This window comes from Cryptomeria japonica, chromosome 1, assembly GCF_030272615.1.
Source record: "Cryptomeria japonica chromosome 1, Sugi_1.0, whole genome shotgun sequence".
Classification (NCBI taxonomy): Eukaryota; Viridiplantae; Streptophyta; class Pinopsida; order Cupressales; family Cupressaceae; genus Cryptomeria; species Cryptomeria japonica.
In genome coordinates, this window is record NC_081405.1 from 551128825 (window position 1) to 551273003 (window position 144179).

Sequence of the window (144179 nt, forward strand, 5' to 3'; positions counted from 1 at the left end):
CCTTAACACTAAGGACAACTTATTTTGGACTATGAAATCGAAAGTAACATCTCAATTAATAGGAGTCATAATCCTAATTGGACTCTTTATTGTAACTGGAAAATAGAAAAGATAAGAAAAGTGCAAAACAAATAAATGCCATAATGAATCACATATCCATCATCCTACAAACTTCTCCATATCCCTCAAGTGGATTTATTTTTTAGCAACAAAGTCAACAAAACTCCTTAATACTTGCATCTCAATCGACACCTCCTTGATTAGTTCCTCTCAATCCATAGGGGATGCTTTTCTTTGGCCACAGGCTAGTAATCAATCTTTCAGCAATAGGTTAGTATCTTAAAAAAATCATTCATCCACATTATCACCATTCATAAATCATAAAATTATATATAATTTATGAGCGTCCATATAACACATCCATTCATTATATGCCATATATCACTTGTTAAGTTTGAACAATGTTCGCTCGGATAAAGTCTTACAAATGTATAAATGCCTTCTAAAAGATGGAATAAAGTAGGTCAAATATTATCAATTCTAGATCCCAACTATACTTTTTCCTTGTCCCCAAAAAAGCTAAGGCCTACTAGGATTATACTATATTGCAACAAGCCTATAGTCTACTGATTCACTAACACTGCACCTTGCTTAAGATAGAAGCCCTTCTATTCTGCTATCTTCTCCCATAATTCCTTCTCTACAATCATGTCCACCAATCTTCTACTTTATCAATGAGAAATTAGATATAGGAGAAGTGGTGGATGAAATATTAGTGGGAGTCAAGTAATGTTGGTGTCCTTTGAGGCTCTTATATATATCTTCGCTATTGATTTCTTTGCAATGTAGTGGTAAACTAAATGGGGATCCCTCCTTTTCAATTTAGGGGTGAGCTCACTCCATCTATTTTGAAAAAATCCTAATGTATCCTTTCCTAATGCTGCTATCAGTGCCTTAAATCTTTTGCAATCCTCTTCTAGACATTGAAGATTTTTTCAGTCACCTCTTGTTTACTAATGCATTCTACCCATTCGTCAACAATCTTTTGTAGCTTTGCCACTTCTACTGTAATTTGCAAAGGGGTTGTTTTTTCTCTCTCTTGATATTTGTGAAATAGTTATCCCTTTTGTTGTTAATTCCTCATATAAGATGCAAGAGCCTTAAGCTAGACATACCCCACATATATCAAAGGGTTCCATGTGGCATCATAAGAAACAATTAGGTTATGAATCGTGCTTGCAAAATTGATCTTACATGTTCAGGGTGGCTTTGGAGTAGGCAATTGAGAATAACCTTGGTGTAATGATGGAGATATGAAGGTCGCCAATGAGTTGATTGATATGAAAACAAAGAATTTTTTCCTTCAAATATAAGGCATACACTCGGGCTAGTGGTCTACATCTCATTAGCTGATTTGTCAAGTCAGTCAATTTTCCAATGTGTCGACTGTTAATTTCTTTACCTCTAAGTCTGTTTCTTCTAGTTCTTTTTCATACTTAGCCTTAATATCTTCTTTCTCCTTCTCCCAATTCTTCTTGGACTCCTCAAATAAATTCCAAGGGTTAATGTTGTTACCACTAGGGATGACATAGGGGGTTTGGATCTTTAGCCTTTGTCATAGCTATATAGGGATCTTAATCTAATTCATGCTCTAAGATAGATTGCATATATATCTTTTATGTTTCCTCCTCTAGGATTTCTTGCTTTCTTTTCTTGAACAAATACTCTCTCTTTGATTTAGTTTCACCATCAAAATTATTTTCTTTCTCCTAAGACTTTTTTCCTCCTATAACCCGCTTTTCCTAAAGAAAATGTGAATGCCTTTTTGGACGCCTCTTCTTTTTAAGATTTTTCCTTTTAGGCTTGTTCCTTTAGGGTTTCTATTCAGGCTTCTATTTCTTAAGATTTTTCTTAGTTGAAGAGGAAGCAAGGTATTTTTTTTTGTTGGTTTTAGGTGGAGATGGAGGAACATGGTTTTCTAGTTGAGATGTTGCAGGTGAGTTTCCAAATGCTAAAGGTAGTTCCTGTGACAACTCTTCACTCATGTGCTCCTTGGAGATAAGGGTAGGTGACGAATGAGGAGATAATTTTTTTTATACATTCTCCCTAGGGGGTTTAATTTTCTCTTTATCTTTTGACTAATTAACATCATCCTTAGCCTTAACATCTATAGCTGGAAGAGGCCATAGGGTTTGTTAACAATACCATCATAAGAACAAAATTCTTCCCGTATAATATTTATTAATTAGATAGATAGAGTTAGTTTTACAAGAAAAGTAACTAGGTATTGGTATGAAATAGATAAATGGGTCCTCTTTCTCCTAAAATGCACAACCATTCTACTAAGTATATGGTGTAGATAATTTGGGACACTTACCAATCTATAATGGCATAGATGATTCAATAACTTGAAATGAGTTGTGTATAAAAGAGAGTGTCTTCTGTCACAAGTGAAGTACTTGATCACATGTATTGCTACTTCCCTTCATAATGGAGGTAAGGAGAGGCATTGTATTCCTTGAGATGAAGACTCAAAACCTTCCCTTGGTCTTACAAAATTTGCTGGGTTAAGACTATGTCTAAAGATGTAGGATAGTCTTCCCCTGTCATGGGAAGACTAGATGCCTTTGAGATTACAACTTGAGATTCTTGCACTCTCAATCCCTATGTTGATTGCTTTATTATTCTAGAATGTAGTTGCAAATTGCTTAGCCATCTCTTCATTAAATTGTGTTAGCTTTACGCAGTAATGAATCCAACCCGCATATAAGAAAATAACAAACAATCTTCATTTGTTATCAATAGCATATGGTCCATCAACTCTCTCCTAATAATTTTGCCACTCATCCTTTATATTTTGTTTGAAAATTCCTCTTGACAATTGAACCATCTCAATTTTACTATGAACTTCACTCTAAAATTCTGGAATTCACACTAAATATCCCAAATTATAGACTTCAAAACTCCTAGACTATTGGTAAATGTTGCAATTTGATTGTTATTCTCTACTTTCTTAGGGTAATCAAATGAATGCAATGCTTAATGCCTACCTTTCTAAATAAGATCATGCAAAATACTAATTAAAATTAATGTTAATTTCATGAGCCAAGTCAAAAATACTGTTGATAATTATTAAAAAAATTAGCGACACAAAAGGCATCTAAACATTCTGGAAATTCTAGTCCCCTCCCCCCAACTAAAAGATTAATTTGTCCTCAAATTGATGACAAGATGGTAGGAAGTACAAAGGATAAAAAATTGCAAGTAGGTAAATCAATATATAAGAAAATAATCAATAACATTTATGTGAAGTTCATAGTGAAAATAATATCAGATGTTAAAGAAATGATTGAATACGAATAGTACCTATTTAAAGATAGTGGAATTGATATGTGGCACATAGGTAGCACACTCATAGTGAAATATATGAATACATCTTGTCAGATGATTTATTGATATGACTAGATTACGTGCATTGAAGTTCTCCATCAAGTGTGTAGTAACACCACGTGGCCAGGAAACAGAAATGATAGTGGAAGCAACTACATGCATGATATCAAAAAAGTGTCTTGTACTCCACAACAAAAAGTGAATATGGGAGCATGTGAAAGGCACATAATATACTGAGAGGGGGGAGGTGAATCAGTAAATCCAATTTTCACTCTATGTTAAACATTAGTTGCCATTAATGACTTCTCCAATCAATAACCATGAATCAACAAATCTACTTATCTTAAGTTCTTCAATGAAGTAGAAACTAAAACATGTAAAACAACACATATCTACACAATGAACACTAGATATGGAAATCTAGGATGGGAAAAACAACAATGAGAATATCTACTTGGATCTACTACCCAAATCCAAACTCATGAAAATAATAAATCAGTTAGAAAGATTAAGAAGGTACCAATCTACTAGGGAAACCAATTTGAAATGCCTAAGCCCCAATCTCAACAATATGGATGATATAGTTTTAGGACCTTCAACATATAATGTGCCTTTGATTGAATCAAATTTCACACACTCTGTCTTACAACTTATGACTTTATGATAATGATGCAAATGAATAAGGAAATCACACACTGTCTCATTCTCTAGCTTGTAGGATATGAACTTATATCCTCAAAAGTACATCAACATCTTCACTTGGAACATTCATGAAATGAATCTAGGACACTCATATATATGTGTCACAATTACAATTACAATTCCAAATTATCCTAATGCACAATTGAACATCTATAAGTCAACCATACAACTTTCCTTCCACAAATGTGTCATAGGCTAGGTCTTAATTAGCCCATACACACATCAATACAAATGAATGTACCACACACTTCACAAGGAAGCTTTATAAATTAATAAAGTTTATCCACACATAATCTTTGATAGACACATATGCTACACTTCATCTACAAGTCAGCCATATCAAATGTGCAATAGGTCTATCCCAATAAGCTCACACATGGTTCCACACAAGGAAAAACATCATGTGGATCCTACTAAGGATCTTACTGATCTCAAGGAACACCCACCCTTAATATTTGGAAAGACGCACAAAATAACTATCGCATCATTCTACAACACAAACAGGGTCTATCGACAACACAATGGACAAAATAGTGAAACAAGCATTGTGTTTTGGTACACTTGGATTCAAAAGATTCTAGATATTTTGTAGAACATGTGCATGAATGCTCTCCTTTCAAACCACAAGTCACAACTCCTAAGCATTATCCAATATTATACTTCCCTTTACATGTTACTTGAGAAGACTTACTGGCAAGTTAATTGCAACCAACTTTCTAGAACAGACTTCTAGAAAACTTCTACCACCTTGAATATATGCACCATGAAAATACAAATATTTATCAAGCAACTTTATAGTCATATAAATAAATGGAACTACCACAACTCAAAATTCACTAACATGACATGATAAGTAATCTTAATTCTCTATTCTTTTAGATGCACCAAGAGTAAGTAGCATGATTGAAACTCTACTGAAAACATATGTCCAACAACGTCCCTCAGAGACAACTTCATTTGACATCCTTTTGACATTAATGACATTATGTTCAATAGTCTCCCCCTTTGTCATTGATGGAAAACAACAAAATTATGCTGACACATCATTATTTATAAGAGAAATTCAATATGTCAGCACCAACAACTCCCCCTCTATGAAATAACTTGAGCTCAATTCTTATTAGTATTTTGAGTACATTTCTCCCTCTTTGACATCAATAAAAAACATCAATAATCTTTTGAGACCATTTCTTTATTTCTCGGCATTCCAAAAGACTCCCCCTAAGTCCATAGACCAATAACCTTTTTGAAATGCACTTTTGAATCATTACACAAGACCACCAAACCTTATTGTAGTAGGGAGTCAACACTACCCCTCACCCTATACTTCCTCTTCAATCAAAAGGAGGGAGAAAAAACTCCCAACATCTAGAGATACTCAAAATTGTCCTTGGAATGAGGTTTTGTGAAGATATCTACAATTTGTTACTTAGTCTCAACATACTCCAACTTCACCTCCTTGTCGGCAACTTTCTCTCTCAAAAAATGATATTGTAATGTGTTTTGTCATTGAGAGCATAATCTAGTTTCTTGATATATTGATAACACTTGTATTATTAGAAAGGACTGAAATAGGTTCATAACTCAACCTTCATCTCCTTCAACTTCTACTTCATCCATAAAAATTGAGTGAAACAAGAAACTACTACAATATATTATGCTCATGTGGTAAACAAGGATACTAAATCCTCCTTCTTATTGAACCATGAAACTAGGATATCACCAAAAAAGAATGCGTCTCCGCTTATACTTTTTTAATCATCAATACGTCTGACCCGATATGCATTGGTGTATGCAATTAAATTAAAATGATTTCTCTTAGGATACCATAATCCAAAATCCATTTTAGCTTTCAAGTATTATAAAATCCTCATCATTGGTTTGACATGAATCTCCTTGGGTGCTTCTTGAAACCTAGCAACCATTCCAACTACCTACATGATATCCAAGTAGATACAGTTACATACAAAAAATTCCCAATCATTGGTCCATATGATGTCTAATTTTTCAGAGCTAAATCATCCTTTCTTAACTTACATCTGGTAACCATAGGCATACTTATTGGTTTGCATTCTTCCATCTTAAGCTTGCTTAATTTATCTCCTTTATATACCTGGTCTAAGAAAGTCATATACCTTTTTGTGATTCAGAAGTTTTTAAACCAAGAAATAAATATAACTCACCAAACATTGACATCTAAAACTCTTGTTTGCATTGCATTCCAAGATTCTCTACATGTGACATCATGGAATCCTACAAAGATAATGTCCTCAACACAAAACCACAACAATCAATAGATGACCATTATTTAATTTTATATATAGGTTGTTGTTTGCACAACCTCTCCTAAAACCTTGCAACCACAGATACATATCTAGCCTAGAATACCAAGCCCTTGGAGCTTGTTTGAGTTCATATAAAACCTTCTTCAATCTACACACAAAATCTAGTTTATTTAAGCACTAAAATCCAGTTAATATGCTTTCCTTGATGATATGTTTGTGTAGCAAGTAGATGGAGGTTTTTTTTTTATATATGTAAGGCATGTCTCTTAGAATTCCTTTTGAGCTACTTCTCAAAAGATCATCAAAATTGATATATTTTTTCCCGCAACTATTCTTTTATCCTAATGATAATTCACAGAGTGTGACCTGAAATGTCGATGTGAAAATTCTTACATAGTCGAATCTAGAAACAATTTGTAATCAACAACATGGACCATGAAAATCTAATAAATCTAATTTATGTCCCATCCTTTTGTGCCAAAGCCAACTTTCTTCTCTCTATATGATGAAAGAATTTTGTCCATTTATTTCACTCATATGATAACATCACTGTTAGTTATGCTTCCTTCCACAACAAGTTCTCTAATATCCTTTTTTATGATTTCAAACCCTTTGTCACTTAATGAAATATTATATACATTACTACACATCTAACTTACACTTAGAATATTATGTTTCAATCCTTCCACATGTATAACATTGTTGGTCCTTGTCTTGACACCATCAAGACTCAATGTACCCTTTATGAAAATTTGGGTAATTGAATTATTACCAAGAGTAACATCTCCACCATCATACTTTTTGAGATTCATGAACTTTCTTTTATCTCTAGTCATGTGACTTGATAATCCTCTACTAATGATCCACAATTTATTCTCATTCTAGGAATTAAGTGTAGTTGGCACCCCTAGAGACTTCTCGGTATTTTTCTCTTTTGATTTCTTCTTCCAAACCTCCCAGAGTCACTATTTTGATTCACATGGTTGTTTTCTTTGTTTTTTCAGCATAGAACAAATCATAAAATTGGCTCTACAATTCCTTACAATGTGACCATAGTTCTTGCATATATGGCAAATTATATTAAAATCAAATAATGGAGCAAGCACATTCCCACTAATAAATTTATTTGTTCTAACTGGACCTCTTCTACAATCCACTGCCTTATGACCAAAATTATTACAATTAAAATAATAATATGAAAACGAAAAATTGAACTTGGCATTGAATCATTGTCCTCTTGATTCTTGCCTTTTGGATCCTCTGTTTTGTCCGAACTTGAATGAAGCCATCATTCATCTATTTGCTTTCTCTAATAGTCATAGCTTGCTCAAACTTTGAGCTTCTAGATCCTTTATCTTTTAGATTCATTGATTCTGTCTTTAGAGATTATTCTACACTCTTTCCATTCTTCTCTTCAATTAAAAGAATGTGGATTTTAATATGTGGTGATCTTTGACTCCTAATAATGTGATCCAACATCCCTGCACTCTTTCAAACTTCATCTTTAGTTGATTGTTTACTTTGTCAAGATCTTTTCTTAATGCAATAATCTCAACCTCTAGTTTCTCGTAGTCCTTATCTTTATTTTACAATCACTCAATCAACACTTTTTAAATCCTCATTGCTTCTTCTATTTCAACTTTCATTTCAATGATTGTCCTCTCTACTCTTTCCAATTTATGAGTCAACTTCTTAGATTTATTTACTTCCTCAATTATCCTCTTCTTCAGTCTTTTAACCTTGTTGTGAAGGAGCTCCTTTGCTAAACTACCTTCATTATTCTCATCATTTGATCCCATTCTAGTATTGTTATATGGAGTCCCTAAGGCCAGAAAAAGAGATTTCTCACCACTATCCTTGGTAGCATTTTGATTTTTCCTTCATCAGATGATCCACTATCTTCATTCACAAGGAAAATTTTCTATTTTTCGCTAAATTTTTTCTTCATGTTGAAATACTTTTTCCCATTCTTTTGACCTTCATTGTTAAAATCCTTATAGGGACACTTAGCCATAAAATGTTATATCTCTCCACCATTAAAATATTTGAAAGGAAATTTACCTTTGTGCTTACTGGAACCCCTTTGTAGTCTTATGACAAAGTTTGCAACTTTTGGATCTAATTCATCATTAGAGTCTGAACCATCTTCCTTCTTAGACACTTTGAAAGTAGATTCATTTGTTATATATTTCTTATTATCTAGTCTCATCTCAAAATTAGTTAGAGATCCTTGTAATATATCAAAATTCAGTTGGTTCATATCTTTATCTTCCTCAATAACAACTACCTTGGGAAATAATCTTGACACCAAGGGTTTGAAAATCTTCTTCACAGTATCTGGTTCTTTTAGCTCTTCATTGAGATCTCTTATAAAAAAAATTATCTCATCAATGTAAAGCATAAATGTAATAATGTTATCATCTTCCTTCATTATTAGACCTTCAAACTAATCTCTACAGGCCTAAAATTTTTCTCCCTTGACCTTATCATCTCCTTCATAGATTGTATGCAATTTGGGTCATACATCCTAAGTTATCTTTTAGTGCATTACTTTCACATACTTGAGTTAGTCAAACCACAAATAATAACATTCCTAGCCCTAAAATTATTCTCACAAGCTTTCTTCTCAGGTTGATCCCTTGGGGGATTCTTAGGGAAGCCATACCCATCTATAATAAACTCCCAAACCTCAAAACCTAGAGCCATCAAATAGGACTCCATCCTTCCACTCCAAAGAGCATAATTGGATCCATCAAACAAAGGTGCACAATTTGTAGCCAAACCTTCCTAGGCAACTGTGCATGCACAATCTTGAATCTACCTGAAGTTGTTAATCTTTTATCCAATGAACCTACTTGTAATACCAATTAAATGGCGCACAATATACTAGGAGGGAGGAGGTGAATTAGTATACCAATTTTCACTATATTAAATATCAATTACCATTAATAACTTCTCTGGAATCAGTGACCATGAATAAAAAATCTACTTATCTCAAGTTCTTCAATGATGCAACAACTAAAACCATGCAAAACAAGACACATCCACACAATGAACACCAAATATACATGAAAACCCAAGATGGGAAAAATCATGGTGAGAATAGCTACTTGGATTCACTACCCAAATCCAGCCTCACAAAAATATCGAATCACTTACAAAGATCAAGTAGGCATCAACTTACTAGAGATAACAATTCCCTTATATACTGTGAGCACCAACCCACTAGAGACACTAATCTCAAATGCCTAGGTTTGATCAACAAATCTGTAGCTAGGATCTCAAACTTAACAATATGAATGATATAGTGTTATGACCTTCAACATACAACCTACCTTTGATCAAATTAGTTTTCATACACTCTCCTTTGCAGCTTATGATATTCTAATAATGATGCACATTAATCAGGAAATCACACTCTGTCTCATTCTCTAGCTTGCATGATTTAGACTTGTTTCCTCAAAAGTACATCAATGAATTTTTCCTGGAACACTCATGAAATGAATTTATGATACTCATATGTGTGTGTGTGTGTGTGTGTGTCACAATTAAAATTACAACTACAAGTTAGCCTAAAACATAATTAAACATTTATAAGTCAACCATACAACTTTCCTTCACCAAACATGTAGTAGGCCAGGTCCTAATAAGCCCATGCACACATCAATACAAAGGAAAACGCCACACACTTCATAAGGAATCTTAAAAGGGTCCTAAAGGTTATATAAGTGTAATCACTAGTAAAGACACATACTATAATTCATCCACAAGTCGGTCATATCAAATGTGTAATAGTTTTGGCCTTATAAGATAACACATGGTTCAACACAAGAAAACACATCATGCAAATCCTACAAATGATCGAACTAATCTCAAGCAATATCCACCCTTGATTTTTGATAGCATGCACACAAAATAATTGTTGCAATATTTAAGAACACAAATAGGGTTTGTCAACAACATGGTGGCTCAATTGGTGAAACAAACATTGTGTTTTGCTAAATTAGAATTCTAAAGATATCATATAGCCTCAGGACATGTGTAGGCATACTCTCCTTTGAAATATAAAGTCACAACTTTGAAGCATTAGCCAATGTGGATATCTTCAAGTTACTAGAGTACACATATTGATAGGGTAACTACATCCAAATTTTTGGAACAAACATCTAAAAAACTTCTATCACATTGAATAGTTGCACCATGAAAATACAAACATGTCTCAATCAATTTTATAGTCACATCAATCAATGAAATTGCATAACTCAAAATGCTTTAACATGACATGACAAGTAATCTAAACTACCTATTCTTTCAAATACAACAAGAGTAAGCAACACGGCTAAAACTCTTCTAAGACATATGTCCAACAAACTCCCTTAAAAACAAGGTCCTTTGACAATAATGACAAATTCTATTCAACAACATGTTGGGCCGTGTCTTCTTATGTTGCATGTTATTGACTAAGTTAATGACTGAACCGAAGGAAACAATTACTACATGTGCACAAAATAGATGCTACGGCTCCTAAGTGTTCGTGTTGTTGCACGCTCCTTAGTACCATTTGAAAAAGTAATTTTCATGATATGCGTCCAATCTGTGCATGTGAGAGAAAGGGATTTTTTATTATTATAATGGAATAGCTACAAAGAACCAGTTGGATCATCTATAGTAGGTGTATGGAATGAGGGTGATTCTTGTGGTGATGGGATAGTTACATCATATGGTGATATGGGTGGAGAGATGTGTAGACATCTAAAATTGTTTGACACTTGCACATGTTAATTTTATTAATTTTTCTTCTCTAAAATTGTTCGACACTTGCACATGCTAATTTTATTAATTTTTCTTCTTTATTAATTAAATAATTTTAATTATTTAATTAATATAATTTTATTCTTCTATGTTCAAATTTAAAATTTGAATTTCCCTCTATTCTCGTGATTGAATAATTTTTTATTTATTTAACTAGTTAATTTTACTCTTATTTTGCTAATTTTACTCTAATATTAATTAAATAATCTAGTTATTTGTTTCATTGGTCTTCGGTGTAACTTTTCTCATCTCTGCTTGACAGGTCTAGTCATGTCGATGCACTTGCCTAGTTGTTCATCGACGGGACTCACGTCGACTAGCTGATTGAATGCTGAAAGGGGATGGACTTTGCTTATCGGTTTGAGATCTTAGACTCACGTCGATATTGGCTTTGTAATATGTTATTTTAGTCTGTTTAAATTAGATAGGTATATTTTATCTCGAGCTATAACCATAGGTTTTCTTTTCTGGTTCTTTCCTCCCGGTATGCCCTTTGAACCATATTTTGTAATCTTATTATTATTAATATATATTACTGGCTTGCCACTTTTGAAAAAAATAAAAATAAATTAATTCTCTTTCATTTGCTATGTAGAGCGTCACATTCACTGGGAAGAATGCTGCATTCACCGTGCAAAATACCACATATGTAGAGTCAAATATCATATTTGTATATTCGTATAGCACATACACAAAATTTAGTACCACATGCACAACAATTGATGACCCATTCGTCTAGTAAATTCCGAAGGTTAAATCCTGAGAGTTCTCCTCTTTAATTCTATTTTCTATTTTTTTTTGGCTTTATGTTTTGTATTTTTGTATTTTTAGATTAATGTTTTCGCTTTACTAATAATAATTTTTAATAATTGTGACAAATGAGGGATGAAGGCTTAAAATTCAAATATCAAATAATCATTAAAAAGATTTACAAGATTAGGTTGTAAATTGAGGCTTTCTAAAATGACTTAGTCTGTAATGCCCCGCTAGGAAACCCCGAAGGGATTAAGCCATAACACAAGAATAGAGAGCAATAATTTTTTTTTAAAAAGTTACACCACATTAAGATACAACAAGATATCAAAGATTCAGATTACATAGCGGAAGACATCAACTAACACCTAAAGAGTTTCCCGACGAGATTACTTAAATTTTACAATTCACTTAACTCACCCAATTAATCCAATAAGCTAATTATCGTAACAACGAAATAATTCATAATCAGGATAATTTCTTTCAAAAGATGGAAATATAATTCACAAGCAAGGATTCAACCATTAAGATCTATTCATAATCTTCATTCAAGCTTTTCATAAAAATACAAGCCATACATCTAATATTCTAACACACTAGAATTTCATCATAAACATATGAGATTCTTTTCAAGCATACTAAATTTCCTTAACAACAACTGAATATATATTCCATTACTCCAAGGTACATTCTTTCACATTCCAATTTAATACATTCTAAAAGATGATTACATACACGCATCTACGATAAATCTCATCTAAACCACTTGAATGGTTTCCCTCAAAGTCTTCAAGCATTTTAATGCTTTATCTTCATTTTTCTCATTTAAATAAATTAATATTTATTTGAATATTTATCCAAATGCAAATTACACCATTTAATTGAAATAAATGATTTTATTTTAATTGAAAATACCAAAATTTCTCCCACTTGCATTTTCCTACAAAATCCACTTGCATGCCTAAACCCCTTCTAGAATTTTCTAATCACTTCTAAATAACCAAACCCCTTCTCTAAACTTTGTCACATTCCTAAGCAAAAGGGAAGTCACTTCTCAAACCCTCAAAGTCTTTGATAACCATTAAAGGCTTTCAACCTTCAACCACTAAATGGCTCAAAGTCTTTGATAACCATTGAAGGCTTTCAACCTTCAACCACTTAATCCCCAAAGTCTCCAATAACCATTAATGGTTACCTCAAACCCTCCCACATGGTTAAAACATTTGTTTTGACTCAACCTCTACCCAACCCAAAGGTCTCATCAGGCCATTAATGCTTTGACCATGATTATCTCTTAAACATTTGCACAAAGGTTTATCCTTGGATTAACTCTTAATCCAGTGGGTAATTTTAATTTGGACTTGACCCTTAGCCTCTAGATAACCATGAGGTCTTCTCAGGCCTTTAATGCCTCCAACCTCTTCTCTCAACCCAATCCTATGTTGACACTTGTCACCATTTTATTGGTGCCAATTGTGCACATGGATCCCCAACTTTCAAACTTGGCCCTTGATTAAACCATTCAATCTTAACCCTTCATTTCCCCATTTCTTCTATAAATAGAACCCTTCTCCTCAAGCAAAAGAAAAACATTAGAGTATTGTTGTTATACTGACATTAGCATAGAGCTTTCTCATAGCATCACTATCTACACTTGCATAGGATTTGCTTATCATATTCAACCATCTTGAATCTCCATATGGCATCCATGGCTAGTGCTAAAAGCTGAGAGCTACACTCATTTGGGACTTGGAGAGGAGAGGAACAAGGGAGGAGCAACTATGAGCATCTTGATTAGCATTTGGAGGAGTATAGTTTATCTATTCTATGTTTGTATGCTTTCTATTTCATGCTTAATATCTCTCTTGATATGCCTGTTTAGGATAATCTTTTGTTGCTAACACTAACGTTTGTTTCTTGTGCTCTTGTGTGTGTTGCCATCAAACAGATTTTCTAATCCTTTTTGCAGAGCATCATTTGGTGAACCCGACGTGAATCCAAACACCAAAAAGATCAACTTTTTTTTTTTTAACCAATAACATGTTTGAATGTTGAAAATGTCACACAGGTTGCGCTTTTGACACTGTTTTGGTGTGTTTGACATTATTTTGGCGCTATTCACCCTGTTTCAGTGCTTTTGCCTTCTCTGTCTTTCCCTTTCTTTTAGTGCGTTTGTGTTAAATAGCACCTCTGTTCAAACGCAGACTAGCGCTATTGTAACAAAACGTTGTACAAATCACCTTGTTAAAAAAAAAAAAAAACCAAAAAACAAATTAGGCTTGTAGAAGCCCACCAAATAGGCGGATTTTACTAACTATTTTTCTCTTTTGTGCAGATTTAAATTAGATTAAAAAGTAGATTTATATTTTTTACTAACTTGTTTTTGAAGTTGGTTTTAAAAATGAATTCACTTTTTATTTTGGTTTAAAATTAACTTCACATTTCAAATTTGGGCTTTTAAAAAAAAGAATCACACATTTGTTTGGGGCTCTTAAAAAGAATTTCATTGTTCCAAGGTAAAAAGAACCACAAACTTATACAAAAACAACTTTATTTTTTTGCAAGTTAGGAAACAAACTTCGTTTAGGTGCTTAAAATCAACAAGGCAAATTTTATTTCTTGCATCAAGATAAAACTCACAATCCACACTTCCTTTTTTGGTGCAAATAAAATTCACAATCAACTTGTCTCATTTTTAAAGCAATTTTACTTCCTGCAAACGTGTTTTTCATTAAGTTGACCAGGATTTTCAAATTCTAGTTTACTCAAACAATTGCCTTTGAAAATTAAAAAGAACACCATGATTGTTGGAGCAACATCTCCAAATAGTTCGATCACATTGCAATGATAGATTAAAAAGATCAAGTGTTTTTCGTGCTTGGCACACTTGTGCAAAGAGTTGGTCGAGTGGTCCTACTTCTAACACACACTATCCTCTCCCTTGGCTTTCGTGGTCCTAGGTGCAAGAGAAAAGTGTTAGTAACACTCAAAATTTTATCTTTTTAAGAGAGGCCTGCCAAGGGATCGATACTCTTGGGAACGACCTCGAGCGGTAAATCCTTCGAGCTGCTATAGAAATCAGGTGAGAGCGAAAGCTGTAGCCTTGGGTATAGCTGTTCCTACAGTGTAACTGGCTGAAAGGACAAATGGGCCCCACCACCAGTTACAAGGCTCTTAAGTGAGTCACTGCAAAATGAACTTATGTCCAAAAACATCGAACATGACTAAACACCTTTTAGTAGTAGCCCACCCGTTCTATTGATTGAGGATATTTGCGATATAATTTAGTGCAAGAGCATAGATGGTTTTGCTCCCAAGATACTCACCATACATATTTCCTTGAGTAGAAACATAGCTTTTTGAAAAGTCACTTGTGGCTTGATAAAAGTGGTGACTTCCCCATCATAGGGATCATCTATTTGTTATGCTCGTGCAAGACTTAGTATATCACATCCTTACCTGCCAAGGCGGGATTCATAAGGTATGTAGTACCAAAGCCGAAGAAATATCAAGATGTGGGCTAAATTTATCACAACTGGCCATTTGACCTTAGGGATAAAAAGTGTTTGAAGTGTGTTCATTTTAGTCAAGACCAAGTGCAAATTGAGCCGACTTCAGGCTTTGGAAATACACCTTAAAATACATCTAAAGGAAGGGTTATATAAAAGTCCAAGGATTGGGTTGATCTAGACCCATACTCATTTGTGCCTTTGGGGCAACATTCTTGTGTTTGTGTGCTTGCTTTGTTTTCTTGTCAAAGAAAAATCAGAAAATCACTTCCCAAAAACAAAGTATTCATCCAACCAAACATCTGTCAAAACAACCAAAAACATCAAAAATAAGGTACAAACAACAAAGAGTCAAATTTTATGACCATTCTTCACATCTTGCAAAAGAAGAAGCGTCATCAGAATATCAACTTGAAAAGAAGACCATTGAGCTCAAAGGCTTTGATCAAAAGGAGGAATTTCTTCTATATAAATAGACAAATCTTTGTCTCACATAGAGTCTTTCTGCATCACATGCGTCTCTACCTTCAAGGAAAAACAAACGAATTTGATTCTGAATCATTGAACCGCAGAGCTTTTATGCAATATAGAGCTCTAAGTTATCACAAAAACCAAGGAGGAAAGATCAATCCCAACTTCTTCCCAAACGTCTGTATCACATACAACACAGCTCGAGAAATACCACCAACACCTGAAAGGGAAGAGATAGAGTTTGTCCCATTTGTAACACAAAGTTTTTATTGAAGTTGAAAACATTTTCATCCGTCATCTCACTCATACATCATCACTTCATCATCAATCCATCCCAACTCTCAAAACATTAAGAGGTTCTTGTCCCAAGTTCTGTTTTCGATATTGCTTGAAATCAAACACATCACATCACTTTTTAGATTGTTTCTACATCTAGGATAAGCTCATCCTAAGAGACACATCTCCGCAGGTTAAAACTAGTTCATGAGTGAATCCTCTCATTACTAGGTAGTTAAATCTGTAACACATCTTAGATTTCTCTACACCTTATCACATCAAAACTTATCAAACAAACAAGCAATTCAAAGAAGGAATTTCAGTTACATCCACCTTAAAGGTGTTAGAGATCCACGTGCAACACAATTCACCAACCATCAATCTCTCATTTCAACAAAAACTCATCATCATTTTCACACAACTTCAACAAAAAGCTTATAAACAAAATGGCCCAAACCCGATCACAGTCCAGGCAACGAGAAATAGAAAGGGAAGAAGAGGAAGAGGAAAATATCAATGAATTTCAAGAAGCACTTGGAGGAAATGCAGATGACGAAAACCCAAGTACTCCCACTCCTACAACAATAGAAAGGGCTTAGCATAACCCTCTCTTTAAATGGACTTTTTGATGAAATACTTAGGAGCAATGCGGATGCTCACTTCTTAAGACTCGCTCAAGAAGGAGCAAAACTCCCCTCTGACTTTGATCTTGCCCAATTAAGACAAGCATCAGAAAGACAAAGTCGCCATGAAGAGGAAAGAGGTAGAGATCCCATTAGATATAACATTCCTCGAGGTAACCCACCACCTCCTCCTCCAAATGAAATGGAGATGTTGCAGCAACAAGTCGAGAATCTCGCCCAACAGCTTCATAGTGGTGTCAAGACTAACCAATTCTCACTCAATGACATCTGTCCCTATCCTTTTGATAGGAATCTTTACATGCCACCATTTCCACGAGGATTTGAAACACCCAAATTTGAAAAATATAGAGGAAAGGGGGATCCCCGCGATCATGTTCGAGAATTTCATTCCGCTTGTCTCGAAGTAGCATATGAAGACACATACCTAGTGCGCCTTTTTCCCCAAAGCTTGGGAGGAACAACCACATCATGGTTTTCCCGACTACCAGGTGGCATTAGAACATTTGAGGAACTCATCCAAAAGTTTCTAGCTCATTACTCTCATAACATTGAATGCGACATTACCATGGCTGATCTGTGCAACACTAAACAAAAACTAGGTGAGCAATTCTCAGTATTCCTGCAACGATGGCATCAAATGTCTAGCAGACATTCTCTTCAATTACCTGAACGAGAACTAGTGGAAATATTCATTTCCAACTTAAACGAAGAAATTGAATTTCACCTGGATGTCAAAGACATAGACTCTTTTAATGATATGATCACCAAGGGTTTGAAGTGTGAAAGGGCACTTATCAAGAAGGGACTCATCAAAATCTTTAATGAACCAAAAGATGGTCCTCGCCCACGCTTCAACAACGATAAACCAAACTTCTAGAATAAAAACAAGAATATCGTCAATGATGGGGTTGTGGATGCCAGGACTATCCAAAACGCACAACCTGTGGTTTGGTTTGCAAGACAAAATCCTCCACCTCAAAACAACACAAATGTTCCTTCTAATCAAGGTCGCATCACATCTCATGATGAACCTAGACCTCATCAGCAAAAACAGAAATGTACATACACTCCCTTAGGGGAACCCATTGAAACAGTGTTGCGACAACTCATTTCTCAAAATTTGGTCACTCTACCTAAGCTATCAAACTATGAGCCTCAGGTCAAACCGGCATGGTGGAGAGATACTGAACACTGTGAATTCCATCAAGGAAGAGGACACAAGACAAGTAATTGTCACCGATTGAAAGATCTCATTCAGGATCTTATTGATCGAGGAGAAATTGAAATTGAAGGACATAACCCAAAAACAACCAATAATGATCATCTGATGTTCAAAAGTCCACTTCCATCACAAGATCAAAGGGATCCTTCCACTTCCAAACGAGGCACTGATACCACTGATTATACGCAGGCTGCGTATAATTACACTGTAAATCATCTGTATGATGCCAATGAACAAGTTGCAACCATAACCTTCAAAAATCACAACTCAAATTGCAATGTTGTTACACGTCGTGGCAAAGTTACCATCAAGGCAGCTCCACAAGGCACCACCTCCATCCCAAAGCAGTACAATCTTGTGGAACAATTAGACAAAACCCCTGCACTTATATCCATTTTAGAGCTTTTGCGTCTATCGCCATCTCATAAAACTATCTTGGATCAAGCACTCCAAGAAGCGTCAGTCCCCGCAAATCTAAATACGAACCAATTTCAAGCCATGGTTGGAAGTCTAAAGTCATCACCTTGTCTCACTTTTTCTGAAAGTGACAACTCTTCCTTCCAACAACCACATAATGCCTCACTCCACATCGAAGGATTTATTAACCAGCATAGGATCAAGCGAGTCTTGATCGATAATGGAGCAGGCCTGAATATTTGCACACTGCAGTTGGTCACAGCATTGGGATATGCGGTCGAATCAGTGGATCCTCATCAGAAGATCACAATCAAAGCCTATGACGATGCGGAGCGTTCATCCAAAGGAGTTGTGGTACTACCAATCTGAGTGGGCCCCGTGGTAAAGCACATCATTTGTCAGGTTCTGGACCTTCCTCTACCATACAATCTATTGTTAGGAAGACCTTGGATACATGCCATGCAAGCCGTTCCATCTACCTACCATCAATGTATCAAGTTCCCACATAACGGTGTAGAGATCAAAATTCTGGGTGACGCAAATCCCTTTGCATATTGCCATAATATCAACCATCAACCAGAGATTACCGTTCCTAATAATAGAGAAGCCATTTCCTCCACATCATATATAAGTCCCGCCTCTCTTTCCCGTTCAAACACCATTATACCCAAGCAAGAAAAGCTTAAGATGAAGATAGCAGAGGAAGGTCCTGGGGAATACAACTTGAGTCAACTCTTTTGTGTGGGACAAATGCCCACTTCTCCTAGAACTCATGGTAAACCACAGCAGGTACTCGAGCAACCACTAATCACGCCCACATGTGCTTTGACGCCTTTCATCCTTGGAAAGAGTCAAGAGGAAGAAACACAAGATGAGGACCTAGCGGAATGGATCTATAAAGATCCCATCACCACTGATATACCGCGAGTTAAACTTCCTACGGATCAGTATGGCAAAGGCCTCCTCATTATGCAAAGGATGGGATATGATGGTTAGAGTGCTTTAGGATATTGCAAACAAGGACGACATGAACCTCTGCTACCAGAATTAAAGTCCAAAGGTAATACAGGCCTAAGCTTTGAAAAATAGATATTTCCTAAACTCAAATTCAAAGGAAAACCCACCAAACCATTATGTCAACCTACTGCAAAAAGGACACCTTTCATTATCAAAGCAGCTTCAAGCACCATCCCAACTGCCCCATCGAGGCTCAAAACCCCAACACAACCATCTACAATACCAATCATCCCACCAATCAAACCAGTAATCCCATTCGCAACAGCCATTACATCAGCAGCACCATTAGCAACAGCAACTGTATCAGAACCCGTAGCAGCATCTATAGCACCAACAATTTCAGCAGACACAACTGAGTCAATATTACCAATACTCCCCGTATTGGATTCCTTTATCCCCATCAATCTTCTTGCAGCATTGATCATTACAAAGGTACATCAACCAATCACACCTGCAGTATTTAACTCAAAGGACATCCCAGTATGGTATAGTAATCGAATGCTGGAAAGTGATTCAGAGACTGACTCACATGAGTGGGAATTTGATTTTGTATAGCTTAACACTTCAGATGAGGAAGACACATCACCACCTCCACCACGCAAAGATATCTCTATTTACGGAGAAGCACAGATAAAGACCACTTGGGTTCCTGAGCTGGAAACGTCTTCCACAGACCCTACGTTTCATCCTACGCCTGATTTTGACAGGGAGAGTACCATTAACGACCTTCACCATAATGTCTTAACCCTCACTGATACGTCCAACACACTTAACCTAATCGATGAAGTAATGCCCATTATCCACCCTGAACTCATCGAATGGAACCAACCAAATCCCCCATGTCTTGACTTCTTCCAAAATGATGAGGCTATCATTGAATTTTTGGAATTAAGGAATAACCTACCAAGCGGGGATCACAAAGTTGGATTCGCCATTGAACTTAATAGCACAACATACTTTGGGGCAGATGCCAAACCTTTCAGCTGCAAAAATATAACAATAAAACATGGATCTTCCAGTGAAAACCACACTGTGGCACTGTTTGATCCGACAAAAGTAAAAAGAAAGAGCGTATCCAACGGTGAAAACCTCTCTGAGGCACCTGAGGATGAAGGGTTTGACATTCTCCCTGCTAATACACAACAGGAACGATCAACAATTCTCATCGAGGAAACCAAAGAGTACAATGTGGGGACTCCTGAAAATCCTCATATCATACATCTGGCATCTCTTCTCACTCCAGAGGAATAGCCTAAATTTATAGAGTTCTTCCAGAAGCGTCAGATCAACTTCGCATGGTCATATGCAGACATGCCTAGGCTTGATCCTGATTTAGTCATGCATCACCTCACCGTTGCAGAAGGAGCCAAACCTGTCAAGCAGAAGCTTCGTAAGATGCATCCCCAGATTGCAGTGCTAGTCAAAACAGAACTCAAGAAACTCCTAGATGTTGGTTTCATTAGACCAATTGATTATGCAGAATGGATCTCCAATATTGTGCCAGTTGGCAAACCAAAAGGGGGCATCCACATTTGTACTGACTTCAGAGATCTAAATAAGGCATGTCCTAAGGATGACTTCCCCTTACCAAATATCGACATCATAGTGGATCTAACAGCAGGACATGCCATGCTTTCACTCATGGATGGCTTTTCCGGATACAATCAAATAAAGATCGCACTAGAAGATCAACATAAGATAGCCTTCACCTGTCCATGGGGCACATATTGTTGGAATGTAATGCCTTTTGGTCTCAAGAATGCAGGAGCAACCTATCAAAGGGCAATGACCACTATCTTCCATGACATGATGCATACTATGATGGAAGATTATGTTGATGACTTACTAGCAAAATCACTCACCAGAGAAGGGCATCTCCACATCTTAGATAAAATCTTTGATAGACTGGAACAATACCATGTTCGACTCAACCCAAAGAAATGTGTCTTTGGAGTAACCTCCGGGAAGCTTCTAGGATACATTGTCTCAAGCAAAGGTATTGAGGTCGACCCAGCAAAGGTAAAAGCAATCATGGACATGCCACCTCCAAAGAATATCAGTCAACTAAGGACACTACAAGGACGACTTTAATCCATTCAAAGATTCATTGCACAACTGGCTGATAAGTGTCACCCATTTACACATCTGTTACATAAGAACATCCACTTTTAGTGGGATGCCCGATGCTAGCAAGCATTTCAGACACTTAAAAACTATCTCATGAATCCACCATTGCTGATCCCACAAGATCCAAGTAGACCATTGTTACTCTATATCTCAGCAACCAGTACAACATTGGGTGTACTACTGGCACAACATAATGCAGAAGGAAAAGAGTGTGCTGTTTACTACATCTCTTGCACACTGGTGGGCTATGAACTCAATTACATGCCTATTGAGCGAGCTTGCCTAGCAGTAATCTTAGCAGCCACTAAACTGAGGCACTATCTGTTGACACACAAGGTACAACTCATTGCAAAGATTGATCCACTCAAGTATTTACTTAACAAAGCAGCATTGACAGGCCGCTTGGCCAAATGGGTGATGATTCTAAGTGAATTTGACATTGAGTACGTAGACCGTAAAGCTATCAAAGGTCAAGTTATTGCAGATCAGTTGGCCGATGCACCACTCACAGGTGATCATCCTCTTATTTCCAATTTTCCAGATGAGGAGATATTCATGATCACAGCAGCACAACCATGGAAACTATATTTTGATGGTTCATACACTAGGCACGGCTCGGGGGCAGGCATTCTGTTTATCACACCTCAAGGTGATAGCATCCTAAAGTCTTACCGGCTCACATTTCCATGCACCAACAACATAGCAGAATATGAGGCCTTGATCACAGGACTCAGGCTAGCCGTACAATGGAAATTACAAGAACTGCAAGTATATGGCGACTCACAACTGGTCATTTGACAAGCAACCGATGAATATCAGACTAAGGATGATAAACTCATGCCATATAAGCAAATGGTGGACAATCTAAAGACATCATTTACTACTATCACTTTTGAGCAGATACCAAGAGATCAGAATCGAGCTGTTGACGCTATGGCTACCATCGCATCTCTTCTAGATCTTCCACAAAATTCAACATGCTATGAGTTCTTGGTAGAACAGCTTTGGATCCCCGCTTATGATATCCCTGAATCCGAGATGATATGTCGCCTTGTCGGTTTTGAATCCCCATGGTACGGTGAGTTCTACACCTATCTCCACGATCACACCCTTCCTCCCAACCAATCAAATAACCAACGTAAAACCTTCATTCGCCAAACTGCTCGATATACCATTATTGCTGAAACCCTATACCGACGCGGTCTTGATGGTACTCTCCTTCGATGTCTAGAACAAGATGAGATAACAAAGGCTTTGGAAGAGGTACGTGAAGGAATTTGCGGGACTCACTCAAGTGGTCCATCACTAGCCAAGAAACTCATGCGAGCTGGATATTATTGGCATCTATGGAAAAAGATTCCTACTACTTTGTCAGAAAATGCAAGAAATGTCAAGTTCATGGCGACCTGATACATGCACCAGCTCAGGAACTGCAACCAATCATGACACCATGGCCTTTCTGTCAATGGGGCCTTGACCTTGTGGGTAAGATTCATCCATCTTCATCCAATGGCCACAAATTCATTATTACCGCCACCGAATATTTCACAAAGTGGATCGAAGCTGTTCCACTTACCCACGTCACCGGCAAGAAGATCGCCTCATTCATCCTCAACTACATCATCTGCCGGTATGGTGTGCCCATGTCCATCATCACAGATAACGGTCTTCCTTTCAAAAATCAGGATGTCCGTGAACTTTGTGAGAAATTTCATATCCAACACCGCTTTTCCACCCCCTATTACCCACAAGGCAATGGTCAGGCCGAAGCATCCAATAAAAACATATTAAGAATCCTCAAAAAGATAGTCAATGATGCCGGCCGTGATTGGCATGTTCAACTAAATCCAGCGCTATGGGCATATTGAACTAGCATTCGAACCCCTACAGGTGCAACTCCTTATTCATTGGTCTATGGTGCAGAAGCTATCTTGCCTATTGAGGTGGAGATACCATCACTACGGGTTTCCTTGCGTAATCTAATAGATGATGAAGCCTACAGAGTATCCCGTCTTCATGACTTAGAGTTACTTGATAAGAAACGACAAGCTGCATACAATCATCTCAAAGCCTATCAGCAGCGCATGAACAGAAGCTACAATCACCGAGTTAGACCTCGTACATTTGAGGTAGGTGATCTTGTTCTACGAGAGAATCCTTGCAACCAACCAAACCGAGAACATCAGGGCAAGTTTGAATCAAACTGGCTGGGCCCATATGTTGTCACTGCTATGTTCAGGTCCGGGGCATATCAGTTGGCTACATCAGAAGGAGAACCGCTTGCAGATCTAATCAACAGCATGCACCTCAAACGGTTTTATACCTAAGCTGTACAGAGCATCAGGCTCCCCTACATACTAGAAAATACCAAAAACATTCAGAAAAATGTCCTGAAGAAAATACAAAAACATTAAAAAAAAAGTAAAGAAAAATCATGCATCCAAACGGTGAACAACCACTCCGGTGGCACCTTGGGTAAGTACGGTGGTGAAAACCTGGCAAACAGCCGCCACTCGTAAAGGCTATGGCTCCATTGTCTTTCAGACTTGTTGCGATTGCATCTACTTCATACATACATCCATCCATCCAAAACCATGGCTTTTTATTCCTCTACAATTATGATAGTACTCCATACATCTTGCATCCCGCTTTTTCATAGTCATGTCTAAAACTGGGGGCAATGCCTTTAACCTATTGATGGAAGTGGATTCTACATTGTCTTATGATTCATTAAGTTCTTCATTCAAACAATCATCAAAAATCCAAAAACATTCAAAAATATCTCGCAAAAATACCAAAAACATTCAAAACAATTCAAAATCCAAAAACATTGACAAAACCATTGAAAAATCACACAAAAACATGGCAACACCTTGTACATACCCATCCATGCAGATACCAAAATAAACATTGACAAACTACTCACACAATGACCATTTACCAATCAACCACACAATCAACATCAACAATCAAACTGTCTTCAACAAGGATGCATCCTTCCTTACCAAAACAAAGACAAAAGTGACGTTTTCTTTGACAAGAAAATTATGTTAAGCTATCAAATACTTGGTTGATTTGTGAGTACAATCGTTCGTTTATCTGTATCAGGATCTTGCAGCATTGTTTTGTATCGTTTGCGCATTATTTCCGATGAAGTTCTGGGGCATGTACTAATGGTGTCTACGTGGGAAGTTCACTAGATCATAGGCAAAAACACAGTCATAGATCACTACGGCTTGTTGACTACAGCGTATACCTCGACCATATGAGCATGAACCATTACCAAGGATCCATATTCTTTATTCTTTATGTATATACTGTTTGTTTGCATGTACAATGCTTTTTCTTTGGTTCCTCCTACCTCATCCAAACTGGATAAAGGTTTTATCTCTTATTATGGTATGCACTTGTCTCAGGATATGATCAGTCTAAGATCAAGGAGGACGTTCCAAGTCATGCATGAAAGGAGATAATCCTTGCTTGTTCTGCAAGCAATACTTAGGTCAACTTGATCCATTATATCAAGTTGCTTGTATTAACTTGCTATATCAAAATCCATGTAAGAAATACTCTGGTCATCTTGAATCTTTATGTCAAGTTGCTTGTATTTTCTTACAACATTTTAAAGCTCAATGATGAAAAATAAAGCACTATGGATCGTCATCTCATCTCATCTGTATATATTGCATTTCGTTGCATTCCATCCATCCATACATTCATAAATAGCTGCATATCATTCATACATAGTCATAATAATGCATACTCTATTTTCCTCTTCTTCCATAGGAATGAGTCATAGGTTCTCCATTTCTTCTATCTAACATCGAACCCCTCCCTCACCCTCCCCATCTCGATAATCAGCATCACATACCCTACATCGTTTCTCAATCAACCCAATCAAGCCACGTGCATCACCATCCATCTCTAAATAGGAGGGATTGTGTTTCCTATGCTAAGTCATCCAATAAGCCAAGCAAGTTACTCTCTCTGCACAGATACATCGACTCACGCACACCTAGACTATCAACAGATACTCTGATCAAGTATCTTCGGGTCTCAATAGGTAATCGATTATGGTAATCCTAGACTACATCAGGCATTTATCACAATGACCTAGTCTCAACAGGGTTGCCATGATTCCCCACAACCATCCATCACACGCACACATTATCAATTGATCAAACCAATCAAACACAATCACATCGGACAATTACATCAATTGTCTATGTCTCAACGAGTATTTTGCTTCATATACCTTGACTTCATCGGGCAATTACATCAATTGTCTAAGTCACATCAGGTCACTTTGATTCACTTACTCAGACTTTATCATGTCCAAGCGACCAACTGACATCAATTGTCACGCTTTGACTTGACTAGGGCAATTAAACCGATTGCACCAGATTGTCCAACCAATTTTGATCAATTGTATAGCATCAATCCAAACCCCACACTACATCTGCTATGTATCTCTTGCATGACCTCAGGGTACTCGCCGGCTTGTTATTTCTTCATATTCACTCCATTTTCTCCCATTCTTTCATCATTAGTTCTAAATTCTTCTATTCTACCTCCCCTCCACTTTTCATTCTTTTTCGAGAGATCGCCTGATTTTTCAAAAAAAAAAAAAAAAATTCGGCCCATCTCTCGAGGGGGCATACACCCATTAAATTTACATTTTAGGGGGCATTTCTTCACACCTATTTTTCTTTCTTTGAAACGATGCGATAAACTGCACCGTCTCAAAGAGGGGCAAATGTAGTCACATAAATCTGTCCACTTAATTAAATGAATACTTAGTATTTATTTGATTATTTAACCATCAAATAATAATTAATTAAATTAATATTTAATTAATTCATCTTAACCCTCTTCTCCTATTAATTAAATAAATTATTCAATTTATTTGATTTAATTCACTTAACCAAATTCAGACCATTAATTAAATAAATAAATCATATTTATTTAATTAAATCTTCTCTCACATTTAAATAAATTAATATTTATTTAAATTCCCCCAAAATCCCACCTCTCACATTTAAATAAATCAGCATTTATTTAAATCACCTTTATCCTCCACCCACTTGCATTTTCCTACAAATGCAAGTTGCACAATTATTTTAAATAAATAATTTATTTAAATCACCTTTATCCTCCACCCACTTGTATTTTCCTACAAAAGCAAGTTGCACAACTATTTTAAATAAATTATTTATTTAAAATCCTATTTATCCTCACCCACTTGAAACCTTTAATGGTTTCCCTTAAAGTATTCAAACTTGATGGCTTTAAAGTCTTCAAACTTGATGGCTTCCTTCTATAGTCTTCTTAAGACTTTAATGGTTTTCCTTAAAGTCTTCAAGCCTTTAATGGTTTCCCTCAAAGTCTTCAAGCATTTTAATGCTTTATCTTCATTTTTCTCATTTAAATAAATTAATATTTATTTGAATATTTATCCAAATGCAAATTACACCATTTAATTGAAATAAATGATTTTATTTTAATTGAAAATACCAAAATTTCTCCCACTTGCATTTTCCTACAAAATCCACTTGCATGCCTAAACCCCGTCTAGAATTTTCTAATCACTTCTAAATAACCTAACCCCTTCTCTAAACTTTGTCACATTCCTAAGCAAAAGGGAAGTCACTTCTCAAACCCTCAAAGTCTTTGATAACCATTAAAGGCTTTCAACCTTCAACCACTAAATGGCTCAAAGTCTTTGATAACCATTGAAGGCTTTCAACCTTCAACCACTTAATCCCCAAAGTCTCCAATAACCATTAATGGTTACCTCAAACCCTCCCACATGGTTAAAACATTTGTTTTGACTCAACCTCTACCCAACCCAAAGGTCTCATCAGGCCATTAATGCTTTGACCATGATTATCTCTTAAACATTTGCACAAAGGTTTATCCTTGGATTAACTCTTAATCCAGTGGGTAATCTTAATTTGGACTTGACCCTTAGCCTCTAGATAACCATGAGGTCTTCTCAGGCCTTTAATGCCTCCAACCTCTTCTCTCAACCCAATCCTATGTTGACACTTGTCACCATTTTATTGGTGCCAATTGTGCACATGGATCCCCAACTTTCAAACTTGGCCCTTGATTAAACCATTCAATCTTAATCCTTCATTTCCCCATTTCTTCTATAAATAGAACCCTTCTCCTCAAGCAAAAGAAAAGCATTAGAGTATTGTTGTTATACTGGCATTAGCATAGAGCTTTCTCATAGCATCACTATCTACACTTGCATAGGATTTGCTTATCATATTCAACCATCTTGAATCTCCATATGACATCCATGGCTAGTGCTAAAAGCTGAGAGCTACACTCATTTGGGACTTGGAGAGGAGAGGAACAAGGGAGGAGCAACTATGAGCATCTTGATTAGCATTTGGAGGAGTATAGTTTATCTATTCTATGTTTGTATGCTTTCTATTTCATGCTTAATATCTCTCTTGATATGCCTGTTTAGGATAATCTTTTGTTGCTAACACTAACGTTTGTTTCTTGTGCTCTTGTGTGTGTTGCCATCAAACAGATTTTCTAATCCTTTTTGCAGAGCATCACTTATCATAGCTCTTATCTCATTTTTTAATTAAAATTAAAAATAATATTATAAGAGTTTAGAATATATTTCAATTACTATCTTATTTTTTCATGTGTAATCTTTCTTTTTTTCTTTTCTTTTTTAATTAGGTTGATTTCTGAATTAAAATCTCATTTCTTTTTCTTGGTTTTTCTCTTCATTCTATGATGGATGGATCGTGGAGTGTGATTTGAAATGTTGACAAACTATGGAAATTTCATGTCTTTAATATTGTCAATGCACATTTTCTAATAGGTTTTGGGAGTAAGATCACCAACACACAAATGATGCATTAAGCTCACATGAGTTGTCTTCCAACAAATCACACATACATTAACCAATCCAAAATCATAAAAGAAATAATCTCCATGACCATTAATTTTACTCACTTACTCACAATTTTATAAGGAAAGTAACGCATGTAATCATTGTGTATATCACAAGGATTGCATATACATATTGCCTTACGATTTGATATCCCAACGAAATCATCTATTCTTATGTAAGTTAGGAAGACTAGAACACTCTCAAATGAACAAAAGTCAGAAGATTAATCAAATATATATTTAGACCTTTCCATTCAATTGCATTTTATACAAATGTTTTATTAAAAATATAACATTTGTGATGCAATGCAAACACATTATCAAATAGATTGCATACATTAAATAATCCAAGCATCAATCAACATATAATATGTATTTTGGGCATAGAATTTGTTGAGTTTCTTTAATAATAGAAATATAAAGCACAAGAATGGTAAAAAAAATTAAAGTTGTATAAGGGTGAAGGGGAGTAAAATTAGGAATTTTCGAATTCTTTTTTTTAATGTCATTGTATATGGTCAACTACAGTCTAGTATTTCGCATGAAGAAGCTAGATTATAGGTAGACTAATAGATAAATAGTACATTGCCTAGGCTATACCTCTATATTTAATTTCTTATCTAATTTAACTAATGAATTTTGAGTATGGAATCCATAAAATAGTCTAAATACAACCTTGCAATGGATAGATAAACTTCCAAACACAAGTATTTATTCTATGTTTAAAACAAAGGAAATAATAGGGAAGGTCACTTATCTTATTCCTCACTACCCTTAATTCCTTTGAGTGATTATAGAGTACCCACTTCCTTGCTCTCCATTTCCTCTATTCCTTCTCTGTTTGAACCCTTTTAGACTTAACTAAATCACCCTTAATAGCCTAGCCCTCTTCTCCTAGTTCACTATCCATGCCCTTAATAATGAATTATGATTATTAATTACTCTCCCTTCAAACATTATTAATTTATGATTTTAGCACTTAACGAAATTGTTTATGTTTAATAACACATCACTAAGATACTTATTTTAATTTGAACATCAATTAAGGCTAATGGTGAGTGCAAGACTTAGGCTTATGGATTTAAACTATATTTAGCTCTATAAATTAGCTATACTAAATATTAATTAGATTGTATCATTTGGATAATTATGAATTAATTATAATTTCTATTATGTATGTCCAATATAACCTCTAAGGTATGGGTGTGTACATGATAATAGAACTTCCTAGATCTAACAACTAGAGATGATCACTATGAATAAACACCAATACATATATGATAAACATGTGTCATTTGAAACTTGAAACCAAACATAATACTCACTTAAAAATGATGCATAATTAATTGAGTACTAGGACCTTCCTTACCAATAAAAGCATAAAGTCTACATCACCTTGCACCTTTGCACATGCAAGACAAGTTAATGTTCCTTGAACATAACCAGATGAAAAATAGTGTATGGTTAGCCATATATATAAACTGTCATTTGTTGTACAATGCATAATTAGAAATCAAAAGCATGATAATCATAATATTTAAATATTAAGGCCAATGGTTTCAGTCAACACAAGCAACAATCATTAAACTAGAATTTGATACCAAAACCAAATTAGAATAATAACATTTAATTTTTTAGGAAAATGGTTCTAGTTAATATGGGAAAAAAATTCATTGGGCTTCTACCCTATTTTGAATTATATTAGGAGTTTGAATCTTTAATAATAATTATGTTTTTGGATGTAACACACATTGTATCAAATTTGGTGTCTACATCATTCCATGAATATTCTTTGATCATAAGACTAAATATGTTTGTTTATATTTACATTCTCACATTTAATTTATTATGAGAAATATAAATAAATATCATATATATTGTAACTTATTAATAAATAAAACATTAAAAAATATATTTATTTAATGGAGTGGATGAGTAGGAAAATTTGTTGTAAGCAAGTGAGATGAAACCCTTCTTGGCCTAACTTCAAAAATGATTAGAGTAGATGAAGAGAAAGACAAAGAAAAATGGAGTGGGTCTTCAGACAAGGAGGAAAATAATATTGATTGACCTCTAATTCAATGCTATGTAATGAGGTTATAGCTACTAGCTTGGTGCCCCCATTGATAGACATTGATACCATTGGGAATAAATGTGCCTCGTCTTTATTTCTTATCTCTTATGTTGGTTGTTTCTATATTGTTTATCGTGCAACAAGCTTTGAATCAAGGGTCTCTCTTCCTTTCCTTTATAGTGGCATGCATGGTAGATGATGATTTTGATGCTATAGTTTTCACTAGGCACATGAATAATCCTTTTAGTGTAGTGGGTTTTGAAAGGTGTGAGGCCCCTTCTTTTGTTGTTGTTTTCTATCCTATCAATGATAAGATAGATGTGTCAAGTAGGTTGGAGAAGGTCCATTCTAAGATTAGGGATGGTTCCCCTCCTCTTCATGAGGTGGGTTTGTGTATAGATCACGTTCTCTTGAGTATTATTAGTGCATCACATTTAGAGATAGGGGAGGATACGATAAGTTTTTCTTTTGTGGTATCTCTTACTCTTGATTTCTCTCTACTGAACCACCTTGGGCTAGGGAAAAAAAAAAGATGTAGAATGTGAGACTTAACATTCCTTCTAGCTCAAGGTTTCCAAGAAGCACTTTGATGTCTCATAATTCCTTTTCAAATGATAAAAAGGAAAGAAAGGTAAGGAAGAAAATTTTCTCCAGCAACTCATTGTACATAATTGCTACTAGTATTTAGGCCTCTATAAAACTCTATGGTTTAAGTCACCTAACTAGTACTTTTCTAGTTAGTTTACTTATGCTTTTTATCTCTTTCCCTTTTTTATGTTGTTTTATCTTATTAGTGTTGTGTCTATAATTGGGCTTTGTAACCTTGGTGATTTTAGTCCAAGGTGTCATCTCTCTATTGATTTGTGGAACTTCAACACTATATCTATGCTTAATATGTAAAAGAGTTTTGAACCCTCCAAAAATATACCTTTCCCCTTTACAAAAGAAAACATCCACTATTATCAATTAATATATCGTTATTTATATACATCCAATTGCTATCTATTTTTCCCTTAAAAAATAATCTAAAAACCAAAATCACATAATTAATAAATGTGTGTAAATAAAATTAATGTCAAACAAAATTTGACACTACATAAATAAAAATGCCCAAAGGCTAGTGAAAATAAAACCTTGATTAGTATGGAAAATTTAACGTTTCACCCTTGTAGTATAATACAATTAAATATGATAGGTAATTTATGAAATATAAAAATCAATCCACTCCCTGATACATCATATTTATATTCTTATTCTTGTATGTGCATTCAAAGCAATCCAGCGTTTATGTTTATTGTTCTGCATCTAATATGATTTGAAATACATCACAAAAAAGCAAGTGGAAGAAGTTTCTAGCATACTTTGGGCCAGGCTTTCTTGTGTGTAAGTAGCTTTATTTCCTCAGTTGTTTATAATTGATTATGTTCATAACTTGTTTAATGACTTATCGTGTCTCTCAGTGGAAACAGACTTAGAGGCAGGTGCAAATTACAAGTATGAGGTATGTAATCATTTTAATGTTCAACACACAATTGTAAAGGGGAAAAATCATAGATTTTCCTATTCATTCTGAGATTTTATTTTATAACTCAAAACAGAAATAAGAAGATCTCTAATGATAAATTAAGTTGTGTGCTATTTTGTAGCTTCTTTGGGTCATTCTCCTTGCCTCCATGTTTGCCTTGATTATTCAGACTCGGGCAGCTAATTTGGGAGTCGCCACATGTAAGTTGTTTCAGAACACTTGGGTAAAAACCCACTACTTACAACCAATAATTAAGTCAGAAGTTAATTTCCTTGCCAATGTTACAGGCAAGCACCTTGCAGAACATTGCAGAATAGAGTACCCTAGAAAGATAAATTACATACTATGGCTGCTGGCAGAAGTGGCTGTAATTGCATCAGACATCCCTGAAGGTGTGGCAATACACATTCATAGCCCACATCTATTTGATAGACTCAATAGGAATAAAATTAAAACCACCTGCATCCATAAGATTGGAAGTATCAGATTTTGATTTAAACAGCTTACTATTGTTGGTATTTTGGATATGTTGATATGGTTTTGTCATTGATGTCAACACCTATTAACACTTATCAACTCTGGCACTTCGGAAATTGACAATGTTCACCGGCAAGCAAGTGACTTATGCACTGTCACCAGTATCTGGTACACTGGCGGGATATATTGTTCACCGGCACTTGGAATGACATGGAAAACACTTGGTTATGTCGAAGACATTATTTGGACACTTTGTCTTGAAGATTTATTCATTAGTATATTCGAGTTTGCATATTTGTTGTTACTGGTAAATAAGTCCAGGATAAGCACTGGTAGACTTATCTATTCCAGATCAGCACGACACGCTATGGAGATGATTTATTATTGTTGTAAATGCATTAAGCCAACATGTTGAATCGGTTATTGCATCGGTTATTGATTTACTTGTAAATTGTTTTATTGTAATAGCTTTTAGAGACAACCTACTAAAATTGGTCTTAGGTTATGGTATATATGTAAGATCTTATTTGTAAGATCGATATGCGATTGAAGAAAGGAAGTGTAAGAAGGTATATGCGAAGATAAGCAGAGCTATACACACAGACATCATTTGAAGGTTGAAGGAAGGTTTTTGTGAAGGCATATAAGAACTAAACCGGTAATGAATCCAGCATATGAAGATGCTATTTTGAGCAGTACATCATTATTGGATTTAACCATCCAATTGTAGTCAGTGTGACTCCTATTTGTGTTTGAGTAGTGAGCTCTAGGCGCTTGGCCTTTATGCATGTGCATACCCCATTTGTATACACATACTATCTGCAGTAGTGTCATCTGATTGTGGGTAAGGTTTCCCACTGTGGTTTTTCCCCTTACAGGGTTTCCACGTACAAATATTGGTGTTATGCGTTGTGGATGTTATTACCTTTCTGTTCCATGCATTAATCTTTACTGGTACTGCAATTAACTAATAAACTATCTACTGGTATTAAGCATTAAGGTTGGTTAAGTTGTTTTTGGTTTAAATATATTAGACAATTGATTCAACCACCCCCTCCCTCCCCCCCCCTCTCAGTTGTCTTCGGGACCTAACAATTGGTATCAGAGCTGAGTCCTCTTTTTGTGGAAGTTTAACAGCTTGAGGAGATCCAATGTCTTCTAACTACTTCAGGAAGGACAGTCCTAAACTTGATGGAACCAACTATGGCATATGGAAGATCAGGATGGAGACACATCTGAATTGCATTGGAAAGGACATCTGGGAAGTTACAAAGAATGGCTATACTGCTCCTACTCCCGGTTAGCCAAATCTACCTACTTTAGGAAAAGATGAAGAAAATGATTGCAAAGCAAGAGAAACACTTTTGAGCGCATTATTAGATCAGCAAATCATGGGATTATCAGATAGATCTACTGCTAAAGCTATTTAGGACCATTTGGAAACATTGAATGAAGGAGATTCCACACTCAAAATTGCAAAACTTGAAAGCTTCCGAGTCAGGTATGAAAATCTAAAAATGGAAGAAGATGAAAGGATTTCTGCTTTTATGGAAAGAGTAAATGAAATTGTTTTGGGTATTAAATGTTGTGGAGGAACCTTAAGTGAAGATGAAATTGTTTCAAAAATTTTAAGAGGATTGCCACCGACATACAAAATGAAAGTTACTGCTATAAATGAGTTAAGAACTATGCCTAATACATCAGTAACTAGGGACACATCGATTGGAAAACTTTCAACTTTTGAAATTGAGGAATTTGGTCCTGTTGCTACTATAAAGACAGATTTAGCTTTTAAGACATCAACATCATCTACACCATCATTTGACAAGTCTGATTGAAAAGCCTTTTATGCAAGGGAACTTGAAGAAAGCAGGAGAGAAAATGAAGAACTTAAAGCACTATTGCAAGAAAAATGCCTAAAGGTCCAGTTGGAAGTAAGTATGAAGGTAAAACACCCTTTAAATGTTTTAACTATAATAAGGTTGGTCATATAGCTTCAAGATGCCCTAATAGACATGCTAGATTAAGAGAAGAAGCTAGAAGAACATACAAGCCTAACCCTGAATCTCAGAGATACAAATTTAAGAAGAATAAAGATAAATCTTGTAATCTTGCTGATAAAGGAGTCACTGATGATTCTAATGAGGATCCGACAGACAATGGATGGGTTTTTGTTGCTATAATAGAAGATCAACTGGCACCTACTATTCAACCGGTAGAACAGGCCCTGGCAGCTAAAGTTGAAGTTAAGGATGAATGGATCATTGATTCCAGATGTTCACATCATATGACTGGTGATAAAGGTAAATTCTTGAACTTTTAGGAATATAATGGAGGTCTAGTAAGATTTGGAGATGATAAAGTTTGTTTGATAAAAGGAAAAGGTACTATATCTCTTGATGGTAAGCATAATACCGACAATGTTTACTATGTTGAAGGTTTAAAGCATAATCTTTTGAGTGTTAGTCAATTAGTTGAAAAAGGATTTCAGTTACAATTCAAAAATGGAAAATGCAAAATTATGAAAAGAACTGGTTTGGAAATTGCAATCGGTAATCAAACTAGAGGTAACATCTTTCATTTGAATAACAATGAAAAGACATGCTTGATTGCACATATTGATGAAAGTTGGCTATGACATAAGAGACTCTGTTATGTAAATTTTGATTGCATTGTGAAAATCAGTACTACCAAGGCAGTTAGAGATTTACTTAAGATTGTTAAACCTCACAATCCAGTATGTAAGGAATGTCAATTTGGAAAACAAGTTAGAGCATCTTTTAAAAGTATTCCAGAAAAATCCTATAATGCTCTTGACTTAATTCATACTGATTTATGTGGTCCAGCTAGAACTAAAAGCTTACAAGGTGATATATATTGTATGCTAATCATTGATGACTATTCTAGAATGTGTTGGGTTACTTTTCTCAGAGAAAAATCAGAAGCACTTGGGAAATTCAAACTATTCAAAGAAATGATAGAAAATGAAACCGGTAAGAAAATTAAATGTCTGAGATCATATCAAGGAGGTGAATTTACATCTAAGGAATTTAATACATTCGGTGAAGTAAATGGAATCAGAAGACAGTTATCAGCACCCCGGACACCATAGGAGAATGGAGTTGTAGAAAGGAAAAATAGAACTATCTTGGATGCAGCTAGAAGTATGTTATCTGAAGCAAATTTACCACATGTATATTGGAGAGAGGCAGCAAGTACAATGGTCTATACATTCAACAAAGTTCACATCAAAGGTGAAACCGGTAAGACCCCTCATGAACTATGGTTTGGTATTACTCATACTCTTAAATATTTCAGAATATTTGGAAGTAAATTCTATATTAGAAGAGATGAGTATATTGACAAATTTGATCCTAGAAGTGATGAAGGAATATTTCTTGGTTATTCATCTAAGAGCAAGGCATATAGATGTTTTAACAAAAGATTGCAGAAAATTGTTGAGAGTACAAATGTGAAAATTGATGACAGTTTAGAGGAACTTCAAGGTATATAGACTCTAAACTGGCAACAAAGATACTGACAAATGAACCTACATTGAACCCACCAGTATAGAATGAAGATCCAGTTACACCGGTATCATCTGAAAATTCCACTGTAACTGAGGAATTGCAGCAAACGAAGACACCCCGGTATGTAAGATTGAACCACTCTGAAAATCAGATAATTGGGAACAAGTATTAAGGAGTTGTGACAAGAGGAAGACTGACAAATGAAGAGGTATGTCTTATTTCTCAAATTGAACCATCATCAATTAATGAGGCATGTGAAGATAAACACCGGATTAAAGCCATGGAAGAAGAATTAGAACAAATTGAAAATAATAACACATGGACATTAGTTCCCCGACCTAAAGACAAAAATGTAATTGGAACAAAAAGGGTATTCAGAAACAAACTTAATGAAGATGGTAAGGTAATCAGAAATAAAACAAGGCTAGTGTGTAAGGGATATTCTCAGAAAGAATGAATTGATTACAATGAAACCTTTGCACCGATAGCTAGAATTGAGGCAGTCAGATTATTCTTGGCTTTTGCAACACACAAGAACTATAAAGTATATCAAATGGATATTAAATGTGCATTTCTGAATGGAGATCTTGAAGAAGAAGTTTACATTGAGCAACCTGATGGATTTTCTTTGACAAATAATAAAGATATGGTTTGCAAGTTAAGGAAAGCATTGTATGGGTTGAAGCAAGCTCCAAGAGCTTGGTATGCTAGATTGGATAAATATCTCTTGAAGATTGGTTTTTCTAAGGTAATGCTGATAGTAACTTATACTATTAAGTGACTAATGATGACATCTTGGTTATAGAAGTTTTTGTTGATGATATAATCTTTGGAGGAGAAAATGGTTTATGTAAAGACTTTTCTATTGAAATGCAACAAGAATTTGAAATGTCTATGATTGGAGAGATAAAATTCTTTTTAGGATTGCAGATTTCACAAACTGATAAAGGTATATTCTTGAGTCAATCTAAGTACTTAAAGGAGTTACTAAAGAAATTTGGGATGGAAAACTCTAAATCGGTAAGCACACCTATGACTACAAATGACAAATTATCACTAAGGGATGAATCTACACCTATTAATCCAACTAGGTACAAATCTATGATAGGAGGTTTACTGAATTTGACACAAACAAGACCTGATATTATGAATGCAGTATGTATTGTTTCAAGATTTTAGAGTAATCCTAGAGAAAATCATGAATTAGCTGTAAAAAGGATTTTCCGGTACCTACAAGGCACTACAAATCTTGGCCTATGGTATCCTAGAGATGAAAACTTGAATTATGTGCATACACAAATGCAAATTGGGCACGAGATGTGGATGACAAAAAAAACACCATCGACGGAGCATTTTTTCTTGGAAACAGATTAATTTCTTGGTTGAGTAAGAAACAAAGTTGCACATATTTATCAACAGCAAAATCAGAATATGTTGTAGCAGCAACTAACTGTACACAAGTATTATGGCTTAAGCAAAGGTTGAAGGACATAAAGATAAAATGCAAGGAACCTATAACTATCTATTGTGATAACACTGCAACAATTGATATATCTAAGAATACGGTACTACATTCTAAAACTAAACATGTTTCTATCAAACTAAATTTTCTAAAGGAGAATGTTGAAGCAAAAGAAGTAAAACTGGTTTATGTGAATACTAAAGAGCAGATTGCAGATATTTTCACTAAGCCTTTGCCTAAGGAGACTTTTGAATATCTCAGAGATCATCTTGGGGTCATATCCCCATTGGTAGAGACTTAGACAGTTGATGTTTGTCATCAACCGACATAATTAATAGAGAAATCTTTTACTCCGGCTTTGATGAGGAGAGCTACTTCTCAGGGGGAGTAGTTGGTATACTAAATTGGTTGGTATTTTGTATTTGAACTTGGTTTTGTATTAGCTTTGACATTTGATGTCAAAGGGGGAGAGATTGATATGGAAAAACACAAGGACAACTCATGTTACTCCTAGGGGGAGTGATTGTTACTTTGGGAGAGATTGATTACTCTCTATATCTAAATTTTGATTTCTGGTTATAATCTCTTTTGGGAGATTGTTGGTTTTTGGTATTTAGCATTTCTATTTTGGCACTTTGATGGTTTTTCCATCTTGTGTTGCCATCAATGCCAAAGGGGGAGATTGTTGGTATTTTGGATATGTTGATATGGTTTTGTCATTGATGTCAACACCTATTAACACTTATCAACTTTGACACTTTGGAGAATTGACAATGTTCACTGACAAGCAAGTGACTTATGCACAGTCATCGGTATTTGGTACACCGATAGGATTTATTGTTCACCGACACTTGGAATGACATGGAAAACACTTGGTTATGTCGAAGACATTGTTTGGACACTCTATCTTGAAGATTTATTCATTGGTATATTGGAGTTTGCATATTTGTTGTTATCGGTAAATAGGTCCAGGATAAGCACCGACAGACTTATCTATTCCAGATCAACACGACACGCTATGGAGATGATTTATTATTGTTGTAAATGCATTAAGCTGACATGTTGAATCGGTTATTGATTTACTTGTAAATTGTTTTATTGTAATATCTTTTAGAGCTGACCTACTAAAATTGGTCTTAGATTATGGTATATATGTAAGATCTTATTTGTAATATCGATATGTGATTGAAGAAAGGAAGTGTAAGAAGGTATATGCAAAGATAAGCAAAGCTATACACACAGACATCATTTGAAGGTTGAAGGAAGGTTTTTGTGAAGGCATATCATAACTAAGCTGGTACTGAATCCAACATATGAAGATGCTATTTTGAGCAGTACATCATTATTGGATTTAACCATCCAATTGTAGTCAGTGTGACTCCTATTTGTGTTTGAGCAGTGAGCTCTAGGTGCTTGGCCTTTTTGCATGTGCAGACCCCATTTGTATACACATACTATCTGCAGTAGTATCACCTGATTGTGGGTAATGTTTCCCACCGTGGTTTTTCCCCTTACAGGGTTTCCACGTACAAATATTGGTGTTATGTGTTGTGGATATTATTATCTTTATGTTCCATGCATTAATCTTTACCGACACTGGAATTAACTAATAAACTATCTACCAGCACAAAGTTTGGTTCACCGGTATTAAGCATTAAGATTGGTTAAGTTGTTTTTGGTTTAAATTTATTAGACAACTGATTCACCCCCCCCTCTTAGTTGTCTCTGGGACCTAACAACTATAAGCTTTGACTTGTTTAGGTGGTTCATCTGAAATCACATTAATTGGTGGTCTTATTGGAGAAGCTAGTATGATATTAGATGAACCATTTAAATAGATCAAAACTTAAAATATATTGTTTAAACTAATCCAAACATAACATCATCAGATCCCTCAGCGCTGACATTTGAAATTTCTACAATTTTTTGGTTATTTTGTAGATTCCCCCTCTGATTCTTCTAATGTGAACAAAAAATCATTTTCTATTTATTCTTTATCTTAATTGGAATTACATGCCAAATCACTTATTTTGATCATTTGTGCACCTTAATAGCTTCTTTTTACTTTCATAATTCACCACTTCAATAACTAAATCCTGTGTTTGCTTGCACCATATTAGTTAGTAGTAACTAATGAATCTATTTTCTTGCACCATATCAGTTATTGGAACTACTTTTGCATTGAATATTCTGTTTCACATACCTATATGGGTTGGGGTCCTCCTAACAGGAATCAATACTCTCCTCCTCCTTGGACTGTAGAAATATGGGGTACTCATTTTTAATTTCTAACATATATGATATAAGGAAAGAACATAATTTTATCTTTTTCTTCCTTGTTGCCAGGTTGAACTTATATATCCCTCTTTAATGATATTTTGAATACGTATTTAATATCAAGAAACCTTGCTCTCGATTCCTTTAAAAATCTTTGTTTACAAAATCTTGCTGTTACAGATCAGAAAATTGGAGTTCGTAATAACTTTTCTAGTACTTACTGTAGACACCTAAAATTGTCCAGTCTAATTAAATAAATATTTTATTTATTTAATTATCTAAGCCTAATTCTTCTATTAATTAAATAAATCTTTATTTATTTAATTAATTCATTTATCCTCTTCTAGCCTTATTTATCATTTAAATAAATACATTTATTTATTTAAATTATCCTTTTCCTAAATTAAATAAATATTCTTATTTATTTAATTATCCTACTTCTTCTATTAATTAAATAAATCTTTATTTATTTAATTAATTCATTAACCTTTTCTACCTATGACACATGTCATTCATCTCTTAATTCATACACTACCTACCCCTCTCATTATTTTATTATTTCTTTTACCTACCCTCTAATCATAACCGACCTCCTTTTACACCGCTCAATCTTATCCCTCCATTTCATATAATGTCTTCTATATAAGGAGATGTTTCCTTCATTATCAAACCCTAATGACCTAATGACCTAATGACCTAATGAATCAATTTATGCAATTGACTACACTACGATCCTACTTGCAACCACATTCCGTTCTTTGTTGAGCTCTTGTGCATATAAAATCTGAGAGCAAATATATCAAGCAAGATCAATGGAGATAGGAAGAATGGAGATCAAAACCCTATTGGACATGTGATGGTATAATCTTTGTGATTTCGTTTGATTTGCATTGTCTTAGGTAATCTTCATATGTTATGGTGGATCTTTGTTGATTGTTAGGCTAGGGTTTGGTGGTTGAATTCATTTAGCCTTTCAATATTGTTATTATTGTTATCCATTTTCACCATATACACTTACAATGGCCAACTGCTTCTTTGCGGAAATGGGACATGTAAAGCCTATGTCCACAGAGGTCTTGAAAGGGTTGTTTGTTCCTCAGATGAAAGGAAATGGAGCAACTGGTCTTGCAATCTCTCTATTTGGTGCCCTGGTTATGCCGTAAGTTATAGTCAATTTTCCTATTCTAAAGAACCTTGAAAAAGATTTGTAAGAGCTCCTGGAGTATATCTAAATTCTATAAGATAGATTTTATCTTTTTATTTTGATGAAAATCAATGTGTGTGGCATATCTGATCAATGTGGCCGTGGTTTCTGTGACTGGAGATGTTTGTACGATCTCTGATTTATCTGGTGAAGATGCAGAGAATTGTAGGGAAATGGACCTCGATAATGCCTCTTTTCTCCTGAGGGTAAACCTAATCCAATCACCTACATCAAAGTGTTTTACATACAATTTTGTAAAATATGGGAGAAAAAAATCATTTCCTTTACTTGGGCTTTGGCTTGAAAGATTCTAAACAAAATAGTAAGCAAAACCCAACATAACCTCGATTAAATCCTTTGCCAATATTTCCTTCCACATTTCAGAATGCAGTAGGAAATTGGAGTTCTACAATATTTGCAGTGGTGTTGCTGGCATCGGGGCAAAGCTCAACAATCACTAGAACATACACAACTCAGTATGTGATGCGGGTAAAAACAATTTATAAGCAATTATTTCAATCATTCATAATATTAATCAATGTTGTTTTTGAATTAGATTGTGTGAGAATTTTTTGGATCAAAGATTCGGATCACATTTTATCATCTTTCTGTTGGCATGATGATGATTTTTGTATTGGATGACTTTATGTGTTGTCATTAATGGCACACATATGTTTTGATTGTCTTAGTTAGGTCAAACTGATATCATTTGAATAGAGAAGTCTATCTGGTATGAAGGTTTCTAAACCGGTATATGTAGTTAAGACAATCAGTTTTGGACAATTCCACTGTCACCAGTTTTGAGATACAACAGAGAGAGGCAAGGAGGGACTTGGAGACAATCAGTATGTGAGTAGGAAGTGATCAAAACTCAACGGGTGTCGGTGTTCCAATCGGTTTCACAGATTGTGTGATGAGTTATCATTGGTCGTGATGTGTTACCACCAACCGATATTTTTGGCTGTGATTTGTGATGTGTTATGAAAGATTGTCCATATTCACTGAACCTAGGAAATTGTGTTGAGGTTCTTGAGCCGACATAAAATATAATGTCTATAAAAAGACACTGTGATGAATTATTTTGACATGCAAGATACAAGTGATGTTATGAGTTAGAGTTGATGCAATTTATTGAAGGAGTTGCAGAGTATGTCGGAGATGCAGTATTGAGTGAACTGAAAAGGATCTAACCAAGCAGAATGTTCTATTCCTAGATCATACCACCCCGTTGTTTTCTAATCACTACAACAGTTAAATCCCCTAATCGGGTAAGCTCTAACAAGCTTCATTGTACAAATCCTCTAACAAGGTGATTCATTAACTTGGATCTAAATCCTCCACTGAGGTTACCTTTAACCAGGTATAGATCCTAATAGGGCTTTGAGATCTTTAACAGGACTTGCTCCTAACAGAGAACTTCGTAGACCTTAACCGATCAGTTACCTATTTATGTAGATAGTTAACTTGTGAGTTCTATCTCAGCGTGGTTTTTCTCAGTTGGGTTTTCCACGTATAACTACTTGTGTTATGGTGAATATTTTACTTGTTGTGAATGCTTTTATAACACTTTGGATTGCATGCAAAGTCCTAAGTAAAATGGTTGTCTGGGATTAAAGTGTCATTGTTTTTGCTATCACTGATTCACCCCCCCTCTCAGTGCTTTATAAGTCTATCACTTTCATCAGGATGAGTGGAAGATTATAGAGGATACATATATTTATGTTTCCTAAAGCTCTCAATCATCTTCATGATTGTTTCTTCTAGCTTACACAACATACTCTATGCTTTGAGTTATTTAGATGGCTCATTTCAAATCACACTAACTTCTTCAGTAGAGCGCATCTATTAGTGTGAGTTCACTTGCTTAGGTGGCTCATCTGAAATCACACTAATAGGTGGGCTCTATTGGAGAAGCAAGTACGATTTGAAATGAGCCATTCAAGCAAATCAAATCTTAAAGTTTGTCGTTCAAGCTTGCCAATAGATTCTTTTATGCATATAAATCTCTATCATCCTGAATATGAATCGTGAAGTGTGATTCAAAATATTGATAAAAGAACTCTTACACAATCTAATCTAAAAACAATATTGATAATTTATAATACCGATGATAGATCTTAAAGGTTGATTTAAAAGATTAACATAATTTATTCCCGAAACATACTTCTTTGTCTTCTAGATTCCTAATGTTTAAACATCTGTGTTCACCAGTTTTGAAATTTCGCTTTTTTCATTGATTGAGTTTTCAGATTTTGCATTTAGGGTTTTAGATCTGGTTTATTTTTGGACTAACATTTTCAGATCTAGCTAACAAAATTGGTGCAGCTTGTCTTGGAAGCAAAATCGTTTGGTTGAAGGCCCCTATTTTCACAAAGTCTTTTGGGTTCTAAAATTTACCTAACTTGTGTGCTTGCAGGAATGGGTGATTATTTGAAACAATCCAAACTACTAATAAATCTTTGTTGCAGGTCCTTGGCAAGGGTTTTTTGGATTTTTATTGTGTGTCTTGTTTTCATAGACTAGCAAACACTTCCATTGGTGCACTAAAATTGAATCATTGTCTTTTGTGTCTTGAGCAATAGGCTCTTTTTGTTTAATCTTTAGAGGGCCTGTCTTCCCATGTGGTCATTAGGACTACTAGTGAGAAGAGAACGACCCAAGTGGTAGCGAGGAAAACCCACCTCTTCCGAACCACTATAAACAACTATATTCATGGTGAAAACTATGGATAACGTGTGCTGATTAGTTCATACCGACACTATGTCTCCCCATAAACTCGTTTGATCAAATTTTATTTGATCATTTGTAGGGCGTAACCCCTACTGGCTGGGAGCCTTCTGTATTTACAGAGCTGAAAGTGCCGCATGTATGGCCACACGAGCGGATGCCCTTACTAGCACCTTTTTGTTTTAGAAGCCCAAATCCTTCTAGTTGTTGGGGCAGGAGGTCGGACCTCTGGTAGCGGCCCACACACATACGGTTCTTAGTAGAGATACAAAGTTCACCACGAGGAGTTTTCGTGGGGACTGATGCTTGGCTGACCCGAGAAGTGAGTGCCGAGGGTGGAGCCAGTGAGGTCAAGCATCTAAGTATCCACTTTGAATAGCGTAGCCTCGGGGGTAAAACCCCATGTGGGATCAACAACTATTGTCTTGGCCATCCATAAGAATTGTGCTTGACTTATTTTAAACATTCAAAACATTCAAGACCAAACAGCAAAACATTGTGTCTTTTGTGTCTTCAAGTGTATGCAAAACATTTTTACATCAAACAACACACTTTTCTTGGAGTCATTTTGAGTCTAAACACTTGCAAACATTGTGTCCTCTTGTCACGAAAATCAGTCAAACAGTCAGATTTGGTCACAACAAAACAACTTCATAGATTGGAAAAACTGCACAAAATTTGCAGAAACGCGTCTGTGTAGAGCATAATAGCATCTGTGTTGTCTAGCAGCGTCTGTGAAGGACAGAATCACGTCTATGTTCCAACAGTCAACATTGCATTTGGCAAAAAAAAATCTCATAAGCGTGTCTGTGTTAAACAGAGCTGCGCCTGTGTCAGGAAACCGCGTCTATGAAGTATACAGGCGCGTCTGTGTCCAGAATTGAAAAACTGTTACAGTCAAGCAAACATAAACAAGAAAATCTCAGAAGCGCGTCTGTGTTAAACAGAGCAGCGGCTGTGTCGGGAAACCGTGTCTGTGAAGTATACAGGCGCGTCTGTGTCTAGAATTGAAAAACTGTTACAGTCCAGCAAACAAACAATCAGTTTCGGAATTCTTGAGCTTCCTAGGTCATTTCTCCAAGGTTTCATTTAGCATTCAACCTGTCTTTGGGTCTCACAAAGTCCATCATTACTTTACATCTCACATTACATTCACATTTGTCTAAACTTGAGTCAAGAGGTCACTTGCTTGTCCTCATCATACTTTGTCAACACACTACATACAACAACACTTTGCTAAGTGGTCCCTCATCAAGGTTTCTTACCTTTGGGTCTCATTTGGTTTTACTTAGAGTCAAGGTCAACTTACCTCATCAAGAGAAACTATCCTCTCTTTGGAAGTCACACCTACTCTACTACATACATACTTGGTCTTACACTTTGGACATTGCAAGTACACTTCAGATTCATTTACATTCCATCCAACTCTTGGTCTTCCATGCTCTTTCCATTTTTCATCTAGTCTCACACATCTTGGTCAATACCTAGTTCATGGTTGAAACCCGTCTTCAAAAATCTAGGAGAGAAACTAAAGAGGCTCAAGAGTCCGCAAACATGAGTTCTTATGAGTATGACAATAATATCTTTTTCAATTCTGATCATACTACATTACCTGACATGGATGTCTATAGAAACATTCCAAATGTTGAGAACATGGACACTATAAACAACAATGCTACACAAAATGACAATGTGGACAACTTTTCAGTACATTCAACAGATGTGGAAGAATCCATTATGAATCCCCATTTCGATCGATTGGTTGAGGAAATAATGAGGAGGGATAGACAATACTTCTTACAAATGATGGCACAAAGTGGAGCCAAGATACCTCATGATTTTGACATGTCTCAAATAATGGAACATAGACCTTTGCAACAACCTCACTCCAATATGGATCAAAGGAGACCTAATAGTGGAGGAAATAGAGGACCACATATGGTACCTGAATCACCATCAGCTTTGCTTCAAAAACCAGAGGTCCTACATACACATGGTCAAATATATGATACTCACCTTCGTAGACCATTATGGAAGTCTTATGTAGATAGATATGCTCAATCACATACCAATGCTAAGGATCAACCACCAAAGCAATTGGATGTTCAAAGGCATGCTCAAAATTTGGACACAAGGAAACCTCATGTCAAATTTGGGGGCAACACAATGGAACATGACATGCCTGTAGAATATGGTATACATGCACAAAATAGATATGGTGTTCCTCAACATGAATCTATACCAAGTGGTCCATATACGCAGCATCATTACAGACCTCCTCCATATGAACATGTGTATGATCAATATCATCCATACATGCAACATGCACCTCCTCCAATGGGTACCTCAAACATAGGATATGGTCCAAGAGGTCGATCTCCACCTAAGAGCAGTTTGGAGCAACAAATCAGGGACTTACAAAGGAAAATGGAGGACATAAATACACCAAAGCCAACATACACAATGAGAGACATATGTCCCTATCCATTTGACAAGAGCATTCCAATGCCTCCTTTTCCTACACACTTTGTGACGCCTAAATTTGATAAGTATAGAGGAAAAGGGGATCCTAAGGCACACATAAGACAGTTTTTCACAACTTGCATTGAGGTAGCAGCAGAAGAGACATATTTGATGAGATTATTCCCAGAAAGCTTAGGTGATCAAGCTATGGAATGGTTCTCCCAACTTCCATTTGGAATTAAGTCATGGGGTGACTTAGCAGAGGCATTTATTCAACATTTCTCCTACAATATAGAGAGAGACATATCAGTCACTACTTTGTGCAATACTAAGCAAAAAGAGGGAGAATCTTTTGCATCATTTTTACAAAGATGGAGAAATCTAGCCAGTAGATGCTCTTGTGAAATTCCACAAAAACAAATGGTAGAAATGTTCACCCAAAATATTAACAAAGAGATTGGTTATGACTTAAGGAAAGCTTGTTTGTCCACCTTCAAGGATGTCATTGAAAAAGGCTTAGCGACAGAAAAGGTCCTAATTGAACAAGGAGTCATTAAAATATTCAAGGAAAACAAAGATGACTTTAAAGGAAAAGACAAGCCAAGATTTTGGAATAAAAACAAGAACACAGTCAATGATGGTGTTGTAGATGCCAACACAGTGTGACCCAAATTCATTTTTTCTAGATCAAGTTCTACAAACAATCAAGTGAATACTCAAACAACTTCCAGATCACGAAGGAAGTACACTCCATTGGGAGAACCACTTGAGTCAGTTTTCAAGAAGTTAGTAGCAAACAAGGTGATCACAATTCCAGATTTCCCACCATATGAACCAAAGGTCAAACCAAATTGGTGGAATGATGATGAGTATTGTGAATTTCATAAGAGAAAAGGTCATAAGACAGGAAATTGTCATCGATTGAAGAACATCATACAAGATCTCATTGATAGACGTGATATCGAGATTGAGGGACATTCATCCAATCAAGAACATGAGATGTTTAAGGAACCATTCCCAAAACATGACAAGGGAAAAGCTAAAGCCACAGATGACCAGACCAACTATACTAGAGCATCCTATAACTATGATTCAACTATCAATCACATCTCGATGGACAATTATGTCTCTACTATTATCATCAAGGACAAAGCACCTAAGAATTCTACTCAGAGACCCAAGATTGTCCTAAAAGGTGTTGGATCTTCTTCTGAACCTACCTCTGAATGTCATGTTACAACCCGTCGAGGTAAAATCACTTTGCAAGGTGCTCTAGCTAAAAACACTGCTTCCTTTTCAACCAAACTTGAGTACGACCTTGTAGAACAATTAGGGAAGACACCCGCGCTCATCTCCATTCTTGAGCTCCTATGCATATCTCCCGCACATAAAGCCATTCTTGACAAAATCTTGAGAGATACTGCTATTCCTACTGATCTGAACTTAGACCAGTTTCAAGCCATGGTGGGATACCTTTCCATTCCACACTCCCTTACTTTCACAGAAGCCGATGACGCATCTATAAGTCAGCCACATAATGCGCCATTACACATTGAAGCCTTCATACACAAACATCGAATAAAATGAGTCCTGATAGATGGAGGAGCAGGTCTGAACATTTGCACATTAAGCACTATCACACAATTGGGATATTCTGATAAAGCTATGAATTCTACAAACAAGATCACCATTAAGGCATGTGATGACGAAGAGCGTTCATCCAAGGGCACAGTCACCTTACCTCTCAGAGTTGGGCAAGTTACAAAGGATGTGGTTTGTCAAGTCCTAGATTTAAATCTCACTTATAACATATTGTTAGGACGTCCTTGGATTCATGAAATGAGGGCAATCCCATCCACATATCACCAATGCATTAAGTTTCCTCATAATGGAGTGGAAGTAACAGTTAACGGTGATCCTAATCCATTCATATATTGCAATAACCTGAAATCAAAGACTAAGACCATCATTCCTAGTAATCGGGAAGTTGTTCCTTCGTCGGCATATATTGATCCTGAGTCATTAAAGCCTTCGACATCAAAACAAGGTGAGCTTTAAGGCAAATTTCAGGACAAGGGCATGGGGGAATATACTTTCAATCAGACCATGTACTTATGACAAGTCATGAGTTCCCCAAAAGAATATGGAAGACCACATCCTAACAAGCAAATCTCCATCATGATGCTCAAATGGGACCCTACTACCTTTCAAAGATGGGGTGAACTAGAAGAGGAAGATTTATACCAAATGCTTTTCAGAGACAATGAAGAGGAAACACAAGATCACGTCAATCTACCATGTGAGAAATATGGCAAAGGCTTCAAAATGCTACAAAAATTTGGGTATGATGGAAAAAGCCCTCTGGGGTTATGAAAGGAAGGCATCATTGAACCTTTACAACCTGAATTGACTTTCAAGAAGGAACGCTCGAAAGGACTTGGTTTCTTAACTTCCAAGTTCCACACCCAAAAGACAGAAGAAGCCTTACAAATCAAAGCTGCCAAAATACAACAAGAGGATCGCTACTCCACAGATTCCAACGAATGGGAATGGGGTTCTGACAAGTCTTCCAGTGACTACGAGCTCACTGAGACATTCAGAGAGCCAGATGAACCCACAGAAGAAGAGGAATTTTATAACAAATTCAGAGTTGGTCAAGAAACAACCCATGAGGAGTCTACACGGTCTTTGTCTCAAGGTTCTAGGTTGAAATCACATAGGATGAGAACACCTGTTCCGGAATGCGCTACTAGTGATGATAATTTGGATTCGCTTGTGATTGAGACTAATGAGGAGAGTGCCATCGATGACCTCGATAATTACCTTGACATACTCGAATATAATCACATCTTCACTCTTAGCCCCCCTAACTTCGAAGACATTAACGACCTTCCCCTTGTTCATCACCAACTCATTGACTGGGATCATGAAGGACCTGCACAGTTGGATACATTTCAAAATGATGAAGCTTTTATTGACTATCTAGGCATACGAGATGATCTTCCCCCTGGAGACCATAAAGCAGGATACACTATAGAACTCAATAGCGTGGCATATTTTGGTGAGGGTGTCGGACCTTTCAGTCGCAAAAATGTGAAAATAAGAACAAATCAAGGGTCTTATGGCGAAAACCACATTGTGGCTCTATCTGACCCCAAAAAAGTAAAAAGAAAGGATGTATCTGAGGGTGAAAACCTCTCTGAGGCACCCGAAGATGGAAGGCTTGACATTCTCCCAGCATCTTATGAGGAAAAATCATCCATGTTGGTAGAAGAGACTATCAAAACAAACATCGGTACAAAAGAGGTTCCACACAACATATTCCTAGCTCAATCACTGACGGAGTCTGAAAGGTCAAAATTTATAAGTTTCTTCAAAAAGCGACAAATCAACTTTGCCTGGTCATACGCTGATATGCCTGGATTGGATTCGGATTTGGTAATGCATCATCTGACAGTCAAACCGGGGGCAAAACTAGTAAAACAGAAATTAAGAAAAATGCATCCACAAGTGGCATTACTAGTCAAAGCAGAACTTGAGAAATTACTCGATGTCGGATTCATACGCCCAATTGATTATCCTGAATGGATCTCCAACTTGGTACCTATCAGTAAACCAGATCGCAGCATCAGAATTTGCATAGATTTCAGAGACATCAACAAAACTTGTCCAAAGGATGACTTCCCCTTACCAAACATTGACTTGATTGTTGATCTCACAGCAGGTCATGAAATGCTATCATTGATGGATGGATTCTCTGGTTATAATCAAATAAGGATCGCGCCTGAGGATCAACACAAAACATCATTTACTTGTCCATGGGGAACTTTCTGTTGGAATGTCATGCCTTTTGGGCTAAAGAATGCAAGTGCTACATATCAAAGAGCCATGACTACTATCTTTAATGATCTCATGCATGTAACTATGGAAGATTATGTTGATGACCTCTTGGTCAAATCAATAGATAGAAATACACATTTGGACATACTTTCAGTTGCCTTTGATCGGTTGGAAAAATACAAAGTAAGATTAAACCCTAAGAAATGTGTCTTTGGAGTAACCTCTAGGAAGCTCCTAGGATTCATTATATCCAAAAGGGGAATTGAAGCGGATCCAGCAAAAGTCAAAGCTATCCTGGAAATGCAACCACCAAGAAATATCAGTCAACTTTGATCCTTACAAGGCAGACTCCAGTCTATCTGAAGATTTATAGCACAGCTAGCAGATAAGTGTAATCCGTTTCAGCACCTGCTACATAAAAACATCAAATTCAAATGGGATGACAACTGTCAACAGGCTTTCTAGATGCTCAAAGATTATCTTCTAAATCCGCCAGTTCTGATGCCACCAGTTCCAGATCAACCTCTGTTATTATACATTTCAGCTACTCCAACAGCATTGGGGGCACTCTTAGCGCAACAAATTGCTGAGGGCAAGGAAAAAGCAGTATATTATATTAGTCGCACATTGGTGGGATATGAGCTAAAATACACACCAATTGAGCGTGCATGCCTCACTGTGGTCTTTGCTTCACAGAAATTATGACATTACATGCTTACTCATAAGACAAAGTTAGTTGCAAGGATAGATCCATTGAAATACCTTCTCAATAAGGCAACACTTACTGGGCGACTGGCCAAATGGGTAATGATACTGAGTGAATTCGACATCGAGTATGTGGATAGAAAAGCAATAAAAGGACAAGCCATTGCAGATCAATTAGCAGATGCTCCCATGATAGATGATGTTTTGCTAAGTTCGGAATTTCCAGATGAATCCATTTTGACAATGTCACATGCAAAGCCATGGCAACTATACTTTGACGACTCATATACACAGCATGGGGCAGGAGCTGGCATCCTCTTTATAACTCCTCAAGGGGATTCTATACCAAAATCATACTGCTTATCATTTCCTTGCACTAACAATATAGTGGAATATGAGGCATTAACAACAGGATTACGAATTGCAGTTCAATGGAAGATCGAGGAACTTCATGTTTTTGGGGACTCCCAACTCGTTATCCGTCAAGCAACTGGTGATTATCAAACAAAAGATGAAAAGTTAATGCCTTATAAACAAATGGTGGATGGTCTGAAACAACATTTCACAAAGATAGACTTTGAGCAGATACCAAGAGAGCAGAATCGCGCCGCAGATGCCATGGCTATAATTGCTTCATTGATCGATCTACCTCCAAGCGAGACCCGCTATGAGTTCTTGGTGGATAACCTTTTGGTCCCTTCATATGAAATCATGCCTACTGAGATGATATGCATTGTCGGTCCCGAATCCCAGTTATATGGTTCCATTTTCACATACCTACGAGACAATACTTTACCTCCTGATCTATCAAATAACCAACGTCGCATTTTTATTCGCCAATCCTCTCGATATGTCATTTTAGCTGATATCCTATACCGGCGAGGTCTAGATGGCACTCTTCTTAGATGTTTAGAAAGTGACGAAGCTCAGATTGCGTTACGGGAAGTGCATGAAGGGATATGTGGTCCACATGCTAGTGGTCCTACCTTGGCCAAGAAACTCATCGGGACTGGATATTACTGGCCCAATATGGAGGAAGACTCATATCAGTTTGTCAAGAAATGTAAGCAATGTCAAATTCATGGAGACCTCATACATGCGCCAGCACAAGAACTTCAACCACTTGCGTCTCCTTGGCCCTTTTGTCAGTGGGGACTCGATCTCATAGGCAAGATTCACCCTCCTTCTTCCAATGGTCATAAATTCATTATCACTGCTACAGAGTATTTTACAAAATGGATTGAAGTTGTGCCTCTCACACAAGTTACTGGAAAACAGATTGCTACATTCATCCTTAACTATATCATTTGTCGATACGGTATTCCTATTTCCATTATCACTGATAACGGGTGTCCCTTCAAAAATCAGGATGTTCGCGAACTCTGTGACCGCTTCCATATCTCCCATAATTTCTCCACACCATATTACCCCCAAGGTAATGGCCAAGCTGAGGCATATAACAAAATAAACCTTAAAATCCTAAAGAAGACAGTCGACGATGCTGGTCATAATTGGCATATTCAACTTAATCCTGCACTTTGGGCCTACCGCACAGGTGTCCGTACACCTACAGGAGCTACACCCTATTCACTAGTCTATGGTTCTGAAGCCATCTTGCCTATTGAGGTCGAGCTACCCTCTTTACGGGTCTCTTTGCAAAACATCAACAATGATGAAGACTATAGGGTCTCTCACTTACAAGAGCTGGAACTACTGGATGAACGAAGACAAATTGCTTTTAGTCATCTCAAGGCTTACCAACAACGAATGAGTCACAGCTAGAATCACAAGGTTAAGCCTCACACATTTGAGGTAGGTGATTTAGTTCTCAGAGAAAATCCTAAAAATTAACAAGACAGAGAGAAGAAGGGCAAGTTCGAACCAAATTGGCTTGGTCCTTATGTTATTACAGCAACATATGGATCTGGTGCATATCAGCTCTCAACTACAGAAGGTGAACGTTTGGAGGATCCTATCAATAGCATGCACCTTCACAGGTTCTACACATAGCTCTTCAGAGTATCCTAATTCAAAAATACAAAAAAATTATAAAACAAAAAAATCGTTACTTGGTGAAAACCTGGCAAACAGGTGCCTTGTGACACATAAAACATTGAAAAATAAAAAAAAGTAAAGAGAAATAATTTCGTCCAATGGTGAAAACCACTTTGGTGGCACCCTGGGCAAGTACCATGGTGAAAACTGGGTCACCAGTGCCATGCGTAGAGACATTGCTCCTCCCTCCTTTAGGATTCTCTTTCATCATTTCACTTTGCACACACTCACAACCTATTCGTTCATAACAAACTTACCCATTCCCATCATGGCTTGTTATTGATCTACCCAGGATTGGTTAGCCATTCATAATAAAACCTCCCTTTTCATCCCTTTCCATCCATAATAAATCAGATCCTATCTGTGGCTAAGGCAAATCCTACGTCTAGTAATGGGTGTGGAATTGAGAACATCACATGTTTCGAGGAGTACAGTTTCTTCCAGCTTTCTTCAGTCTATCCGCGCACAATCCACAATAAAGAAGCATTTGCATCACAGATCCACAATAAAGTTTCATTTTCTCCGCAATAAAGTATCAGTTTCATGGATTCAATCCGTTTTAGATGAGACATAGCAGCAACGATGGGCTTCAACAAATCAAATCTTTCAACAGACTTAGACAACATTATGGTTCAGTGCTATCTATCCTTTCTGTGAAAGTAAACATTGTGACCACAATCAAATAAGACTTATACAAGTGACAAGAGACACTAAACTTGAGGACTACAGTGGATGTTGGTGTCGAGTCTTGGTTTTCTTTGATTTCATCTTTTTGGTGACATGCCTTTTAGCTTTTTTGGGATGTCTTTGACTAGAGATTCTATCTCTAGGATGTCTTTGACTAGAAAGGCGAGGATGGGGTATCATCACCTATTTGTATTTGCTGTCTGTGGATTGTCTCTTAGTAATGCTATGACTTGTCCAAGGATATGAGGACACTGTGAGTCTAATATGAATTGGGGCATTCCTTGTTTGTGACTGTCTTATCTCCATGCAAACAGGTACAATGAATTTCTGGGTCGAACATATGCCTCGATTTTCATAACCTATCTTGCCATAATAAAGCTCAATGATGATAACGCACAAGAAGCTCTTTCACTTTCATATCTTCTGTTTTTCATCCCCCTTTCTTGATTGACTTCCATCATCCTTCTCGAGTCCGCATAAGCCTGCTATCACATGACTGAGTATAATGACACACCAAAAACATTTGCATTTCATGTAATTTCACCTACATTACCACATATAAGCATTTCATACATACATATAGATATCACAACTACATCACATCCTGCACACAACACCTGTTAGCACAATTTACATTTGCATTATCATATTCATCTGCATTACTTACATTCACATTTGCACCATGCATACACATATAAAACATAAACGAACAAAAAAAAATAAAAATATTGCATTGCATCATATACATATTTGCATCCATATCATAAGCATCACATAAGAACATCTCATCACATAGGTACACATGCATATAGCTGCCGCAAAGATGAATCATCTCATATATATATAATCAAAAAGTGTCATGATACAATGATGTCAAAATCATATGGCTACAAGCACCCGCAGGTGTCTACAATACAAAAATGGTACAAAACTGATACATAGGGAGCCCTCTAAGGCTATGATGAACTCCCTCCCTCGGAGCCGCCTGGCCTCGGTGGAATTTGAGCCCCTGAAGGACCCGCCCCAGGATCATCCCTCCTGTCTCCTCTATCTGGTGGTGGTGGAGGACCCATGACCCCACCACTCGATGCCTGTCTCCTCCGGCTCCCTCCCGTAGCTGTCGCTATACGCGATGGTCTATGGAAGCTCCTCGCCTGCTGATCTGCTGGCTTTGCACCATAGTAGAGGTCTCTCCAGTACGCGATCTCCTCCCCTGCCCGTAGGACATAAGCATATCCAACCCCTGTGTCCTCTGCTGCCTGCCTCCCAGCCCTCAGTGCTGTCTCAGCCTCTATGTAACGCTGGATAGCCTGATCCCGCTCTCGCTTAGTATCCCTGAGCCTAGTCCTAAGTCGATCCCTCTCTAGATCCTAGATCTCATCTGCCTGGCCCTGGCAAATCTCCCTCAGATCCAGTAGCTCAGCCTCCACTAGGTCAACCCCCTCTGCCTCTGCCCCTGCCTGTGGCTCCTCCTCTGCGGGTGCCTGCCCCTCTACCTACCCCTATGCTTGTACTGGTACCTGTCTCTGTCCCTGTCCCTGTATGTGCACCTGCCTAGGACCCTGTGCTGCTGGCACCTGTAGCGGCAATCCACCGCGACCCCTCACCACCCGAGCCTGCCTCTCCTCTCCACCCTCCCTCCGAGGTGCAACTCGCTTCTCTCCAACTACTCCTCTCCTCCTCCATCATCCTTGATGCCCCTCACCTCCACCATCATCCTCGTCACCACCACCATCTCCCTCCAGTGCCTCTCCTGGATCTGTCAATCGGGGGAATGGATGCTCTGCCCAATATGCTGTATACTTAGCATCCATCTCGGCATCCTCGATCTCTGGCCACATGTCCCAAGGTAGAGGTATCATCTCCACCAGCTGAGTCACTACCTGATCATATGACAGTAACGGGCCATACTGTGCCTGATCTCTGACTGTGCGGGCATACATGCCTGATCCCCGGGGCATCCTCTGAATCCGGCCAAACTGTCAGCCAATCCTGTCTACCAACTGCCTCTCTAGCACATAGGGCGTCCGCCCAATCAGGTACCTACTCCGAAAGGTGTATGGTAGCTCAACTGCGTCATCCTCCCACTGCTCGTAGCCCAGATATGGTCTCCATATGACCTCATCAATGTCATCAATCACTCGCCGCCAGTACTCTAGCCTGCCAATCCGTGGCTGTGATGTGATCATATCGTACAAATGCACAAAGCTGCATCCGTGACCTTTGCCCCTGAAGTGTATCCGTCGGGTAACCGGCAGATGCTCGTAGGCCCAAACCTGCAGCAGTGTCACTCTGCAGCCCAATCCCACTGATCCATGATAAACAAACTGATGAAGCTCGTAATACAAGTGTGCCAGCACACATGGTCCCCAAGCATATCTGGTATGCTGTGTCATCAGCGTCTCTAGTACTCCCCCCAGCCCACAGCCAACCCCCGTGTCACCCTATCCGGACATAGGAACCCACTGATAGCTCCTCCGATCACTGCCGACAATGCTAACCCTGTGGTTCTCATGGTGTCCCATGCCACGTGTCCTGCCCTCATCTCCAATCCAGGGTCCTGAAATACCCATCTCAATGCCTCCCTGTCTCCATCTTGATCGTATGGGATGAGCTCCCCATCGATCGACACCCGCAGAATCCTGTATACATCCTCCAGGGTGACTGTCATCTCACCCATAGGCAAATGGAATGTGCACATCTCAGAGTGCCATCTCTTAGCTAGCACAGTCAGTAAACCCATGTTTTCCCAAAACTCAAGCACATATAGCACATGTCTCAGACCCATCTCATCGATAGCAGCTCTATCCTCGGTTGTCAACTCAGGTCGCAACCTCTGAGGCGACGGGAATCTCTCCCGTGACTCTAGCATTGACAAATACTCTTGCATTCAAACAACTCAATCATGTCAGTTATAGTGGCATTCACTATTTATCACAAAATGCTACTCACTATCTAAATGCATATGGTTATCCATCCTAGTGACACTCACTGTTCATCACAAAGTGTTGCTTCTACCCTAGTGACACTCACTGGTCATCATAAAGTGTTGCTATTTATCCTAGTGGTACTCACTGTTCATCACAAAGTACTACGTGTGTGACACTTCCTGTTCATCACAAAGTGTTACTCACATTTGCACTCCCTGTTCATCACAAAGTGTTGCTCATATTTCAGTACTCCCCGTTCATCACAAAGTACTCTATCTTGGTACTCACTATTCATCACAAAGTACCTTGATCTATCCTAGTCTTCCTAGAGGACCTGCTTGAGTGTATCCTCTCAACAGCTTATCCAATCGACAACGTATGTTCATCACAGAACTGTCGATTTGACGTAGAAGATGCAAATTCATACTTTTCAAACGCAAACGCGCTTGCATGACATAAATGTGCTCAAAGACTGCATAGACGCGCCTGAACAACACAGACGTGCCTGCCTGACACAAACGTGCCTATGCTCTACATAAACGCGCCTAGTTGACATAGATGTGCCTTCTTGGCACAAACGCGCCTGAACAGCATAGGCGCAGCCGCATTTGACACAGACGCTGGTCCAGACATAGACCCGCCTGGCACAAACACAGACGCGCCTATCGAACACACACGCGCCTGGCACCAACACAGATGCACCTAAACATTTTTTTGACATTTTTTGGACCCTAGTCTAAGAGCATTTATTACCCTATTCGACATGCATTAATGACAAAGTTAAATGCATCAAAGTACGAGGAGGTTTGGTGGTACTTACCGGCTCTCCTGCCTCTGCTGGCCTTTGGAATTGGCGAACGCGGTCGAATCTGTGAGTGAAAGCCATCGCTGCTAACTGCTCCTGCTCTATTTTCGCTCTGCAATATACTCTTGTGGATGTGTAGATGACAATGAGGATTTATTTTCCCCCGTGGTCTATCTTATAGCCTACCCTAGCCCTCGCCTTCATTTTTCGAGTCAGTCTTCATTATCCCATGACTTTGTCACTTTATCCGGTCAATCCATTCTATCTTGTCTTTCTTATCGAGAGATTGTCTACAATCTTTTCAGACATTTTCATCCAATCTCTCGACGGGGCATATCATTCCCATCCTGGGGCAACTCTGTATCAGTTCATCTTATCTTCTTTGAAACAACGCGACAAGCCGCATTGTCTCAAAGAGGGGCAAAATGTAGACACCTAAAATTGTCCAGTCTAATTAAATAAATATTTTATTTATTTAATTATCTAAGCCTAATTCTTCTATTAATTAAATAAATCTTTATTTATTTAATTAATTCATTTATCCTTTTCTAGCCTTATTTCTCATTTAAATAAATACATTTATTTATTTAAATTATCCTTTTCCTAAATTAAATAAATATTCTTATTTATTTAATTATCCTACTTCTTCTATTAATTAAATAAATCTTTATTTATTTAATTAATTCATTAACCTTTTCTACCTATGACACATGTCATTCATCTCTTAATTCATACACTACCTACCCTTCTCATTATTTTATTATTTCTTTTAGCTACCCTCTAATCATAGCCGACCTCCTTTTACACCTCTCAATCTTATCCCTCCATTTCATATAGTGTCTTCTATATAAGGAGATGCTTCCTTCATTATCAAACCCTAATGACCTAATGACCTAATGACCTAATGAATCAATTTATGCAATTGACTACACTACGATCCTACTTGCAATCACATTCCGTTCTTTGTTGAGCTCTTGTGCATATAAAATCTGAGAGCAAATATATCAAGCAAGATCAATGGAGATAGGAAGAATGGAGATCAAAACCCTATTGGACATGTGATGGTATAATCTTTGTGATTTCGTTTGATTTGCATTGTCTTAGGTAATCTTCATATGTTATGGTGGATCTTTGTTGATTGTTAGGCTAGGGTTTGGTGGTTGAATTCATTTAGCCTTTCAATATTGTTATTATTGTTATCCATTTTCACCATATACACTTACAATGGCCAACTGCTTCTTTGCGGAAATGGGACATGTAAAGCCTATGTCCACAGAGGTCTTGAAAGGGTTGTTTGTTCCTCAGATGAAAGGAAATGGAGCAACTGGTCTTGCAATCTCTCTATTTGGTGCCCTGGTTATGCCGTAAGTTATAGTCAATTTTCCTGTTCTAAAGAACCTTGAAAAAGATTTGTAAGAGCTCCTGGAGTATATCTAAATTCTATAAGATAGATTTTATCTTTTTATTTTGATGAAAATCAATGTGTGTGGCATTTCTGATCAATGTGGCTGTGGTTTCTGTGACTGGAGATGTTTGTACGATCTCCGATTTATCTGGTGAAGATGCAGAGAATTGTAGGGAAATGGACCTCGATAACGCCTCTTTTCTCTTGAGAGTAAACCTAATCCAATCACCTACATCAAAGTGTTTTACATACAATTTTGTAAAATATGGGAGAAAAAAATCATTTCCTTTACTTGGGCTTTGGCTTGAAAGATTCTAAACAGAATAGTAAGCAAAACCCAACATAACCTCGATTAAATCCTTTGCCAATATTTCCTTCCACATTTCAGAATGCAGTAGGAAATTGGAGTTCTACATGTAGCGTAGAAATTAGGAAATCATCACAAGATAAGTAGATCAATCAAAACACAAGACATGATAGCTCAATCAAAAGAACATTCATTGAAATGAACCTAATTCCAAGCACACTCAATAGAGGCATAAAAACAAAGCATTTAAAAGAACATATCATGCAAACCATATAGCAATTTGAATGCTTCTTCCATGCGGCTCCATTGTTGTTCTTTCCTCTTCAATGGGTTTGTGGATCTCACCTACAAGTGCTCACACAATTGAAAGCAAAAAGCTCAAGAGTACTAGAATCGTAAGTTCGGTAGTTTGATAGAAATTCGGATTCATGAAGATTCGAAGCCATTGATTGAAGAAAATTATCCAATTTATAGAGAAATTGGATAAATGACAAGATTGGCATGATGCAATTCAAAGGGAAATTGCAAATCAATATGACAAATTATGACAAATTATGCATTTCCCATGCACAATTTGATTGATTGATAATTGATGACAAATTATGACACATTTCATGTCAACATTGATTGATTATCAATTATGACAATTTCATGACAAATTGAAATGTCACTCCCATAGAATTAGGAGATGAAATAGGAGGGAAAAGGAATTAGAAATTTGAAAAATTAGGAAATTGAAATTGATGACAATTAGGAATTAGAAATTGAAGGAAATTAGAATTTAGTGAATTAATCAATAATTTTTCATTTATTAATTAATTCACTCACAAAGAGGAATAATTAGCCAATTAAATGAAGATTTAATTGTAATGAGGAAACTTAGGATTAATAAATAATTTAGTAATCCTAGAGGAAGAAATGGAAAATTAGGTTAAATGACTAAATCATAAAACCCTAGAAGATGAATTAGAAATGCGAAAATGACAATTAGGTCTTGATTGAAGATAATTAATGTCATGATTTTGAATTGATAAATGACCAATGCGACAAAATGATTTGATTGATAAATGCGTCAATTGACGAGGAACAATGACAAATTGATCCAAATTGACATAATTGAGACAGACAATGATCGATAGCAAAATTGATCGCAAAATGACAAAATCGACAAGAGGACAAGGATCGACAACAAAATGGATTGCAAGATGACAAGATTGAAAATGACCACGATCGATGACAAATCGATCGCCAAAATGACAAGATTGAAAAGAGGACAAAACCCTAATTAGGATTGACGATGTCCAAAATGATAAGATTGATAAGATTGACAGGAGGACAAAACCCTAATTAGGATTGACGATGTCCAAAATGATGACAAATGAATACGCACATTGATGCGACAAGGTAAAATCGATCAAAATCACGACTGGATAATGTTGTCGACAAGACCAAATTCGAAGACGAGATGATTAAAGAATGGAGAAGAATGACTCGATGCTCGCAAATGATAAAAATCAAGTGCGTGACATAAGAGAAATGTTAATGCGATGCAAAAACCTAAAATGAGGCAATGCACAAATGTTAAAGTATGACCTCGCAAGCGTTGACCATTTTTGGGTGTCTACATTTTGCCCCTCTTTGAGACAATGCGATTCTGAGCGTTGTTTCAAAGAACAATAACTAAATGCCCCAGACAATAATAATGACATATGCATAAGACAAGACATAGTCTGGTTTCGAGTATACCACACCCTGTATAAGACCCATGATAATGTGACAAGGACAAATGATTGTTTTGATGCGGATATGCGATTGATATGACAATTTGGATCAGTTTGAATGGTTGAGTTGATTGAAAAGGTTCATCTGTTTATGCATGATTTCATTAAAGCACGATGTTGGATTGCGAGTATGCTCAGTGATCTGTCGATGCATAAAGGGAATACTTTATTGCAAAATGCGTGTTTTTGGATTTTAATGTTTTATAATTTTTTTGTGTTCATTTTTTTTTTTTTTTCAGGACTTTATTCGATTTTTTTTGACTTTTTTCAGGACTTTATATGATTTTTTTTTTTTTTGGATTTTTTCAGGACATTATATGATTTTTTTGGATTTTTTTCAGGACATTATATGATTTTTTTGACTTTTTTCAAGACTTTATATGATTTTTTTAGACTTTTTTCAGGACTTTATATGATTTTTTTGACTTTTTTCAGGACTTTATATGATTTTTTTTGACTTTTTTCAGGACTTTTTTCAATTTTTAAGACTTTTTTCAGGACTTTTTGCCCCCAGTGTCTAGCAAGGAAAGGAATATGATAGGTGAATAAATAGGCTTGCTGAAATGTTGGTGGATAGAGGGAAGACAAAGGCCTTTTATTATGGAGACAATGTAGATGCAATTTGCAAGAGCTATTGCGTGATGGGACAAGAGACTGGATATGATAATGTAAAGCAATGACATGGCATGAGGGACATGTTAAGAGGTTTTTGAAACCATGTTTAAATTTTACGTCCTTATGTCAGATCAAGATCAAGGAATGAAAATGAGTGTATGGATAGTGATAAGATATGGATAGGATAAGCAAGACCAAGAATGGATAAGGGAGATGGACTGAAGGTCGGGATTGGCTAAGGGATAGTTGCAGAAAGTTGCAATAAGGTAGGGAATATGGATGAAAAGTTATAATAAGCAAATGGATAAAGACCAAAAGCTCTGATAGACTAAAAGCTGCAAACAAGATACATGATGCTCATGACGATCCTCAGCCTTGTCAAGATCAAAGGTGGAAAGAGAAACTGGACATGAGGGAGAATAGGATATGAAGGGTAATGACATGGTGTGATAGGATAATGAAGGGCAATAGGATATGAAGGAGGAAACCTGCCCCCAAGTGTAGTGTGCAAGAAGTTCATAAATTACGCATGATGCCTATTTGCTAGGTTTTCATCACGGTACTTGCCCAAGGCGCCTGTTTGCCAGGTTTTCACCAGTGGACGAATTATTTTTGCTTTGCTTTTTTTTTTTCTTTTTCTCACTTTTTTGTCTCTTTTTTTTTTTTTGTATTTTGACTTTTTCAATAGATGATAGACACATGATAGGGGATGGAAGAAGGACTCAAGCGTCTTTTTATTTGGATAGTAGCCTTGAAAAGAATGGACCATGACCTTTAAAAGTATGCTCAAAGACGTTGGTAGGATAAGGACATGGACAATGAGATGAAACTAAGGCAAGGATTTACGCAAAGGATTGGATCAAAGGGATGGAAGGATGGAAAATATGCATTGGATAATAGGTAGGGTATTGGAAGAATTGGGCTTCAGTGGATGGAAATGAAGGCAAGATCGACATTGGCACACACCTTGAGGGGTGATGGACTGATGGAGGAAAACTGTATTTTGGATATTGAGATTTGGATGGAGGAAAGGATAGTGGTTTTGGGACATAAGGGCCCAAACCAGATGGAGGAATAGACTTGGACAGTTTGGATGGAGGAATAGCTTGGGATTTTGGGACATAAGGGCCCAAAATGGATGAAGAAGGTGGTGGAGAAATAAACTTGGAAGGTTTGGATGGAGGAATAGCAATTTTGGATGCCAAGTTGGATGTTTCTCTTTGTGCTTCAAGGAGCTTCTTGGGGATCCACATGGTTTTTGATTTTTCATGCTTTTGTGGTTCCTTGGAGTGCATTGCTTGCACAAGGGATTTAGGAACCCATATATATTTTGACCTTGCTTTATTTTGCTCAGTGGGCCTTTGTGGCCTTTTGTATTTTTCTTTTTCTTTGTAGATCAATTTGTTCTTTGTTTTGACATGTCGATTATATTGGACATGTTGATCCTTGAATATATGTGGATTTCTAGACTTATGATGCTTATACTTAGCATCCAAATTTCTTGGAAGAGGGAATGAATGTCGGTGTGGATGGGAATAATATGGAGGCATGTGGGATGGATGGAAGGTTCTCCAAGATGTGTGCCTTTGCTGATGTTGCATAGGAGATGGAGGGATATAGGGACCTAGAATGGATGGCAGTGATGATGGGGAAGGTGGACATTTGGATTTTGACTTTGAAGGGATACCAACGCCTTGAGTGTGAGCTCTGTAGCCATGACCATTAGTATACTCTTTGATATGGAAGGGTTCTTACTTGTGAAGGTCTACCCCTTTGCCTTTATCAATATTTTGACTAATAGGATACTCTTTTCTTTGGGAAGAAGACGCGAGTTCATTATGAGGTGGATGTGATATGAGAGAAATAATGAGATCTTGAAGTGGATTGGATTTCACCAAAGTGGAAGAACCCATTGTTAATGTCAGGGGTTCATGAACATCTTGCACTACCATGTTAGAATCATGAGGGGGATTAGGATCATGAGGGGGACTAGGATTGTGTAGTAGACATGGTTCAATGACAGGCTCTTCAAGAGATGGAATGGGAGAAATAATGGGATCATCAAAAGAAATACAATCATGGAGTGTATATGCGGGATTAGGACGTGGAGATGGAGGAACAAGTGGATCTTGTGGAGGATCTGAAGGAATAATTTGATCTTGACAAGGAGGAAGATCATTGGAATCCTCTTTAAAGGTGCTTTGCTCTTGACTTTCAATGGGATCATCGAAAAGGATGGAAGGAATATCTTTATCTTGTTTAGGAAGTGGAATGTCAATGGGATTTGAAAGGACATTGTGTTCATGAAATGGAAGGGGATCGTTTGGGATTGGATGGACTGGGATATCTTGATCTTGCTCAGGGAATGGATTGCCAATAGGACTTTGGATAGGATGGACAAGAAAAGGGGAATCATCGTGAGTGTCTGGGAAGATGGGGTCCTGGTCAACAATTGGATGGGATGATAAGGTTTCAGGACCTTGATCTTGATCTGTTTTAAGACACATTTCTTCATGCTCTAAATTATCCTCTTGACATGGAGTTGGACTTTGAATATGCATGGGGGATTTTGGCAAGGGATTAATGCTTTGGCATGAAGGAAAGGCAATTTGAACATTTGTAAGATCAGACATTCCAATCGTAAAGCTTTCTTGCATCTTTGATTTGGGTCCACTTTTTGGTATTCGAGGAATCACTTCTTGTTGAGGGACACCTGTCATCAACATTTGTGTGGCCTTCATTTGATCTGGTGTTAAAGGTGTTGCATTAAACAATGGATTGTTTATTATTTTGAATGTGGACTTTTGAGGAATAGTCACTGTCAATGCCTTTGAAGCACGTTTACTCATCAAGGTGGGTTGGGTTTCTTGTTGCACATGTTCTTCATTTGGATGCGGAGAGAAACCTAACAACTCACCACCTTGTTGTTTTTGCACATTAATTTGCTTACTCGAGGAGGTCACATTACTCATCATGTCAAGATATTTTTGTGGGAACCTCTTAAAGACCTTATTCAAGAATTTATCCATCTTTTTTGTCAACTTTGGATCCTTAAGGAACATAACAATATCATCAGAGGCATTGAAATCTGATGAAGAATCTAGTAAAATATTTGGATTTGTTTCTTGCTGAATGCCTTGATCTGAACCAAATCCTTGTGAGAGAGTTTGTTCTTCATACAATGTTTGTATTTCATGTTGCAAGTTTGGTTGATTCCAATCGAAAGGTGCATTTCCTCTTGGAGTTGGTGGAACACTCCCATGTCTTGGTTTCATAGGTACAAACACTGGTTCATATAATGGAGGTGGTCCAAGTTGAACCGTTCCATATGGTGGTAGAGATGTGTTTAATGAACCTTCGACTTGCACTGTTTGACTGGTTTGAAACTGCGAATTTACTATGTTGTCCATGGGTTGATACATTGGTTCACTCATCTTCTTAGATCTTGATCTTGTCTCAACAGGCATGTCACTTATGCAAATGCAATGTTTTTTGGAATTTTCAAGGATAATGTATGATATGCAACTAAATGCAAACTAGATAGATGAGCATGCAATCTATGTTTTTGGTTGTTTTGAAGATTTTGACAAACTTTTGAAATGCAAATCTAAAAAGAGACCCTTAGAAAATTGAAATGATGTCTAGACCTCAAAGGACAAAAGGACTTAATGGACAAAGGACAAGATGACAATGTCTCCCCTATATGCTTGGATACTAAGCTAGGTTTGAAGAAATGATATTGATGACAAAAGGACAAAAGGTTGACAAGGTCTAGACTTCTTAACAATGACTTAGGGTTTATCAAAGATTTGGATTACTCAAGTATCACAAAACCTAGTTTTGACACTATATGCAAAAGGATAATTAATATGCAAATGATCTTAATATGATATGATAATGACTTAGGTTTAATGAAGAGACTTTGGATATGCAAATGCAAATGTATGACAATGTCCACCTAAGATGAAACCTAAGGTTTAATTATGAAATGATATTGCTCTTATGCAAGAGGACATATGCAAATGATCTTAATATGATATGACAATGACTTAGGCTTAATGAAGAGACTTGGGATATGCAAATGCCAATGTATGACAATGTCCACCTAAGATGAAACCTAGGGTTTAATTATGAAATGATATTACTCTTATGCAAGAGGATATATGCAAATGGATGACTCTTATTGGTATGCAAAAGAAGTATGACTTAGGTGAAACCTAAACTTGATACTTGATAATGACTTTGCCAAATGCAACCTAGGATGAACCTAAATGTAAGTGACATAAGAGTTGAGACAAGTTTTTGAACAATGTTGGATAACCATGCTTTAGGAATATGATCTTTGAATCTTGTTGAATTTTTGTTGGATGAATGTCTCTTGTGTTTAAATCTTATGTTTGATCAATGTGTTTTGCTTTTTGAAATGGGATAACATTCAACTTTTGACAATCAAAGAATACAAGATATTGCAACTTGGACTCAAGACAATCATGCTCATTTCCACATTCCTTAGGGTAGGCAAAGACATTAGGTACTTGAGAGGTAGACTCATTATGAGATTCAAGGAGAATACATAGATGCTTGACCCCACGGGCTCCCCTCCACGGCACTCACTTCTCAGGGCAGCCAAGCATCAGTCCCCATGGAATCTCCCCATGGCGAACTTAGTATCTCTTCCAAGTATCCGAATTTGTCCTTCTCAAGCAACTAGAAAGGTTTTTGGCCTCTAAAAACAAGGTATGTAGTAAGGATTTCTATTAAGCATTACTCCTTGATGTCATGCAAGCATGATTGAGACATTAAGCCCATCAAGATACCAAACAAATGTAGTCGCGCAAGCGCGATTTAGACCAAGAGGCCCTACTTAGATGTTGATATGAGAAAGAGTTCAAGGGTCATCACTTCCCAAGTAACTGCAATTCCCACGTAACACTTCCTTCAAAGCTTTCGCTCATCGGGTATTTTTTTATAGTGAGTTAGAATGCCAAGGAATTCTAGCCGTACTCACTTTGGGTCGTTCCCTTCTCACGATTATCACTTGCTTGCTAAAGCAAAGTGGTCGGGAAGGCAGGCCCTCTAATGGAGACAAACAATCAACAACACAAGCATGGTATCGAAGATCTAGATTTCTGATCACCCTTTGAAGGATGAGAGCATACTCTCCTACTCCAATGTCATACTTAACAAACAAAGCAAACAAGGGTTCATTTCCTCCTATTTATAAATCACTAAGTGCCTAATTAAAAAACTCAAACACACAATTTGGTTGTTTCTCCAAGGCAACCTACAAAACACATGTTAGAAGTTTGATTTGTTGTCTTTGACCATCGAATTTGCATAACACATGTTAGTAGTTTGATTTTTAGTCTTTGTCATGCGTATGCCAAGATCCTGCACAAATAATTAGTACCCAAAATCCAAAGCACAGATGATTTGATTTATGAAAACTATCAAAATTTCAGTCCACTTTGAGAAGGCATAACTTTCTCATCCTAGCTCTGAATTACAAACCGTTTGATGCATTGGAAAGATATTCAAATAATCTAGAACCAAATTTTGGAAACAACAATGATGTCTCATCATGTTTCCAGACACCATATTTGTCCACAAATGCACCGAAGACCCTCAAAATTGCAATTTACTAAAACATATAAAATTTTTCAAGTAAAAACTGCATTTTTCACCTCTGTTCTGGACTTTACACAGGCGCAGAAGTGAGGACACAAGCGCAGGATGTCTAACACAGGCGCAGACTGTTTCAACAAAGGCGCAAGATGTTTCAACACAGGCGCAAAATGCTTCACACAGGCGCAGGAGTGTCCAAAATGCACTGCACGGCCCTGTCTTTGAGTTTTTGACCTGCAAATCAACTTAGAAGCACTCCAAAACACAGTAAGATGGTTAGAAGGTTAGTATTCACGTCGGGTTCACCAGTTAATGTAGCGTAGAAATTAGGAAATCATCACAAGATAAGTAGATCAATCAAAACACAAGACATGATAGCTCAATCAAAAGAACATTCATTGAAATGAACCTAATTCCAAGCACACTCAATAGAGGCATAAAAACAAAGCATTTAAAAGAACATATCATGCAAACCATATAGCAATTTGAATGCTTCTTCCATGCGGCTCCATTGTTGTTCTTTCCTCTTCAATGGGTTTGTGGATCTCACCTACAAGTGCTCACACAATTGAAAGCAAAAAGCTCAAGAGTACTAGAAGCGTAAGTTCGGTAGTTTGATAGAAATTCGGATTCATGAAGATTCAAAGCCATTGATTGAAGAAAATTATCCAATTTATAGAGAAATTGGATAAATGACAAGATTGGCATGATGCAATTCAAAGGGAAATTGCAAATCAATATGACAAATTATGACAAATTATGCATTTCCCATGCACAATTTGATTGATTGATAATTGATGACAAATTATGACACATTTCATGTCAACATTGATTGATTATCAATTATGACAATTTCATGACAAATTGAAATGTCACTCCCATAGAATTAGGAGATGAAGTAGGAGGGAAAAGGAATTAGAAATTTGAAAAATTAGGAAATTGAAATTGATGACAATTAGGAATTAGAAATTGAAGGAAATTAGAATTTAGTGAATTAATCAATAATTTTTCATTTATTAATTAATTCACTCACAAAGAGGAATAATTAGCCAATTAAATGAAGATTTAATTTTAATGAGGAAACTTAGGATTAATAAATAATTTAGTAATCCTAGAGGAAGAAATGGAAAATTAGGTTAAATGACTAAATCATAAAACCCTAGAAGACGAATTAGAAATGCGAAAATGACAATTAGGTCTTGATTGAAGATAATTAATGTCATGATTTTGAATTGATAAATGACCAATGCGACAAAATGATTTGATTGATAAATGCGTCAATTGACGAGGAACAATGACAAATTGATCCAAATTGACATAATTGAGACAGACAATGATCGATAGCAAAATTGATCGCAAAATGACAAAATCGACAAGAGGACAAGGATCGACAACAAAATGGATTGCAAGATGACAAGATTGAAAATGACCACGATCGATGACAAATCGATCGCCAAAATGACAAGATTGAAAAGAGGACAAAACCCTAATTAGGATTGACGATGTCCAAAATGATAAGATTGATAAGATTGACAGGAGGACAAAACCCTAATTAGGATTGACAATGTCCAAAATGATGACAAATGAATATGCACATTGATGCGACAAGGTAAAATCGATCAAAATCACGACTGGATAATGTTGTCGACAAGACCAAATTCGAAGACGAGATGATTAAAGAATGTAGAAGAATGACTCGATGCTCGCAAATGATAAAAATCAATTGCGTGACATAGGAGAAATGTTAATGCGACGCAAAAACCTAAAATGAGGCAATGCGCAAATGTTAAAGTATGACCTCGCAAGCGTTGACCATTTTTGGGTGTCTACACTACAATATTTGCAGTGGTGTTGCTGGCATCGGGGCAAAGCTGAACAATCACCGGAACATACACAACTCAGAATGTGATGTGGGTAAAAACAATTTATAAGCAATTATTTCAACCATTCATAATATTAATCAATGTTGTTTCTGAATTAGATTGTGTGAGAATTTTTTGGATCAAAGATTCGGATCACATTTTATCATCTTTCTGTTGGCATGATGATGATTTTTGTATTGGATGACTTTATGTGTTGTCATTGATGGCACACATATGTTTTGATTGTCTTAGTTAGGTCAAACTGATATCATATGAATAGAGAATTCTATCTGGTATGAAGGTGTCTAAACCGGTATATGTAGTTAAGACAATCAGTTTTGGACAATTCCACTGTCACCAGTTTTGAGATACAATAGAGAGAGGCAAGGAGGGACTTGGAGACAATCAGTATGTGAGTAGGAAGTGATCAAAACTCAACGGGTGTCGATGTTCCAATCGGTTTCACAGATTGTGTGATGAGTTATCATTGGTCATGATGTGTTACCACCAACTGATATTTTTGGCGGTGATTTGTGATGTGTTATGAAAGATTGTCCATATTCACTGAACCTAGGAAATTGTGTTGAGGTTCTTGAGCCGACATAAAATATAATGTCTATAAAAAGACACTGTGATGAATTATTTTGACATGCAAGATACAAGTGATGTTATGAGTTAGAGTTGATGCAATTTATTGAAGGAGTTGCAGAGTATGTCGGAGATGCAGTATTGAGTGAACTGAAAAGGATCTAACCAAGCAGAATGTTCTATTCCTAGATCATACCACCCCGTTGTTTTCTAATCACTACAACAGTTAAATCCCCTAATCGGGTAAGCTCTAACAAGCTTCATTGTACAAATCCTCTAACAAGGTGATTCATTAACTTGGATCTAAATCCTCCACTGAGGTTACGTTTAACCAGGTATAGATCCTAACAGGGCTTTGAGATCTTTAACAGGACTTGCTCCTAGCAGAGAACTTTGTAGACCTTAACCGATCAGTTACCTATTTATGTAGATAGTTAACTTGTGAGTTCTATCTCAGCGTGGTTTTTCCCAGTTGGGTTTTCCACGTATAACTACTTGTGTTATGGTGAATATTTTACTAGTTGTGAATGCTTTTATAACACTTTGGATTGCATGCAAAGTCCTAAGTAAAATGGTTGTCTGGGATTAAAGTGTCATTGTTTTTGCTATCACTGATTCACCCCCCCCTCTTAGTGCTTTATAAGTCTATCACATTCATCAGGATGAGTGGAAGATTATAGAGGATACATAAATTTATGTTTCCTAAAGCTCTCAATCATCTTCATGATTGTTTCTTTTGGCTTACACAACATACTCTATGCTTTGAGTTATTTAGATGGCTCATTTCAAATCACACTAACTTGTTTAGTAGAGCGCATCTATTAGTGTGAGTTCACTTGCTTAGGTGGCTCATCTAAAATCACACTAATAGGTGGGCTCTATTGGAGAAGCAAGTACGATTTGAAATGAGCCATTCAAGCAAATCAAATCTTAAAGTTTATCGTTCAAGCTTGCCAATAGATTCTTTTATGCATATAAATCTCTATCATTCTGAATATGAATCATGAAGTGTGATTCGAAATATTGATAAAAGAACTCTTACACAATCTAATCTAAAAACAATATTGATAATTTATAATACCGATGATAGATATTAAAGGTTGATTTAAAAGATTAACATAATTTATTCCCAAAACATACTTCTTTGTCTTCTAGATTCCTAATGTTTAAACTCTTCTACAAGGTTTTCTCAACTTAAAAATGAAACCATTTTATAGAAATCTTATAACATGGGGCATTGTAATCATTCCAAGCCTGATGGTGGTGATCATTAGTGGGAGTTCTAGTGCAAGACAACTTATAATCATTTGCTTGGTATATTTTATGTAACAGTACCCATAGTTGAATGCTTCCAGTTAAGTTTGGATGTTTTTCAGAAACTAACATTATTGTGCTTTTCATGTAGATGATCTTATCTTTTGAAATACCATTTGTTCTGATACCTTTCTTGAAAATTACTAGCAGCAAGATAAAGATGGGACCTCACAAAAATTCCATTACAATAAGTAGCAATGTATTTTCAGAAGTATAATAAAAACTAGATTCATTCTAAAATCCTTATGCATAGTGAGATGTTTGTGAACACCATTCTTCCACTAAGAGGAAGGCTTCAAATTATTAATGTGCGGGAAATTAGACATCAATTGACCCATGGCAAAGCACAGTTCCTACACTTGAAGGGGATATCTTTGGCAGATTCATTCTAAAAAGACAATAGGTTGATGCAAACAACTCAATGCATGCACTTGACAAACTAACAAATCCTCTTCAAGTAACCTATTGTCTTAGAGAGGTTCATTTAGTTATTGACTAGGGACATATTTTTTGGCATTGCATGTGTAGCTAAGGATTCTCCAAGTTACCTGTCAATTGCACATAAAATAAACTTAACTAAATTTGACAACTAAAGAAAACATAAACAATACTAGAAATAAACCTATTTACACATAACTGTAGCTACGAAAAAATGGTTTGATGACTTAGTTGCGGATGATACATAGCTAAACTATGTTGCATCTTTAAATTCATAGTCCTATAATACCAATACCATTAACATGTTATATCAATCTAAACTAAAAAGAATAATATAACAAACTAATCTTATCAAAAGATGAACAATTTAACTAATACTAATATTAGCAATCTAACTATAAAGAAGATTACTATACCTTAAATGGTCTTTGCTTGAATGTTGTAAACTTTGATCACAAATGTATTCTAACTCAAGATATCATCAACATTCATTTTTATTCATTCTTCAAAAGTAAATAGCTGACAATAATATAATCATAGTCTTAAAAGAAAGTTTAGCAAAATCTAGTGACTATCATATAATCCAAACTCATCCAACTCTCCATGGGATTGGAATTTTATATATAGTCCCAAGAGAGTGGATTAATTAAATCTAGAAATAACTTATGAAGATCTTTCATTTGTCCCTAACACTAAGGACAACTTATTCTAGACTAGATGAAACTGAAAGAAACATCTCAACTAGGAGTTTGTCACATCCCTGTCCAAGTGGTCAAAGGCATGAATAGAAAATTAAAAAAAGAGAATAGTAAAGATGAAGAGAGGATGAAAGAGATAACAAGCATTAAAGAGGAGAGGGTGCTTGCTTGCAGAGCATGGCCTTGTAATAAATGAGGAATGGTGCTCTTATCATTTCCTTAACAATTTATGTGAAGAGGTAGACCAATAATAAGGCGTGCAGGAGAAGGAAGTATGGCCATCCATTAGGGAATTCAAACATAGTAAGGTGAAGGAGATGGGAAAGAGAATTTACATTAGCTTTAAAGTTTTTGAAAGCGACGACAACAAATCCAATATAGGTGCATATCCTACAACCATTGTAGAAAGGGAATAAAAAGAAACCCATTAGAGATTGTGGAGGTAATAGCTCAAGAAGAGAGCACAAACAACTATCCATTGAAGGAGGAATTTCATTGCCTTCTTTAGGGTCATTTTCTTCTATTTGAGTGTCATGTTTTAGTGTGAAAGACCAGTGGATGAGCATGAGATTGTGTAGAGAGGAGAAGACTTAACACAGGGTAGGGAAGTGTAAGGGGTACACATCTTTAATAGGGATATACAACACTAGGAAATTTTGCTCAAAAAATTCTAACACCTTTTCAACAAAGCCATTTGGTGTGCATCCTGCAAATCATGAAAGTTGTGAGACCACCTTTTTTTCATTCTACTATGCCTAGTCTATGATTCTACTTCTTGTGTGGGGAGGATGAAGGTGAAGGTTGTGGGACCTAGTTTTACATGGCCAACCTTAAATTACACATACTAAGAAACATATCAAGTCTAGATAATGTTAGTCAATTTTGAATGTTTAACACTTTTAAGTCTAGAAGTGTATTCTTAGTGTGACCACATACATTAAGCAACATATTAGGCCTAGAAAGTGTTAGTCAACTCTGAGTGCAACACTTTTAAGCCTAGAAGTGTAAGCTTAGTGTGTGTGATTTAAGTCATTCCATTTTACACCCCTTGATTTGCATTGTTTCTAAATCTTTTTCAACAAATCCAGTGCGTATCTTGTAGACTAAGAAAGCCATATTCCTACCAATAATATTTGCTTGAAGTTCTAAAGCCTTTTCAACACATCCATCTTCATCTTGTGCATGCCCTTTTCCTGGAAGTTTCCAAACCCCTTCAACAAAATCTACTTTGTGCATATCCTGCATTGAAGGTAGTTTGTAAGATCACATTCTTAAAAGGAACCAAGGGGGAGCCACCAACTGGTGGAGGGGAGGAGCTTGTGGGTGCTAGAGGTAGCCACACTAAAAATTAAGGAAAGGGGCTGTGTAAAGAAGAGGGAAGACTTGAATGCCTACATTAAGAATATATTCAACATTGTTCTTTTTTCAAAATAAGTACACTTATTTGAATGCAGCTAATCTAGTTTTAAAATAGATCACTAACCTTTGTGTTATGCACTTTTTTGGAAAATGAAAAATGCAACTAGTTCTGTTGAGCACTAACAAGATCTGTAATTTTTGACTAACCTTCATATTATGCGGAAATTGTGATCTTTTGGAGCCAGTTTATCCGTGGCCCACTTCTCCACCATATTTCCTTTCTAAATAGTATTTAATTATGACTTATTCACTTTTATGGTTGTATAGAGTTAGCGAAGGGCATAATAGGAAGATCATGTTATTTCAACATTAACAGGTAAAGATATTGTGATAATTCTATTACCGTTAGTATTAATTTTATAATGCTTCATAAGGCATGCCATTATATATCTTAAGATGATATTTTATTTCTGTAGCGTCAGAAAATTGCTACTCTTGCAATTTTTGACCGTATTTGGGTCTTTGCATTGGTGGACGAATCCCTAAGCCTGATCGGAGACCCGAAACATGCTCATGCCATCAACAACTTGCATTTTCCATCATTCTGCATTGTCTCTTAGCTACTGCCTGTCCTAAATTAGGGCAGGACAGGGGCATGGTGCCCTTGTCCTAGCCCTATTTTGGGCCCCCTTTGGTCCTATCTTGCATTGAACTTGTCAATTGTTGAGCGGGAAAAGTTTCCCTATGTTGGCCTAAGGTGGGAAATTATTTAAACACCTCTAATTGGCAAGTATATAAGGAGCGCTCCCTCTCCTATTTACATAAGTTTGATAGGTGGATCATAAGTTGATAAGCGAAGTTGATCATAAGCATTCAAGCATTCATTCAAACATTGACCATTTTAAGTCTCCTTTCAATGCTAGGTGTTGCATTCAAGTCAATGATTATACCATTGAAGAGGATATTTCTATCAATACTCAATACATCCTATTTCACATATCCTTTCAAGCAAATTCATCAACATTTCAATTACATCCCCTTCTTGAGGTGGATTTTACTTCAGACATTTCCTTTCATTTACTTGCAACATATTTTTCAACCACTTGGTTAATTCCAAAACAAGGTTTAACTTGAACGCAAACCCCCAATCCCAACAACATTTTCCTCTCTTTTTTGTGTGTAGGTTGCAGGTGCGCAGCTATAATTGTAGGTTTCGACTTCATTTCCAGAGATGGAAAAACCCTTTTTGGTGCGTGGATTTTTCGGATGACCATGTGCAACTTCAACACGGTCCCTAAAACTTTTTCTCGGATTTGCAGGGAAGCTTCTTCTCGACATTCTACTACTAATTCCAGGTGCACAGCTTCATCCCACATCTCTATCTCAAGATATAATTGCTTCTTTGTCATTTCTACACTTAGTCTCAATTTGCTTAATTCAACTAGTCTATTATAAAAGAGGGTTAATTTACTTTCCTAATACATTTCAAATTTCCTACAATTCACTTAGTATTCAATCTCTTTCCATTGGGATTGGATCTAGTGAATTCAACCCCTCTTTTAAATGTAATGTGTGTGAAAAATTGAAGGGAATCCTTTGTGAAACTTTCATCCCTCTTTTCAGGGGAGTAAAGATTTCCACTTGATCTCCCCTCATCACTTTTCATCATATTACATTTTGGTGAATTCGACATCTTACATGCCTTACATTGAAAATTATTGCATATTTTTCATTTACATGTTTAATTTTATTACAATTTACAAAAACTTAGTGGTTAATTCATTCAAAACCCTAGTTATGAAAATTGAAATTGAACTTGTATTTTGCAAAAATTGTTGTCTATTATCTTAAATATGAAAAATTATATTGCTTGTCAAATTCAATTATTTCGTTGTCTTGTTCAATTTCCAAATCAGAATAACAAAATTAAGTGGTTAATTGTCAAAAACCTAATTTTCAAACATCAACTTGAACTTGTGCAAAAATTGGATTTACATTTAATTTTCAGATTTGTGACTCTTTTCAGACTTGTCTTCTTGCCTAAAATTCAAAATTTCAATTTCCTTCCTTTTCCCCAAAATTTAAAATTTAAAAATTCAGTGGTTAGATCCTAAAACCCTAATTTTCAAATTTAATTGGATTTTGTGTAAATTTCAATCAATTTCAACCAATTTTAGTTTTCTACATATTATTTAAGGTGCCCTATCCATTAGGTTTGACCTTTTTCAAAATTGCAATTCAATTTCTTATCTTTTTCAAAACCTTAATAGCGTCCTATTTCGACATTCAAACCTTAATTTCGCATATCTAGAGATCGTAAAATCAATCAGTTTTTCAGGGTTAGCTCTCAAATCAACATAGCTTTCATCCCTGAAAATTTCCAAAAAAGTTGGGAGGACCGTGTACAACTTCAACACGGTCCCTGACTTTTTTCCCAAAATTTTGGGAGATTGTTATGACTGTATTTAATTGCTTAAATCTAGAAAATTGGTTGATTTTGTCAAATTTTGATCCCTCTAAAATAAAAAAAACACTTCCCAATTTTAACATTACAACTTCCCTGACTTTGATCCGAATATTGTTATTCTGGATACCCTGCAGTCCCCGAAGGTTGATAGTGCTACGGGTTTAGAGGGAATTGAATTTGATGAAAAAATGAGCTACAGTAAGGTGGTGTCGAAGAAAAAGAAGTCTCAACACAAGCCCGGAGTTACAACTCATAACAGAGTGAAGGCAGACTGTGGTGGGCCACCTCGAAGTGCAAGGAGAAAATCCAACAGATGGCAAATAGAACAGGAGTGCATACAGAACATAGCAGATGGATCCCATAAAATGATCCATGATAGTCTATTTAATTCCCTTGGTAAGAAATGAAGATCCTATCTTGGAATATTAGAGGTCTTAATAGAAATCATAAATAGGACATTGTCCATAATATTGTTAGGACATAGACCAGATATTTTACTTATTCAAGAAACTAAAATGTCGAAAGATAAGGTGGAGAAAATTAAGTTCTCTAAATTTTGTGAATCTCAAGGGAGTAGCTCTGTTGGGGCTTCTGGGGGAGTTACTACTCTCTGTAATACCAAGTTTATTCATGGCATTCCTATCTATCATGAAAGTAACCATGTAGATACTTTGTTTAAACATTCAAGAGATGGGCTCTCTTGGATCCTTTCCAATGTGTATTCTCCCAATAATAAAGTTTGTAGGAGGAAATTTTGGCTAAAGCTCTCTTCTTTTCATAGTCATTATCCCAATACTCCCTGGTTGATAATCGGGGATTTTAATACCCCTCTCATAGAAGTTGAGAAGTTTGGGGGATATCTTTGTTCATAAATCTACTATTTAGGAGGAGTTGGTCCTGATCCAGAATAAAGTAAAAAATGAAGGATATGTGAGTGATAATTTTGCTAAGGAAACTGAGGTTCTATCCAAATACCACAATATTATAGCTTGGGAAGAGACCTTTTGGAGGAAGAGATCTCGAGCCTTATGGATCAAGGATGGTGATAAAAACACTAGATTCTTCCACATCTCTACCCTTAAACACAAGGCTGCAAATAGAATTGGCCACCTGATGAAGAATGGGAGAAGAATTGATAATGAGGATGAAATCAGTGTAGCTATTGTTGAGTTTTTTCCTAATCTTCTGAAGAAAGATATGTTGTTGGACCCGGAGGTTCAGAACATGTTGGTTGATGCTATACCTAAAATCCTATATGAGAGCCAAAATCATAATCTTGCTGCTATTCCTTCTAAGGAGGAGATTAGGTGTGTTGTCTTTTCTTTTGATGACAGTAAAGCTCTAGGCCCTGATGGCTTTCCTAAATTTTTCTTTCAGCACTTTTGGGATATGGTAGGGGAAGGTCCAATGTTGTTAAAGAATTTTTTGGAGCTAGGTCTCTACTGAAGGAATTGAATGCTACCTTCATTGTCCTCATTCCTAAGAAGCAAGAGGCTGATTCTTTGGATGCTTTTAGGCCTATTAGCTTGTGCAACTCCTACAAAATTATTTCCAAGGTCCTTACGTCAAGGTTGCTTGGTTTTCTTCCTCTTCTGATCTCCCGTCAACAAAATGACTTTGTGCCAAGAAGACATATTCTTGACTCCATCATCACTGTTCATGAAAACATTCATTCACTTTTGGAGGCGAAGTATCAGGCTTTCTTCTAAAATTGGACATTGCTAAAGCTTATGATAGGGTGGATTGGTGCCTCTTAAAAAAGTTCTTCAGGCTTTTGGTTTCTCTGGCAAGGTTATTAGTTTGATTTGGCAACTCATTTCCACAACCTCTTCTGTTGTTATTGTCAATGGATCATCGTCCCACTTCTTTAGAACCTCGAGGGGTCTTAGGCAGGGTGATCCCATATCACCTATTCTTTTCATTATAATGGCGGAAAGTCTGGGGAGATACATTCATAAGAAAGTTGTGAATGGATCCCTGAAAGGTCTCAAGCCATCCTCCACCAATTTGATTTGCTCTCATCAACAATTTGTTGATGACACCATTTTAATGGGTAACTCTTTTTTTTAGAAGCTAGAGTCATGAAATCGATTCTCAACATCTATGAAAAAGCCTCTGGATAGATGGTTAATAGAACTAAAAGTTTTATTTATTTTATCAACACCTTTGAGCATCGCCAAATGAAGACTACTAACATTCTTGGTTGCCTCAATGGTAAGCTCCCCTCTACTTACTTGGGCCTCCCTCTAGGATCTAAACCTTTTGAGTCCTTCTGGAAATATTTAATTGATTGATTTATTAGGAAGTTGGTTGGTTGGAAAGGTACCCTTTTGAGTCAGGCTGGTAAAATTCAACTGTTGAAAGCTACTCTTCAGAACCTCCCGGTGTATGCTTTTAGTTTGTTCAAAATTCCCTCTAAACTTGCTGAAATTATTGACAAAATTCAAAAAAGATTCCTTTGGTCAGGAGTTGAGGAAAGGAGAATAATCCCTCTGGTTGCCTGGGAGAATGTCTGCAAGCCAAGGAGATTTACTAGATTGGGAATTCGAAGCATCAAAACCTTTAATAATGCTCTTTTTGCTAAATAGGTCTGGAGGTCTTATGACTGTAGAAGGGAATGGAACACATTATGGCATAATAAATATCTCTCTAATGTTCATTCTTTTTGAAGATTTTTTGAGTTCTTCTCATATCCTCGCTAGATCTCATATTTGGAACAATATCCTCAAGGCTAGGGATGTGGCTAGCTGGGAAGCCTATTGGAAGCTGGGGAATGGAAGAAAATGTTACTAGTTATTAAGTTGCCATTAGTTTTATGTCCAAAGTCATTCTATATACTCTAGTCGGTTACTACTACCGAAACATTTAGTCGGTAAGCACAGAGCAGTCGGTTATAGAAGAAAGTAGTCACAGAGCCTAGTACACACCGAGTTGTCTACCGAGTAACACTGTATGTCTACCAAGCAGCAATAATGATACACCGAGTTGACATACACCGAGTGAAACGTGTTACCAGATTCATTGAACCTAGACACACATGTGGAAACGTGTTACAAGATCGAGGAACAAAGAATCGTTATCACATTGGAAATTGCACTTAAAGATTGTGTATGATTTTGAGGTCATCAATCCAATGAAATATTTTGTATAGTTATTCATTCGATAAATCATGTTTGTACGATCAAAGCAAGGAACCAGATCACTGACATAAGAGATCTATTTATACAGCATGGATTGGGATAAGATAGAGATATAGAGGTATGTGTGTATGAGTGTGAAGATAGACATATGTGAAAAGAAAAATCATGGGAAAGCATTGAGTGTTATGACTGTTACAGAGACACAAAGGTCACCGAGAAGGATTTTAGAGAATAGTCAAGGAACAGAGTAAATAGAAGGGTTTATCGAGTTATTTTATGAGTTACCAAGGTATGCTATAAGCAAGGTAATCTCATTTTGAGCACATAGAATCTACTATAACATTTCAGATGTAAAGTTGTAGATATTTGTAAAGATTTTATTGTAATATTTTGAAGTTGTAAGAGAAACCTTTAGAAGGGTAAAAGACTCTAACAAAGTCTATAAATTGTAAAGCCTTTAACCAGTTGTAGCATCTAGAATAAGTGTTGTAAAATCCTTTAGCAAGGTAGATCTAATGATCTTGATACTCCTAACAGGGTAAGCAATCAGAAATAGCTAAACATGTAGCTCTAACCGAGCACCCTTTATTATTGCAGTAGTGAAGTTGTGGGTGCCATCCCCACCATAGTTTTTCTCTCTAACCAAGAGTTTCTGCGTAACCAAAATATATGTGTTATGGAGTGAATCATGTATGATTGTTATTCATTTGTTTTAGCTTTATGTTATGTTACAACAGTTTTTGGTTTATGCATAACAGTAAAGATATTGTTAAAGAAAGGATTTGAAGTACTGATTCACCCCTCCCCTCTCAGTACATTAGCTTTCCATATTGGGCCTAACAATTGGTATCAGAGCTTCAATCTTGGAAAAGGGTTTAACAACCTAAAGAAAAAGATCTTATCAATAGAAGGCTATAAACAATCTCGGAGAATTGTGTATTTGCAAGAAAAGTTGGATCATGCTAATCAAGTGATTGCAGACATGCAAAGACAAATGCAAAAATCATTGAAAGTTAGAAGAAGATTGTCTAATGATTTGTAGGACTCTTAAGAGCTAGTGGAGCAGACTGAGATATCATTTGAGAACATTATATCTGAAGAGACTGAAGAGATGATTGGAGAACTGAAAGAAAAGAACAAAGCACTGACTGATCAGCTAAAAACAATGAAAAGAGGACATGAACATTTCAGCACATAGATGATTGAAAATATCAATGCATTGAGGACAACTAAGGATAAAGTAAGAGATCTAGAAAGAGAAAAACAATAGCTTGAAGCATTAGTATTTGAAAAGAATGATGAAATCACTAGGATGACTGGAATACAAAGTAATCTGTTAGATCAATTGAGCTATGCACATCATGAAGAAAATCTGAAGGATAATGAGAATCAAGCATTAAAACTTGAACTATCAAGATTGACCGATGAACTTGAAGTAGAGAAGAAATCCAAAGAAACACCGAAGAAGAGTTATGAAGCATTGAAGATGTTGGATGAGCAACTGAATACAAGAGGACCCAACAAAGATGCAAGACTCGGTTACAAAGGAAAAGACTCTATCGAGAATGGAATCCACACTACCAAGAGAGGAGAATCCTCAAAGCAAGCTGGAAACAAGAAGAACATCAAAGGAAAGAAACCTATTTGCAACTATTGTGGAAATCAAGGTCATACTGCCAACATGTGCCAAATTAGAAAAGGTAAGCAACCAAATGTCATTAGATCTAATGGTTATTGTTATAATTGCAATAAATATGGTCACACATCTAACCAATGTAGGACAAAGTTTGTTAACAATTATTAGAAGGCAAAATTCGAAGGGTTTTGTAAAAACTGCAATAGATATGGACATAGTACCGAGAAGTGTTGGTTTTAAGAAAAAGAACTATATGTGGTCTGCACATCGAGCAAATGCTAGAGGTTACTGAACTCACACAGATCCTTACCGATAGTATTTTGCAGTACCATGGGATTACAATACAAGGATATGGTGTGAATGTTGTGGAAGATATGGACATATAAGTGCCAACTGCTTTATAAGGTTTGGAATGAACAATCGAAGATCATGGAGAAATCTTGGTATGGCATGTTTTCATTGTCACAAAGTTGGACACTTGGCTAGAGATTGCAAAGATCAACCTAGAGGAGATATTGAAGAAATAAAAGGCAAATTATGGATGATTTGGAAAAAGAAGGAAATTGTGTCAAATGAAGAAAGCACCTTACCTACCGAGTTAGGTGCACCTATTCCAAATTAATCAGTAAAGGTATGAAGGGAATGCATTCTCTCAAGGTTAAATCTTAACAGTTCCTATTTTATCATGTACTTAATTCAAAATCTGCATAGCTAAAGATGCATTAGGAAATTTGAAATTTTATCAAGTCTTTTGGAAGACTGTCTAGTCGGTGAATATAGGAAGACTGGCTACTTGGTAAAAGCATAAAAAGGAAGTGGTACCAAGTGCATTTAATGTTTTTGACCTAACAGCATGAAGCCCGATAAGGTATATTGTGTACTTAAAGCTTTTACGTGGTCATTTTACACTTACCAAGTTTTCAAGAAAGCAGAGCAAAGTGATTCAAAGGCAATCAAACCTCCTCCGAAGCGAAATTCAAGGTATTTACATCAATCACAATGCATTGTCAAACTAGTTTACCGATCATATCAGTTGTGATTATCTATTTTACATTTTCTAAGTGGGAAGCGTCTGTCATTTGAAAGTCTTCAAACCCTAAGAATATTTTGTTAAGTGATTATCCAAAATCTGCAATGGCACCTAAGATCCAGGAGCCCATTGTTGTTGAGAACATGAAAAGCCCTCACTGAAATACTCTTTAAATCCCAAAGTAGCATCTGAACCGGATGATAAAACTACATTTTTACTCATTCTAGATAAGGTTTTACTATTGAGGATGTCAGATCCTTCACTAAGTGTCGTGTTGAGGAACTAGATCATGTTGAGATCAAGGACACATATGATGAATTGTGTACAGATGGGAAATTGGATAGCAAGTATGAACACATTAAAATCAAGGGATTGACCGAAGCCCTAACCTATCCTCGTGTCTTCAAACCCCAGTGGGTCAAGTTTGTTCTGAGTAGAGTTCATGATGATTTCATGTGGTTAGAGGAGCAACCATTCAAAATCACCAAGGAAATCATTCATTTGAACACCGGTTACCCTATTTTTGATCATGCCCGAGCTCAGAAAATGATATCACAAAAGGAATTGATCACTTTAACCGAAGTTGAATCAGATTGCAGAGGATTGAAACTGAACAATGTGACAGATGCAGAGCTGAAGTTTGCCATTAGAGTCATAGGTTACTGTTTCTTTCAATCAACAAGGGAAAACAGTGTACCCTATGCAGCAGTGGACTTAGAATATAAAATTGTGAAGAAAGGAATGAAAATTGATCTATGCGAAGTATTTTGAAAAACCTGTTTGAGAATCTAAACACCATAAGGAAGCCGAAGAAGAAAAACTCAGCTAACACACTGAAGTTTGGATCACTATTAGTATGCATGTTTTTCTACTTTGAGAAATTCTTTCCATTAGTCGGTAATGTAGTTTGGGAGCTACACCGACCAATCACCCATCAAATCAATGACTTCATCAAATGGCTAGGTGATAACTTTAATGATATTATGGATGATTATTTCAGCAAGTTTCAAGAAAAGATGCATATCAGGTATAAAATTCCACCCCAGTTAGTAGAGAAATACAAGGATGACATATGCTTTGAAGTAGACACTGACTACTACTATGTTAATGCCATGGAACCGAGAACACAATCTTCTCCACCTATGGGTTATGAGACTGATTTTGACATAACACAACAATAGATAGATGTTTTTCTTACACTACCAAGGCATGCTACCGAGCTGAGATATGGTACATATGAAGAAGTGAAAGAGAAAGTTAAGATGAGCATTGTAGTACCAAAGGCTACAAGGAAAGTGTAAAGCAGAAAAATCGAACCCTAGTTGTTCTCCCCTCCCCAACTCCAAGGAGAGAGAAGGGAGAGTCACTAGGGTCGATGGTTTTCACTTAGGGGAGACTTTACATTCAAAAGAGGGGTTGAAACCCACAAGATCCAATCCCACGCAATGCAAGATTGGATTCTATATGAGTTTCAAGGGTTAAGACATCAAGGATACCCTCTTTTGTAAAGAATGTAGATAGAAAGATTGAACTAGGAATGCATGTAAAGTATGAAAGATTCACTTATAAACAGAGATAGGGATATGGGATGAAGCTGCGGACCTGGAATTAGCAGTAAAATGTCGAGACGGTGCTGTTCTGCAAATTTGAGCGAAAGTTGATGGGACGATGGCGCCCGGCGTGCACACGGTCCTCCGAAAAATCCGTGAAACGAAGGGGGATCTGTTCGTCTCTGCACAAGGATTCCAGATCTTCAATTACAGCTGTGTACCTGCAACCTACACACAGAAAAGAGAGGACGATTGGGGGGTTAGGGATGAGGGGTTTGCCTTTAGGTCAAACCCCGGTTTTGGAATTAACCAAGAAATGAGAATGCTGTAAATGTAAATGTTTGTAATGTAAACAAGTACTGATACCTTGTTGTAAGAATGTTTGTATTCTTACATGCGAAGGTGTAATGTACGTAGTATGTTGTATGTTGTATGTGATCTCCTCTTCAATGGTTGAATCCTTGTCTTGAATGCAACACTTAACCTTGAATGGAGATTTAGAATGCTCAATTGCTTGAAGGAATGCTTGAATGCTTGAATGCTTGAATGCTTCAATGCTTGAATATCGTTTCCGCCTTTTTTCCCTCTACCAAAATGGGAGAGGAAATGTAGTTTATATACTTGTCAATTAGGGTTGAAAGACTGATTTTCCCGACCTTAGGCCGACCAGGAAATATTATTTTCCAATTTGCAAACTTAAAGACCTGATGCCCAAAAGAGACCGGGCCCAAAATAGGGCCAGGGACCAGGGCGCTCGGTGCCATGGTCCTGGGGGACCAAGGCACTGGGCGCCCTAGTCCTGAAGGACCAGGGCACTGGGCGCCATGGTCCCACCTCCAGGGACAGCAAGGTGCAAGGAGGATCAGGCCAGGGTGCTGAAAAATGCAGTTTTTTTTGTCATGAACAAGTTTCGGGGTCTCCATTCAGGTTCCGTGTTGCGCCGCCATCGTGAAGACCCAAATGCAGTCAAAATTGCAAGTGTCACAATTTTAGGATGCTACATTTAGCCCCCACTTTAGTGGGAGTATAAGCGTACGGTCATACTTCCGGTAAAGTACAAGGAAACAACATTGAAAAACTTTCACCACGTCAAGGAGGCAAGATACACCAAGCCCCCAGTGGATTAAGGATCTTACGACTTCGATTGAAAAAGTAAAAGGGAAGATCACAAGGGAGAACCATGACTGTCAGTAGTAAGATTCCCTCACTATGAGTCATGCAAGAAAGATATCAAAAATTTTCAAGGCAAAGCTAAATTTGTCAAAAAATTTCAAGTATCTTGAAAAGATATGAACGGGATGTATGCCCCCCTATGTTAAAGCGATCGCACATGCCTCACTGGGGGTGATTGCTTTAAGGTAGTGATACATATAAGAAATGAGAAAGGAGCACGTTATCACAAGGATTTAGCCCCCAAGTGTGAGATAAGCCCAAGGATAATAGACACAAAACAAGAAGCACAAGGTGACTTCGCTTTCCTCGGGGTCAGTATGCTGTATGATAATTCATGTAGATCATATGTATGTATGCATAATTGTTCTTCATTCCCCAATCAAGGAAGGTCACCTAGAAGAAGGGAACACGTGTCTTTTGAGTCAACATGAGAGAGACCAAAAGAGATCTCAATGTTTTGCATCGTCCTCAAGTAGACAACACTAAGGACAACAAATAGAAGAATGAGAATAACACATAGAAGAAGTAACAAAAGAGAGGAGGAGAGAATCTGCTATGCTAATGAACTAGTTTAGCACGTCATCTACCCCCCGATCTTGCTGATCAATATTTCGGGAAGGTAGGGAACACGCTAGAGGAGGAACATCCAACACAGCAGATGGAGCTATCACAAGATCCAAACAAGGGCTATGTTCATATCCCAAGCCACGGTGTTCTTGTCTAGGAGCTAGGATAAGTGCTTTAGAAAATTAGTTAGATAAATGGTTATCAACATCAACATATGCATATTCACTATCAGAATGAACAGGAGTAACATTTTCATCATGAATATCTATATCATCATCAAGATTTATAAAAATAGGATCTTTAACTCGCACAGGATCAAGACCATCATGCATCTTATGTTTAGGAGATTTCGGCTCAATCGTCGGCTGAGGAGAAAATGGAATAATATTAGTTGAAGGTGTTTTTGGGGATTGCAAAGTTTGAGAATCAGCTTCCTGAGCTCTAAGATGACGCTTTCATCGGTGTTCACGTGCAGAACGATTTCGTCTAGTCTTAGTAGGAAGTTGAGAAGATTGAGGAGGAGGAATGTTCTCATCCTTATCACTTGGGTGTTTAGGTTGTGGTCTCTTAGGTTGAACAATAGGAGAAGAGGAAGATCTCTTCTCTCCATAAGAGGAAGGAGGAGGAACTGCTCCATACAAAGGAGGAATATTTGGTTTAGGAAGAAGACCAAGTCCATCATGACGAGGAGGGATAGGTCTACTTTTAGAAAGTTTATTAGTCATAGGCATAGTCACATCCATAGGGATGGGTTGGGAATCTTCTTGAGGAAAGACATTAGTTTTATCTTTCAGAGGAAGAACTTCCTTCTCAAGGATGATAGGAATGTCAAGTTTGGGTGTTCTAGGTTCACTTAGAGATAGGATCATATCTTTTTTCCACTTTTGATAAAATTTAAAAAGATGATCACTTCGCGGAGGAAGAGATTGGAATTGTTTAGGCCAAAAGTAATCAATAGGAACGCTAGAAGTTCTTTCAGCTGGTTTAAAGAGACTATGATTGACAGTAACAACTTCACCATTATGGGGAAATTTCAGACACTTATGAATAGGAGAAGCAATAGCTTTCATGGAAGATAGCTAAGGATAGCCTAGCTTCACACGAAATTGTTCGGATGATGGAATAATAGCAAAGTCCACATCAAGGGATTTGTTATGGACCTCAATAGGTAATGTAATAGAACCAATTGCAGGAGAAGAAAATGCATCAAATAGTTTCACAACCACATTTGTTTCATCATAGATCACTTGATTCAATTGCAAAGTAAAAAGAAATTCTTCAGTAATGATATTAACCATACAAGAAGGATCAATAAGCACTCCACGACAAGGTGTATTCTTGACTTTTGCAACTATATATAAAGGACCATCAGGTGCCTTGATAGTTTCACTAGAATCAAAGGTGATGGAAGGTTCTTTAGGGATTTTCTGCTGCTCTACAGAGTTAATCACATTCAGAGTCATGGACACAAGATCATCAGGTGGGACAGAGGAATCATTAGTATCAATCGCATTAGAGGTGTGAGAAGGCAATGAATCAGTAAAAATCTGAAGATTTTGGTTAGGAGGAGCTACAGATGTATTGCCTTTATCATTCACACCAGAAACAGAGATAGTATTATTATCAATCAAATCTTGAATTTTACCCTTTAAAGCAAAACATTTTTCAGTATCATGCCCAGGATGACGATGAAATTGACAAAAAGATTTGTTATCAAAATAGGGTGAATTAATCTTTGCAGGGTCTATTTTCCTTATAGGAGGAAGAGTAAGCACATTTTGTTCCAATAACTTATTCATAATACTATGCAATGATTCAGTCAAAGCAGTAAACTTTCTTTCTTTCTTGAAAAACTTAGAAATAGGAGGCACACCTGATGTTGCATTCACATTGTTATTGATGATGTTTTCATTGAATTTAATGGACTCTCTGTTCGGTTTAAACTTCCCAAATGGTTGTTGACTACTATCACCCTTATCACTCGGAGCCATAGGATTTGCTTGTTCCATTTGACTCACAGTCAGTTGATAATTGTGAAGAGTTGCGCACAACTGTTGGAAAGAAGTAAACTCAGAAAACAGGAGTTTTTCTCTAATATCTTTTTGTAAATTAGAAATAAAGATTCTTTGAATATCATTGTCAGGTACTGGAAAAGAAATTTGAGCATACAAATGCTTATATCTACCAATGAAATCAGTCACTTTTTCTTTAACACCTTGTTTACAATACATTAAATCAATCAAAGTAACTTTAGGACTTATATTGTTTTGAAATTGTTGAATGAAAGCATTTGCAAGTTGTTCAAAAGATGTAATAGAATAGGAAGGCAATGAGCAATACCATTGTAGGGCTTTATCTCTTAATGTTCTAGTAAACAATTTTGCAAGCAACCTTTGGTCATAAGCAAAATCAGTACATATTGTTTGAAAGGTCTTAACATGTGTTAGAGGATCACCCTTACCATTATAAAGCTCCAAATGCGAAATTTCAACATGTTTAGGGGGGATAGCTTGAACAATGTCAAGAGAAAGTGGGCTCGCAACATCAAATGTGGGCACACTAAACTTAGACTAATTCATAGAGGCAATTTGTTGCTGTAAAGAAGAGACAGTCTGTGCAAGATTGTTAATGGTCGCTTCAGTCGAAGAGTTCATATTAGACGTGTTAGATTGTGATGGAGGTGTTATGTTATTGAAAGAAGGTAGAGAGTAAGGTGGTGGGACACTATGATAGTTAGTCATAGGAGATGATTGGAAAGGAGGAACACTACAAGGAGGAATGGAATTGCCCCCTTGTGTCATGTTCATTTGTGGAGATGTAATAGGGACACTCATTGAAGGAATGAATGAAGAAGTTGGATTGAATGAAGGAAGAGGGTTGATTGAAGAAGAGGGATTGTCCCCATGATTAGTGATCATAGGAGGAATGTCTTGTATTGAAGTAGTTATTATGTTTGATGTAAAAGTAGGTATACTAGCAATAGGAGTCGTCAAAGGAATAGAATGATTAACTTGAGTAGGAGGTTGTGTGTAACCTAAGGTTTCGGCACAACTTTTCATAGGCATCACATTTGAATCCACAATGTGTGCAATACCACGCAAAATATCAATTCCATTCTTATCATTTTGAACCATACGTTTTAGACCCTCAATTAATGAAAGAGCTTCACTATCAGGGTATTCTTGAGACATCCATTGTCGAAAATCATCAAATTGGTTATCCAATTTTGAAAGTTGTTCTACAGAAACCTCATGGAGAGCTTCTTCATCATTAAGAGGATTAGAGGAATTACCCATGTCCTCGTTAAAAAGGCCATTCAAATTAGGTTCCATCTCCTCGGTAATTACACCTTGGAAAGACTTAATTCTAAGGCTTCGTCTAATGGGAATAGTGTAAGTAGGGCTTATTGTTGTAAAACTCATGCACTAAAGAGAGAGAGAAGATTTTGAATTTTAGAGGTAGCAAATTTCAATAAAACCAGCCAATCTCCTAGATTTAAGCTGTTAAATGCAATCAGGACAATCTCCCGAAATTTCGGAAAAAATGTCCAGGACCGTGGCGAACGGAGTGCACACGGTCCTCGCAACTTTTTTCAAAATTTTCAGGGATGAAAGTTATGATGATTTTAAAGCTAATCTGAAAAAATTGAGTGATTTTATGATCTGTAGATAGGCCAAATTAAAGTTGCAATCTCAAAATTGAACCCTACCAAGATTGTTGAAAAATGTAAAAATTTGAATTTTGGAAAAGAGGGGGAAACTGAAATTTTGAATTTTATGATTTTAGAGGGAATGCTGAAAGCAATGCAAGTTTTGAAATTTAAAAGTTGACTCGATTTTACGCAAAATTCAATTTTGAAAGTGGAAATCAAAGTTGTTGCAATTAAACACTTAATTTCGAAAGTCACAAATTGTAAAAATTTGAATAAAGCACTAAAATTTCGAATGAATGCTAACACACTTTTCAGATTTAGTACAGTAAGGAACACAATTTTGATATGAATTTCAATTTCAATGATTTTTTGAATAATTAGAAGCCTCAATCCAAGCAATCGCTAGACCAACTTCGACTTTAATTTTGAGAGTGTTAAAATTGATAAAATCAGCCAAAATTCTAGATTTTAGCAGAAAAATACAGTAAGATCTAGCTCCCGAAATTTCGGAAAAAATGTCGGGGACAATGGCGCTCGGGGTGCACACGGTCCTCGCAACTTTTTTCCAAATTTTCAGGGATGAAAGATATTGTGATTTTATTGCGGAATCCAAAATTACAGCCAATTTGGAGGTGTTTTGATTAGTGAAATTATCAGTCAAAGGTTGAATCAAGAAGGTCTTAAAAATTAGGGTTTTGACATTTAACCACTTAATTTTCAGAATTAAAGCACAAATATGAATTGACAATTTGCAATAGAAGGTAGATCTGAAACAAGCATTAACAATTAAACATTTCACAAGTTTAATTACTAAAAAGAAAATTTTAGGGTTTTTTATGCAATCAACCTCTAAAATTTGCAAAAGATCAAACATGGAAATGTAATTAAGGAAACAAAATTTTCAGATCTAACCAAGAATAATCAGAATGAGGATGTTCACGTCAGGTTCACCAAAATGTAAAGCGGAAAAATCGAACCCTAGTTGTTCTCCCCTCCCCAACTCCAAGGAGAGAGAAGGGAGAGTCACTAGGGTCGATGGTTTTCACTTAGGGGAGACTTTACATTCAAAAGAGGGGTTGAAACCCACAAGATCCAATCCCACACAATGCAAGATTGGATTCTATATGAGTTTCAAGGGTTAAGACATCAAGGATACCCTCTTTTGTAAAGAATGTAGATAGAAAGATTGAACTAGGAATGCATGTAAAGTAGGAAAGATTCACTTATAAACAGAGATAGGGATATGGGATGAAGCTGCGGACCTGGAATTAGTAGTAAAATGTCGAGACGGTGCTATTCTGCAAATTTGAGTGAAAGTTGATGGGACGATGGCGCCCGGCGTGCACACGGTCCTCCGAAAAATCCGCGAAACGAAGGGGGATCTGTTTGTCTCTGCACAAGGATTCCAGATCTTCAATTACAGCCGCGTACCTGCAACCTACACACAGAAAAGAGAGGATGATTGGGGGGTTAGGGATGAGGGGTTTGCCTTTAGTTCAAACCCCAGTTTTGGAATTAACCAAGAAATGAGAATGCTGTAAATGTAAATGTTTGTAATGTAAACAAGTACTGATACCTTGTTGTAAGAATGTTTGTATTCTTACATGCGAAGGTGTAATGTACGTAGTATGTTGTATGTTGTATGTGATCTCCTCTTCAATGGTTGAATCCTTGTCTTGAATGCAACACTGAACCTTGAATGGAGACTTAGAATGCTCAATTGCTTGAAGGAATGCTTGAATGCTTCAATGCTTGAATATCATTTCTGCCTTTTTTCCCTCTACCAAAATGGGAGAGGAAATGTAGTTTATATACTTGTCAATTAGGGTTGAAAGACTGATTTTCCTGACCTTAGGCCGACCAGGAAATATTATTTTCCAATTTGCAAACATAAAGACCCGATGCCCAAAAGAGATCGGGCCCAAAATAGGGCCAGGGACCAGGGCGCTCGGTGCCATGGTCCTGGGGGACCAGGGCACTAGGCACCCTAGTCCTGAAGGACCAGGGCGCTGGGCACCATGGTCCCACCTCCAGGGACAGCAGGGTGCAAGGAGGATCAGGCCAGGGTGCTGAAAAATGCAGTTTTTGATGTCATGAACAAGTTTCGGGGTCTCCATTTAGGTTCCGTGTTGCGCCACCATCGTGAAGACCCAAATGCAGTCGAAATTGCAAGTGTCGCAATTTTAGGACGCTACAGAAAGCAACAAAAATGATCAAGGCATTAATGGAGAAATTTGGTGAAGGTTCTTCCTCCACACCTATCAAAGGCACTATAGTCATCACTGAGGAGGAATCTGAATCTCAAGAGGCAGCTATTACATTGAGCACCAAATTGCCTAAAGGGAAAGTTTTGAAAAGGAAGAAATAGGATACATCAAAGGTTTCACCGACTCCTTCAGTCAAGCGCCCAAACACAACATCATCTGCAGCGTCACCGAGTAAGAAACCAAAGAATGTTGCCGCACCAAAGGTAACAAAAACTTATAAGAAATCTACTCGGAGACTCATTTTGACTAAAGAGTCTAGTGACACCGAATCTCAAGATCCAAGCAAATTTTAGATTGTCAAGAGAAAAAAGGAAGAAGTACATAGTGTTGATAACTTTTGTGCTAATATAAAGCAATATGGTGGATTTGGATCATTTAGATATGTTAAATATGAATCTAGATCTGATGCAGAAAAGAGACAAATAGAAGAAGCTGTCATCTGCACAATTCTAAAATTTTGATTGGTCCCATTGGAAGTAACTGATGACTCAATGATGAACACATAGTACCAAAATAGTACTGAGAGGGGGGTGACTCAGTACAGACAAAAATATATTCCAAAACCGGTTTGTCAGCAAATACTCCAAATGACTGGCAAACAGTGACACTGGTTGAAACAAAGTGCAACCAGTAAGACCCAGAACAACTAAAACAATCATAAACTAGTTACTCTCTTAGCTTACCTCTTAGCTCAATACTATAGTACTATTACACCCTCATGCATGAATAGGTAAACTATCATCATATCTTCACAATAGATAGTTCAATATGTTTTATAGACAGGCATAAAACACTGAACCATCATAAGCTTAACAGGCAATAACAAAGCATCACAAGATAAAAGCATCACACATGACACACATATTTTCACATGGAAACCCAACTGGGAAAAACCACGATGGGGATGAATACCCACAAGCTGCTTTTTGAACTCTTTAGAAGTCCACTTTATTAGGAGCCTTGTCTGGTTAAAGACATTACAATAGGTTCTGCTAGGAACCGATCCTGTTAGGGATCACCTGGTTAAGGGATGGCTATAATACCTAGTTAAGGGTTAAACCCGGTTAGGGTTACCTTGTTAGAGGATTTCAAGAACTCAATAGCTAAAGGATCTCCAGAGCTCTATAGCTTCCCAGAACTCAATAACTTCGAGTTACCCTGTTAAGGGATTTGTATCAAGTCGGTTAAGGCTACCCTGTTAAGGGATTTCACAACTATTGAAGTCGTTAAAGATCAACGGGAATTACAATGATCTGGTAGCAACACTCAATGCTAATTCATATCCGTTTTGGCTCCTCTTCACCTTCTGCACATTCACTTTGCAGGTATCTCCTCTCTCCTTTGGTCTGGCAAGAATCACGTATCTCTTCCCTTGGATACACATATACAACTTTTTCCAACAACATTTGAAAGAAACACAACATCGACCTTATAGGAAACAGATAGGTTGGTAGCAAAAACCCTAAACCCTAAACCTGTTAGGTTAAGCAATTCAAACGGTTCAATCCTGACCGTTGGATCATACTGCATTAAATGCAATAATCTTGAATCAATCTCAAGACATTCTCCATCATCCATTATCCACCGATTTCATGGTAGCTGATAACCCATCACGCGTTATCACCGTTTAACAAACTTCGGACATTCCCAAGGTGGATAGGGATAGTCTTCTTCATGCAAGATCCTTCATGTGCATAGGGCTTACGTGGCAACATGATCTATTCTTTGTTATACTACTAACTCATCACACAAAGATCATTGGTTGAGCCATACAGTCTTGAAGCACTTCAACCAGAAACCCTGAAGTTGAGACTACCAACCGGTAGTCATACAATGCTTCCATGTGCCGGTTCCCATAACCATATGTCAGTTCATCTTGAACAAGCACACCACTTCACTTTGGCACAAATGCCGATTCACAATGTTATACTAGTTCACACATATGTCGGTTCATACCTCTTCAACATATTGACATCAATGACAACATACAATGTCATTATGTCCACATACCGGTTCACATAATGCCAACAATCTCCCCCTTTGGCATTGATGGCAATATACAAAGATATCTCTCCGCTTCACATTTTCTCCCCCAATATATAGAGATATCTTCTCCGCTTGACATCTTCTCCCCCTTTGACAAAAATGCCAAAGTGGACGCACAAGCATCCCTGTTCCATTATGCTACTCCCCCTGAGGAGTAGCATCCTTCAACACATCAATCAACAAAAAATTGACTATGCAATACCTGACTGATGTGGAACAAATACTTTTAGTTCACCTCCTAAAGGGGCAGTACCCCCAATTCGCCTCTTAAATGCACAAATGTAGCCTTTGGGAGAGGCTTGGTGAATATGTTTGCTGACTGCTCCTTACTGGAAACATGTTTCAGTGCAATCTCTTTATTCTGAACCTTTTCCCTCAAGAAATGATACTTAAGCTCAAAATGCTTGGTTCTAGAATGTAAAACCAGATTCTTTGAAATATTGATAGCACTTGTGTTATCATAGGATATACTTACCGATTCAGATACAGGGATTTTGAAGCCATTTAAAACATGCTTCATCCAGATTGTCTGAGTGCAGTTCATGAAAGCTGCAACATACTCCACTTCTGCTGTAGACTGAGAGATACAACTCTGCTTTTTACTCATCCATGAGACCAGTCTACCACCGAGAAAGAATGCACCACCAGTTGTGCTTTTTTGGTCATCCACATTACTTGCCCAATCAACATCTATGAATACTTTCAGAATGAAATCATTGCTGTATGGGTACCACAATCCATAGTCAACTGTTCGCTTTAGATACCTAAGAATCCACTTGATTGCAACCAAGTGGGATTCTCTTGGACTTTTCTGGAACCTTGCAGTAATGCCAACTACATGTACAATATCTGGTCTGCTATGCACTACATAATGCAGCTTACCAATCATTGATCGGTATTCCTTCTCATCAACTAGTGTGGAATCATCCTCTTTTGACAATTTGCAACCAGTCACCATCAGTGTACCAACCGGTTTACTATCTTCCATGCCAAAGGTCTTCAACACCTCTTTGACATATTTGGACTGAGTGATAAAGATTCCATCTTTCATCTGCTGGATTTGAAGTCCAATGAAGAACTTAATCTCCCCTATGAGTGACATCTAAACTCTTTCTTCATCTCATCAGCAAACTCATGACTCATCTTCTCATCTCCACCAAAGATGATGTCATCAACAAAAACCTCACAGATCAGGATCTGATCTCCTTCAGACTTCAAGTAGATATTGCTATCTTCACTTGTTCTCTCAAATCCAATCTTCACAAGATGGGAATGTAGGCTCTCATACCATGCCCTAGGTGCTTGCTTTAGACCATATAAGGCTTTATGTAGCCTACATACCATGTCACTGTCTTCAGATAGGGCAAACCCATCTGGTTGCTCAATATACACCTCCTCTTCAAGTACACCATTTAGGAATGTAGATTTTACATCCATTTGATATACTTTGAAGCCTTTAAAAGATGCATATGCAAGAAGCATAGAAACTCCTTCCAATCTGGCTACAAGAGAAAAGGTTTCTCCATAGTCTTCTCCTTCTTCTTGAGCATATCCTTTGCACACCAATCTAGCTTTATTCCTAATCATTGTGCCATCCTCATTCAACTTGTTTCTGAACACCCATTTGGTGCCAATGACATTTTTATGCTTTGGTCTGGGTACCAAGGACCATGTACCATTTTTCTCTATCTGGTCAAGTTCCTCTTCCATTGCCTTGATCCAGTCTTCATCTTTATGTGCCTCTTTGAATGATTTAAGCTCAAATTCAAAGATCATACATGAGTTTTCTCTGATCTTTCTTCTTGTAAGGATTCTTGCATCCTTATCTCTTATGATCTGCTTGGGATCATGATTCAGCTTGACATACCGAGGAATGGTCTTGACTGGTTCTTCATGCTTTTCTTCTTCATCCTCATCTCCATCAGTATCAGCATTCACTGGTTCAGGAACACTATTACTGGTACTTGGTTGACTGACAACCGGTTCCTAGAAGGTTGCAACCAGTTCATTTATAGCTTGCTCACTGCCAGTTTCCTTAGTTTTCTCAGAGGATTCATCAACTCTTACATTGATATTTTCCATAATTCTCCGAGTCCTATTGTTGTAACACTTGAGAATTTTACTCTTGGTGGAATATCCTAGGAATATTCCCTCATTGCATTTAGCTTCAAATTTGTCGTGATGTTCACTCCTCTTGATGTAACATTTGCTACCAAATACCCTAAAGTAGCTAACCACAGGTGTCTTACCGGTCCAATACTCATAAGGAGTTTTGTCCTTACCTTTCTTGATGAGTACCTGGTTCATTATATAGACTGCAGTGCTCATCGCTCTCTCCAAAAGGTGTGAGCTACCTTTCCTTGAATCAACATGGTTCTAGCTGCTTCAACCACAGTCTGGTTATTCCTCTTTGCTAGGCCATTCTGCTGCGGAGTCCGGGGGGCAGACAGTTGCCTCTTGATGCCAAATTCTTCACAATACTTATTGAATTCACCGGAAGGGAATTCCCCTCCTTGATCAGTTCTGAGACACTTGATCCTTTTACCGCTTTCCTTCTCCACTAATGCTTTGAAAGCTTTGAACTTCACAAAGGCTTTAGACTTGTCTTTCAAGAATGTGACCCACATCATTCTTGAGTAGTCATTAGTGAGAATCATGAAGTACCTATCACCCTGCACGCTTCTAGTTTTCATAGGACCACACAAATCAGTATGCACAAGATCAAGCAAGTTGTCAGCAGTGAAAGATTTACCTTTAAAGGTTGAGGAAGACATTTTCCCCAATCGACACTCTCTGCACAAGGTATTATCTGGTTTGCTTAGCATCGACAACCCTCTAACTACCTTGATCTTACTAGCCTTCACAATGTTATCAAAGTTTACATGGTAGAGTCTCCTATGCCATATCTAGCTATCATCAAACTTAGCCATAAGACATGTACTTATATTTGCATTAAGATGAAATAGGTTACCTTTGGTCTGCATGCCAGTGGCCACCAATTCACCATCTTTTCCTTTGATTCTGCAAACTTCATTCTTGAATTCCAAAGTGAGGCCAGTGTCATTCACTTGGGCAACACTTAGAAGGTTGTGTCTGAGACCATCAACCCAGTACACATTGTCAGCACTGCTCTTTCCATTCAGAGAGATGGACCCTTTGCCTTTGACCATGCATGGTGCATCATTGCCAAAGCGAACCACACCTCCATCATACTCCTCCAAGGATAGAAACTTGCTCCTGTCACTAGTCAGATGGTGAGAACAACCACTATCAATGATCCACTCATTGGAATTATCAAACTGGGAGACAAGAGCCTTCTTATTTGACACATCTTCTTTGACAACAACAAACACAATATCTTCATTTTCTTCATCCTTTGATTCTTCATCTGTGACACCTTCATCAACTGTCACAAAATAGTTTCTCTGGTTTCCTCCTTTGAATTTCCCGAACCTTTCTAGTTTGTCCTTGTTATCGCCATTAGGACAGTTTATAGCAATATGTCCTATCCGGTTACAAGTAAAGCATTTCAAAGGTAGCTTACCTTTGTATTTATCGGTTCCTTTAGGAAGCTTCCTGGCAAGGAGATCTTCAAATGCCATCAGAATTTCCTCATCATCCATTTCTCTGCTCTGTCTACATTCACCACTAGTGCTAGCTTCTTTTCCTTTTCTGGATGGTATAGCAGAGGCTTTAAAAGCTGATTCAGTCTTTTGAACACTACCATCAAAACTATTTAGCTCATAGGCTGTCAACTTGGCTATGATGGAGTCCAAGGATACCTTAGTCTTGTCTATTGATCTCAGCTCCTGAATAATAGCAACCCTTATTGCATAGACCGACAATAGGGATCTCAGGACTTTTCTTCCCACTGTGGGATCTTCTATTTTACCAGTGCTTGCACTCTTGATTTCTCCAACAACTGTTTTGATTCTTATTCCATACTACTGAATGGTCTCACCTTCAACCATTCACATATCTTCAAACTTCCCTCTTAGGCTTTCTTCCTTAGCCTATTTTACATGTTCATCACCACCATAGATATTTTCAAGAGCATCCCATACCTCTTTGGGATTTACCTTGTCCTGATCATCAATAAACTCAATGTCAGATAGACTACTAATAAGGGCTTCCATGACTTGCCCATTTTCTTGTATCTCTCTCTTTTGGTCATCGGTGAGAGTACTGGTAGGGACAACATAGACATTCTCAACATAACTCCAGTGTTGAGCACCCATGCTTCTGATGAATATCTTCATCCTATCTTTCCATATACCAAAATTTTCCCTATTAAACTTTGGACCTTCCCTCTTCATCATTTGACTAGGATCTTTACCTCAAGCGGTTAAGCTTACAACACAGAGGACCTAGAGAGCTCTGATACCATTTGATGACTCAATGATAAATGAATAGTACCAAACCGGTACTGAGAGGGCGGGTGAATCAGTACAAACAAAAATACAGTCCAAAACCGGTTTGTCAGCAAATACTCCAAATGACTGGCAAACAATGACACTGGTTGAAACAGAGTGCAACCGATAAGACCTAGAACAACTAAAACAATCATAAACTGGTTACTCTCTTAGCTTACCTCTTAGCCCAATACTATAGTACCATTACACCCTCATGCATGAACAGGTAAACTATCATCTGATCTTCACAATAGTTAGTTCAATATGTTTTATAGACAGGCATAAAACACTGAACCATCATAAGCTTAACAGGCAATAACAAAGCATCACAAGATAAAAGCATCACACATGACACACATATTTTCATGTGGAAACCCAATTGGGAAAAACCACGGTGGGGATGAATACCCACAAGCTACTTTTTGAACTCTTTAGAATTCCGCTCTGTTAGGAGCCTTGTCTGGTTAAAGACATTACAATAGGTTTTGCTAGGAACCGATCGTGTTAGGGATCACCCAGTTAAGGGATGGCTACAATACCTAGTTAAGGGTTACCTTGTTAGAGGATTTCAAGAACTCAATAGCTAAAGGATCTCTAGAGCTCTATAGCTTCCCAGAACTCAATAACTTTGAGTTACCCTATTAAGGGATTTGTATCAAGCTGGTTAAGGCTACCCTATTAAGGGATTTCACAACTATCGAAGTGGTTAAAGATCAACGGGAATTACAATGATCTGGTAGCAGCACTCAATGCTAATGTAGATCTATTTTGGCTCCTCTTCACCTTCTACACATTCACTTTGTAGGTATCTCCTCTCTCCTTTGGTTTGGTAAGAATCACATATCTCTTCCCTTGGATACACATATACAACTTTTGCCAACAACATTTGAAAGAAACACAACATCGACCTTATAGGAAACAAACAGGTCGGTAGCAAAAACCCTAAACCCTAAACCTGTTAGGTTAAACAATTCAAATGGTTCAATCCTGACCGTTGGATCATACTGCATTAAATGCAACAATCTTGAATCAATCTCAAGACATTCTCCATCATCCATTATCCACCGATTTCATAGTGGCTAATAACCCATCACGCATTATCACCGTTTAATAAACTTTGCACATTCCCAAGGTGGATAGGGATAGTCTTCTTCATGCAAGATCCTTCATGCACATAGGGCTTATGTGGCAACATGTTCTGTTCTTTGTTATACTGCTAAATCATCACACAAAGATCACTGGTTGAGCCATACAGGCTTGAAGCACTTCAACCGGAAACCCTAAAGTTGAGACTACCAACCAGTAGTCATACAATGCTTCCATGTGCCGGTTCCCATAAGCATATGCCGATTCATCTTGAACAAGCACACCACTTCACTTTGGCACAAATATCGGTTCACAGTGTTATACCGGTTCACACATGTGCTGGTTCATACCTCTTCAACATATTGACATCAATGACAACCTACAATGTAATTATGTCCACATACCGGTTCACATAATTCCAACAGTAACTAACTCTCTTCCAAAAGAATTGTATTTGCATATTGATAACATGTGGAAATATACCATGGACTCAGAAAAGAAGATGAGAGAAAGAAGTCTGGTACATCTCTTTCCAGACATGTCGGTAGATGAAATAAGTAAACATCTGAAAAAATACCACTCAAACTTCTTAGTCAAGCAAAGAGCCTTGAAATTGATGAATGGATTTTATTTGGATGTAGAGAATGAGACAAAGGAAAAATGGTAGGAAATCTTTCGAATTAAGAATGATGGTGAGCAAGTTGAAGTTCAAACAGTTGATGTTACCGAACAAGATCCTGATATCACCGAGCAAGACCCTGCTAACACTATACAAATTGATGTGGATATCATGGACACCGAGGGACAAGAATAGGAAATGATTGAAGGGAATGCATATGCCAAACTGGTATCCAGTGAGTCAGTTTTGGAACAAGTTCAGCCCTATCCTCCGGTCACTCAGCCTATTTCAACCGAGGCCCCTTAGGATACTGAACAAGGACCAAAAGGTCACAAGTCTACAGAAGGAGAAACTACTTCTCAGGCCACCAAAGAATAGACCTCTCAAGCTCCTTCTAGCACTAAAAATATTACAACTGAGGACCCAAGCACAGAAGCACCGTAGGAGAAAATAGAGGCTACAGGAACTGACAAAATTGTTGCCTCTATTGAGCAACCTACCGAAGGTCAACAAGCCTCACAAGCCATTGTGTTAGTTCAACCAGTGAAAGGTAAAGAAAAGAAAATGGAAAAGCATAGTTTCAAATTAGATTTGTTAAAACCAATAGTGTTGCCGAATGTTGACATTTCTAAACTAAAAGGGCAAGCACTCATTGAATTTGGTGAACTATGCAAAGCCAAAGCTGAACAGAAGAAACAAATGGCTATTCAAAAGAAAAACAAAGTACTTCAGAAGGTGAAAGCACTATTAATAGATATGCTACCTGAAGCTACAGTGACAACAAATGCAGCCATCCATATTGAACTGGATGAACTCCTAACTAAAATTGAGACATTTGGAGTAGACGCATCTGAATATTTGAGAAAATTGAAGGACAAAGAGCTCACTACTAAAATGATTGAAGAGGTACAGAAAGCTATTGCTATTGGCAAAGTAAAACTTGTCAACTTTATTGCTGAGTTGTCCCCTGAACTCAAGAATATTCTCTATTTATTTCAAAAACTCTGTACATTCTCTTTATTCATTAAGGATATCAAAAATAAAACAGAAGTGATTGAGAAAGAGATCACTGATCTCTCAAATAAGTTGACCACTGAGCCAAACTCTATTCAAAATTTTTATACAAAGCTACAAAAGCTCATGGCTCAATAATTGGAACTTAAGAATGAAGAGCACAAGATCAGGATGGATATAATGACTCTTCAGACATTATTCATTCCTCATCTTTCATTCGTCCAAGATCAGATCAACAAGGCTACCTCCCTATCCACTCAACAAGAGGGAAGCACCTTAGATGGACTAATTTCACTGTTAGCTGACATTATAGCTCAAAATTCACTCATGGATAGTGTCAAGGATGCCCTCTCTACCACTCTTACCGATGCAAGGACAAAGTACAAATCCATTTTTGACCAGTTGCCTCCACCGAATGGTAACTAAGTTTTGATGTTTGTCAAAAAGGGGGAGAATAGTATCAAAGTATTACAAGGGAAGTATACCGAGTAGAATAGAGTATCCAAATGCACAGTTAATTTTGACAAGAAGAAGCAGTGACAACTGAGTAGTTAATACAGAACATTGATCACCGAGCATGCAAAATCAGAGTTTTGTACAATATATTGATAAGGGGAGTATATCTGAATATACTATTTTATTGACAAATGTATATACTATTTGTCTAGTCAAATTTTGAAAGTATATAGATTTTTGAGTTATGAGTTTGAAATAAGTTTTGTCAAACATCTCAACTAATGTCAAAAGGGGAGATTGTTACTACTTATTAAGTTGCCATTAGTTTTATGTCCAAAGTCATTCTATATACTCTACTCGGTTACTACTACCGAAACATTTAGTCGGTAAGCACAGAGTAGTTGGTTATAGAAGAAAGTAGTCACAGAGCCCAGTACACACCGAGCTGTCTACTGAGTAACACTGTATGTCTGCTGAGTAGCAATAATGATACACCGAGTTGATATACAATGAGTGAAATGTGTTACCAGATTCATTGAACCTAGACACACATGTGGAAACGTGTTACAAGATCGAGGAACAAAGAACCGTTATCACATTGGAAATTGCACTTAAAGATTGTGTATGATTTTGAGGTCATCTATCCAATGAAATATTTTATATAGTTATTCATTCGATAAATCATGTTTGTAAGATCAAAGCAATGAACCAGATCACCGACATAAGAGATCTATTTATACAGCATGGATTGGGATAAGATAGAGATATAGAGGTATGTGTGTATGAGTGTGAAAACAGACATATGTGAAAAGAAAAATCATGGGAAAGCACTGAGTGTTATGACTGTTATAGAGACACAGAGGTCACCGAGAAGGATTTTAGAGAACAGTCAAGGAACAGAGTAAACCGAAGGGTTTACCGAGTTATTTTATGGGTTACCGAGGTATGCTATAAGCAAGGTAATCTCATTTTGAGCACATAGAATCTACTATAGCATTTCAGATGTAAAGTTGTAGATATTTGTAAAGATTTTATTGTAATATTTTGAAGTTGTAAGAGAAACCTTTAACAGGGTAAAAGACTCTAACAAAGTCTATAAATTGTAAAGCTTTTAAATAGGTGCACCATTTAGAATAAGTGTTGTAAAATCCTTTAGCAAGGTAGATCTAACGATCTTGATACTCCTAATAGGGTAAGCTATCATAAATAGCTAAACATGTAGCTCTAACCGAGCACCCTTTATTATTGCAGTAGTGAAGTTGTGGGTGCCATCCCCACCGTAGTTTTTCTCTCTAACCAAGAGTTTCTGCATAACCAAAATATATGTGTTATGGAGTGAATCATGTATGATTGTTGTTCATTTGTTTTAGCTTTATGTTATGTTACAACAGTTTTTGGTTTATGCATAACAGTAAATATATTGTTAAAGAAAGGATTTGAAGTACTGATTCACCCCTCCCCTCTCACTACATTAGCTTTCCATATTGGGCCTAACAGAAATATCTGGTTTTGGGATGATTGTTGGATCCAGAATCACTCACTTGCTTCTAATCCTACTTTGGGATCTTTAAGGGATCTTTGTGTGGCTTCTCTTGGCACTATGGTGGTTGAATATTGGAAGGAGGGTAAGTGGGTTAATCTTTTTTTTATTAATCCTTATTTCACCCAATTGAAAAATTTTCTAAATTCTTTTGGTGTGGAGGAAGGTGTGGAAGATGAACTAATTTGGAAATTCAATCCTAATGGGAAGTTTTTTGTGGCTTCTGCGGATGTCTGTAATGAACCCCATGTGCCTTGGTGTTCTAAAGTTTGGATTAAGGACCTTTCTCCTAAGGTCAATATGTTTTTTTGGCTCCTCTTTCTTAATAAAATCTTAACTATTGGCAATCTTTTTAAGAGGGGCTTTTCTATTCCAAATAGATGCTACTTGTGATTACAAGTGGCTGAATCTATGGACCATCTATTTTTACATTGCTCTTACACCTCCGAGATTTGGACTAGTGCTTCAGATGTGGGATCTTTGCTAGACTTTACCAGGAGCTGTTAAAGAGTTCGTCCATCAATGGAACCCACCGTCAAGAAATCCCTTCATAAAGAAACTCTAATTTTTTGTGTTTCCTCACATGGCGTGGGGTTTATGGAAAGAACGTAATAATCATATCTTCAAGGATATCCATCTCCCTTCATCTTCAAGAAAATTTCTAGAGCCATCTCTGATAACCTCTCAGTTGTTAGCCCCAATGTCCTCTCTCACAGTGGTATCCTTAAGGAGTATGAACCCAATGTTGTCAAGGACTGGGATTTTGATCATCATATGGTTACACCTAAGGTCAACCCCAAGGAAAAAATTAGTTGGAACTTCCCACCCCAAGGAAGGGTCAAAATCAATTTCGATGGTGTAGATAGAGGGAACCCTGGTCAAGCTGGTCGTGGTGGGGTAATACGGGATCACTACGTAAACTTCATTTATACTATTGCTCTCCCTCTGGGTAAACAGACTAATAATATTGTTGAAGCTATAGGAGCTTATTATAGTTTAAAACTTGCAAAACAGAACAACTATAAGCTTGCTTAGGTCAAGGGGGACTCAAAGAACATTATCAACTACCTTAAGGGCAATTCAACTCCAGCTTGTAATGTTGATATTTGGATGAAAAAAGATAAAGATGTTATTAAAACCTTTGATAAATGCACGTTTGTCCATTTTTTACAGACAAGCCAATGTGATTGTTGACTTCCTTGCCAACAGGGGAGTGACATGTAAAGCCTAACTTTGTAGGACCCATGGTGAGAGATTGGACTTAGAATTTGCGATGCATCTGCTCCACGAGCAAAGTCAGGGGAGTAAATTTAATGATTACTAGTGCTATAATGACTTTTAGTGTTTCACGAACTATTAATACCTTCTGTTCTGAGATAAGTGGTTAGAGAGGACACAAGAATCGATGCAAATTTATTTCGCATGCTTTGTGGGTGATTTCATACTTTTTTTGGAGGTTTTCTTTAACTCAGGCAATTTGTCACAAAGAGTATTACATAGAGCTCGATAAAATGGGTGGTGTGAGAAAAATAATTGAGTCACCTAGCTGTGTGCATCTTAAGAATGAAAAGAAGCTATGGTGCATTCTAAAGAAAGGTGGGTTCACTACATACATTGAGAGGCTTCAAGGGAAAAATAAAGATGTTACGAGATATTTTGCTAAAAAATGGAAGGATGGGACGATTTTTATTCATGGTTGGAGGGTCTTGGTTGATGAAGGCCTTATTGCATAGGTCACTGAGTTATCTATGGATGGCATGAAGTATTACAAAGATAGGGTGTACATGGAGCAAGCTGTGCAAAATTTACCCAAGGAGGAGGAGGAGTGGGCTAAAATTATTAAGAAGATGGCCAACTGCTATGATATTGTGGTCATCAAGTCTTTCTGGCAAAAGCTTCTCAAGGTAATTATGAATTACCTTACTTTGGATGGTTGGTATACTAGGGTGTATGGCCACCACTTTGTTATTCTGAATCATTTCCGCCATGGTGTAAAAAAATATTTCCCTTTCTACCTCATGTCTACTCGTAGGGCTAATTTCAGTGACCACTATAAGAACCCTGCTAAGTTTTCCATCATGCATGAAGGCTTGCTGGTCCTTATTGATGCCCATTTCTGTTCTCTTCCTCCCCCTAAGGATTTTATCCATATTTGTTCTGAGACTGATGAGACTAGTGCGAGAGAGTCTGATAATGATGCCTCTGGGTTTGGGTCTGATGAAACTTGCCCTCCCCTGAAAAAAGCTAAAATGGAAATTCCTTCGAGCTCTAAACCCAAGATGAAGAAGGGTTCGAAAGGTCATAAGAACATTTTTATTTCCTCCCTTACTTTGGCTGAGAATGGCTCCCCCTCTTCTAGTGAGAAGGAAGATGATGTTAAGAACCTTGATAACCCTAATATCCCAACCTCTCCTCTATCCTATAAGGAGACTGGTAATGCAGGTGTGGTTAGTATTGCAGATCTTCATCCTAAAAGTGATGAGCTAAATGATAAGAGGCAAGATTATAAAAATGTGTTGGGGATGGCTTGTGGTCATGCAACTGAGACCTTTAGTTTGTTCAAGTGGTTGTTTCATGAACTTAAAGAGATCCAGATTAACCAAAGAGGCCTGGGAAGCAAAATGGATTCTCTCCCTGCTTGTTCTTCTCTTGGTAATATAAATAATGAAGGGAATTGGACCGAGGATGAGAAGAATTTGGTCATGGAGTGTATCAAGAAAATAGGGGAAGGGGTTGATCAACTGAAGAAAAGGTTGGAGGAACGCATCACCCAAGTTGAGGAAGGCTACAACAAGATCTAGGACACCCTCAAGACCATTATGGTTAGCAGTCACAAAATTGTTAAACAACCTGCAATGGTTTTGAATACCATGGTGAATAGTCTAGAACAACCGGATAAGGCTGTTATTGTTATTGGTGATGAAGTTGAGGCTACTCAAAGTGGCAAAGGACCTTGCAAAAGGACCCGAGTGAACATGAAGAAAAAGGTAGCCTTTCAAAATTTGGACCATAAAGCTATGAAGGTTGTTGTTGATACCATGAATGCCCTTGAGGCTGAGGTCGCTTAGACCCTCAAAATCCTAATGTAATCGGGTTGTTTTTTGTTGCTGGTTCTTTCTGTGTCTGCGTTTGGTCTTTCTACTATCTTTTTGTGCCCAACTGGGCCTTTGCTATCTCTTTGGCTGTTGATTTTTATGCCTATCCTTGCAGCCCATTTTGTTTTGGATGTTGGTTTCTGATTCTATACCTCTTGGAATCATTTTGTAAAGGGTTTCAAGGCCCCTTCAAAACCTGTTTTTGCCTTAATCCAAAACATTACAACTTCCAAGGAAACATTTAAAATTAAGTGGTTAATTATAATCTGCCCTAATTTTAAGATCTTAATTTTGTCAATTTTAAATTTGAAATTAAGTGGTATCCCTTTAGCCCTAATTTTAAATTTCAATCTCTTTTTATTAATTATAAATCTTTCTTGGAGATTGTGTCATTTCTTCTTTCCAAAAAGTTCAATTTATATCATCATCATTTTCTTGAATTTTGCATTATTCAATTTTGCAAACTTTGTTCCCAAAATTCAAAATTTAAATACAAATTTCTAATTTTCCCTCTAGTGCATGAGTTTTACAACTATTAGTCCTACCTAGACTATCCCTATTAGACAAAACATTAGAATTAGGGCTTCCCAAGGTTTAATTCCCGACAAGATGGAGCCTAATTTGGGTGACTTCTATAACAAGGATATTGCTAATTCTTCCCATCCTAATAATATCTCTACTTACCCAGTTGATGATTCCCATGATGAGGAAGAAGCTTCAACTAGAGTTTTCATGGATCAAATTTCAAAATTGGACAATCAATTTGACAATTTCCAACAATGGATGTCCCAAGAATATCCTAATAGTGAATCTCTTCCATTAATTAAAGGTCTAAAACACATGATTCAAAGTGATAATAATGAAATTGATATATTGTGTTGTATTGCTCACATTGTTGATTCTAATGTTATGCCTATGAAGAGTTGTGCTGAGAACTTAGGTTATTCACAATCTTCTACACAAATCAATCATTCTATTCCTTTGAACACTTCTATGGCTAATATTCCTACTTTCACTTCAAACATCATGGCTACTTCAACTCAAAATTCCATACCTACAACCATTAGTCATGGGGGAAATCCCTCTTCTTCATTCAATCCTCCATATTTATCTATGCCTTCAATAAGTATTCCTATTGTCTCTCAACCAATCAATGTGACACATGGGGTCAATTCGTTCAATAATTTTACTCCCCCTTTTAGTGTCCCATTCCCTACTCAATCATCACCTATGCCTAATTACCATAGTGCTCCACAAACTTATTCTCAATCAATGCCTTCTTTCAATAACATCACACCACCTTATCAATCAAACATGTCTAACATAAATTCTTCAACCGAAGCAACCATTAATAACCTTGCTCAAACCGTGTCTTCATTGCAACAACAAATTGCTTCTACAAGTCAATCCAAGTTTAGTGTGCCCACATTTGATGTTGTGAGCCCACTTTCTCTTGATATTGTTAGAGTTGTCCCTCCTAAAGATGTTGAATTTCCTCAATTGGAACTCTATAATAGAAAAGGTGATCCTTAACGCATGTCATTTGAATATTCCAAACTTTGTGTATTGACTTTGCTTATGATCAATGATTGCTTGCCAAATTATTTACTAGAACATTAAGAGATAAGGATTTACAATGGTATTGCTCTTTGCCTTCTTATTCTATTACTTCTTTTCAACAATTAGCAAATGCTTTTATTCAACAATTTCAAAACAACATAGGTCCTAAAATTACTTTGACTGATTTAATGCATTGTAAACATGGCGCTAAAGAAAAAGTGACTAATTTCACTAGTAGATACAAGCATTTGTGTTCTCAAATTTCTTTTCCAGTGCCTGATAATGATATTCAAAGAATTTTTATTTCTAATTTGCAAAAATACATTAGGAATTTTTTTTTTTAATGACTTTACTTCATTTCTGTGTTGTGCACAACACTTCACAATTATGAACTGACTATGAGCTAAATGGATCAATCTACTCCTATGACTCTGAGTGATAAGGGTGAGAGTGCTCAACAACCATTTGCGAAGTTTAAACCAAACAAAAGCTTCATTAAATTCAATGACACCATCAATAGCAACAATGTGAATGCTACAACAGGTGTGCCTCCTATTTCTAAATTTTTCAAGAGAGAGAGAATTTACTCCTTTGAATGAATATTTGTATAGCATCATGTCTCAGTTGTTACAAAGAAATGTTATTAAACTTCCTCCAATAAAGCCAATTGACCCCTCCAATGCAACTTCACCTCGCTTTGATAATAATTCTTTTTGTGAATTTCATTGTCAACTTGGTCATGATACAAAAAAATTATTTTACATTAAAATGTAAGATTCAAGACTTGATTTATAATAATACTATATCTGTGGCAGATGTGAATGATAAGGGAAACAAATCAGTAGCTCCTCCTAATCAAAATCTTAATATTTTCACTGATCTTTTACCCTCTCATACCTCTAACATGATTGAGAATGAACATACTTCTTTCTCTCCCTCCGATGTCACTTTCATAGCTCCAAATGTGGTTAATATGGTAGAGAAACAAGAAACACCTAAGGACCCATGTATCACATTTGATCCTAGTGAGACCATTAGGGCACTTGATGGTCCTTTATACATAGTTGTGAAGATCCAAGGCAAACCTTGTTGTGGTGTGCTTATTGATACCTCTTGCATGGTTAATTTCACCACTGAAGAATATCTTTATACTTTACATTTGGATCAATCAATCAATGATGATACTAATGTGGTCGTTAAGTTATTTGATGGATTTTCTTGTCCTACTATTGGTTCTATCACACTTCCTATTGAGGTTTATACTAAATCTATAGATGTTAACTTTGTTATCATTCCTTCATCTGAAAATTTCTATGTGAAGTTAGGTTGCCCTTGGCTATCTTCCATGAAGGCTATTGATTCTCCAATCTAGAACTGTTTGAAATTTCCCCACATTGGATAAATCATTATTGTTAACCAGCTTATTTTGACCAACCGAAAGAAACTCAGGTGTTCCTATTGATTACTTTTGGCCTCAACAATTTGGATCTCTTCCACCAAGAAGTGATGCTCTCTTTGAATCTTATAAAAAATAGAAGAAAGATTTGATGTTATCCTTAAGCCAACCTAGGACTCCAACACTTGATATTCCCATCATTCTTGAAGATGAAGTTCTTCGCTAACAAATAGAGCTAAACTTCCGCCTAAGGAATATTCCCAACCTATTCCTATGGATGAAACCATGCCTTCTCCTAAGAAGAAAAATAATATTCCTCCCAAGGTTATATCTATACCTCCTCCTCATTATAGACTAGGTCTCCTTCCTACACCAAACATTCCTACTTTATATGGTACAATTCCACCTGCATCCTCTTATAGAGGTAAGAGATCTGCCTCTCCTCTTGTCCAACCTAAAAGACCTCAACCTAACCATCCAACTACCAAAGATGAGAACATTCCTCCTTCAACAAATATTCTTCCTTCTTCCTAGCCTTCTGCCAAGACTCGATGAAATTGTTGTGCGAGAGAATGCCGATGAAAAACGTCATGTTAGAGCTTGTGAATTTTTTTCTCAAACTATTCAATCTCCCAAAACACCAAAATTTGACATGATTCCATTTTCTCCTTAGCAAGATGTTGAACCTAAATATCCAAATCATAAGTTGCAAAACACATGTGATGGTTTTACTTCTATTCATGTTAGAGCTCCTCTTTTTATAAATCTTGATGAAGAAATGGGTGAAAATGTTATTCATGATGGCAATACTGTTGGTATTATGGATGACTTCATCATGCGTTGCATTGGTTTTGTCATTGATGTCAACACTTATCTTTTTGGAGGTCTACATTATTGATTTGGCACTCTGGTTATATTAATTTGTTGATGAACCAACACATTGTGGTCCTGGTATGGATATTGGCTTATGCACAGTTACCGGTATATGTTTCACCAGAAGCTTAGGAAGTTGGTAATGACTTGTTATCATCTAGAGATCATTTGGTTATGTCAAAGACATGGATTGGATGTTTCCATTTGGCATTTTGCATATTGGACTGATCGGGTTCACATATTTTCCTTAACCGATAGATAGGTCTAGGTTATGAACTGGCATAGGAAAATATGTTCTAGATCAACACGATACGATTTGGAAATGATTTATTGATTGGATAATGTGTAAATGTCTTAAGGCTGACATATTGTATTGCACCAAGACTTATTTTGTAATTGATTTAAATGTAATATCTTTTGGGAGCTAACCTAATGATTAGGTCTTAGGTTTTGTATAAATAATTGTAAGATCTCATTTTGAAGAAGTGTGTGCGTATGTGTTGAGATCATTGTGAAGAACAAAAATAAGCAGATCCTTGTGTGAATCATGCAGATATTATCTGAAGGTTGAAGGAAGGTTGTTAAAGGTTATGAAGGTGTTTGGTCCTCATGTGCAGAGCTTAAACTGGTACTGAATCCAGCATTGAGCAGTGAGATCTAGGTAGTTGGCCTTTTTGCATGCACAGACCCCATTATTGTATTCACTTACTATCTACAGTAGTATCATCTGATTGTGGGCAAGGTTTCCCACCATGGTTTTTCCCCTTACAGGGTTTCCATGACAAAATCTTTGTGTCATGTGTTGTGGATGTTGTTTCTCCTTCTGTTTCATGCATTAAGTTGTATCGATAATACTATAACTGTTAATTTGTTTTAGCTTGCAATTTATTGACAACTGATTCAACCCCCCTCTCAGTTGTCCTTCCTGGTTCCTAACAAATACAACTCTTAATGCTTCTGATAGTGAATATGAATATGTTGATGTTGACAAACATTTATCTGTAGAATTTTCAAAAGCCTTAATCCTAGCTCCTAGAAATGAACAAAGTGACTTAGCACATGGGCATAGTCCTTGTTTGGATCTTGTGATAGCTCCATCTACCATGCTCAATGTTGCTCCTCTAGAATGTTTTCTACCTTCCTAAAATAGTGATCAACAAGATTAGGAGGTGGATGTCGCACTAGACTAGTTGCATTAGTACCGTAGATCCTCTACCTCTCCCCTTTCTTGCTCTTTTGTGACCATTCTTCTATGTGTATCCCTATTCTTCTATTTATTGTCCCTAGTGATGTCTAATTGAGAATAATGCAAAGCATTGAGATCTCTTCTAGTCTCTTTCATGTTGACTCAAAAGGCACACGTGTTCCCTTTCTTCCAAGGTGGTTTCCTTTCTTTGGGGAATGAGGACTATTCTATGCATATATATAGATGATATACATGAGTTATCATACAACATACTGAACCTGAGGAAAGCGAAGCCACCTCAGGTTTTGTGTTTTGTCTTCATTATAGTTTGGTTTATTCCTCGATTGGGGGCTAAATCCTTGCGATAACATACTCCCTTTCTTTCTCTCTCTTAGGTGTATCCTACCTTAAAGCAATCACTCCCAATAAGGCGTGCATGATTGCTTTAACATGGGGGCATACACTCCGCTCATATTTTCCTTCTTGATACTTGGATTTACTTAGTGAACTTGGGTTTTATTTGTAATTTTTGGTATCCTTTCTTGTCATGACTCATAGTGAGGGAAACTTTACTACTTGCAGTCATGGTTCTCCCTCTTGATCTTCCCTTTTACATCTTCAATCAAAGTTGTAAGATCCTTAGTCCACTGGGGGCTTGGTGTATCTTGCCTCCTTGACATGGTGAAAGTCTTTCAATCTTGTCTCCTTGTACTTTACCGGTAGTATTGGTGTACACTTATACTCCTGCTAAAGTGGGGGCTAAATGTAGCATCATAAAATTATGACCCTTGCAATTTTCGACCGCATTTGGGTCTTTGCATTAGTGGATGAATCCCTAAGCCTGATCAGAGACCTGAAACATGCTCATGCCATCAACAACTTACATTTTCCATCATTCTTCATTATCGCTTAGCTGTTGCCTATCCTAAATTAGGGCAGGATAGGGACGTGGCGCCCCTATCCTAGCCCTATTTTGGACCCCCTTTGGTCCTATCTTGCATTGAGATTGTAAATTATTGATCAGGATAAGTTTCTCTATGTTGGCATATGGTGGAAAATTATCTAAACACCCTTGATTGGCAAGTATATAAGGATCACTTCCTCTCCTATTGGCATAGGTTAGACATGTGGATCATAAGTTGATAAGCGAAGTCGATCATAAGAATTCAAGCATTCAAGCATTCATTCAAACATTGATAATTTCAACTCTCTTTTCAAGGCTAGGTGGTGCATTCAAGTCAAGGATTCAACCATTGAAGAGGAGATTTCTATAAACACTCAAGACATCATATTTCACATATCCTTTCAAGTAAATCCATCAATGTTTCAATTACATCCCCTTCTTGAGGTCGATTTTACTTCAGACATTTCCTTTCATTTACTTGCAGCATATTTTTCAACCACTTGGTTAATTCCAAAATAGGGTTTGGCTTGAAGGAAAACCCCCAATCCCAACAACATTTTCCTCTCTTTTCTATGTGTAGGTTGTAGGTGCACAACTGTAATTGCAGGTTTAGGCTTCATTTCCAGAGATGGAAAAACCCTTTTCAACACGCGGATTTTTTGGAGGACCGTGTCCAACTTCAACATGGTCCATGCAACTTTTGCTCAGATTTGCAGGGAAGCTTCATCTCGACATTCTACTGCTAATTACAAGTGCACAACTTCATCCTGCATCTCTATCTCAAGATATAATTGCTTCTTTGTCATTTCTACACTTAGTCTCAAATTGCTTAATTCAACTAGTCTATTATAAAAGAGGGTTAATTTACTTTCCTAATACAGTCCAAATTTCCTACAATTCACTTAGTATTTAATCTCTTTCCATTGGGATTGGATCTAGTGAATTCAACCCCTCTTTTAAATGTAATGTGTGTGAAAAATTGAAGGGAATCCTTTGTGAAACTTTCATCCCTCTTTTGAGGGGAGTAAATCTTTCCACTTGATCTCCCCTCATCACTTTTCACCATATTACACTTTCCATCAATATGCTAGTGTGATTTATGGAGTTATTTGGTTATGTTGCAAGCTGATATAGAATTGATATGTGTCATCTATTCATATGAGTCCAATATTTAATGTTTAAGTGAAATATAAATTATTTGATATTGTAGCTTTCATGGAAATATGTTAAGAGTCCTCTAGGATAACACAATTATCAAGAGAAACATACATCACACCTATTAAAGAGAACAACTATAATGCAATCAAGTCAATTTTTCTCATGTAATATTATTAGTATGGTGAATTAAGAATAGTATTGGGATATATTGGAATTGTTCATGATACCATATTACTAGTGATTTGTATTCATAAAGGGATGTGCATGCTAAGCACAAATTTTATTACATTGAACAAAACAAGGGTATTGATCATTGCTCCAAAAACAAAATGTTACAATGAATAGTAACTTTGGTATTGATAACCTAGATAACATGTAATCGAAGGTGCTTCATATTGGAACATACATAGAGATGGATCTTGGAGGCTACTATAACTAGAACCATAGGAGTAGTGTAATATAGAAATATGGATAATTATTTTGGTCAATTGAATAAATTATTTTCCCTTCCATATGATAAGACATCTTTTGGAGCCATATCAAGGCTTGCCTAAGGGGTGCATTGTGAGAACACTTTAGTTGTAGTTATCTTGTAATATGATATCCCTTTGGTTGTAATATCTTGATACATAAAAAAATATTAATAGAAGTTTGGGGCCAAGTTTGTTGACCCTTATTGTACAAAAATATTGTAAGAATCCTTTGGACTCATGAGTAGAAACTTGTTACATCATATTGAATGTAGTCATTGTTCATTACACACTTAAATAGATTACTGTCATGAAGGTATTATAAACCACATTTACTATCTCAATGCATACTATTATGGGAATTGAATTTGGATGGACATACTTGAGTCTTAGCATTTGATTGAATGTTTATGCATTAAATGAGGAGTCCTAAATTAAAAAAATATACTATATATGCAAGAAACATATTATTGCATGATGTAGGGTGTGACTTCTAAGTTTATGCCTTACAAGATGAAAAGATATTATATACTGTTAAAATTAGGGTATACATGAGTACATCTTTTGAAATAAGGCCCTAAAAGAATATTCTTTTAAGTTGATCTATCATTATATTTATTGAAGTATAATTTAGTGAACATCTAATTGAATCTTTATGGTACAAGTTGCCTCTGACCTCAAGGTATTACTATATATATAGGACTTCTTATCCTATCATGATTATGAGGGCCCACATGGCTATATAATTTGCTAGATCATGCTTGTTACTCAGAGGTTTTACAAATAAAAACATCCTTTGTAAGATGGACCCTTTTGGAGATAAACTTATGATATGGATATCCTATTATAGTATTAATAGGTGTAATAAATTCCTTTAATGACAATTTATCTTCCTTTCTTAATGAAATAATAAGACATGCTATATTATTCTAGCATGATATATGAACTTATATGACTACAATATGTAGATTGACCCCTTCAGTATAGGAAGGTTAGTATAAAACATATTCTATGTATTCAAAGGAATTTATTTCCTATAGGTTGGCATGAACTAAGGTAATTTGTGTTGATTAGAAGCCCTAGTTTGAAGTTGATGTGATGAAACCTTGGGATCATGTTTGCAGGTGTCCACTGAGAGACCCTGTAAGGAAAAATCCATGTGACTTTGACTTGTTTGGAAGCAGGAACATAGGCAGTCCTTGGGTGAAGGATTCCATTGTGACCTCAAGACCAAAGGGGTAGGGTCTAGGGGGGATAACTCCAAGGTATGGGGTTGTTCCTAACTTGTCGACCTTTCCTCTTTAGTAGGATTCAAAGGAGGTCGAATAGGCATTAGGAGATTATGAAAGAGTTAAGAAGCATTATAACTCATATTTAATATATATCGTGTTACTGAATGACTAGTCGATAAAGTGAAAGGGGAGACCACTTTATTGTTAGTTTGTTTATCTATTGAGTAGAGGAAACCTTATGCTGGATCTAAGTGATGTTATGTGGTTGTGTGATTTAATCCTAAACATATAAGAATTTGTGTATACTCTTAGATCAGTCAGTTATGATCTGTTTGTTCTCAATTAGGAACCTCTCTTCCAGTTATATTGCTAATCCTAGTATAGGAATTGACTTTTATGGCAACGGATAGAGTTCAGACCCTACAAGGGCATAGGTAGAGGATTGCACTCCTCTAGCATGCAGACTAGTCCACACTATCCAAGGTGATCACCCAAGGATAAATTCTATGACCTTCTTAAGATAAGCTTATCCGCTCAAGATTGACAGTAGTCAAGGAGCGTACTATGTCGGTAGAATGTCAACCATACCACCTCATTAGTAGATGGATGCTGCTAGTTGCATGTAGGCAATGGATACCCTTGTTGACCTAGGGTTTTTGGATAGATTCTGCCAAGAGCATGTGGGCCAATTACATGCTGTCAATATATGTCCTTGTTTCTTAGCCGTTCGATGGAATGCAGAGAAGAGAATTTATAATGAAGAATAGGTAGGTAATAATTAGATCAATCTCATTATACAATTTTGGGCATATCTTGATGTGGAAATGGTATACTTGGCTTTATTAGGACAAGGATAGACACCTAGTGTAGTATGGGACACATTGAACCTTGTTGCCACTTGCTTTTTGGTGCAAAAGACTAGACATAAGAATGTGTCCCACAATGTAGTACACAATGCATCGACATTTATTTTTTCTAGGATGCACTATGGGCAAGTGGTAGTTAGTTGTTATGGATATGCCAGTTCCTGACTATGTAAATTCTAGTCACTAGGCATGGGATGCCTACTGAAGCTAGTCACTATCTACGAGAGATGTGTATTGAAGATAGTCCCTATGAATAAGGGGTATTCTAGAGCTGGTCACTTTATATATGTGACATAAGCCAAAGATAGTCATTTTGCGTGTGATGTGTATGAGCTAGTCACCTTGTGTTAATGGGAAGTATGCTCAAATCACTCTTTATGGAATTGGATATTTTGGATGGGCATGACCCCCAATGTAATTGTATATGTATGTACACTATTTGAGCGCAATTAGATATTTCTTTATTATTGTTGGGATAATTTTTATTAATTAACTTGGTTTGCAGATAGATCAATATCTCATATGAGAGGAGAGAATGAACTACCTCTAAACTTCATGGATAAACTATGAAGCCTTTGACTTCCCTCAAAGTGATACGTAGGTAGGGTCATTGGGAATGAACCCTCAAGGATTAGTTCTAGGTCTAATAGGGATCTTAACCTCTAGAGTTTACCACCTTTGAGTGCAAGCATAAGTGTTGGTATTGAGTTGTCACCACTATGGTGATTGAATAAGTTATGATGCCAACACTTCTAAGTTAGAACAAGAAGCTTGGTCGATTAAGTTGGTGTGAAATTTTTTAAAAATAAAAATAGTAGCAACCGAAGGGTGGTTGTTACGGAGTCACAATCCTAATTAGACTCTTTATTGTACCTGGAAAATAGAAAGGATAAGAAAAGTGAAAAACAAATAAATGCCTTAATGAATCACGTATCCACCATCCTACAAACTTCTCCATATCCCTCAAGTGCATTTATTCTTTAGGAACAAAGTCAATAGAACTCCTTAATAGCTACATTTAAATCGAGACCTCCTTGACTAATTCCTCTTGATCCATAGGGGATTCTCTTCTTTGGCCGTGGGATAGCAATCAATCTTTCAGCAGTAGGTTAGTATCTTAAAAACAAGTATTCATCCATATTATCACCATTCATAAATCATAAAACTATATATCATCTATATCCACATAATACATTCATCCATTATATGCCATATATCACCTATTATGTTTGAACAAAGTTCAGGATAAAGTCTTAAAAATGTAAAAATGCCTTCTAAAATATGGAATATAATAGGTAAAATAGTATCAATTCTAGATCTCAACTACACTTTTTTCTTGTCACCAAGAAAACTAAGGCCTAAGATTATACTATATTGCATTAAGCCTATAGTCTAATAATTCATTGACACCTTACCTTGCTTAAGATATAAGTCCTTTTGTTCTACTATCTTCTCCTACAATTCCTTCTTTACAATCACCTCCACCAATCTTCTATTTGATTAATGAGAAATTGGATATAAGAGAAGTGGTGGATGAAATATTAGTGGGAGTCAAGTGATGTTGGTGTCCTTTGAGACCCTGATATATTTGCCCGCTCTTGATTCCAATGCAATGTAGTAGTAAATTGAATGAGGATCCTTCCTTTTTTATTTAGGGGTGAACTCACTCCATCTGTTTTGGAAAAATCCTAATGTACATCTTTTCCTAATGTTGTTATCAATTCCTTGAATCTTTTGTAATCCTCTTCTAGACATTGAAGAATTTTCTCAGTCACCTCTTCTTTACTAATGTGTTATACCCATTCATCAACAATCTTCTCTAGCTCTGCCACTTCTACTCTAATTTGCAAAGGGGTTGATTTCTCTCTCTTGATATTTTTGAAATAGTTATCCCTTTTGTTGTTAATTTTTGATATATGATGTAAGATCCTTAAGCTATACTTACCCCACATATATCAAAGGGTTCCATGTGGCATCATAGGAAACAACTAGGTTATGAATCATAATTGCACAATTGATCTTACATGTCTGGCGCAACTTTGGAGTAAGCAATTAAGAATAACCTTGTCGTAATGATGGAGATTGAAAGGTCACTAATGAGTTGACTAATTTGAAAACAAATAATTTTTTCCTTCGAATATAAAGCCTACACTTGAGCTATTAGTCTACAACTCATTAGTTGATTTGTCAAGTTAGCCAATTTTCTCATGTACCAACTATTAATTTCTTTACCTGTAAGTCTATTTCTTCTAATTCTTCTTCATACTTAGCCTTAGTATCTTCTATCTCCTCCTCCCAATTTTTCTTGGACTAGTCAAGTTCCATTATTGTATTACTCAAATAAAGTCCAAGGGTTAATGTTGTTGGCACTAGGGATGTTGTAGGGGGTTTGGATCTTTAGCCTTTGACGTAGCTATATAGGGATCTTCATCTAATTAATTCTCTAAGATAGATTGCATACATATCTTTTTTGTTTCCCCTTCTAGGGTTTCTTTCTTTCTTTTCTTAAATAAATACTCTCTCTTTGATTTATTTTCAACAACAAAATTATTTTCTTGCTCCCGAGGCTTCTTTCCTCCTATAACCCCCTTTTCTTGAGGAACATGGTTATCTAGTTGAGATGTTGTAGGCGAGTTTCTAGATGCTATGAGTTGTTCCTGTGACAACTCTTAAATCATGTGCTCCTTGGCACTATGGCTAGGCATTGAAGGAGGAGGTAAATTGTTTTAATACATTCTCCCTAGGGGGTTCAATTTCCTCTTTATCCTTTAACTGATTAACACCATCCTCAACCTTAACATCTTTAGTTGGAGGAGGCCATATGAGTTTGTTATGAATACCATAATAAGAATAAAAATATTAATATTTAGAAATTAGGTAGATAGAGTTAGTTTTACAAGAAAGGTAACTAAGTAATGTTGTGATGGAGATGAATGGGTCCTATTATGCCTTGCATACCCAACCCATCATTTTCTTTGATTTCAAAATGTTGGTCCCCCACCTTTTTTTTTCTTTTTGTTGTCTTTCTTTTTTTTTTTTTTTTGCCTTGGTGTTTTTGTTTTGATCACCCCAGAACCCCAGAACCTCGGAGTCCCAAGTTGATCTTTGTTTTTGTTCTATTTTGGAACCTCGGGATTCCAGAGTTTCGAACTAGTCTTTTTGTTCTTTTTTATGTTTTGTTTTGATCACCTCAGAACTCCAAAGTCCCAAGGTGATCTTTCTCTTGTTTTTATTCTATTTCAGAACCCCATAATCCCAGAGTTCTGAAATGGTTTCCTTGTCATTCTTTTCTCTTGTTCTTTGTTAGGACCCCGAAACTCTGGAACCCCGAAGAACCGAGGTCCTCCTTTCTTTGTTCTCTTCAAGACCCCAGAACCCCAAAATCTTGGAGTTCCAAAGTCTTGTGGTTCTGTCTTGTTAAAGCACCAGAATCTTGGAACTCTAGAACCTCGAGTTCTTCATGTTTTGTTGTGGTCAGTTTCAGAATTTTGGAGTCTTGAAATCCCAGGCTTGTTTTGTGTTTAGCTTCGAAACTTTGAGTCCTCGAAGTCTCGAAGTGTGCTTTTGTGTCCTACCTCCAAACCTCAGAACCTCGGAGTCCCAAGGTATGCTTTAGTTATTTTTCCAGAGCCTCAAAACCCTGGAACCCTAGAGTTCCAAGCTTCTCTATGTTTTCCCATCTCAGGATCTCGGAAGCTCAAAATCTTGAGGTTATTTTTAGTGAGGTCATACAGTCGCAAAGGGGGGAGTATAAATAGGCCGAAATGGGTGATTTTAATTCATTTGTGCAAATTGTTTTTACAAAATTTGAGCTCTTCCTCCTGTACATTTCACCTCCTTGCTCATTTGTGTCTTCCATCTTGCCGACTTTCCAGGTTGGTTTCCTCTGTTGTGTTTTTTTTCCTTTTGTCATCTTTCGTGCTTTTTTTTAGTTAGGGCTAGATTAGATCTGCATGTTTTCAATAAAATTTGGGTCATTTTCATTTCATAGAACCCTAATCTCCGCACCTGAGCATCTCAGAACCCTGAAATGCTGAGGTGCCTTAATTTTGCTCGACTTACCCACCTCGGAACCCTAGAACCCTGGAGTTCCAAAGTGATCGAATGAGAAGTTATCACCCATCTCAGGATCCTCGAACTCCAGAATATCAAACCTTTGAGCTCAATTTCAAATTTTTTATTGGTCTTTCTCACCCTGGAACTCCAAAACCGTAGAGTTCCAAAAATTTGTCCTCGAGAGATTTACCCTATCCTGGGATTGGTGTTTTGGGTAGTCTTACCCACCTCGGAACCCCAAAACCATGGATTTCTGAAGTTGATCCTTAGAAGTGTTTTCATCCACCTCAGAAATCCTGAACCCTGAAGTTCCAAAGTTAGTTTTTTTGTGGCTTTTCTTAACTCAAAACTCTGGAACCCCAGAGTCCGAAAATTAGCTTTTCTAAAGGGTTTTCATACCCCAAAACCTCGAAACCCTGGAGTTCCGGAGTATGTGATAATTTTTTAATATGATATAGTAGCTAATTCTAGATTTTTGCTTGCAGGATGAAGGATATTTATGGACCCATCCCCAAGAAAGAAGAAGACCAAAGAGGAGGTAAAATTGGATAAGAAGCCTATAACAATGAAGTACCAATATCAAGGACAAACTCTGGCATCCAAGCTGAAAGATGAAGTACAATGGGTAACAGATATGAAAATTGTCCATATAAAGATGGAGGACATTGAAGCTCAATTGCAAGCCGAAGCATTAGAAGCCCCATATAGAAGAGTCAAAAGATTGGGCTTGGTAGAAGAAATCATTTTTCCTCAAGAGATACAGTCACCTAAGCTCATTCTAACTATTGCAAAATATTATCAACTAGAAACAAGACAATGTGTGGACGTTGATTGAAATGTAATTGTGGACCTTTCCCCAGATATGATAGCAATGAATTTTGGAATACCAATACGGGAAAAGGTATTAGTGACAACAACATAACATGTTGTTTCCTTGTTTATAAAGAAAACTTCTAACTACAAAAGACATATTAATGAGGCATGACTATCATAGCCAAGGAAAATTGGCCTCAAAGCAATAGATATTTTGAAGGCAAATTTTCAAGAGCCCTAAAGAGACCTCATTATTATGCTAAGAAGAGCCTTTAGGAAGGCACATTGTAGACACTTTCACAAATGGATGTTTCACTATATGACAACATTTTTTATTGCAAAGGATTATTTTGACTAGCTGCAGATTATTTCTAACAATATTCACAATTAGATGACTACAGTCCAGTAGACAAATAAGTTCTTCATGACTTCTTATGTGGTATGGGTGGTCGCCCGAGCTGGTAAATTTTCAAGGTTAAGGATTGAGGGAAACCTAGGAGAAGAGATGAGGCAGAAAAGGGTATGGGAGTATTATACTCAACTACCTCTCTCTCAAGCTAAATTACACTTCAAAAGAATAAATGATGCATTTGTTTATGATGTAATAATAAAATTAATAGGAGATGTAGGATACAGGCTAACCGTTGAAGCCATGCAATTGATTAAAATGTGGGGGTTTTCATTCTTACAAAACCAATGATGTAATTACATTCGGGTTAGCAGGTTCATAGGTAACCCATTCCTCCTGCCTAGATATTGCAACAACAAAATAATTATTTTGGAGTATGCTAGGAAATTGGTAGGTTTGAAAGCATTACTAACACTCAAGCACAAGACCGTAATCACCTTGCCTATTTCCCTCAAGAATTATACATGTCCAAACATTCAAGTAGCAAAGGCAATTGAGAAAGAATTGCAAGATTTGAGTTTAAAGGAGTTTGATTATGCTCGTGAGTGGTATGATTCCCATGGAAAATTGAAGCAAATGATGCCAAAATAATATAAAGGACATGAGCCCGCATTGGAGGATTTTTGGGCCAACCTCCAAGATAGTTTTGAAGTGAGAGGAAAGGGATATTATAGGTTGTTCATGCCCCAAATCAGGAATTTTGAAATTGAAACAAATATCCCTAAATAATTGAGAGATGACGGTGAACTACTTGACCCTACATTCAAAGAGAAGGGAATTAAGTTTAAGGATCCGTCCTAATGTTTCCAAAGAGAAGCAGAAAGGGAAAACAATCGATAACCCCCACATGAAGGTACACAAAGAATATGAAAGGAGAACAAGGTCGGATTCAAGGAAGAGCACTTCTAATGATCTAGAAGAAGCAACATTGCCAATTGACAATTGGGAGCTCAAGAGACAATTGGATGCTAAGATGAAAGAGTCCCAAATTTTTAAAATTGTTGTAGAGCATGGGATCACTATAGGGTTACAAGCTATCCTGCAGGCTTCTATCACTCCCATCCTTCCTACAATTGGTCTTGCTTCAGGTGAAGGTGTTCTCAAGCTAAGACAACTAAAACATCATTACCTCCTACCACTGAAATGACGGAAGCCAACATTCAGCCTCCTCTTTCTTTTTCCACACAAGAAGCTACACCTACTCTCATACCAACACAAGAAATGGTCTTTATTCACAACATTGAAATAGATTCAGATGAAGATGATGAACCTATCACAATTGTAGAAAAGAAGAGGAAAGTGGATAAGAAATAAAAAGAAGCCCAAAAGGAACCTGCTATAGCTACTCAAGAGCCAGCCATTCAAGTGCAACCTATGGAGATTCACGTACAAGTTATAGGAGAAGGGGCACTTGAAGATGAAGAAGATGAACAAAATGAAAGGATGGTTCTCACTCCTAAGGATCAGGAGATTTTGTTGCAACAATTGGGAGGAGATGATCAGGGGAATAAGGATGAAACACAAAGGAAATTTGAAGAAGAGGTTTCTTAAAAGTTAGAAGAAATACAACAACAACTCGACCAATATCTTCAAACTAGTCTCGCCCAACAAGTTGCTCAATTTTATCAAAGACCACCAACTCCTCAAGATCAGTAGGATCGACAAGAGCATCAATAGGAGGAACCATAAGATGAAGATCAATAGCAAGAAGAGGGAGAGCAAAATTTAGAATCTCATAAGGTCACTGTGGAAGTAGCGGTGCAAGGAGAGGAACATGATGAAACTATCCCACAATGGTGAAGTTTTACTTTTAATAAGAAATAGAAGGTTGTCCTCCCTAGTATGACATTACAAGATGTGATTACAGAGTCTCTGAGGAGAATGAAGAAAACAAAAAATATTCATCATTTTTCAAGAACAGACTCTGATGAAGTAATTGTTGATATAGCAGCACCGGTGTAGGATGCTGAAGGATCCTCTCAAACTACCCCTAGATATCAAGTGTCTACAGTGAATCTGGGTAAATAGACAAAATGGGGAGAGATGGATACCAAAACTACAAGAATAAGTGAATGATGAACAGGTAATCTGGAAGACGAATGCATGATAGGTCATCGCCACCACCATCTGAACTAAGTTGTCAACTAGATTTGTATCTTGAACTATCTTTTTGAGGCACTATTTTTGTATGGTTCAAAATACTTGCTGCTAGAGCACCATTTTGGAAGTGGACATGGATTGCCAGTTTAGTAACACTTAACTAGAGTTCACAAGCAACAACTTTCATGTCAATTGTAACTCCTTCCTTTTTGTAATCCTAGTTTGTAGGCATGATTCTTTCCTAAGGTGTAGGGGAAAATTCTAAAAATTGTAAAATTTGGGCCATCGTAAGGGTCCGTGAATTGATGATTTGAGGTCCATTTTAGAGATTCCATTAGAGATTTTATGCAGATTTTTTATAAGTTTAGAAGATTTTATGATACTCTTTGAAGTTTAATACAAAAAGAAGCTTGTGGATAGCCTAATCTACTTGCATGTTCTATATGGTTGTGTTCTTCGTTATTTGGTAACTTTTATAATTGGAATCAACAAATTGTTCTTTTGGATGTTTTATTATTTTATAAATCATATTGCACATGTAAATGGTATATGAGGATTAAATTGATAGGGGGATTATTGGTTGGTGATATTCATTTCCATTGGTGTGTAGAGTTGTTTGACTTTATATACTTTCTGGGGCTCGTTATTTAAATGTTGATGTTGTGATATTGATAATATTTGGATTACAAAATTCTAACCATCTGGATCATTCAATTGTTATTGTATCAATTTCATTTTTAATTCCTTGTTCCCCTAATCTATCTTTTGCCATTTATTTTGACAAAATCTAAATTAGAAAATACAAAAAAAAAAGTAGGTAATTTGAAGTTGTTTCAACCAGCAAGCCCCTTGACAGGTACAATCACATCAGCTACTAAGTTGCCCATCACTGTCAAGACCCGACTATAGAGACCTTGCAGTAGTTAGTTTCCCAAAACTTTCTTTTTTTTAGGAGAGGTAGTTTGTGTTCACATAAACTATCTGACTATTGGTGAGTGTGTTAAAATACCAATCAACAGAAACTGGCACTATAAGGAGGGCATATAACAATTTCTCCTAGCTTTCAATTGCATGGTCATAGTATGATCTAGCATGGTCCTCCGAGGAGATGAACTTTTACCATTCACACAAACCAACCTCAATTATGAACAAGATGAAATCATTTCCCAACTATATTCTCTTGCTTGGGATAGTAGAAGGAATCATAGTGATTGGTTATGAACATGGCAAGTCCTTGACAATGAAAGGCAGAAGGGTATACACATAGAAGCTGAGGCACAAAGGCAATTTCTTGCCCAAAGAAACCCTCAACAACCTCCTCAACAACCAATAAATTGAGACACTAAGCTAGAGCATATATTATCTTTCTCCCCAGAGAGGTTTCACAAAGTTCTTAGGAGTAATTCTTCCCCATTAGACTTAGTAGAGTTAGGACCTACAACTAGGAAGAAGAGAAATAAAGCTAAAGGATAGTCTTCAACAGACCCACCAGTGCAATCATCTTAATCCAACGTAGAAGACTAGCTAATCCCTAGTCCTCGACCCATCGCTGCACCTTTCGTAACTCAACATCCACCACCACCACCTGCAATGGCCTACTTCAACCAATATTACACAACATTGGGAAATATACCTGGAGGAACACATGACCTACCTAGGAATTCATACAAATTCTATAGCAGGTTCCACTTTGGGGGACCAAGTTCCGCAGAAGAACATATTGAGGCATTTAAGGGCACAATGGTTCATAATAACATTCAACGTCAAGATGTGGTGTGTCTACTTTTCCCATATTCACTTGGGGAGAACGAGTATAATTGGTATCTAACCCTACCAATAAATTCCATTAATGGCTAGGATCTTATAGAAAATTCTTTTATTAACCAATTTTGGGTTTATGTCGATCCTGGAATATTGTACCATCATTTTGCCTCCCTAAAAAAGTTACCTAATGAACCTTTTACAACTTTCAATACCAACTTCCAAAGGGCATACAAGAGATTACATGGTCCTTACCAAGTGGCACCAAACATAGCAATTGATTCCTATTTGAGAGCCACTGACCCCTAGAGTGCGATGTTTATTAACAAGAGTGTGCCTGAAGATCAAAGGGATACTTTGACAAAAGTTTATGCTTTGGAAATCAACATGAATCAAGAATTAAATCAGACGCTTAGGGGGATTGGATACAACTTTCTTGTAGGAGTGAACCAAGGAAACTACAACCAACTCCCCGGGGTGCCTTCATCCTTACCAATAGGAGCCCCAATGATGAAAACAGTACCATTTTATGCACCCCAACCTCAAGCTAGTCAACAATTTGTTGCACAAGCTCTGCAATGGTGAAACAATGCCAATGTTACCCCTATCCAAACACAGTATGTTGATCAAGTACATGGGACATGAAAATAGTATAGTAACTTAAATACAACAAACCAAGCCCCAACCTCGATACTGAGAGTCAAGGGTCACACATATTCGCTGAGGTATAAGCTTCGAAGAAGATGATTTCACAAGTTACTTCAGATCTTAGTCAAGTAAAGATGAATCTTTCGAGAGGATACAACTATTCCCAATCATATAATAATCAGTGTGGTTATAATAATCAGAATCAAAACCAAAGATACAGTTCCAAGACATACAATAGACAATGGAACATGGGTCCAAACAATGATGGAGTAAACCATGACCATCCTGATGCAAGAGACAACCATAACAACACACAAAGTGTTAACCTAGCAGATATGAATTTACTAACTAATTGGTGTAGGTTACATGATACACCATCACATTCAGAAGTCAACTATGCATAGTTCGAGCAAATGATTAGGATTGCTCAAGTAGATTCACAGCTAGAACTAGAAAAGGTTAATACAACATTTTTGGTTGACACATTCCTCTACAAAGAGTTTCAAGAAGAAGTCAAAAGTGAACCATGTGTTTATGATGCGCAAGCCTTCAAAAATAGAATAAATTACAATCTCAGAAGTCAAGGCAAGGCACCATTAACAGAACCACCCCCACCAAGAGGTGGATTTGTACCTCTAGATGCAAATGCATGAAACAATCCTCCTCCTCAAGCCTTTCAAGGGACACATTCTAGACAAGGACAAGGCCAATAATATGTTGTAAGAGGATGGTATGACATTACCAAGGAGATGGAGAGGACTACAACAAGTATGCCATTAATGGAATTTGTTAATATATTGCCCCAAATAGAAGAAAACCCTTCTCAAGAGATTAGAACAGTTGAAATCTCAGAGTAGTGAGGTTAAGATGGCGTATTTGAATGAAGTCAATGCTAATATTAACGATGATGCTATCAAGAACCCTCCATTCATACTTAGCCTAAAGATATGCAAAAATAATCTACATAATTGTTTGGTAGATTTAGGTGCTTCTGGAAATGTGATGCCTTATTCCATATGTTAGAAGCTTGGTCTTAACTTGGTGTGTGCGAACAACAAAGTGGTACAATTAGACAAGACCGAGGTGAATGTGATAGGGGAGTTGAAAGATGTGTATATTCAGTTGGGTGTTGATCTGCACATATCTCGTTATATTGACATCCAAGTAGTTGATATTCCGGAAGTGTATCGGATGATTCTCAGTAGAGATTGGTCAAAGAATTTAGGAGGTTACTTTTTAACTTGCTTTACATACTTCTGGCTTCCATGGAAGGGTGTAAGCAACTATATATGGATTGATAGTGAGCCCAAGTTGAAGAAACTCGTTACAAATTACGAGGCTCCCAATGAAGTAGCATATGTTGAAGTAAGTCTAGGAGTTTATAGAGTGAATGAGGCCCCCCGTTCCCCGTTCCCCAACTCCATCAAGTGGATGCTACAAAATATATGTGAAGAATTAAGGATTTCATTATAGGAATGAAACAAGGTATGTGCTTGTTAGGAGATAATATGAGAGTACAAAACTTACTACTCCGACAATGGTGTAGGATACATCATCAGGAATGCTCAAAGATATCCTGCACCCCTTGTCAAAATGAAGTTACAAATTTGATGAGTCCAATCCCTTGCAAAGATATTAATTATAATACCACACCTAAAGAGAGTGAAAAGATAAATTATGAGAGAAATTCTTGAAAGAGAGGGAATCAAAATGGAAGCTCCCCAACCAAAGCAGTGTAAAAAGGAGGTCCTTCTATTCAAAGTAGGCAAGCAGGAGAATGAGGAGACTCAACCTCCCATGGAGTTTCAAACAAAATAATTCACCTCCACTACGATCGAAGTACTCCCAGAGCATGCAAATGAACAACCTCAAATACTTGAAGATGCCAAACTAAAGGGGCAACAACCACTTTTAGAAAGTGATCCTCCCCTATTGATTGTTGAACCCAAGCTAAAAAATACAAATAAACTAAAGGATGAAATATGGGTTCTAAAGTTTGATGAATCCAGATCCAAACAAGGTAGTGGAGTCGGAGTTGAATTAACTAGTCCTAAAGGAAAAACCTTTTTAACCTCCTATTGACTCCAATCCTCTTGCACCGACAATATGACTAAATATGAAGCTCTAATTAGAGGACTCCTATTTGCCTATAAAAAGGGAGCTAGATGCTTAAAAGTACAAGGAGATTTTGAGTTGGTCGTTAAGAAAATAAGAAGTCAGTATGCATGTCATGATAAAAGGTTGACATCATATAGAAATCAGATATGGAGGATGATTGAGGATTTTGATGCTTTTGACATCCAATTAGTACACAAAAAAAGAAATGGAATATCATATGCATTGGCTGTAGCAGCATGTACATTGGAACCAGTAAGTCAGTCTCCTTTGAAAATATTTTCTGTAGAACTGGTCTCCACACCCATCGTACCTGACAACATCAATCATTTCCAACTCTTTGAAGATGATAGACACATCCTAGCTTTCCTTGCTAATTTTGGTGCTTTCGAGGAGTAGATTATTGATGGAGATGATAGATTAGGCACTACTAATGAAGACTGTAATGAAGAAATTATCAATCTCCGCATGAACATAATTCCTAAAGATATGGTCACTTTAGAGCAACTTTTTGATTCTGATCCTAGGATAACAGAAAGACTTACCACTAATTCAGATGCTGGGAAGTATGAACCACACAATATTGGTCAAGAAGGTCAAGAGAAGATAGTTTATATTGGGAAGATTTGCACTCTCACTGAGAGGGAGAAAATCATAGAAATCCTGAAGGAATACATTGATGTTATAGCATGGGGATATGAAGACCTGAAAACATTTAACACATTTATTATTACACATGTTATAACTTTGAAACCCAATATGAAGCCATTCAGGCAGAAACAACGACCTATCAATTTATTGATGGAACCCCTGATTTTCAAGGAAGTTCAAAAATTGCTCACTGCTAGGATTATTTTCCCTATAAATCACTCCACTTGGGTTTCTAATCTAGTGGCAGTAAGGAAAAAGAATGGAGAGATTAGACTTTGTGTTGATTTTTTGTAACCTCAATAAAGCATCAAAGAAGGATAATTATCCACTACCTTCCCTGGATGAAGTGTTACAAATTGTTAATGGTTCACAAATGATGTCATTCCTTGATGGTTATTCTGGATATATAACAAAGTATTGGTGAACCATGAAGATCACATGAAGATGACATTTACTATGAAGTGGGGTACCTATGCATACCACAGGATGCCATATGGGTTGATCAATGCTAGGGAAACTTTTCAAAGGGCAATGGACACAACCTTAAAGGACTTGATTGGTAAATGCATCATCATATAGGATGACCTCATCATATTCTCCAAAATGAGGAAATATGATCCAAACCACCTGCGTAAAGTTCTAGAAAGATGTTGAAAGTATGGGATATCCCTTAATCCCCAAAAGTGTGTATTTGGAGTTGTTGAAGGGAAAATCCTTGGTCACATGATCTCTAGAAGAGGAATATCCATTGATCCAGACCGAGTGGAAGCATTTCTAAAATTGCAGATGATTGGGAGTAAAAAAAAGATGAGGTCTTTCTTCGAGAAGATTAATTTTGTAAGAAAATTCATCATCGGATTTGCATAGATAGTCAAGTCATTAAACGAGATGATGAAGAAGGATGCCAAGATAGAATGGAATGCTGAGGCAAAAGAGGCAATTTCCCAGATCAAGAAGTCCATTGCAGAAGCTCCTGTCTTGACTAGTCTTGATTATACTCTACCATTTTACATATACTCTTTTGCCTCATTGCATTCTAGTGCTGCTGTTTTGAAATAGAGGCAAGCAAGGGATGAAAAACCAATTGCATTCACAATTCCACCTTTCAAGAATGTTGAAGTAAGATATTCTGCTCTTGAGAAACAAGCTTTTTCATTAGTGGGAGTCGTGAATAAATTTAGACACTACATCTTAAGGAGTAAGACATATGCAATTGTACCTAACCAAGAAGTTAAGTCACTATTAATTCATAGTGAACTTGGAGAACACTGAGGGAAATGGATGGCTATTTTACAAGAGTTCAATTTAGAAATGCATCCCATGAAGTTGGTAAGAGGTCAGGGTTTGTCACAGGCTATAGCAGCCAATTCTCCTCATATTCAATGCCAACAGTACACTTTTGAGTCGTTCACTTAGGATACTTGGTATACAGACTTGATCTGCATCCTACTCAACAATAGGTGTCTCGAAGGATTGACTGCTACGCAAAGACGAGCCTTGAGGCTTAAAAGTGCTAATTACATGATCAAAGATTCAACACTACATAAAAAGAATTATGAAGGCATCTATCTCAGGTGTCTTGATTGGTAAGAAGCTCGCAAGATGATTGAGGAATTTTGTGGAAAATATGGCACTAGTCATGGGTAGGTAGATGCTACAGGGCACCAGATATTGAAAGCAGGTTACTATTGGCCTGGCATCTTTAAAGACATGCATGAGCATGTCAGACATTGCCATATCTGTCAAATTGCAACTTCTAGGGAAAGGAATCCAACCATGCCCTTCTAGCCAATATTTGAAGTTAGACCTTTCACCCAGTGGGCATTGGACTTTGTTGGAGTGATTAACCCTAATTCATATGTAGGAAACAATTTTATACTAACTTCCATGAATTATTGTACCTAATGGACAAAAGCTCAAGAATGTAAGAATGCCACTACAAAAATGGTCCTAAAATTCCTTGAAGAACATATCATCACTAGGTTTGGCATGCCCTTCGCTCTCATATGTGACAATAGACCAACTTTTACTTTTGCACAATTAATGCAATGGGCATATGAATTCAAGGTAGTTCTTAAATTTTCATCTAATTATTATCCTCAGGGAAACAGGGTAGCTGAGTCAACAAATAAGAACATCTTAGATATCATTAAGAAATTGCTTGAGAAGAACCCTAGAGACTGGAATACCCAACTGAAATATGCCCTTTGGGCTGATAGAACAAGAATTAAGGCTGCCTTGGGGACTTCTCCATACTACCTTGTCTATGGCCAAAACCTTGTTTTCCTAATCAATTTGCAAATCCTTCTCCTCCAACTAATGAAAGAGATTGAAATTGAGGACCAGGTAGAAGTTTGCCTCCTGAATTTGTTAAAAATCAATGATAAAAGGATAAATACCCTACAACACTTCACTAAGCATCACGCTATCGTTAAGTAATGGTTTGATAAAAGAACTAAGGTGAAAGCCTTCCGTATCTCTGACTTAGTTCTTTTATGGGACAAAGCCAAAGAAAAGAAGGATGATCACCATAAATATGAGAGGTTGTGGTTAGGTCCTTATCAGATTGCTGAATCTTAGGAGAGAACACCTTTCGGTTGAGCTCCTTGACTGGAGAACTTGTACCATTGCTAGTCAATGGTCAGTTTCTCAAGAATTATTTTGATTAACCCTCAATGGAGCTTGATCTCTTGTATTATATTATTTTAGTTGTTTTGTTTGTTGTCTTGTTTTGTTTATTTCCTTTCTTTGTTTGTTTTTGTTTTGGTCGTTGTTCTATTATGTTTTGGGAAAGAATTTAGTTTCAATGTCTTTGGTATGGTTGATATTCTTTGCATAAATGGGGTATCTTTTGGGAGACTTCGACTCTTAGCTCTTTATAATTTCATTATTCTCCTGGTTAGATTTGAAATCCTTGCCTACATTCATCCAAGGTCAGATATAAAAGATTAATAATGATTTGAGTTTTTGATATTTGATTGGTGAGGAACTAACATGACTACCCAACACTATCATCACACTAAGATACATCATGGAATTCTTGAAGGTGTCAACAAAACTTGTTTCCAAGTGAAAAATCCAAAGTCAAGTTGTTTTCGTTATCCACTATGGGCCCCAACCTAGTCTCAGAGCTTCATTGTTTTGAAAGTTGCTTCAAAATTTAAAGCAATCAAGGCTTTATGTCTAGTGAGGTGAAAATATGTTCTAAAAAAAAAGTGAAGGAAAATATTTAGAGTGAAAATATCACGCTGATGCAATTTATTAGGGTGTTTCAAGTAACCTCCACCAAGTCTATAAACGCCTGGCTGGCAGTGCAACACTGCTTGATGGGGACCAGAGGTATCTTTGTTGGGGCTATAGATGCTTGTCTGGAAGCAGAGCTATACCTAGGATGACATTGCACAAAATGCACAAGTGACTTCACCCATGTAGCTTGGACCCGGGTTCTGTTGTCTACATTCTTGATCAAAAGGATGGAATAATAAATCAAACACACACACTTAAGAGTTGATTTCATTTTGTTCCTAATTAAATCATCTAAATGTTTGGTTCATTCATTCTTTTTCCTTTATATGTTACCCTAAATGACAGTAGGTTTGGAGGTTTGTGAAACCAAATATTTTGAATTTCTAAAATGCCTAGAGTCACTTTTCCCAGAAAGTCACCATTTGTTATGCCTTGCATACCCACCCCATTATTTTCTATGATTTCAAAATGTTGGTCCCTCCTTTTTTTTTCTTTTTTTTTTCCTTGGTGTTTTTGTTTTGATCACCTCGGAATCTCAGAGTCCTGAGTTGATCTTTGTTTTTGTTCTATTTCGGAACCTCAGAATCTTGAAGTTCTGAAATGGTCTTTTTGTTCTTTCTTTTCTTTTCTTTTGATCACCCTGGAACCCTGGAGTCCCAAGGTGATCTTTCTCTTGTTTTTTTTTCTATTTTGGAACCCTAGAATCCTGGAGTTCTGAAATGGTTTCCTTGTCATTTTGTTCTCTTGTTCTTTGTGAGGACCGTAGAACATGGGAACCCCAAAGTCCTAAGGTCCTCCTTTCTTTGTTCGCTTCAAGACCCCATAACCCCGAAATCCCAAAGTTTAAAAGTCTTGTGGTTCTGTCTTGTTGAAGCCTCGGAATCCTGGAACTCCGGAACCTCGAGTTCTTCATGTTTTGTTGTGGTCAATTTTGGAATTTTAGAGTCCCAACATCCCGAGCTTTCTTTTTATTTTGCTTCGAAACTTCGGATCCCTGGAGTCCCGAAGTGTGCTTTTGTGTCCTACCTCAGAACCCTAGAGTCCCAAGGTACGCTTTGGTGTTTTGTTTAGAGCCTTGGAATCTCATAACCCCAAAGTTCCAAGCTTCTCTATGTTTTCCCATCTTAGGATCCTGGAACCCCAAAACTCTGAGGTTGTTTTTAGTGAGGTCATATGGTCACGAAGGGGAGAGTATAAATAGGCCAAAATGGGTGATTTTCATTCATTTGTGCAAACTGGTTTTACTAAATTCGAGCTCTTCCTCCTGTGGGTCTTCTGTCTCGTCAACTTTCTAGGTTGGTTTCCTCTGTTGTATTTTTTTTGCTTTTCTCGTCTTTCATGCTTTTTTTTTAGCTAGGGTTAGATTAGATTTGTATGTTTTCAATAAGTTTTGCGCCTTTTTCATTTTGCGGAACCTTAATCTCCATACCTTAGGATCTTAGAACCCTGAAATCTTGAGGCACCTCAATTTTGTCTGACTTACCCACCTCGGAACCCAAGAGTTTCGAAATGAACGAATGAGAAATTTTCATCCATCTCGGGATCCCAGAACTCCAGAATCCCGAACCTTTGAGATGAATTTGGAATTTTTTTTGGTCTTTCCCACCTTGGAACTCTGGAACCCTGGAGTTCCGAAAATTTGTCTGTGAGAGATTTACCCTATTTCGAGATTTTAGAACCTCGGAATCCCGGAGTTGGTATTTTGGGCAGTCTTACCCACCTCGAAACCCTGGAGTTCTGAAGTTGATCCTTAGAAGTGTTTTCACCCACCTCAGAACTCCAAAGTTCCAAAGTAATTTTTTTTTTGGCTTTTCTTAACTTTGAACTCCGGAACCATGGAGTCCCGAAATTAACTTTTCTAAAGGGTTTTCATACCTCAGAACCTTGGAACCTTGGAGTTCCAGAGTATGTGATGATTTAATAATATGATATAGTAGCTAATTGTGGATTTCTTCTTGCATGATAAAGGAGATTTAAGGACCCACCCCCAAGCAAGAAGAAGACCAAAGAGGAGGTAAAATTAGATATGAAGCTTGTAACAATTGAACCAAGGGAAAGATTAGTGATGAGAAGGAAAATGGTTAGTTTGAATGGAAATATGCATAAAACATTAAACAAATACAACAAACACTATTATACGTTTACCAATCTTCACTTGTTCCTAAGATTGAGCTTGATGAAGTGAAGGCACCCCTTTGATGCTACACTTGATTTCCTCTTTGCTTGTTGTAGATGTGGATTTCTCTCAAATGCTCAACAAGATGGATGGGTTGAAGATTTGGATTTGGATGAAGGATAGATGGATATGGATAGAAAGGATTTGATAGAGGAGTATGAGAGAATAATGAAAATGTGATAGAGGGAGATGAGAGGAGAAATTAGCAGTATAAGGATAGAAGAATGCGAGACTCCCTTTGAGAAAGAGTGATGCTCCAATTTATTGATTAGAGGAGACCAATGGAGGGCCAAGATTGATTTTCTAATGAAAGGTTAAGATTGATTCAAGATAGTGGACATGGATCAAGGATGCATTGGAAAATATAAAGGAATATACAATTCCTTGGAAAAAGGGGGGGAAAGAAATTCGAATTTCAAAGTGAGGATGCATAGGGGGATTCCAAGAATTTTGAATTACTTTGAGATGTTCAAGATTGATGTGACATGTGTGGGGGAATTTAAAATTGAAGAATAATGATAAGTGGGATTAAGAGAGTTTCTAGAAGAATTAATTAGGATAAGTGGGGATTAGGAAGAAGTGATTTGTAGGAATCACTTTAGTTAGGTTAATTAAAGTTAATTAACTAAGTGGGATTTAGAGGAAATAATTATTGGAGGGAAGAATAGGAAATTAATTAATTAATTTGATAAATTAATTATTGGATAATAGTGATAGGATTAATTAAATTAGATTTAATTAACACTAAGAAGAATAAGGATAACACAATTAAATCAATTAATTATGTTGACATGCTTAAATTAACTAAATATTGATTTCATTAATTTTAGGTGTCTACATTTTGCCCCTCTTTGATATAGCGCCATGAAGTGATGTTATATCAAAGAAGAATAAAATATAGTGGAAGAAAAGGATAAGGACTAGTAGCATGATGATGGCTCAGTCATAAGATGAGGAAGAATGATGAGGAGGAAGGATGATGAGGAAGTAGTTGTATGCCCCCTCGAGAGGACATGCGGGTTCGAAGAACATGGGTATGCTCTCGAAATGGAAGAGAAGATGAGGTGATAAAATAATGAGAGTGATGAAGTGGGAAAGAGGAATGGATGGATTGGAGTCTTGTGAATGAAATGAGATAAATAAATGATAAATGGATGGGATTCCTTGTTTAGCAAATATAGAGAGAAAACCTAGATTTGATATTGCCAAGGATGATCTATGCCACTGATTATAGGAAGTAGGATGTCATGAAGATCTAAGGTGTGGACTAACTCTCAGTCAAATAGGTATGCCTTGCACACAATCATGCAAGTGTTGATAAACACTAATGCAGGGTTTCCGGATCGTACAAGGAAAACCTTCAAATACACCATACCATGAAAAATATGCCCCATTATACACCAGCCAAGATATACCAAGATATAGGATGATCAAGGTAGTCCTGAACATGTATAGTCATGGGGCACAAGATAAAATCAAAGCGAAAAGTTCACCCATGCAAAAAAATGCACATGACCAAATGACATCTCTTTCCAAGAGTACGACGTGGATTCGGATAAATTGCTAGACTAGAGAGGGATGCATCCCGATGGGCAGGTGATGGATTTGGATGCAGGTTGATTATTGGTAAAAGACAAGTTGGATGTGTGAGGTTTGAAGATGAGAGGATTGTTGCTTGGATTTGATTAGAATAATATGGATGGGTGTTTGGATTAGGCACCAGTTAGTATGAGCTCAGGTAGATGGGAAAAGCTCAGTTTGATGGATTGGATAGGATGGAAGGAGGATAAATGATTAGATAGGATGAAAAGGGGGATATATGATTGAGTAGGATTCGATTTGAGATGGGTTAATGATTGAATTGAAAGAGATGGACAATATGATTGCATGACGTAGGATTAGATTAAAAATATAATTGGATAGGATGGGGTGGATTGGTGGATATAGGATAGATGGACTAGAACCAATGACAAAGGAGAACCAAGGATTGGTAAGAGAATGGATGGATGGGGAGATATTGTTTGGATAGGAGATAGATGGATTGAGTGGATGGATATGGATGGGATATGGAGGAATAAAGAGATGGAGGGTAGGGTGATGGAGACCAAAGGACTATGCTACAAAGGAGTGCAATTCCCCACACTAGAGGTAGTGAAATTAAGGATGTAAGAATGGTGGATAAAGATGTATGAGATGGAAGGATAATCTGTAATGAATATGGATGGTAGAGGATTTAAGGCTTGTGTGTTCCAAAGAATGCATATACATTATTTTGCCTCTAACATGATCAAGACCAAACATAAGAATGTAGGATTGCATTTGGATATGATGAGGGATATGAGATGGAGGATATGGATAGGATAGTCAAAATTAAAGATAGGAAAGGAGGATGGACATAGATAGGATGCAGATAGAAGATAAGAAATGTGGATGGTAGGATTGCATGGATGAAGCTTGCCCCCAAGTGTAGAGTGCAATAGGAGGAGAGATTACACATGACACTTGTTTACCAAGTTTTCATCATGGTACATACCCAAGGCACCACAAGAAGTGGTTTTCACCATTGGATGGAATGATTTTTCTTTACCTTTTCTGATTTTCTTTTTCTTTTCTTTTTTTGTATTTTTCTTGATTTATTTTTTTTTTAATTTTTTTATTTATTTATTTATTTATTTTTATTTTTTTGAGATTTTTTGATTTTTTTGGATTGACAAAGATGAGGATAAGTGGATATCAAAGATGTGGATGTGTGAAGGAGGAAGGGAGGACTCAAGCATCTAGTTCCATGGATGGTATCCCTTAGTATTTCTTTGAACTAAAGGTATGCTCATAGATGTTGGTAACAATAATTGAGGAGATGAAATGGATATGGGATAGAAGATGAGGATTTGTAAAGGACTGGACTAACGAAATGAGATTGTGAAAAATGAATAGTGGATAATGGATGGGGTTTTGAAAAATTTGTGGAAGATCAACATTGGCACACACCCTGAAGGGTGGTGGAGTAGTGGAGGAGAGGGTTTTGAATTAGGTGGAGGATAAAGTGTGGATTTTGGGACATAAAGACCCAAAATATAAGAAGGGGATGATGGAGTTGAGATGGTGGATTTTGAAGATGGAGGAGTGTTAGACGGAGGATTAGAGGACTTAAATGGATGGAGCTTTTGGATTATCAAGTTTGGATGCCAATATTGATTGTTCTTCTTCTAGAAGTGTCTTAGGAATCCACTTAGTTTTTTATTTTTTCTTTTGGGGCCTTTGCGGTCTTTTGGATTGTCCTTTCTTTCAGATCACATTTTTCTTTTGAGCATGTCATTTTGAGGGGACATGTTGATCCTTTGATTTTTGTGGATTTTGAGCTTTATACTTTTTAGATTAGGCATCCAAATTGCTTCCAATAGCAATGGGATGGGTGCATGAGGATGGATGACTTAGGAATTTTATGGATGGTGAGATGATGGAGGGACAGTGTTGCGAGGGATTCAATGATGTGTGCCTTTGTTGATCTTTCTTAGGGATTATTTGAGGTGATGTAGTGGTGGATGGAGGGATGTAAGGACCTAAAATGGATGGAAGGAATGGAATATTTAACTTTAGAATATAGGGTCCTAAGATTGATGTGGATGACGGGGGATGGTGGGATTTTTATTTATATGAAGATCTTTTGAATTTAGAAGGAGTAGGAGATGTACCAACATCTTGAGTGTTTCTTTTCCCAATAGGATACTTATTGTTTTGGATACAAGATGTGAATCTATTTTGAGTGGGATGGGATGTGGAAGGAGAATTAAGATAGTTAGATGGATCGGGACCATGACATGGAGATGAAGGGATACTTTGATCTTAACTAGAGAGGGTATCATGAGATAGAGTGGGAGGGGTGATTGGATCATGAGATGGAGAGTTATCATACAATGGATGGATGCTTTGATCTTGAGGTGAAGAGAAATCTATGGTAGCATGCATTGGAACAAGCTCTTGACATGTTTGAAGTTGTGGGGATTGTATAATGGAGGAGAATATGGAAGCTTTGACTTGGGTAGATGGAGGGGTGGTGTTATCATGAAGTGTGGGGGATTGGGATTTGTTTTGAGGTGGAGGTGATTGGGTGGATGGAGGACATGAGGAGACAAGGCAATTTGATTTTGAGAAGGGGGTTTTGTCTCCTTTGCTAACATGTCTTGGATAAGATCACAAATGATGGTCTTGGAGGATGTGGATAATAGAGATTTTGGAGTATTAGGATTAGATGGAGGATTGGGATTAGATGGAGGATAAGGATTGGATGGAGGATATGGGATAATGGATTGGGGAATTAGGGGTAGATGAAGTTATATATGCAGATGAGGGATAACAAGGAGGTAAGGATGGGGAACAAGATGGATTTCCCTTGTGAAAGGTAGATGAAGGATAAGAGACATGATATATATTGGGATTGGATATAGTGTGTTGAGATGAAATGGATGAGGATATGATAGATGGATGGGAGGTTATGGGATTGACTTGTTATGCAGGTTGAGGTGGTTTGTGAACTTCCATGAGCATTTGCTCATACCAAACCTTGAAATTTTGGGTAGCCATGTTGAGAATGAAGGACTAGATTGGAATTGGCTGACTATGTTTTGGAGGAAAAAGATGATGAAGATAATGTTAAATGAAGATGAGGATTAGGACTTAGCAAATTTGGATTGGATTGAGGATTGATTGGATTTGATTTGATTTGACTTGATTGGATTGGTCCTTGGATTAGGACAAGATTGGGTTGGATTGGATTGGATTTCACTTGATTGGATTGGATTTGATTTGATTGGACTGATCGAGGATTGATGGAGATTGCACCCTAGTCCTTAGATTAGGATTTCGGGTCGAGGACTGATGATAAAGACCACAAACCTAGGTGACGACCAAGGTGGGGTAAAATTTAGAACTTATGAAGATTGATCAAATCTCCCTCTACTAAGGATATACTTATGACCCTAAGCAAAGAGGAGATAAAAGGATAGTGGTCTGGATCAACCACAAAAGGATTGAGCAAGTATGCTTGGGGGAGATGATTTCCTAAGAACACAAGCTGAGATGATTGATTTGATTTAAAATAAAGGTCTAAATAAAACTCTCACAAGGTATTGACCTTGGATTAGGGTTGATGATTGATTTCTTGGAATTTTGGATATTTGATTGGATTAGAAGGAGAATGATTATGGAAGAATGGATAGATAATAGGAAGAAGAAAAGGGAGAGCTACCCAAAGTCAGATGAATGATTTTGGATAAAAACGTTGGTTGAGGAAGGGTGTTTGTTTGGATGGATGAAAGTGGATTGGGGATTGGAGAATTTCTTGGATAGATAGAAATGGATTAGGGATTTGATGATGACAAGATGAAATTTAGAAAGAGGGAGTATTGATTGGTTTGAGTAAGGATTGAATTGGCAAGTGATATCAAGCAATGAATACACATTGGCCACTAACACAAATAGAGAATCCAAGCACAATGCACTATATTAGGAAGTTGGTTGAGGAGGAAAACCTTTTCTTGCTGACTCAAGTACATACCCAATAGCTAATTAGAATATGGCTTCTGAGTCTCATACAATGGATTCTCAACATCGTATTAGCCGACTCCAAACGCTAATGGGGGCATGAAATGGCAAGTCTCTTGGGAGAGTTACTATCTCCCTTGCACAAAGATTATCCACCTTTCGGAGGTGAACCGAGTAGTTTCTAATCCTAAAGATTTTAGCAAGGGTTTTTGTTCAAAGACTACCCTTTGTAGTCATGCACATGCGATTGAGGCCTATAGCCCAACAAAGTACCAAGCATGATGTAGTCACACAAGCATGATTTAGACCTAAAGGCCCTACAAAGTGCTCGATATGAGTATAAACTCAAATAGCACTGTCCTCTGAGATTTTCATCTCAAAAGGCCTATTTATTATAATGAGTTGGAATGCTTGGGTTTTAGTCATACTCACTTGGGTTGTTCCCGTCTCACCAATGCCTATGTGAGTGTGAATGGAAAATCAGGAGGACATGCCCGCTAAAGGTAAAAAACATGCAAGCAAACTAAAAAAAAGATCAAGGATTTGGATTTCTGATTGTTTATATAGACAAGAGCATACTCGCCTACCTCTACACTTTTCTCAAACACATAAAACATAGTTCTTTTACCCAATGATATTTAAATGCCTAAGAAAACAATTAAAAAGAAACCATGTTTGCTTGTATCTCCTTAGGCAACCTGCAAAAACAATAGATTAGTAGTCTCAAAATATGTCTTGGAGTGCTTGGAAAGGACCTACAAAACTCAAAAATATGATTAATAGACAAAATTTTGTACAAATAGTTCTCATGTTATTCTGCAGATAACCGCACTAAAACGCCTACGTACATGCTGCAGTGAGGTCAAAAAATAGGAAATACAAAGAATGCAAAAAAATTCCTAAAAAGCACGGATTAGACCTGGGAGCAGTCGTGCTGCTCGGATGCCTGTCACACTGAAGCCCGTGTGCTCGTGCAAAAACAGAAAAGCATGTTAGCATAAATTTGAAAATGAGCAAGATGCTCCCAGAGTGCTTGCGTTATTCACAGAGGGCTCATGCTAAAGCGACGTTTCTAAAAATAACAAAGGCTACATAAAGAGATTTAACTAATTTTTTATTGATTTTGAAGTTATTTGGCCTTTTTATGTGTTTTTAGATGACTGATTAAAAAAAATAGAAAGAAAAATGAAGAAGAATAAAGACAAGAAGGTGAATGAAGGAATGTTGTAGGCGAACGCGTTGTTCCCACAACACTCACGCTGATTGGCAAACCTACAGAAAAGACGAGTCGGGTAGATTTGAATTTAAATTAGACATGCTGAAGCATGTGTGCATGCACCAAAGACCATGTTGCTCATGCTAGAGTGCAGGCACTCGCGCTATTCCAACACCTGCGACTAAAAAATTACAAAAACTTCACAACATCGTCAAATTTAGGGACATGGGTCCCATTGGGTGTGCCAAAATGAATCAAGGGAAATATTAGTGATGAGAAGGTAAATGGTTAGTTTGAATGGAAATATGCATAAAACATTAAATAAATACAACAAACACCATTATACCTTTACCAATCTTCACTTGTTCCTTGGATTGAGCTTGATGAAGTTGAGAGGAAATAAAAGAGCAAGGAAAGGAAAATTAATCCAAGAAAGTTTATGATGAAGTAATTGTTACCATGAGAAAAGCAAAGACCTTGGAGCATCACCCAAATGTGAAGAAGGAGGCACAAGAACTTTTGAAAGGGGAAAAGCAAAGAAAAACCCCTTGTGATATTATGAATGAGGCAATGCCTAAAAATGAGAGAGAGAGAGAGAGAGAGAGCAAGAAGCTCTTTACAATATTGTCATTAAGAAGAAATGAGAGAGGAGGCATCTCTTAAATAGAGATGAGGAGAGGAGTTACAAAGTAACTCCAAATCTATGAATGCCACCATTCATAAAATGTGTGTGCCATGTGTCCACATCCTCTTATGGAGGAAATCTAATATTCCTTAATAAAGGAAAATAAAAGAAATGACTTGTCCTCACACATGTACTAGAGGACAAATTACATGTAGGAATTCCAAAGGAATATCCTAAACTAAATAAAAATAAACCTAAGCTAAGTAAAGATTAAATATTCTAACACCCCCCCATAAGCTTTACTTGGGGAGCTTACATCAAACCCTTCAATGGATTGCAATCCAAGATTTTTACAATGAAATTGGAATTTTTCTTTACAAAGTGGCTTGGTCAAAATATCTGCAACTTGGTCTTCCCCCTTGCAATAGAGGAGTGAAACTTGCTTGTCTTCAATTTGTTCTCTAATAAAGTGGTGTTGGAGAGCAATGTGTTTTGTCCTTGCATGGAAAACTAGATTTTTAGCCAAGGCAATGGCACTTTGGTTGTCACAATACAATGGAGTTGGTTCGTGTTGAGGTAGACCCAAATCTTCAAGTAATCTTCTAAGCCACAAGACTTCTTTGGAAGCATTAGTGCATCCTTTGTACTCAGCTTCAGTGGATCCAAGAGAGGTAGATTGTTGCTTTTTACTATTCCAAGAAATTGCTCCTAAACCAACAAAAAAACAATAACCACAAGTAGATTTGCCATCATTGGGATCTCCACCTAGATCGGAATCAGTAAAACCTTTTAAAGTAAAATCAGAATTTGCATCATAAAACAAACCTACATTCATTGTTCCTTTAATATATCTTAAAATTCTTTTAGCAACTTTAAAGTGTGTTTGTTGAGGTTTAGACATGAATCTTGAAACCAAACCAACACTATAAGCAATATCTGGCCTAGTAAGAGTTAAATAATTTAAACTTCCAACTAATTGTCTATACAAAGTAGGATCAACAAGAGGAGTTTGCATATCAAGCAGTAACTTAGTGCCTAATTCAATAGGAATTGAAACATGATGAGCATCATTCATTTTAAACTTATCTATGAGATCTTGAGCATATTTACTTTGAGATAAGAAAATTCCTTTAGAGGTTTGCCAAATTTGCATTCCTAAGAAATAATGTAAAGGACCTAAATCAGTCATTTGAAATTTTTGATTAAGTTGAAACTTAATATCAGAAATCAAAGTATTGGAACTTGAAGTAAGAATCAAATCATCCACATACAAGATAATAATTATAATATCATCTTCACTATGTTTAATATACAAGTTAGGATCATTTTTACTTCTAATAAAGCCTTGAGAAAGAAAGAATTCATTAATCTTTGAATACCACTCCCTAGGAGATTGCTTTAATCCATAAATTGATTTCTTTAATTTACAAACTAAGTGTGCATTACCTTCTTTAATAAAACCAGGAGGTTGAGACATATAAATTTCTTCATGTAAATCACCATTAAGAAAAGCACTTTTAACATCCATTTGGTGAATAGGCCAATTCATTCTAGAAGCTAAAGCAAGCACAAGTTTAATTGTAGGCATTTTAGCAACAGGAGCAAAAGTTTCATTATAATCTAAGCCTTCAATTTGAGAAAAACCTCTAGCAACTAATCTAGCTTTAAATTTACTAACTTGATTATTAGCATTCAATTTAGTTTTATAAAGCCACTTGCAAGAAACAAGATTTTTACCATGAGGCAAGGGAACTAAATCCCAAGTTTGGTTAGAAATTAGAGTATCATATTCTTCCTTCATTGCTTTTTGCCAATGTGGTTGATTTTTAGCTTGATCAAATGTTTTAGGATCATTAGAATTCATAATAGTAGTCATTAAAGCATAATTACAATAATTAACTCTCCTAGCTTGAAGTTTATCCATTCTAGCTAAGTATTCATCACTATCTTGAATTAAAGATTTAAACCATTTAGGTCTTCTTTTAGAAGTAATGGATTCATCACTAGAAGAGGAGTCATGAGGAGTAGAGTTATTATTATCATCATCACTATCACTAGAAGGAATAGAAAGAGATGCATTAGGAGTAGGGTTAAGAGAAGGAGGTTGGTCCTCCACAAGCACAACTTTGGTTTGACCAAGGTCATCATCCTTCACTTTAGAACAATCATGAATGCCTTTTTCTGCAATACAAACATCTCTTGCAACTTTTACCTTGTTAGTGATAGGATTGTAAACTCTATAACCTTTAGTATTTTCATCATAACCAACAAAAATAAAAGGAGAAGATTTAGCATCTAATTTTTTTCTTTTCTCCTTAGGTTTGTGAACATAAGCTATGGAACCAAAAATTCTTAAATTCTGCAAATTAGGCTTTCTACCAGACCAAGCTTCTTCAGGAGTTTTATCCTTTAAGGCTTTGGTAGGTGTTCTATTAATTAAATATGTTGCACAAGCCATAGCTTCAGCCCAAAACTTGTAATCCATATTTTTAGCATGCAATAAACATCTAGCCATTTCAACAATTGTCCTATGCTTCCGTTCTGCTACACCATTTTGTTGTGGTGTATAAGGAATGGTAAGCTCATGTTTAATTCCAAAAGATTTTAAATAAGCATTAAATGCATTATTGACATATTCTCTTCCATTGTCAGTACGAAGAATCTTAATTTTAGAACCAGATTGCCTTTCTACAAACATATGAAATTCAGTAAACACATCAAGCTACTTGATCCTTACTATGAAGGAAATATATCCATGTTCTTCTGGAAAAATCATCAACAAAGGTAAGTGCATACCTTGAACCTTGGATGGAGGGATTCTCCATGGGACCCAAGAGATCACTATGAACGAGGTGCAATTTAGTGTATGCCCTCCAAGATTGACCATGAGGAAAGGGTTCCCTATGCATCTTACCACTCATGCAACCATTGCAAACAATTTGAGAAGGAACAATACTAGGCAATCCATCAACCATGTTTGCTTTTTGCATCAATGAAATATAATCAGAATTGAGATGGCCAAGTCTTTCATGCCATATAGTAAAATCAACAGTAAAGCAAAGAATACTTTGGAGGAGCAAATTCATAGAACTTGAATAAGTTATCACTATCCATTTTAGCAGTAGCAATAACATGATTAGTGTTTGGATCAATGATATAACATACACCCCTATAAAAGTTAATCTTATAATCTTGACAAAGTTTAGGAACTGAAATCAAATTTGATTTTAATTCAGGAACATAAAGAACATCATGTAATTTCCCATTAGGAACATTCACATCACCAATAGCTTCAACTTTACAACTATGATTATTAGCTAATTGAACAGGAATATTAGAAGTATCGGGATGCAAAGATTCAAAACATTCTTTATGAGAAGTAACATGTTGAGATGCACCAGAATCAATAATCCACTCAAGTGGTTGAGAAACATTATAAGTACATGTAAATGCATGACGAGATGAATTACCATTATTATTATTACCCTTCTTATAATGAGGTTTATGTTGATTATTTTGATTATTTTGATTCATGGGCTTTTTACCATTTTGTTTCTTAAAACAATTATTAGTAATATGTCCATCTTTCCCACAATATGTGCAATGGGGTCTTGTTTGAGAATTATTCCTTTGATTATTGTGATTATTATTATGATTATGATTATGTTTATTATTATTGGATCTAAAGTTATTATTATGATTTTGATTTTTAGACATAAAAGCATGTTCGCTACTTTTAAGAGTACCAAATTGAATTAATTTAGCTTCCTCTTGACGCAATAAATTACGAAAAATATCATATGTTAATTGAGTAGCTAAGCTAGGAATAGCAAGTTGAGCATGAATATTCGTAATAAATTGTTGAAATTGACGAGGAAGACATTTTTTAAGAATAAGATGAATTAAACGTAAATCAGCAAGAGTAACTCCTAAACCAGTTAATTGACTATTAATAGAATCAAACTTTAATAAGAATTCATCCATAGTTTTAAAATCCGTATACCTTAGATCTTGAAGTTGATCTTGAAGTTGAATTTTTCGGGATTCATTTGAGCTATCATAAGTAGTTTTTAAAATTTCCCAAGCTTCATGCGCTTTTGTACAATTTCCAATTAAAACATACAAATC

The 144179-nt window shown here is 36.8% G+C and overlaps 1 pseudogene; it reads left to right on the top strand.

The window, feature by feature from the left end:
* The first annotated feature begins 31808 nt into the window (after positions 1-31808).
* On the top strand, positions 31809-103687 carry LOC131044910 (metal transporter Nramp1-like; annotated as a pseudogene).
* Positions 103688-144179: the final 40492 nt, after the last annotated feature.